Source organism: Rattus norvegicus, chromosome 8 (assembly GCF_036323735.1).
Source record: "Rattus norvegicus strain BN/NHsdMcwi chromosome 8, GRCr8, whole genome shotgun sequence".
NCBI lineage: Eukaryota > Metazoa > Chordata > Mammalia > Rodentia > Muridae > Rattus > Rattus norvegicus.
In genome coordinates, this window is record NC_086026.1 from 39962703 (window position 1) to 40106881 (window position 144179).

Consider the following 144179-nt stretch of genomic DNA (forward strand, 5'->3'; position numbering starts at 1 on the left):
CCTGATGGATAAGGCTGCCTATCAACAACCATGCTCCATGTTCTAGAGTCTTTTCATAGCCAGTAGTTAAGGGGCAAGAGGGAGGGCCTAACGAACCCCTTCTCCATCTATGATCAACCATTGCACAGAGCATGCTCAGTATGAGCATCAGCAGTTGAGCCCATGATTCATATCCATCTGCCCTCTTCTCTCAACTGTCTGAATGAAGCAAGGTGACCTTAAATTTAGAGCTGCAAGACTGAAGGATGCCAGGGACTAAGCATGTGCTTAGTGGAAGGCTGGGAAGCCTAGGTTGAGCTAAGTAAGATGTAAATTATTTATGTTTGGTCTCCAGTTCTTATGACAAAGTCTATGCTATCTTAAATCATAGGAAAATTTATACTAAGCATAGTCTTTTATCATAACAATAACAAAACTCCTAAAACCATATGGCATCTGAATGAGTCAGAAAGCACTGTTTTAAAAAAAAAAAATACTAAGCCGTTCTGAGCCAAACCTGGGATAAACTGGGCACAGAGAGAGGCAAACACAACATGTTCTCTCATTTATGGAAGTGGGGAATTCAGTCTTTTAGAGCAACAGAACGTCACAGTGACCATCAGAGAATGGTAAAAGGCAGGCGTTAAAAAAGAGAGGAAGACTTTGTCTGGTTTCCTCCAACCTATGATTAACTTTGAAGTCGCCAGAAGAGTATGAAAACACCACTACTCATTCATAATTCAAAGCAGGGGAAATACTCTTCGCCTAGATTTCATTCCTCTACTATTGTACACTCATATCAAATTATCATTTAAAGTCTGTAAATGTGTTCAGATATTATGTCATAACAAGAGAGTGAATTGGCACTTCTGTAGTACCTAGACAGAAACCCCAAACTCGGTGACTTTATAATTCTGGTGAAGACACTGGGAATCAAAGTACTAATAGTGTGTGGAACAGTAAATCATAATTGGATGATTTTCAGACAAAATAGCAGGAATAAACAGCCTAGAAATTCAGATCCTTGTTTGATTGAATTTTTTTTCAAACTTCTAATCCCAGAAAATTAAGATTTGGTTTTCAAAAAGACGTTGAAAAATTAAGACCCTCAGACACTTCATCGTTGATTGAAATGATTCAAGGCACATGCTCTCAGTGGAGGAAAAAATCACTCAAGGCAAACATCAGATTAAGAGTCCAGCCTTCTCATCTTCTGCACCATGTCACCTCAGGGAAGTAGCTCTTAAATTGAAAAGGGGCATTAAAGAAACAAAAATCAGCTAGGCTCTAGAATTATATCTGAAAAATAATTTCCTAAGGTTCCTGCCCAGGGAACTGAACAGAAGCAAACAGATCAGAGGCCCAATTTTTTTTTTAAGAAAATTGTATTAGGAAAACAAATAACAAACAGAAGCCTTGGACAACAGATTTTGAATTTAAAAGAACCCTGCAGGGCCCTGAATTGTTCACAACCAGCAGGCTGGCATTGAGTTACAGAGTTCTCACAAAGGGTGGCCCTGCAAAGACCAATGTGGATGAGGTAAAGGCCTCATAGAGAAGAGAAGAACTACTCCATCCTGTTAACAGGTTTGAGAGCCACTCCCCAGTCAGAAAACCTGTATCCTCTGTCTGGGTGCCTAGAGTCCATGTGTACAGAACTTTAAGACTGATGAATGCAGAGCTGTTTGTGGTGATGCATGATGCAATAGTCCCAGCATTCAAGGCGCTGAGGCAGGAGGATTGATATACAACCAAGGCCAGCCTGACTACAAGGCAATTTCAAAACAACCAGATAACCAAAGGAGAACAGTTGTCAGAACAGAGCTAATAACTAAGGTCTAGTGAGTGTTCATCCCTTGCTATTCTGAAGGAGAATATTTGGTGTAACCACTCTGCCTTTAGCCATGGAATGTATAAGAAGAAATGGCCAAACAACTGTGCCTTTGAGATACAGGTTGGTGATGCAGAAGGGGCCATGCTTAGAACTGACATCTAGGTGCAGCCTGGTATGGTGTTTGATTCAGGAAATGGATCTTGTTGCTTGTATCTTATTATAAGTTGGTAAAGAAAGGATAATGGTTTTAATGACCAGATAATAATTAAATCTTTACTGCTTACCAATATCCATAGTCTTACTATGTTTCTCAAACCCTCATATTTGAATTTTCCATTTGACCATTTCTGATAAATGGAAGGGAATGGAAATTATTAAAACTCTTGTTCTTTCTTTCTACATACCAAGCAGAATAAGGGGAGTACTGGTAGCTACAAGAGGAGGTGGCAGAAGATTGTAACAAGTTGGGATTTCAAGCCTCAACTTAGGAGAGCTCTTGGAACAGCATGATGCTAAAGTTAGCTTCCAAGCCATTAAAGCTCTTTGATTTAAATGTATATGATGACTGTAGGAGTGTGCAGCCTTGTCTCCATTATTATAATTTGGATTTTGGGTCCAAGTCCTAAGTCAGTCCCTATGGTCCTTATCCACACTCTAGCCTCACTCTTACTCACCTGTGTATGACTGTCATATGAATCATCCGTAGAGGTCCTGCAGGCTAGAGCTATAACTCAGGTCAATAATTATCTAACATGCATGAAGCCATTGTTTCTTGTCTCAGGACTATAAAAACTTGGCATAGTAACACATGCCCCTGGGTAACACAGTCTCAATACCTGGAAATTAGAGGCAGGGGGATTAGAAATTCAAGATCAACCTTGATTATAGAAAATGTGAGGTTAGCTCAGGATACAACAATCATTATTTCAAATATGAGAGAGAGAGAGAGAGAGAGAGAGAGAGAGAGAGAGAGAGAGAGAGAGAGAGAGAGAGAGAACAAACTTGCAACTTGGGGATATAAGATTTTTTTTAATCTTATCACTATAAAGAAATATAGACTTGGAATAAAATGCCACAATGCAAAACATATGGAATTAGATTCTCAATGATTAGTCAGCTTTCTCTCACTATGACAAAATTCCAGACAAAATCAATTGAGACAACAAAAGGTTCATTTTTACTTTTGGTTTCAGAGATTTGGTCCATGGCCACTAGGCTCCATTATTTCTGAATCTATACTGAGGCAGAAGAGCACAGTCTTGAAAGCAAAGACACTTGTCTTGTGATGGCTGGGGAGAACAGGGTGGTCTAATTTTTCCTGGGGAGTTTCTTTCTAATCAGGCCAGACAGAAAGGGTAATGGCAGAACACAGAAAGTATTCCACCTATATCCACCCTAATGAACTCGTGTGGTCCTCATGGGAGAACAGATAACAGAAGAGCAGCTGGACCACTGAGGGGCCTACCTGGCAAGAATGCTGCACCAAAGCTGCATCACTGCAGCTCCCTGAATTAAAGACACACAACTACTCTACCAAAGACTGTATAATCGTGGGAATGGGCCGTGAGAGTCTTAAGTTACAGTAGCTTCCCAAGTCTTCTTTGTTTCTTAAGAGTATTATGGTGCTCCTGTGTCTTTGTGATTCCTTCAGGATAGGCTATCCCAACCTGGGAGAAACAGCTATGAAAGAGAATGAGGGAGGGAGATGTCAGAAGGAAAAGAGAGAAAGATAGGAGAGAGAAGCATAAATACAATATCCCTTTTATAAGGCCAATAGCATACATTATTTATTATGCCCCAATTATTAATGTTTCTTCCACTTCTAAATAACACACTGAGCTCTGTGAATGGCCATTACCAGTTTGAATTGGAGCCTTACTGATCTGATCAATTCTCCAAAATCTCACATCTGACTCTTGGTGTTTTGGAGATCAAGCCTTCAAGACATGATATTTAGAGAGGCGTTTATATATTCGTTTTTAATTTTATATGTATTTCCCCATGTGTGTGTTTTTGTATCTGTCTACCTCTGTATCTCTGAGTCTGTCGCTGTCTCAGTCTCTCTTTCTCTGTCTGTCTGTCTGTCTGTCTGTCTGTCTCTCTGTGTGTGTGTGTGTGTGTGTGTGTGTGTGTGTGTGTGTGTGTGAGACTGACTGTATGTGTCATGCCTACAGAGACCAGAAGAGAAAGCATCTGATCCTCTGTAAATGGAGTTGCAAGCAGTTGTGAACTGCCAGATGTGGGTGATGGGAACTGAATGCCTGTGGTCCTCTCCAAGAACAGCATATATTCTGAGCAACTTAACCATCACTCCAGCCCTGTTTGGGAAACCTTTAAGTCACTGAACCACTGAGCCAATCAAGCCATGGTAAGTTTCCTATTTCAGTTCTGGTTTATTTGTTTGTTTGTTGAGACAGGTCTAACACAGCCAGGTCTTGAACTTGCTGTGAAACTGGGGATGACTTCTAGGCCTCCTACCTTTATCTTAAAAGTGAATGCTAGGGTTAGAGGCAAGTGCTACCTTTTCTAGTTGATGTGGTACTTACTGGTTGGTGATCAACCACAGACATGCATTTGTGCTAAGTAAGCACTCTACCAACTGCGCTACCGCGCAGCTCCTACTTCTCTTCACAGAGATGTGTAAGTGGATACAGCATCTTATTGGTAAGTAGGTAGACATTTCGGTGATTTGAAAATCAATGCTTAATGAATCAGGATATATTATAATAATTCCCATTTTAATAATAAGGAAATTAAGAAACAGAGAACTAACCTAAAGTAGCTGGACAGGACATACCAGGATTCCAATCAGAATGTTCTTTCTGTAAACTGCCATTGGGTGTAACAGAAAACTGAAAGCAAGGAGAAAAACAAATAAGAAATCAATAACAAAACCCAAACCTAAACAGAATAGACCAGACCAGAACACAGAATCCCTGTGTCCCAAAATAGCTTTGTCTTTTGAATTCTTACATCTATTTTCAGGCAGCCAAATTAGAAAATTGATCTCTCTCCTGAAGCCCTATCACCATGTCAAGGCTTCTATTGTTCTTTAAAGCTGTGCAGCCACAATGAGAAGACCCAGTGATTACTGGATCTGAGTTCAGGGCTCTTGTTCCCAAGGATCCATACAAAAGCAAGCATGCGGTGGAGTCAGTAAATAGAGCATCTGAAACCAGCTATCGGCTGTGCATGAAGAACATCTGGGCTCTGTTTCTGCCAGGGGTTAGGGGAGGACCTTCCTCACACTGGTTGCTGCATTTTTATATAGATTAACAGTTGAAAATTTCAAGATAGCATGTTGAATAAAACCAAGTCTTTCTTGTATTGTTGAAAATGGAGCAGATATGAGTACATTTGAAAGCATACGAGTGTCCCTGAGTGTTTGCTAGGAGGATGGTAAGACAGGTGCTTTCTCACAGGCTTGTGGTTTTCACATTAGAGGCTTCTGTTTTTGGCCAGGAAAAGAGGAGTCTTGTATGTGTCTCAGGGGTGATAGCTCACACGCACACACACACACACACACACACACACACACACACACACACACACATAAACACACACCAGGAAAAAAAGGAAAATTAATTGAGCAGATCCCTCATCCCAACACTGAGCATTATTGAGCCAAGATTCAAACACTGTCCTCGTCACTGTCCTACTGCTGTAAAGAGAAACCATGAATATGGCAATTCTGAGTTGAGAAAACGTTTAATTGGTAGCTTACCTTTAGTTCCAGAAGATTAGTCCATTACCATCATGGTAGGGAGCATGGTGACAGGTATGGCAGGCATGGTACTGGAGAGGTAGTTGAGGGTAAAATCCTGATCCATAGTGTGTATGTGTGGAGAGAGAGGGAGAGGGAGAGGGAGAGGGAGAGGGAGAGGGAGAGGGAGAGGGAGAGGGAGAGGGAGAGGGAGAGGGAGAGGGAGAGGGAGAGGAAGAGGGAGAGGGAGAGAGAGGGAGAGGGAGAGAGGGAGAGAGAGAGAGAGATTCCTTTATAAGTCAGGCAAAACACTTCATCATGAAAAGATTACAACCTTCTCTCTTATGATGGATTCTAGTTGCTATATCACAACCTGTCTCTGAGGACTACTCAAGGACTGCCACTCTTAGCCATAATGCTGAAAGGTCTTGGCCTGTGTCCTATTGACCTACAGTGACAAAGAACTACATCAAATGTGCCTTCTTTGTCTCTGAGAATTCTCAGGAGAGTTAGAGTTTATAATCTGCTTGAATCTTCATGATCAAAGATGGCAGGAAACATCAGAAAGTTGAGAGGAAGAGAGAGTGGGATATTAGGGAAGAAGAAGATAAGTAGTGATTTGGCTGAATTATCAGTAAAAGGGGAAAGCATGGTATCAACTATGTGGATAAAGTCACACATATAGTATGTGTTAGAGGGAAGTTGACCTGAGTGTAGACACAAGAACAGACTAGTCCAAAGAACCTAGGCGTGAATCCAAAATGGAATCTCTTTTTCCCGTGGTTCTCAACCTGTAGGTCACACCCGTAGGGGTTTGAAGGGGGTCACATAAGATCATACAAAAACACAGATTATAAATATTTATAGGACAATTCAAAATTTAATTTATAGCAAAATTACAATTTTGAAGTAGCAATGAAAATAATTCCATGATTGAGGGTCACCTCAAGATGAGAAACTGTACTAAAGAAGCAAAGCATTAGGAAGGTTGAGGACCACTGACAAGCTGTCCCTAAAACTAGCTAGGGGTCCACAAACTACTCGTGTCTAGGACCAAGTCTACCCTGACAACCTCCATTATACAAACAATGGCTATTATGGCTTTAGAGTTTGGAGAAAGGCAACACAATAAATGGTATTTTGCAATATGAAGCTCCAATGAAATTTACATTTCGAAGTCCATTTCTTGGAATCAGTGACGTCCACTTATTTTTGTGCAGCATCCTCCATGTGGGAGGCCACTATGGGCCACACAGCCTAACAATTCAGAATTTTGCTGATTCACAGATAAAGTCTCCCAGGATAAAGTTTAGTAAGTTCTTCTGAGTGTTTGAAGTTCTGAGGAAATTCCCAAGTTCTCTCTTAGAAGATGATGATGTAACAACACTTGGTACCAGGAGATGTTGATTTTCAGAAGTCTACCTTTAATCCTTCATCTACTTCCTGATGCCTCATGGCCTGTGAGGTGCCAACTACACATGGAAGGACCTTATGTCAGCTGAGATGGTGGCAAAGGCGGCAATGACTTGGCCTTGTTAAAAACCCCAGATTTCTTTATCGAACACCTCCAAAATAGATTTTCTCCTTGAGATGTGTGTGATTTCTGACACAGCATGTGGAGTCCTCCCCTTCAGTTTTAGTAAAGAATGACATTTACCACACAAGCATTAATCTCTTACAATTATAAGAAAGAAATCATCTTATTATTTCCCCCTAAATTGGGTATTTGGTTATCTGACTTGCTCAACGAAAAAATGTTAACTTCTCTCCGAGGATCCCTCTTTCATGCAGAGATTATTATTAATTTTTTTGGTAATAATTTGTTCATCTACTGAGGTAGGTACAGTTAATACCTCTGATTTTACAGATTAAAGAGACCAAGATTTGAAACTTAGAGCGTATGTAGTGTCACCTCAGGCCCTGTAATTTTAATACCAATGCCTCCTCTGTTTCAGCAACTGAAACGTGGCTTCCGTATTGTTTGAGCTTCAGTTGGTTAAGAACGGGAAAATAATAAGACAAAGACCCAAGAAACCGTTGGGAAATGTATTCCTGTGAACGGTTAATGGCCACTGCTCGCTGAAAAAATTAAAACTTTTCTCAACTACTGGCTACAATCTGGACAAACCAATAATTCCATTTAGTCTTTGAATATTACTTGTTTAAAAATTTTAAACTCTGCTTCACCTAACAAAACTAAGACAGATGATGAGCTATATTAAAAACTGAACTCCATTTGGTGTTGGAATGCCTGGTTAGAATCACCTCTGCTTTCCCACTAATGAGCTGTCCCTCTTGGTCTTTGGCAATCAGTTCAAGTTCACATCTCAGAATCTGTGAGTCCCATTATTTTGGTGCATAGGGTCATGAGAAGAAATTGTTGCATACATTTTATCCTAAATTATTTCTAGTTAATGTTCTGAGAGTGCATAAACTCTTTTTTTTAGGCTTTGAATGATTGCCAACTTTTATGAAGACATCCATTTTCTTCAAACATTTATTCTGGGTATGCTCATCCCTTTTAGACTAATTGTAAATATAGAGTGAATTTTATTACCATAAATATGACCGTGATATGATATGCGATTTTTATCAGACCTGGTCTAATTTATTCTCAAACCTTAACAGAGTGAATGGGGATGCCTCATCCAGTTCCTCCCAGGACCATCCTACTCTGTTTGAACCCTCTTTGATCCATGATGCAGCCATCCTTGTAGGGGTTTGGCTTAAGAACACTCTCCATACACTCTTCTTTTTACTGTGTTATTTAATTCAGTTTTCTAACTTTTATTAAGCTGAATGCATGTTTGCCTCGTACCGTTCTATCTAGATACTAAGTCTCTTGGATAGCATGTGCTCAGGATGTAGACCATCATTATATAAGAATGTGTAGTCCTAGAGTTACAAAAGCAGTTCCTAACTAAATCCACTGCCCCTGATTAATTATGCACCTATCAAGTCAAGCTTACAAATGACAGTGAATGCTAATGTGAAAAGCTTAGGAATAAAAATATTTAAAATGCTTCTTTAATTCCATGAAACTGATACCATTTACAGAACAAATGCTATGTTATTAAAATGTACTATAACTTTGTTGCAATTGATATCAATAATAAATGTTGACTAAATTATCATATTTTCCTTACAATTTCATACCTACACAAAACAACAGCTTTCATTCCTTTGAATGATGTAACCCAGACATCATTCAATTGTTTACATTTCTTTCTTTATTTTTTGGCTACCATTAAACTTCAGGCACTAATTCACCCATGGTTTAGCTGAAGGATTTGGGACCACTGCTTGACATCCAGATACCTGGTCCTAAGCAAAGAAAGAATTGATTCAGAAATTGCTGAGCCTTAAATTATTAACACAGAAGCACACCAGGAAAGGAGGGTTTCCTTAGCAAATTGCTAGAATCACAGTCTTCTCTCTTGAACTGTCAGCATCTTCTGTAAAGCATTGTTTGATGTTGTGGAGGTTGAAAACCACCATTCATTTCTTCCTCCTTTCTTTCTTTCTTTCTTTCTTTCTTTCTTTCTTTCTTTCTTTCCTTCTTTCTTTCTTTTTTCTTTCTTTCTTTTTTTTCCTTTCTTGGCTAAAGAAAAGCTTTTGCTTCTCAGTTTGATGTTATTCATGAATAATTGGAGACTGGGGAAATTGAATGGGATTTTTTGAGGAGTGGGGGTTCTGGCTGAATTGGCGGTAAACATTCTTGGAAATCAAAACCAGCAAAGCAGCAAGTTCTATTTTATTTTTTCTGTTTAAACACAATCCGGATGTTGGGATGAAAAAAATCAAAACAGAAACAAAAATGCATAATAGCAATTGGGTGTCTGCTTCATCCTCTGTAAAGCTACCAGGAAAGTGTTTATCCAGGTCTATGTATGAATCAGTATTTATTCCTCTAGACAATGCTTCCTGCTTAGTCCATTGATAAGCATGGCTTGTATAAATAAATATTCAGATATAAGGAAGACTGAAAACAAGGGTTAGGCCCTTTGTCATTTATAAATATATTATTTGGTCTGTGAACCAATTCATGCTATATGTTCATTCTTTGTGAAACAGCCTGTTAATTTATAACAAATAAGTAACTATATAAACACAGTGGTGCAAACATATTAACATATACAGTAACAACTAATGACTAAAGCATGCTAGTTTGGGGACACACAGTTACATGATCTGTCGTTGATATTAGAATTACAGCATTCTTCCAAAGTAGGTATCTTTGCACCCGAGTAGTTCTTGCACCCAAATGAGAGATTTAGAAATGACCAGTTTCTTCCAGAATAGATCCTAATCTTAGATAGAGCCAACATTCAAGCTCAGGTCTGTTTGCCTCAAAAGAAGTTGATGCTTTTTATTCCAGGTGAAGCAGCTGAACACATTTAAAAGAAATGAGACCAGAGAACATGATTTCAAATAACTGAAGAATATCTAGACAGTGTCAGAGAAGGAACTGTTCATTGGGAGATTACTCAGCAGAAAAGGTTGTAGGAATAACCATGGAAGTAGTCAATCTTTTGAGTTAGCAGGGAAGTTAGCATTGTGGTGAGAGGGAAGGTAGAGATGAGTGCAAATGAAGAGATTCATATAGACTTTATTTATTCTCTGAAAGAGAAGAATCAAAGGCTTTCTCATGAATACCTGTTCTTTCAACCAACCAGAAAAAAAAAAACACTAGTGAAAGATAATTCTTAAAGAAAGTGTCCGTGTTATAGCTTCACCCATATTCTGCACCATGTAAGCATCAGGAGAAATAAACAGATAGTGAAATTTAATGACTTCTGTTGCCAGGAAGGAATTCCAGGAAAAGAAGGATAACGTCAACCCATCCACAAAACTTTCTAACCCAAATTTGTCCTGTCCATGAGATGGACAGACAAAAAGGTGGAACAGAGACCAAGGGAATGGCCAAACATTGACTGGGCCAAATTGAGATCCATCCCATGGGAAAAGCCAACCACTGATACTGTTAAAGATATCTGCTAAACTTGCAGACAAGAGCCTAGTACAATTGTTACCTGAGAGGCTTTAACCAACAGTGGATGGGAACAGACACAGAGACCTATAGCCAAACGTCAGGTGGATCTTGGGGCATCTTGTGGAAGAGTTAGGGATCAAACTGAGTAAGCCAGGGGGATCAAGGATACCACATGAACACCTACAAAGTCAACTAACCCAGGCCCATGGAGGCTCACAAAGACTGAACCACTAACCAAAGAGCATACAGGGGCTGGACCCCAACAACTCTGGCTCATCAGGTAATAAGTAGAGCTACCAGAAGACAATCATTAGTTGCCGTTCACAGAAATGTCCAACACCCTGAAAATCTGTACACCATTGCTAGGGCAGAGGACCTAGTCTTCGACAAACAAAGCTAAATTTGCCCTAGATCATTATAGTTCATAAAAGATAACAGATAAAATAATAGATAATAGATAAATAGATAAAAGAACTAAAGGAAAGAATCACAACAGATTATAAAGCAAAGAACATGTGTAAAGTCTAACTAAAAGAGAAGTCCCCAGGCGAAATGGAGCTTCAAAGAGACAAAAAAACCAAACATAAATCCTCTTTCTTTGTTAGAACTATGCTCGAATAAAATACTTCAGAAAATAAGAACTTGAGTCCCACTTGGAACTGAGGAGTTCACCTACTGCAAAGTAAGTTCGTTGCATCGGCCACACGGATGGATTTGTAAGAAATGCAAATTCATGCCTCAGTCCTAACTTAGTGTTAGATATCCTGGGGGCGTGGCTCAGAAATCTGTCTTTTCACAGGTTCCCCAGGATACACTCTCAAGTTGCCCACTCAGAAGAGGAAAGTGTGAACAAATGTTTTCCCCAAAAGTCTTCTCAGGATGAACTTCATAAAATCATTCACCCCTAGAGGAACCCATAGAGTGTAGAGTCAGCATATGGACCAAGCCATCATATCTTCAAATAAAGGCTTTGGGGATGGTGGTGAATAAATTACTAAGGATCACATTGCTAGAGAATTACTCTATTCAAACCATTCAAGTCCTTACCCTTTCTAAAAGTTAGAAGTGTGTTGTGTGAGGATAAGAAGGATTGGAGGGCAGTTGATGAGGAACTGAGTAAGGTGGTAAAATGGACAACTGAGGTTTAGAGACTCTTAAACATGCAAGAGACAAGATGTAGCTCAGTAGGAGAACACATCCTTACCACACACATAAAGCCCTGAATTCACTCCCCAGCACCAAAATAAAAATAAAGGGGAAAACATATAAAAGGAAAAAGAAAGACGTTGCAAGAATATTAGAAATAAAACTGTTTAATATCTGAAGAAATATTAAAAGCATAAACACTGAGATTTATTTTTAGTGGAATTGGAATCCTTTGTATTTTTCAAGACATAAGTCTATATATTAACACGTTACTTTGCAGTCTTGGAACTTAATTAACTGTAAACAGGCAAGCTGGTCTTTGTGTAATTCCTCAGAAAGTCATTTTCTGTTAAATAATGTTCTAGAAAAAGCACTGAAGGGCAGACAGTCTTGCCCGCCCATGCCTCCTTTATAAGCCTTGGAAATGCTGTTTATCAGACAGAACTGTTTCAGGTTCTACTTCTTGGTGGAGTTAGACTGGCTATTGCTTGCTATGTGTCTGTGTGATAGATTCATATGCAGGCCAAGTTGCTACTATCATGATGGATCACTTCTCTCTAGGTTTCCTTTCAGTCCTAGGTGTGAATCTCCCCACTCCCAACCCCAGTTACTACGCTCCAGGGTTTAGATGCTAATCCTGCCTTGTGTTCTCTCTAGTTCTTCTTCACCAGGTTTGTATACAATCATTTTCTTCCCCAGAGGGCATCTACAGAGACCATCACTAAATGCTCATTCACATTCAGGAAGAAACAATCCAAGGACAACAGCCACATTCTTGAAAGCTCCTAACAGGACCTAGATTGTTCCTGGAGATGCATTTCAAGATGCTGATCACGTCTCATCTAAGCCAGAGGAGACAGATATGAAGGAATGATTTTTAAACATCAGGACTAAAGACACACAGAGAGGGATGATGTGACTGGGATCCTGATCTGGAAGCGGCTGGGTGACAGTGCCTGGGAAATGTTGAACTCAAAGGAGAGGACATCTGCTGAACACTAACTATATTTAATCTCCGCTCCCAGAAAAACTGAAAAATACCCAGCCATGGCTACTTCCAACAGGGCCCACTGTCAATGCATTGCAGGGATTCTGAGAACCCAGGAACTTCCCAAAGGATAGGGAAAGAATCCACAAGATCCATCTGAACTTCTATTTCATTCTACCTGGAACTTAATACTTTTTCTCTTACTAATAAAGATGGCAACAAATGATAAAAAACTTTGTCAGTATAGGTTTGCCATTAGGTCCTCGTCTCTGTCTCTTGTCTTTGTCTCTCTCTTGCTTGCTCTTTCTTTCTCTTTGTCACTCTGGATACAGGTTATTTTTGTATGTATACTTTCTAGTGTGTGTAGTTCTATGTAGTTCTATGTAGTTGCAAGCGCACACGTGTGTGTATCTGTGTGGAAGTCTGGGGTCATCATTGGATATCTTGGGTATCTTTCCATTATTGCTGTCTGTTTCTGTTGCTTTGAAACAGGGTCTCTCCCTGAAGCTGCTTTTCACTGAGTCGGCTCAGCTGGCTGGTTAATGGTCTTCAGGGATGTACCTGTTCCCCAACACTACAGAGTTTATATTGTGCTGTGTCACGCCTGTGGCTTTTTACCTAGGCTCTGGTGAACTGATTCTCATGCTTGAGCGACACCTCACAGACTGAGTCATCTCCCCAATCCTCTGGCATTTTCCAGTTGGTATTCTCATCACTACTTCCTCATTCTGTTTGATTTTGTATTTTTAATATGTTGACCAAAAAAGCCCCTGTAAACCATAGGATTCATTTAAACTCTAACAAAATGTTTTATTGCAGTTTCCTTTGTACTCTCTGTCTTTTACTGTATACATTTACATAACGTTGTTCTGAGAATAGATTCTTGTATTACACTGGATCGCTAAAGTGAATTGTTGCACAACGATGCTCAGGAACCCTCATATATTGCAATTTTACACAGAAGAAAAGAAGGCAAAAATACGTTTTCTTTAGTTTGCCTGCCAGCTTGGGTTCTGTACATTTCATGGTTGAATATTTTGGCTCAACTAAAATAAGAGTGTAATAACCTGCCCGTGGTTATTATACACTCCATTCTTCTATATTTAGTCCTCCTAAGCCGAAGTGTGTGTGTGTGTGTGTGTGTGTGTGTGTGTGCCCGCGCGCGCACGTGCGTGCATGTGTATGTGCATGTGTCTTTGTGTTTATATACACCCAAAAAACTGAACATCACTCTCTTTGAAGAGTTTACTACCTTTTGAAAGGTGTATGACAGTATTTATAGTTAGGGAGCTGGAGAAAAGCTCTTCTGAATATTTCAGGACTTCTGGACTTCCCAAAAAGAACACAAGCAACTAATATCCCTTAGCGCCCGGCACCCTGTCTCTCTGCTTAAGAATCACTTTGCAGAGCAATTCTTCTTCAAGCCTCAGATGCTTGGCAGAACAAGCGGCAAAATGGTCCTGCCAATCTTGTGCTTCTTAGTGATTGTGTAGAAGGAATAATGAAAGGGATATGATAGTACTTTGTGACTAGACTTTGGAGGGTGTTATAATCAGCAGTAGGCTGGCTGGAGAAATTTGCAATTGGGAGGGAAATGACATGGACAGTGTTTATCTTACTTGGTTTTTCCAACTGGTTATGAGATGAAGTACCAGGTGACAAAGACTTGGAAACAGAAGTTCAGAAACAACAGATTCAGAGTGACTTGAGATGGACACAAATGCCTGTAGCTGCACCATGCTGTGTGATCAAAGATGGCTGATTTAGCTACTCGATTTCTTATGCAATGTAAATGTTGCTTACAGCCTCAGTCCTTGAGGAATAGGACAAACTAAGTGGCTACATCTCTTGATCCCAGACTTCTGTTTGCTCAGTTAAGTTTGCAAGGCTTGAGAGAAAATGGCAAAGAAATGTAGGCACCTACAGTTAGGTGTGATCGGAGAGATGTGGAATGCAGAGGAAGAACTAACTCATGCCTACTTCAGTTCTGCTAACAGTGTCTGAGCTGTCATGAAAAGAGGATGTTGCAGCCGTGGTTTACACAATCATTTTCTAAGAAAGTTTAATGAGCTGCAAAGCAAGGCTAAGGGCTATGACGTGATGGAGTATGATGGTCTGCATTCCCTTTTTGCCAAGGCAGTAAACAGGGAAGTCAAAGCACAGGAAAGGATTCAGAAGTGACATTTAGTTTGTCTGAAGGAAGACTACCTTTAGGACATGATGTCACGGGAAGCGACATCCCAGAAAGGGAAGATCCAAGACAGAATGAAACCTCCGTCTTGAAGCAACTTGATTGACAGCAGACACTGGTAAAATGAAGAGATTTAATAACTTTAGTTCTTGCCATTATATACACGACACATCTGAACAACTTTAGAAACAATTAGACAGGGCCAAACTTGACAGGCCTGTGTTGGTAGGAGATGACTCAGCAGAATATGAATTATCTCTTTTAATGTTTCCTCACACATGCTGGAGATGGTTCTGGGTATTCTGGGTTGTAAAAAGGCAAACTAAATGTAGTAGACTATGAGACACTTAAATAAGCTGCTTAGTCTTATACCAATGAAGAATTGGGGATATTTTTATTTTCCTGAAAATTCTCCAGTACCTATGAACAGAAAACAAATGTCCGTTGGTTCAGCGAAGGCATAAACACAAAATGGCTACTTTTAGGGTTGATCAAACTAACTTACTTATGATATCCATTTCAGCTAAGTGAGAGAAAATTTTCCACACTTAAAAGAACATCCAAACAATTGTTCCTGTAAGAACCCCAGGAGAACAAGCAAAGAAGAACAAGAAAATTTAAGAAACGAAGACTGATTCTGCTAGACAGCTAATTTTCTCCTGTGTGGGAAAAGTTCCCCCAGGTCATATCATTTGCTGCTTTTCCTCTTCTTCATTCAATCATTAAGGTTTCCTATCTAAGATCCTTCTCTGTATTCAAGCTTATATATTTGTTCTCTATTTTTTGTAATCTGGAAGGATAAAAGTAAATCAGCTTTTATGACATTTCAGATTGTTCATTTTCAGAAATGAGAGCACATTATTGGGACTCTTCTTGAAAACGATGCGCAAATATTCAGTTATTATTTTATGTCATACTACTTAATTCTGGCAACAAAGGATCAAGGAAATTAGATGAACTGCAAGTTGGTCTGGTTAGATATAATTGTTCTTAGAAATTCTAATGTTTGAGGAGTGGACTTGAGTCAACTCCTTTGGTAAAATTTCACTAACAATTTATTATAACGCTGACTTTTCAAATTCTGCTTTTCACATATGTATCTGTTAAGTAAGCAAACATCCATTGGGAAGAAGGCAGAGATGAAGTCATGAACATTTTTTTGTAAGGTAAGTAAATTTTGTATATTCTTTTTTTTTTTTTTTTTGGTTCTTTTTTTTCAGAGCTGGGGACCGAACCCAGGGGCTTGCGCTTCCTAGGCAAGCGCTCTACCACTGAGCTAAATCCCCAACCCCTTGTATACTCTTGAGGTACTCAGTTAAGGAGGAATAAAAGGTTTGTTCAAGTCAAAAGCTTTCAAAAGACAGATTTGTGTGTGTGTGTGTGTGTGTGTGTGTGTGTGTGTATGTCTGTGTGTGTGTATGGGTGTATGTGTGTGTATGTGTGTGTCTGTGTGTGTATGAGTGTGTGTGTGTGTGTCTGTGTGTGTCTGTGTATGTGTATGTGTCTGTGTGTGTGTCTGTGTGTGTCTGTGTGTGTCTGTGTGTGTCTGTGTGTGTGTGTCTGTGTGTGTCTGTGTCTGTGTGTGTCTGTGTGTGTGTCTGTGTGTGTCTGTGTGTGTGTATGTCTGTGTGTGTCTGTGTATGTCTGTGTGTGTCTGTGTGTGTCTGTGTGTGTGTGTCTGTGTGTGTCTGTGTCTGTGTGTGTCTGTGTGTGTGTCTGTGTGTGTCTGTGTGTGTCTGTGTATGTCTGTGTGTGTCTGTGTGTGTCTGTGTGTGTGTGTCTATGTGTGTGTGTGTGTGTGTGTGTGTGTGTGTGTGTGTGTGTGTAGATAAATATGAGATCTGTTAGAAGGAAGCGTTGGGAGTTTACTAGTGGTATAGTGAGTACATCTTCCCATGCCTCGCTACTGTAATTACACAGAAACTCGTTAACTAATTCACATTAGTATATTACCACTGATTATGGACATTCACGGACTCAGTAGTGACACTGCGTAGCTGAAAAGTAAACAAACACTTTTCTGGTAAAGCTTTATTTGATAAGGCTTTTCAGGATACACAGTCCTTCAATCTAGTCATGAAACAATTACATAAAAAAAGCAACACACAGCAAGTAAGTGAACAGAAACCACTGTGTTCTGGCTTTCAACTTGAGGAAAATGTCATCTGAATTTTCTGTATTTTTCCATGTCATGACATATTCTTTTTCATTTGAGGTTTTCAGCTACTTCAAAATATAGATATGAATAGATTAAATAAGTACAATGGAGATCAACTGCACTGACTTTCAACAATCAGATTAAAATTTGATCGTGTACAGTAACAGGCATTTCTATAGTAGGATATAGAGTTCTTTGGGAATAGGCTTAAAGAGTAGTTTAGATTGTGTGATGAATCCATTTCTGGCTTTATGAGGAAGCTTCACATTAATTTCCATGGTGTTTGCACACCATAGTGGGGGTTTGCATCCCCACCATCAGTAAATAAGTATTCCCCTTTCTCAAAACCGAAAGCCAACATTTGCTATTTATTTATTTACTTATTGCCATTCTGACTGGGGAAGGATGTAATCTCAAAGTAAGTTTTAATTTGCATTTCCCTGTTGGATGTTGAACATTTTTTTTAAAAAAAATGTTTTTTTTTCTGTCATTTGTGTTTCAACTATTCAGAACCCTAGTTTCATGCCCATGATTTAACTAGGTCCTTTTTTTTTTCTTGATGTTCAGATATTTGAATCCAGTGTATATTTTATAGTCTAATTCTGTCATGGGTTCATCTGTTAAGCACTTTCCCCTATTCTGTAGTCTCTCTTCACTAGGACGGTGGTGCTCTTTCTTGTGTAAAAGCTTTATAGTTTCTGAGGTCCCATTTATTACTTGCCAGTCTTAATGCGTGTATTACCTAGGACCTGTTCTAAAGCCTTTTTGTCTGCTTGTGAGTTCAAGCATATTCTCTATTTTCTCCTGTATTAGGTTAAGCTACCAGATATTTGTTAATGACCTTGATCCACTTGGAGCTGTGCAAAGTGACAGATAAGGATCAAGTTTTATTCTTCTACAAATCACTAGCCAGTTTGTCAACCACCATCTGCTGAAAATGATATGGTTTTCCCCAATGTGTATTGTTGGTCTATGTAAAAAATGGAGCTGGGCAGTGGTGGTGCGGGCAGTGGTGGTGCCTATCTTTAACCCCAGCTCTCAGTAGGCAGAGGCAGGTGGGATCTCTAAATTTGAGGCTGTCTGGTCTACAAAGTGAGTTTCAGTACAGTCAGAGCTACTCAGAGAAACCCTGTCTCAAAAAAAAAAAACTAAATGAGAGAGAGAGAGAGAGAGAGAGAGAGAGAGAGAGAGAGAGAGAGAGGGAGGGAGGGAGAAATCAAGTGGATTTGGGTGTTCAGTCTTATAGTTAAATCCTCAATTTTATTACATTGATAAATGGATCATTTTATGCCAATATCATGATATTTTTATCACTATATAGCTGTAATATAATTTGAAATATGGGATAGTGATAACTGTTAGCAAATATTTTTACTGTTCAGGATAGTTCTGGCCCCCATGAATCTTTTGTATTTCCATATAAAATGTAAGAATTAGTTTTCGAGAAGAATTGTTTGGCAATTCTGATGGAGGTTGTGTTGGTTCTACAGATTGCTTTGGTTGGTAGGCCATTTTTTTCAATTGATACTCAATTCACAAGTAAGCAGGAAATAGAAACTGTCTCAATGTCCAACAACAAATGAACGGGTGGTTAAGGTATAGTATGTGTGTGTTGCAGAATATCATTCAACGGTTAAGAAAAATGAAATTTGAAAGTAAATGGCTGGATCTGGAAACAATTGTACTAGTGAAGTAACCAGAAATAGAAGGATAAACACCACACTCCCTCAACATGTGTTTAGGAATACAGACATATATATTCATTTGACATACATATGAAGGTCAGTAAGGGGCTGTGGTGGAGGGAGGATATAAAGGTATGAGAAATAAAATACAGCAGAATAAGAGGTTGAACGGAAAATAGTGGAGCGGGAAGGATAAAATGAGGTGGGGAGTGGGTGGGCAGAGAAGAAAACAAAGAACTGGGAGGGATAGGGTAACACTAATACCCTTATAAACATCACACAAAACACAATAGTTTAGGATCTTTCTAAAATTTATTCATGCTACACATCAAAATAGTTGAAATAGAGTTGTTTTATGAGACAACATAGTACCTAGTAGACATTACAGATAAAAAATAAAAGTCCCAACATCAGGAATGGATTACTTCTTTTGGAGTTGCTAGCCAGTGAGGTCTCTCCCATCACCACAAGCTATTAGCAATGCCCTTTGTTATCCTCTTGAACTCGAAAGTAACATTGTATTGCTGAAGGCACCCATTCTTGAATCATAGAACACAGAAAAATCAAGCCGGTAGTGAGTGACCTGAAAGCTTCATTTCTATTACTAAGCTGCTAGATGACACTGCTAAATATGCTTTCATGCTGCTGGAAGATGCTATGTGTGCTACCAGAGTAGAAAACTGACCATCAGTCTGTGTGAGCCCAGAAGGCTGCAGTAAACCTTTGTGTGATAAGACATATCCGTTGGGGTAAGAGTGGTATACTCATCATGGTTGTTACCAACCACCATTAAATTAAATTTAAGGCCAACTACACAAGTTGAAACCTGGGTGCCTGCATTATCAGAGCCCCAAATCTGTGTTTTAATAAATGATAGGCTCTGAGGGAGAATATGGTAGAATGACTCTTCTAAATGGGCATAATATTAAAACTATTCCTGATGATGCACTGCTATATACATAAATTAGTGCTGTCTCTCAACCCTCATCAAAGAAACTTATGTATGTGGTAGATGTTGATTAACACAAACAGCACACTGATCAAAATTCAGAGATTAAGAGCCTTCATAAAATTAAATCTTACATGAGACATCTATATTGTATTCAGCCCCCTCTCCTCGCCTGAGGCTTAGGAATCATTGAGGAAAAGGAGGCAGAAAAATTATAAGAACCAGAGGTTTTGGATGACTACAAAGAAAAAGTTTTTCAAGACACAGAAGAATAATTGTACTTATAAAGTCAGAGCAGTTGTCATGCCATGCATAAGAACCCCACAAGCTCAAGTCAGACAAAATCCCAGCATGTTGAGAAAATGTGGGGACAAAGTCTCACTTCTGGTATTTCAAACATTTTCCAGTGGAAGACCACACATTTGAGAGTGCATGGACACCATATATTGACTTTAATGGGCTTTTCAAATGACAACAAAAATGTAGGTAGAAAGTAGGGATTGTGTTTGGACAGAGTTGGGCTGGTTGGGGTATAGAATGAAAATACATTGTTCTAAATTCTGAAAACAGGAACGTTAAACAAGAGGAAAGATATTAACAATGTTCTGTGTACCCGGGTGGTGTCATTTCCCATTTAAAATTTTTTTCCTAGTTTGCTTTCTGTTTGATTAAAAGCATGACTAAAAGCATCTTAGAGAGGACAGGGTTTATTTCATCTTGTCATGGGGAGAATCAGGACAGAAGCTCAAGGCAGGTCCTCGGAAGCAGAAATGGTGCAGACGCAATGGAGGGATGCTCTTTCCTGCCTTGGTGCCCATGGCTTGTCCAACTTGTTTTTTATAGCACTCCAGGACCACGTGCCCAGGAGTGGGACTGTCTACAACAGCCTGGGCCCTCCCACATCAGTCTTTAATCAAGAAACTGTTCACAGGGATTTGCATGCTGGCTAATCTGTTTCCTTTTTCCAGATGACTGTAGTTTGAATTAAGTTGACAAAAAAAATCGCCCAACACAGAGATCATGCAAGACAATAGTTAGTCACTTCCCATGACTTTGTAAGGAGTTGCCCTGCATTTTCTTCAGTATTTTATCCAGGACTCTTTCAGATTCTTAGACTGTGGTTCCTAAAGACATTTTGTTACAGTTCAATTCTGTTGGTGCACAGAAATAGGTGTATTTGTTTGTTTGTTATTTCCAAGTTTAGTTTATACCTATAATAATACTTCTACTTCTGTGCCTCTTCCTCCACACACAGGCAAATCCTTGCAGATACCTCCCAAATGACAGAATAAATGAAAGAGAAATTTGCTCACTACAGATTTTAATTTACATCAAGAAGATGAGCTCTCTCTGACATTAAAGTTCACAAATCCCTCTTTCCTAATATTCAAGTCTACTGAAACTCTCAACCTCCTTTTGAAAAGGTGATTTCTTGTAGCCATTGTATATTCATAAAATTCAGAATCATACATATGTAGATAAGATGAATTAATATTTAATGAAGAAAATGTGAAAAAATGATTTTCAGCTGGCAGACACGGGGCCATCTCCAAATAGGTCTCGTTTGCTCTGCAGAGTGTGGTCTGGGGACCCCCTCTTCTGAGCTGCACCACTTCAAAGTCGGTTGCTGACACTAGAGCATATGTTCTGTGACTGGAAAAGATGTGAAGTGAAAGATCATAATGAGAAAACAGGAGCTTGCAAGTGTTAACTGTTGTAATCATTACAGAAAGCCCAGTTATGAAAGCTGGAGCTTTATTCCTTCATAGAACTGGAAAGGAGGGCTCAGGGGCTTGGTAAATACAGAGCAAAGATCTGATTGCCATCCTAAAGCTCTTGTGCTTTTCTCTTGAAACTTACACTTTTGAGTTTTTCCCTTAGAAATGAGCAAGGATCTCATCAAAGTCGACTGGATCAGAGCCACTTCCCCTAAAAGCTAGAGGCAGCATGTGTGTCACTCATGGGACCGCAGTTCTTGGAACACCTAGGACGCCAGGCAGGTGGGGCGCCTGGACACCTTGCTGAACTGACATTGATATATTTTGTTTTGTTGCTGCTGTCGTGTTGTTGTTGTTGTTGTTGTTGTTGTTGTTGTTGTTTGTACCAAGCATGCGTTGGGATGCTTTGAGAACTCTCTAAAGGATTTTAAGCCTGGACGGTCAGGTTTTATAGAAGACACTTGAGGTTTGAGTCTGTGTTCAAGAGAAATAACTCAGCACCAGATGAGTCACTGCTAGGCCAGCCTACAGAAAAAGCAAAGTGACAACTTTAAAAGTCCTTATTGACTTGAAATAGTAAAAGTATATTCCCAGTTATTTAAAAAAAATAGGCACATGTATTTCATTTTCCAGGGGTTCTGTTAAAATAAACATAAACCCTTCATAAACTAGAACTGTGATGTTTCATGAGTTTAGATTTCGTGATGTATTAATTAAATACTGTTAACATAATTGACATTCATTTTGTCTTCTTAGAATTTTTGAAACATAATAGTACCAGTGTGAATTAGAAGGGCAATCTTTCAATTCTTATTACAAATGCTAATCTTGAAATACCAATGGTATATCAAATACTGTGTGTGCTAGTGAATAAAGTACAGGACTTTGTATAAAGAAATGCAATAGACCCAGCCTAAATGCCCACCAACAGAGTTGTAGCTGATAATCATATATCCATGAAACACTTCTTATTTTTAAAAGATGAAATCATTCTGTCTAAAATGAGATTTCCAAGATAAAGTTCTTTCAGTTAAAAATAGTCACACTCGAGTTCATGCTACTTTTTATAAACCATGCTTCCATTAGAGTTACATTGTACATGCATTCTCATCTATTTATTTTCTTTCTGTGTGTTCAATGGCATTTGGGAGGGCAGGGGCATGGGGAAAAGGAAGCACCAAGTACCAAGAAAGAACAGAACCAACTCTAAAGGGAACTATCAGCTAGATGTAATAAGACACTCCTGTAATATTAGCCATGGAGAGAGGTCAAGGCAGAAGGTCCAGGGTATGAGGTAGGTCAACCTGGGCTACATAATAGAACTCTCTTAAAAAAAGCCAAAGCAAAGTGGGAGAAATTTCAAAGTAAATGTGAAATAGGTTTATTTTGTCTTAGTAAACATGGTAAGCCTGTAGTCAAAAACCCTTCTTCACTGCTCTCAGAGTCACAGTGTTTAACAGTTTTAGGCCCAAGGGCCACAGACAGCTAAGAATGTTGCCTAACAGAAACTTGTAAGGCTATTTAAAATCAATAGGATCTATCATTTTGATAACTCATTTGCTAGGGTCTTGAGCTTAAACTTCTGCAGATGACAACTTCTTGTCACAAGGTTGAAAGGTTGGGCATGTCTGTAGAATGTTGTTGGTGCTGACCCTTCCTCACATTTAAAGGGCAGAATTAATCTTTTCCTCTTGCTTTCACTCCAGGAAGCTCATGTCTCCAATGAGAGCAGGGTTGTGTTAACAGAAACAGTTCACAAGTATTGAACCATTTGAGTGTATCAGACCCAGTTCTGAGCGTGTGCCCGTACACACTCAACCCTGTAAATGAGGACTTCTTATATTGTCTCCACTTGGGAACCTTCCCATAGTGAAATTTTTATGTGCCCGTGTGTGTATAAAGTAGACAAATCAGTTATTTACTTCTGAGTCACAAAAAATTTAGAGCAGTATTTTGGTGCACATATAATTTTAACATTAACTGTGAAGAAAAATGCATGCCAACGTGATGGCTGTGTGGATATGTTTGTTCATTTTCAAATATAGAGATGAAGTGCTCTGTGTATCGAATGCTAAATGACACAGAGCATCTTCGACCCCTTTCAGCCTATGCTAACAACACTGCTCCACACATAGTACGAAATGGCAGAAAAGTATTTATGGAATTTCAGAAACTATTGGAAATTCTGTTCTAATCTCAAGCCAATATTTGCTGAATTCATTGAATAAAACTGAAGTCAGTGACTCAAAGATTCACTTTTTAAAATATCAAATTTTGTAACACAATACAATCCAAAGATACATTAATCCAATGTTTCCATGCTGAGGAATGACCCAGGAGAGATTGAAAAGTGTTTGTTTTCCATGATCAAATAAATCATTGTGGCTTTGTAAGAGTGGCAAACTTCCTTGTGTGTGCAGTAAATACACTCCAATTCGTAACATACAATTGTCTTGAATACACACTGAGCTGTTACAGGCAGCACTTGATGGCGTTGACTAACTAGCATGCACACTATAAAGTGGATGTGTTGGACACCCAGGAACCAAGGGATAGTAATGTTGTACAATGGGACATGGGCAAAAGCAAACACTGCCAGAAAGACCCTGGATTCCAGGGATTCTGACACCATCTTCTGACGTCTGCTGGCACCAGGCATGCACAGACATATGTGCCTGGAAAATATTCATATGCATAAAAATAGAGTAAACAAACAAACAAACAAGCAAACAAACAAACTGTGTGCCAGGAAGCATTCGTGAACCCAAAAAAACCTCCAAGGAGTCATCTCCAATGTTATAGCGTTAGAGTCTCTTTATTATAAGCATGGGCTTGTGCCCCCCACCAATCCAACCCTGACATAGAAGGACAGGAAGGAAAGGTGGTTTAGCCTCAAACCCTCTGAGCAGGACAAGTTTTCATAGGAAAATAAGCACAAGTGAGTGAGGGAGGGCGGGGATGCCTAGTCTGGCAAGCATCTAATAGAATGACTATAAGCTGACAGTTGGTGCTCTGAAGCAAGACTATACAATCACAAACCGTCTGAACGTACATCTTAGAAACAGACTGATCTTTGATTAACTGATGCTAGGAAGTAGATAGGGAATGACTCTGGCCAAGGACAAGCTGTGGGTTCCTTCCTGGTACGTGGGTGCAGTGTGGGTTCTGCTGCAGGTCAGGTTCTCAGGCTTTTTCTTTTCTCTAAGTTGGAGGCTCACTGGCCCCAAGATGGAGTAGGTTTGGTCTCTCAAAACAAGTAGTGTAAAAAAGATAAGGTTAGAAAGATATTTTGATTAGTGCAGCCCCATCCCTTCCTTGCCTCACTTCCTGACTCTTTCTCTGCTTAAACCTTTAGCTGTCAGAATTTCACTCCCTCCCCCATTCTTTTAAGTACCCTGTTCACTACTATCCATTCTTATATTTTTAAAACATGGCTTGCAATATCATAAGTTCTTATGTGGATTCATCACACACAATTCATTTTGCTTAACCTGTCCCCTGTCCCCTGTCACCCCACTACTTTATTGTTCCCCTTTACTATGATTCTACTTATATTCTGTGACCCCCACAACCCCCACTCACCTGGCACTTCCCCATGGTCTTTTCTGATTCCCAGTCTTCTACATGTAAAGTATTTGAAACAAGGGCCCTTACAGGAGCAGAACAAGGGGTACTTGTCTTTCTGGGCCAAGTTACCCAACTCAGTAGAAATTCTTAATTCAATACGGTAGAGGCATTCAGTGCAACCATGGTGGAGTCCCCATAGTGCTTACATAAAACAAGGCACCGTACCTGGAAGCTTTGTAACCTTCGGCAAATTATACCAGCATTTCCAGCCCCATTTTCCTACAAGTATAATAGCACTTTACCGGGAAGTTGCTTACAGCCCTTATGAGGTGTGAAGTTCACTGTGGGGGTTGCAAGAAATTTGGGTATGGTAGTAGGCTCTGAACATGAAATCACCAAAACATAATTTGGCATCAAATGAACATTTAGTCCGGGGTCTTTCTGGCTTGTTTGCCCATGTTGTATTGTTCAACCCAAGAACCCATGGCTTCCTGAGTGACCAACAGACCTACACTGCGCTGTGCATCCTCACTGTACAACACCAGCGAACACTGCCTGTAACAACAGCAGCTTCTATTCAAGGCAATTGGATGATAGGAATCAGTGTGCTCCTACTACGCTCTGCATGATTTTATAATACAAAAAGGTTTCCCACTATTACAAAGTCACAATGATTTAATCACAGAAAACAAACATTTTCAATACCTTCCTGGCTTATTCCTCAGCATAGAAGGAATACATTTTTTTGATTGTATTATGTAACAAAATTTGATTACATAGAATTAAGATACATATAGTGTTGGTTCTGGAAATAAGGCCACTGACTTCTGCAACAATAGCTTGTAAGAGCTGGGGTCATGGCTCCAGCACCTTGATTATTAGTTAGTTAGTTAGTTAGTTAGTTAGTTAGTTAGTTAGTTAGTTGGTTTGTTTTTGAGAAAAGGTTTCCCTGTGTAACCTACAATAACCTTCAACTTAGCATCTATACCAGCTTGGCTTCAAATTCCTGATCTTACTGCCAAAGCCTGGCCAGTGCTAGGACTGTGGACATACATAACATCTCTCAAGCTCTTCCTGGTGTTGTGTCCAGTCACATTGAGCTCTGGAATTTTCCTGCAGGGTGCATTCTCATTCTCGCTTCCTTGCATTCACTTGTCTTCACCGGAGTGCAGAAGTCTGTTCACTATTTGACATCTCATTGACTATGATGTGCCTTAAGAACTCTGCTCAGACCTTCTGTCTCCTGCTCTATCTTTGCCCTGGGTCACTCCCTCCTGTTGAGCTGTGCCATACTCAGGTGCTACCATTTCTCATTTTCTCATGGCTGGTAATTGATTCAACAACTTTGTTTTGACAGCTCTCCTAACAGGGGCAAGTGTACATTAACCGGTAAATAAAAGTATTGCAATAGAAAACTAAGTGGTTTCTTCTGAGAAAGAGTTCAACTTGCTTGACAATAACCTGACTGACTGCTCAGGGAAGCTCTATATTGTGAAGTAGTGGTTGCAAACTGTTCTAGGCAGGTGTAAATAATGCAAGCCCGGTTTTAACTGAAATTTTACTCCAGCACAACATACCTCAGGTATTGTAAATTTTAATTATTTTCTAGTTCTGCTCAAAATATTTTTGAAAATATTTTAGAGAATATCAACTCAAACTGACATCCTGGAAGTTTATCCCATTCTCTTGATGTTGTTAAGTAAACTCAATAGTTGTGATTTGCTGTGACCTATTTTCTTAGGTATTATTCTTTGTCGTTAACTGACAGTCATGTTTACATGTGTACCATGTTATGTGACCTATCTTTCAAAGTTTCTGCTGTAGTGGTTATTCTGATTGTCAAGCCAATTAAATGACATATCTGGGTGTCTTTGATATAGGTGGTGTTTCCAGAGACAATTAGATCATGAAGGCTCTGACCTAATTAATAGGTCAAGTCTTTGATAAGTTCATAGAATTTATTATTGGAAGGGTGTAAAGGTAGGAGACGAGGCTATTAGAAGAGGCCAGTGTGTGTCCATGGGGCTCTATTTTGTCCCAGTAGGAGTCACAGGAACAATGTAACCCCACCCCCAATTCTTCCTTATGGCCCATGTGACCTTCAATAGTTCATTGCCTTTCTCTTTGAAATCTCTCAAACATCTCTCCATGTGTTTTGTTTATTTGTCTATTTTGTTTTTCTGTTTTTTTAAGTTAGCACACCAAGAGATGTGCTTCATTCTGGCATGTCTGTCTGCCTGCCTGTCCATCTATCTGTCTCTATTTATCTATCTATCTATCTATCTATCTATCTATCTATCTATCTATCTATCTATCCATCTATCCAGGGATACCCGAGATAAGTAGGTAAAAAGTGTGATGCTTTGTGACTTAATCCCCCTCTGCTCTTTGAGAGCACCTGTAGTCCTGCCTTCTAACTCCTATTCTGTGTCACAAGTTCCAAGTGACATCTGCCGTGCTCCACTGTTCCTGTGGTGGGGATGCTGTCACTCGTCTGGCTTCCCTGGGTTATCTCATCATCCTCAGGGACTATGCTAGTGTGAAATGTCATACCAAGGGTACTTCTGCCACATGACTCCAGAATGTCCCTGTCCCACCAACCCCATGACCCGCTCCACACACACACACACACACACTTGTCGCTCTCACTTCTGCCTTCAGAAACAATCATTGACTTGGAATGGAGGGATGCTAATGAGGAGTGCACACCGTGAAGCTGAAACACTGTGATGAATGGAGATGAATTTTTGCTCATGTGCTTCATTCAATCAAACAGGTATCAGAGATAGAGGGAGGATTCTGTCTACTGGATTCTCACATACGGTTCAGTTAATTAGCTCTTCTGCTAGCTTACCTGCAGGTGTTTGCTTTAAGTTTATGGAGGCTACAGCAATGAAGAAATCTGGGAAGCAGATATTTTGCTAAGGTGTTTTAGCTCCCTGATGCTATCTAGAGCATTGTCTTTAGACAGTAAATATGTATTTGACTCTTATTCCTTTATGATGAATGCTTTCTTGTTTGGTCCAGGATGCTAGTTGCAAACGCAGCTTGTGTTTAAGCTGAGTTTTTGCTTATCCTAAATATATTACAGAAATTTCACAATATTGGAGAACTGACTACTGTTATCTGTGATGGCAACTAGCAGGAGACATTTGTGTTTAGAAAACTGGACAGGGGGAAGCACGGAGCCTGGAGTATGGTCCTAACAGTGAGAACAGTCCAGAAAACGTGGGACATCACTAATATTAATGCTCGTTTTTAACATTCTAAAATTTATTGAAGTTGAGCCAGAAAACATCCTTGCTTAAAGAACATTTAAAAAAAAATGAAAGCCGGTACAAACTTGAACCAGCTTGCTGTGTCTCTCCCACTTTCATGAAGATAAACACAGATATGTCATCACTGAAGACAAATTCCTTAGCATACAAAATGTGTTGGGCACTTGGCTCCCTGCGGGGAGCATGCTATGTGCCATGTGTGATGAGAGTGATGGCGCCCTCCCCACACCTGGATGGAGCACCACCCTGTGCTGGGATGTTGGCCCAGGTGCACTTGCCACAGTCCCAGGAGGAGTCCCGAGGCAGCAGGAGTACACCATGTCTCGGTTCACTTCAGAGTAAAAGCTGCAATGTAATTTATTCAGGATGGGCCCAGATTCTTAATTGGACAGGTGTGTGAGAAAACTCTGGCTGTGAGCGCAGCGTGTTCAACCATCGAACACTTCTGTCGACATCCTTTCAGCACTTCCTGTCAGGATCACCTTAACTCAGCGAGGTCAGCGGCAGTCAGGTGGTGGGGCCAGTGAAGAAAAAAGAGGAACGTGGAGTTGTGAGAAATCAAACGCTAACCCACGGGAGTGATGTTTCCTCTCTTTTCTCAGGTTCCCAAAGGCTAAGGGGAAAAAGGAAGGCGCTGTCCTCCCCATTCTCTGCGGCAGCGTCCCCATCTGTTGGTTTTGATTAATTAACTGTTTATCTGACACCATCTCTTGTCAACACCTTGAAAGTGGGTGGGAGGTGAATACAGGGGAGGCAGGCGGGAGGTAAAGAGTGAAAGAATTTCTTTAACAATTAGAAAGACCCAATGAAGGATTGATAGGAGATTAAAATATTTTTTCTAGAAATGAGACATTAAAGAAGTCAAAGAACTGAAAAGGAAGAAAGCAGATAGAAGCATCTTTGTTCACCTGGCATTGCGTACAAGCCTCCATAGTAGGTCCTTGTAGAAATGGACACCATTTTCTGGTCAGTCTTATTTTACACAGGAAGAAATCTTCATCCACTATAAATGTAATGTATTCATCCTCACATAATCTAGTTTACTAACAGCCTGACCACCAGGGGTCATTTTTGCCCCCAGCGTTGACATCCATTGTAGAACTCTGAACATTTTCCACTGCATTCGAATGTCTAATTTTCTCTAATGGGAAAAATAGATTAGGTATATTATACTTGCCTTCCCTGAGAATATACTTAAGACATAATGCCTATAAGAAAGACCTCTGGAATAGGGTCCTGCTATCTAGAGAATGCTATTATTGATGCTGCTTCGAAAGGCGTTCATGGTTATAGGTTGGGAAGCTGGCCAAATAGAAACTGGCATCACCTTTTTCTCCAAACAATTAAGCAGTTGCCATTTATCACTCCCTAGAAATAATGTCTCCAGCACCACATGTTAGGCGCGAGCATTAATCAGATGACTTCCAGGTAATTACTGCAATCAAGTGCTCTTGAGCTTAACATGCCCCTAAGAACCACATGAGCTCCCACACCCAGCCAGAGCCACTGAGTGGCTGGGGGCCCAGATGCTCCTTCGCACATCTGGCATTCTGACTTACCCTATGTCCTTTGTATATGATTACTTTTTTAGGAGTAATGGAGTACCCCTCTCCCTCCAAGGGCTTCATCCCTCCCGCTTCCTGCCAGCTCCTCCAGCTGCAGAAATCTACTTCTCACCTTAGCCTGCCTGAGGATTGTAAGTCAGCAGCAGGGCTCGTGCATTAGACTCAACTGGATGTTCTCTTATGAATCCGATGCAGAAGTGAGCTCCCAGAAGACCTGTAGCTTTGGAATTGGCCTATTGGGCAAGGCAGGCAAACCTCCCTCACCTGTCTGTTTCCGCCTAACACTCTGTAAGAGGTCAGCATTTCAGGTATGGAAAAAAAGATCCCCTAAAGCTTGTCTGTTGCATACATTTTAGTTTGATTGTGTACACGTTTTTATTTCTCTCCTGTGGGATGTTCTCTAAAAAAGGTAAAGAAAAGGTTCTATAATAGTGCTCTTAAGTAGACATTCTAAGTGGCATTAATACTCAAATTTACATGGAAGTGAGAAGGTAGCAAGGGAACCTACGGGAGGAGAGGCAGGAAATAAGATGATTAGGGGAGGTAAAGAAGCAATTTTTCTGCACAGAACTTTGATGGTAATGAAGGAAAATAACAGCTTCCCAATAATAGAACAGCGCTACCGTTTGCGTTGATATCGGCTTGCTTCCTTACATGCAGTATTTCATGTAATCCTCAAACCGTTCTATATAATAGTTGATCATCTCCACTTTAGAACTGTGTTAATAGCTGGAAACAGATCAGAAGCATTTTCTTTCCATAATTGAAACTTATTTTTGATTTCCTGCTTTATCATCGTCTAGTAATATATTCTATAACTTTGTCAATTTGAAACCAAGGCTTTCTGCTAACATGAGTGAAAGACCGTGGATAAAAGGGCAGAAGTCCTTGGAATGCAGAGGGATGTAGAAGGGGTCCATGTGCCCAATCATAGGAGGGAGCCCCTTAGAAAGTTCCCTGTCAAGTCCTCTGTCACTGGGAATTGCAGGAAGGTTAAAATTGCTGTGCTGGTTTGAATGGGAATGGCTCCCAAAGACTCATATATGTGAATTCCTGGGTTCCAGTTGGTAGAACTGTTTGGGAAGGATTAGAAAATGTGGCTTTATCAGGGAACTTGTATCCCTATCTCCCTCTGCCTTGTGGTTGTCTGGATATGTGAGCTGTCAGCTGCTTTAGCGACTGCCTGCCTATTGCCAGGCTCCCCACTATGATATCATGAACTCTAAAACCTCAGAAACTGTAAACCTTAAATAGCTGTTTTGGCTAGTCTTATGTCTACTTGACATGAGTTAGGGTTACCTGAAAGGAGGGAACCTTAATTGAGAAAATGCTACCATAAGATCCAGCTGCAATACATTTTCTTAAACTTTCTTTGATTAGTTGCTTTGGTCACGGCGTTTTAGTGTAGCAATAGAAAATTAACTAAAAATAAAAACAAGCATATTCAACGATGCCAATATGGACAATTCATCTGCTACGCCTTCTTAATTAATGCCTTTACTATTCTGACATTGTTTTTATATCATTATATTATTGTTGTTGTTATCATTGTGGTGATGATGACAATGCATTAGCAATAATAGTAATATTGACACTTCAAAATCAGTGTTCACATGGTCTAGAACTGATGTTCACAAGTTGTCATGTGAAATTATTTTCAGGTTTCTCGCCTGACTCCAAACTGGAGGAACTATGGGGACATGTTGTTGTTTGTTTAAAGTCTATCAAAATATCATATATACCTGACAACCTCAAACTCTCCTCAGAATTCTCCATGCTTCACATCGACCTCCCAACTTCGTGTCGTTCTCATCAATTTTTCTATTGAATTGTTTAAACTCTCTAAATCCAGTTAGTGCTGCTAATATGTGCATAGGGATGGGGTTAGCCACTGGTTTGTCAGGACCCTACCAGTGGCCACGGCCCCAAGGAGCATTAATCTGTCTCCCCAGCAGCTATCAAATGCCAACAGTGTGCCGTTTTGATGAGTAGTGTCTTCACACGAGAATTTTAACTAGTTAGATCTTGTGACTTTCTTATGCACATTTGTGAAGGTTTCTCTCTCTTTTTCTGGTTATTATTTCTCCATTAGTTCCTCTAAAGATTTTAGCAAACTTTTAAAAGTCTCACTCATTTTGTTTAATAATTATGTTGGCCAGTCTTATGTCAACTTGACATGAACTAGAATTATCTGAAAGGAGGGAACCTTAAATGAGAAAATGCCTCCCTAAGATGCATCTGTTAGGCATTTCTTTAATTAGTTATCGATTGGGAGAGCCCAACCCATTGTGAGTGGTTTCAACTCGGGGCTTATGGTCCTGAGTTCTAGAAAGATGTAGGCTGAGAAAGCCATGTGAAGCAAGGAAGTATACAGCTCTACTCTATGACCTCTGAATCAGCCTGACTGCAGGTTCCTGGCCTGCTTGAGTTCCGGTCCTGACTTCCTCCAACAATGGAACGTGATCTGGAAGTGTAAGCCAAATGAACCCTTTTCTCCCCAGTTGGATTGTTGCTTATGGTGTTTCATCACAGCAATAGAAATGCTAACTAAGAAAAGAATTCTTTTTGATAAACAAAAAATTTTATTTATTGAATCTTATAGTCTATTTTTCATAATTTTTGAATTAAATTATTAAGGACAGTTTAGATTTGGCAAAGTCATTAAGAGACAGCACCTAGCGCTTCTGCATACTGTACAAGTTTCATTTAAAGGTAGCCTCTTCCACTTTTCATAATGAACAAACGAGTGATACATCATCATTTTGTGGACTAACATCTATATTTATACAAATATTTTCAGTAATGCCTAATGCCATTTCTTTGATCCTACAATTCTATCCAAGATACCATATTATAATATTTAGCCCTATCCTTTTAGACCTGTCTTGGTTATAGAAGTTTTATCGACTATTGTTTTTTAGGACTGACAGTTTTGAACAAGGCTGGCTATATGGTTTGTAGAGTTTCCCTCCATTGGGATTTATCTAATATTTCTTATACAGTAGAATACAGTTGTGAATTGGATCAAGGAGGACCACAAAGAAAAAGAGAATAATATTCTCAATGCATCATATCAAGTGCCTGTACTATCCCTGTTAGCCTGCTAGCCTTACTTTGATCACATGGTTCAGCAAGTGTGGTTCAATTTTACTTAAGGTAACTTCCTGCCCCATCTAGTTTTGGACTGGACTTTTATGAAGGAAGTCACTGCACAGTTCAACATGTGAGGAGTAAAAAAATTCTCCATAGGGGAATAGTAACTATGTAAATTAGAATTTTTCCACATGTGAGAACTGTTACTGTCTCTGTATTATTTATTTATTTTACTTTGATTTGTAATCCACTGCAATGTTATTTTTTTTTGATTAAATTGTTTCAACTTTGGATTTTAGCAAGGCTGTTTGACATAGCCTCATTATTATAGTTTTTAAATTACTGTATGATGCTTTCTATGATTTTTCCCAATTTATCAAAATTATTCTCATTTATCAATATTAATTTTGATTGAAAAATTACAATTGTCTTCAACCGTGGAGTACAAAGCACTGTTTTATATATGTAAATGTGATATAATTTATTAAAGCCATATGACATAACTTATCTCACCTACGATTTTAATTGTGAGGTATTTAGAATTAACATTTCCAGTTTCTTTTTTAAAATAAACAGCATATTTTTATCTACTATATTCATACTGAAGAGTAATAATAGATCTTAAAAGGTAGTCTTCCTGTCTATCTGAATCTGTGTTTTCTTTGATCAAGAACTCTGTCTTTCTCCTCTATTTCATCCCAGCTCCTAGTAATTAATGTTCCAGCTTTCCTGTACGAGATTCCACATACAAGTAAGATCGGGTGGCATTTGTATTTTTGTATCTGGTTTGCAGCATCAGCTTCTCCAGTGTTTTACATGTTGCATTTTCTGGCATGAGATGCTCCAGGCTAACCAGCCTTAGAATCACTCACTCCTCAAAGGAGCCCTGCTTTTATTTCTCAGAAAATAATACTAGAAATCAAGAGTTTAATGCTACATATGTTTAATTCTACAAAATCTAATAGGATGTCATTATTAATAAATCCCTTCGGATACCACAGCAGGATACGTATTACCATTTTTAAACATATACATGTTCTTTAAATATCCATGCAGATAACTATATTATTTGTAAATGTACAGTCATATAGATCTCTCCAACACTTTCTTTTGCTATTGTCACATCCCTATCTCCAATACTTGTAAACATACCTTCCTTCTTCTGCCATATACTTACTTTTTGACTTTCAGGATACATAAATTGCAGTTTCTGACATACTGCTGATGGAAGCCATGGAGTACTATAGGGTTGTTATGTATGTTCCTTGGGCCATCAGTGTAAAAGAAGCCACCCTTTCTAAAGTTCCTTAGTTCTAGATGCCTTTGGAAGGGTTGTAATGCAGTTGGATCATTTTTCCTGAATTGTTATTCTGCTCACATCCAAATCAAATTCTTCAGTAACATTTTAATATTTGCATATATTAAGATATGCTATTCATGCGTGTATTTGTTACTTGTATCATTGCTATGATAAAATTTCTGGCAATAAGTAGACAGACTACTTGAAGGAGTGTTCTAGCTTTCTTTCTTTCTATGGCTGTGATTAATACTATGACCAAGAGTGGCTGGGAAAGAAAGGTTTTCTAATAATATATCATGGTGAAAGCCAATGCAGAAACCTGGAAATAGGCACTGACATAGACTATAGAGAAATGGTGGTTAGTGACTTACTTTGTTTGGCTTGTTCAGCTTGATTACTCATACTATAACTGAGAAACACCCACAGTGTCTTGGTTCCATCAATTTACAATTAAGAAAATGCCCCACAAACCTGGCCGGATCCAATGTGATGTAGGTAATTTCTTAACTGAGTTTCCCCATTCTCAGGTTGTGTTAGGTTGAGGGTGGAAACTAAAACAGAGATGAAGTGTTTATTTGTATATTATTTTCATATATTATACCATCTTACAATTTGAAGGATGATATGGTTTATAGACAGTCTCCCTTTTGCACCTAGGTTCTCTTCCATTTTTCCCTTCAAGATTGGAAGGGAAAGATAACAATGGGAAAACAAAAATAAATTTTATTTACCATGTGGAATAACAATTTGAACAGAAAAGCAAGAACTTTGAGATATTCTATAGCAACAGGATGCCAATCAAAAGAGGCTGGTAGTGTTCCAGCCCCAAGTTGTGTAGGAGACTCCATGGTCCCTAACCAGGGAGTTTCATGAGTTACATTCTATGCTTTTGGGACATTTAAAATGCCAACTGACAGATTATGTTACAGTTCATAAATTGATAGGTGGCTTTGAGGTTCTAGTTCAAAGCAGTTCCATGGAAAGCAAGTCTGCAGGTCACTGACTTGAGCAGAAAGACAATGTTTTCTGTACCCAGCAGTTCTTCACGGCTTGAGTTGCAGATCTCTAGTGGTTAAGCTTCTGCCTAGAGCCCCTAGTAGAACCCTTGAGGCTAGCTGTGTTGAACTCCCTGCTCAGCACAGAAGGCTCATATTGAGAACTTTCATAGTCTATCTCTGGTGAACTTCCTACTTGAAGCACAACTCTCCCCATGAAGCCTTAGATAGGCAAGTCACATGAGAGTTTGACTTTGGAGTCTTTGGGTTTCTTGTCCTCCAAATAGAACAGGACACCAAGCAGCTGGGTCCGACCTTGAGCTATGAGTCAGGCTCTGAGGTCTCCCTTGACTTCCTTCCCCTTGGAGCTCTTGTCACAGTTGTGTGCTGAAGCCTGGAGTCTTCCCTTATCTTTTGAGAGAACATCTGAGTACTGATTGACTGAATAGAGTTATGACAATAAGGTGAGAACTTAGAACCAGTTAGGGAAGAGATGTCAAAAGTTTTTGTTTTCCTGTTATTTTATATATATATATATATATATATATATATATATATATATATATATATAATTTGCTGCCTGCCATCTGCTGCTCTTGTGGCTCAGGGCTTGGGGTTTCCATCCAATACCTGAGTTTTTGACACCTCTCTGGTTCTTTTGTCCTTGGGGCTTGAGTCTACAGCCCAAGAGAGAGATCTGCATTGAATGGAAAGTTGCTCTGTGTTTGGGTGGAAACTCCATATAGGGTAGAGAGTTCCATATCAGGGAAAGAAAAGTTCCATATTTAGAGTCCACTTCTGAACTTATCAAGTACAAAGAATGAATCAAGGCAGGAAGTAGAGACAACAGGTGACATTGCATTCAATCAGGACACTGAGAGAATTAATTGCTGGCGTTCAGGTAGCTTTCAGAGTTTAATACATTCTGGGACCTAGAACATGGAATAGTAGTGCTCACATTTAAGGTATAACTTCTTACCTCAATTAATCTAGTCTAAATAATACATCACAGATATGCCTAGAGGCTTGTCTCCTTAGGGAATTGTAGGTACTGTTAATTTGACTGTCACAATTAACTAATTAATCATCAAACTACCAAAAGTTCTATAATTTTTGACAAATGCACAAAGTGATATATCTACTACTACGGAATCATGAACATATATTTAAGCACCCTAAATCCCCTCAGGTTTTCGAAAGGCTAATTGCTAGGTTTATGTGTGAAAAACTTGGAAAGTGCTACTACATCCAAATAAGTAGGAACTGAATATGAAAGAAGAGACCTTGTTGAAGCCACAGTAAAATGGATGATAAAGATAGGTCGATGACTACAAGGTTAGTGATATAAAAAGACGGGCCCCAACAGTGCATCATCCTTACTAGGACAGATAGAAATCATTATGGGAACCAGAACCTTGACTAGAAAACCTAAGCTGTAAATGAAGAATTACTGGATGCCTAGTGTGAACAGGTCTAATAGTTTCCAGTTGTAGAGTATCAACACTTCTGTAAGCTTATACATTATGAGAGTCTACTAGGTAGCTAATTGTCTCATTCTTCCTGGAAGAAACAAGAAGAAAAACTACTTCTAAATATGGTAGACCATTATTCTCAATATGGCCTCTACTCAAAAGAAATAACGAGAACTTCACTGATCTTTGGAAAGGAAGTGCTCCAAGCCATTCTAGAACAAAACCACTTCTAGAGTAATAGGCTCACTGAAAAGCTGATAGAAGTGTGTGCTTGCAAATGTGTGTGTATCTCTCTGTGTGTGAAGTTGCTTATACAGAGATAATGCACTCTAATAAATAAATTAGGACACATAAGAGAGCAAATGGACATTGTAAGGAAATAGAAATGCTGAAAAGAGCATCAAAATGTTGGAGATCAAAAGTCGTAGGGGACATAAAGAATGTCTTTGGTAAGATTATTATTAAGATTATTATTAAAGACTATTATTAAGATTGACATATATTAAGGAAATAGCTTAAGGAAATAATCTCTGAGGCTATTGAAATCCACAGTGCTGAAAACTAACAAAAAATACAAAAAGTTAAAGAACAAACGGCTGAAAGAGTATGATAATTCAATAAGGACAACTACATCAAATGCATTATAAGAATAAGGACAAGAAAACCAGAGAGAGGGACAGAAGATACATGTGAAGCAAAGACTAAGAATTTCTCCCAATTTATATCAAACATCAAACTAAAGATTTAGGAAACACAAATGGAAATTAAAAATTCAGAAATCATACCTAGGAATAGCATTTACAAACTACACAAAAATCAAAAGAAAAAAGAAAAAACTTGATAGAATTGTGTGCTTGCAAATGTGTGTGTATCTCTCTGTGTGTGAAGTTGCTTATACAGAGATAACAACTGGAATCAAACATAACTTCCCAAAGAACATAGAAACCAGAAAAGAATATAGTAAAATGTTTAAAATATTCAGAGAATCACAGATATAACCTAGAGTTCTCTACCCTTTAAACTACTCCAACAAAATTCACAAGAAACAAAGACTTCAGAAAAAAAAATGAATGGAACTTGTTGCTTCGAGACTGGCTGAGCTATGAATATTTATTTTAAAAGTTTCAAAGATTATTATTAAAAGAAAATTTTGTGACGATAAGTTTTAAAAAATGTTCACATTAGCTTTCATTGATTAAATAAATACCTGTTTATTAAATACTGCATGGACATGCATATGTCCAGAAGAAACTGTAGTAAGTATAAAGACAATAGTTTCAGAAATAGGATTGGAAAGAAGTATAACATGAAAATACTAAATTTTTTTAAAACCAAGAATAGTCTTTTAAAAGGTTCACATAGAGAAGATATCACAGCATGGAAAAATAATGATTATGGTATAATTATGAGAGGACAGTTCTCTGAGAATAAACGGCAATCCTTAATGTTACCATTATTGCCTAATGATAGGATGCCAATGGGACACAAGAAATACAAGGAGAAATATAAACTATATCTAGAGACTTGGTACTTTTCTATCAGATACAGACATAGCAGGCTGCAAAATACACAGGTAAGGACCAATATATTCAGTAATAATATAAAACACCTGAAATAATTGATGTCCTTCATTTGGGGGAACAGGGTATACATTCGTCTCTAGTCCAGGTTGAATAATCAAGATTGTCACATCTTGAGCCATAAAATATACTTGGATGGATTGAAACGTACTTAAGTTGTACAGGCTTTTTTTTCAGATCACAACAGAATTAAGACAAAAATCAGTAACAGAAAGAAAAGTGGAAAATTCATACATTATGACTACCATGCTAATTAAATATGAGTTAACGTATTATACAACTGACAATGAAAATGCTTCTCAGTTTGTAGGTCTTGGTGAAAGCAGGGTTCATTAGGAAAATTCCTAGCCCTGAATGTGTATATCAGAAAAGGAGAAAGATCTCCACTCAATAATCCCAATGTCTACTTTAGTAAACTAAATAAAGAGGAGGAAAATCAAATCCACAGGGCGCAAAAGAAAAGAAAGAAAAATTAGAGAAGGAAGCAATGAATTTGAAAACTGTGGATCAATAGAGAAAAATCAATGAAACCAAGAGCCTGGTTTATGAAATGATTAATAAAATAAGGCTTTGGCCATGCTAAGGAAAAGAGGGCTTGAGTTACTAATATCAGAATTAACAGAGAGAAAATTGTTAGAGAAACCCTGAACATAAAAAAAGAATAAAAGAATCCTTTGAACAGCAAGTTTGGAACCCCAAAATTGACTTTTTTTGAAATACACAATTTGCAAAAACCCACACAATAGAAATGGCTTAAACATGTCTTTAATTAAGAAAATTGAGCTAATAATTAGCATATGTACCACAGAAAGAACTTAGCCCAAAATCGTCCATTGGTGAACTCTACCAAATAGCCATGAAAGAAACTGTTTCTTCAGAAGACATTGGCCTCTTTTTATGAGACTAATATTACCTTAAAGATCTAATAAAACTATAGATAAGTATCTCTTAAGAACATTGATGCAAATTCTTAACAAAATATTAGCCAATGAAATCCAATAAATGTACAAAACGAATTATACATCACCATCAAATGGAATTTATCACAGATACTGATTCAACCTTTGAAACTCAATTAACCCACCTTACTGCTGAACTGAGGAAGAAAACTGTATATCTTCTTAACACACAAAGAATGAAGTAAAAGCCAACTTGATAAAAAACCTAATAAAATAGGAATGAAAGTGTATTTTTTTTTATCAACTTGACACTGATTATCTGGGAAGGGAGATACCTACATACGATTGGCCCATATGCAAGCCTGTGAAGAAGAGTTTCTTCATTAGTGATTGATATGGAAGGGTCATTGAGTGTATTGCCATTCCTGGACAGGTAGTCCTGGAGTGTATAACAAAGTAGGATAAACATGACATGGGACATAACCCAATAAACAATGTTTTAGTCTTTTATTCTAGCCTCCATATTCCTACCATGAGTTCCTGCCCCCACATCCTTAAGTAGTTCAAGGAGTCTGACAGTAACAGTACAAACCTGTCCATATTTGGGGGAGGATTGTGAAAGGACTTTGGGTTAAAAGATTCATTCAGTGTTCTGAGCTTAATGAACTATTTTTGTGGGAGCGTAAGAAGATAATGCTGAGAGCAAGTGCAGACAATATGGCTTGCCTTCTGAAGTTTCAGTAAGAAGCAAAGAAATCAAGGCCATTTCTGTGATATTTTGAATTGAGAATCACCCTAAAGTGAAACTTTTACTTTGCTTGGGTAATTAATGCTGGTTATCAGGACTGAGGAATAAGCTATGATTAAAGAACCAGCATTATGGATGCACACTTTTATGGGAATATTTCCTTCGGGCCAGAACACATAAATTGTGGGCAAGAGAGGACAAAGGCTGGCATATGAAGTTGGTAATATGTAAGACTCACTATTAGTGAGGTACTATTAGTTTTGAAGGAAGAGAGCTGAGGCTGGGTATCATGAGACACCAACAGAAGCTATTGGTGAAGGCAAAGCTTAAGTTACAATAGAAGCCCCAGGATTGAAGGGATCCAAAGGAAAAGTTGAGGCATAGTAGTACCATGTGGCAGGGTCAGAGTACCTGAGGAGATCCTAAGAGAGGTTAGTGATGAAGGTACAGCCAAGTTCCAGTGAAAATCCCAACATTTTGGAAATGCTGGTAGCAGGGAATGGACACAAAGACAACAGCAGGTTTAGAGCAAAGCTGGCTTGAATCTATAGAAGGAGATATATGTACTATGGATGGTACATATATTCTTAGTCGTGGATCTGCTCAAACCCCATTGGGGCCTAGGGGATTTTGAATCACAGATATTGTATTCTGAGTTATTTATACTGTTGGGGTTTGGGTTTCACTCTGTTCACATTCTGATTGTATTTAATGGTGAGGACACAGATGCTTTCCATGGAGATCAGAAACAATGCAACCAAGTTCACCTTACAATTCCTTTCAATGTTCCCACATACCAGTAGCAAAAGAATGAATTTCAAAGTTTAAAATAAAAGGGCCTTAATTGTCAATTCCAAAATACTTAGTAGGAATCTTAAAAAAGAGGTTCTAGAATTTTGCAGGAACGTTTACCAAACTGTAATAAAATAAATCAATGAACTTAACCTGGAGAGACATTTTATATTCATGAATCGGAAGAGTCAGCATTGTTAAGAAATAAGCAATTCAAATTTGATCTATAGATTCAATGTGACTCCACTCAGAACGCCACTGAGTTGTGGAGTGTGTATGTGTGGGTATGTGTGTGTATAAACTGAATATAAATTTCCCACATAGGAAGAAAAGGCTCAAATACTCAACAGAATGCTAGAGAACACAATGTTGAAGACACTAGGTTCAACATTTATTATAAAGCTACTAAAATCAAGATGGAGTGGATTATCAAAGCAATAAAAAATAAACCAGCTGACACTCAGGAGGCTAAAGAAGCCTGAACTCAAGTTCAAGGCCAGTCTGGGTTACATAGTGAGATTTTGTATCAAGAAAATAAAATGAAAACAGAAAGGCCGATCAATGAAACATCACGTAGGACCCAGAAGAAAACACACCTATCTGTGAACATCTAATTTTTGACAATATTATCAAATATATATTGGAAAAGGACAGCCTATTCAATAAATGATGCTAGCCAAACTGAATATTCCCCTGTAGAAAAAATGAAATTATATTCATATCTGTCACTCTGTAAAAAAATCAATTCGAAGTAGACTGGAGACCTTAATTTTAAAACCAAAACAAACAAACAAAAAAAGCTGCAACTGATAGAGTGAAAAACTTCAAGGTACAGACATGGACTTTCTGAGTGGAAACCCAGTAGCACAGGAACTGTCCCTAGGAATGATAAATTGGATTACATGAAATTCAAAGCCTCTCTGAAGCAAAGGAAACTATCATCAGAGTATATAGACAGCCTCAGAGTGGGAAAAAGGTTTTGCCAGCTAGACTTCAGACAAATGGGTTACTATCTAGACTATAGAAAGAAAATAAAACATACATGCAAAAACACCCTTCCTGATTAATATATGAACCAATGAATTGAACAGATAGTTCTCAAAAGAGGAAACACAGTGAGTAATCAAATGTTTTCAGCATCCTTAGCCATCAGAGAAATGCAAGTTAAAACTACTTTGAGATCTCACGTCATCCCACTCAAAAGATCTACCATCAAAGAAAGAGATAATAACAAACCCTGGCAAAAGAACAGGGGGAATGGAAATTTAATTTACTATTGATGGAGGTAGCCATTGTGGAAATCAGTGAGGAGGTTTCTTAAGACAGTAAAGAGTGAACCATCATAAGACCTAGCTATGCTACTGCGAATATACCAAGTACTCCATATCATATTGAAGTGCCAATAGAGAAGTGGGATGCTGGAACATCTAAGATGCTTGCCCACAAGTCCTTGCATTCAAGTTTATTGCTATTATATTGGATAATAGCAAGAAAATGCAACCATCCTATTATCTATCAATCATGAGTGGATAATCAAAATGTGACATATATATATTATTTATATAAAAGTTTATATGAATTTTATGTAAAAGTATAATGAGATTTTATTTAGCCATTGAGAAACTTGAAATTTGCAGGAAAATAGATCAAATTGGAGACACTTTTAAGTGAGGTTACCCAAGCTTAGAAGAGAACTACTGCAGGTTCGCTCTCATGTGTGGGTACCAGCTTCTCATCCCCATACATGAGTAAATGAGTGTGGGTAGAGGTCATAACACCCGAATCAGTACTATGAGAGGAGGAAAAGAGAGAAGGTTTAAGGAAGTCGGAGTGGAAAAGGAAGGAGTTGTCACGATTTGAAAATGGAAGAGTGAACTCAGAGAGAGGAATGGTTCTAAGAGAAGGAACGGAAGATGGAGGGAAGAAGAGTGGCGACGAGTACTGTAAGACCTGTCACTCAATATGCTACTACTGCTACTGCTACTAAACAGTGGATTCATGAAACAGAATAGACATTGAAGAAATAAATCAAATAAGTGCATTGGGTTGATTTGAGAGAAGATAGCAAATGCAATACAATGAAACAAGGATGCACATTGGAAGAAAGAGTTCTGGGACAACTGCACACTAACATGGAGAAGGTGAGGGATACAGAAGTATCTTGTATTTGCTAATGTAACTGTCCTCTCTGAGGCATACTGCCTCCATCTGCTAACCTAAGCCTATTCCCATAAGCCTCTAGCCTCTGTATAATGTTATCTAGCTCCACAATGTTTTAAGCCTCTGAGACTTACTGCTGAATGAGTTGAACGTTTTTAGATCTTTCTGAACTCTGGCTGGCTGGCCAACTCAGCTGTTCTATCTAAAACTCCCTTCCATGCTGACTGATTCGATCCAGCTTCTTTTAGTTTCTCACTGAATTTGTTTGCTGGCTCCTTCTCATTCTCTGGTCTGTTGGGTCTTCATCAGTGTTTTGCTGTTTCTCCTCCCTACAACCTGTCTCTGTACAACTGTCCCAGTAAAACTGCCCTCTCTCCTTTTTCTCTCAATGCTGCTTTCTCTTAAGTAGCCTCTTTTTTCTCTGTGTTCTTGAGAGAGTTGTGCATATCTTCTGTTAAATCTTTCTCTGATTTGTCACTTTGTATTTCACTTAGACATCACTTTCAAATATGGTGCTTCCTTCTACAAACTAACTTTACCTTCTTTGCTTGGGATTAAAGGTGTATACTAAGCAAAGTCTATATTCCAGCCAGGGAAACCATGTTGTTGGGTTAAAATCACTTTACAGGAGAGAAAGTGAATTTAGCATATACTTTTTAATTTTGAGAGTTTACATCCTTCATAAAAGCAACTCAGATTGGGTGATGAATAAAAGACAAAAATATTAAACCCAGGAAAAAGTGTAGGTTATAAATCTTGGGTACGGAGATGACTTTTCATAACATCATGATAAAAGTAACTGATTGAATGTCATTCATTAAGTCAAAGTTACAGCTAATCAAAAGACAACTTAGAAAACATGAATACAGGACACAGAGCGGGAGACTCTTTCCAAAGTATATATAATACTTAAAACACAGTATTCAGTATGTAGACAAACAAATTAGAATTCAAGTCTAAGAAAGGATGCAGAAGGGAAAGCCAAAATATTAAAAATTTGAGTACGTTGCAATAAAAGATATTATATTTATTTATTTTCCCTAGTGTATGTGCATTCACACATGCCAGGGCACACTTGTGGAGGTCAGAAGACAATCTGTGGGAGTTGGTCGTCCTCTATCTTTTGAGTCTAGGAGTTGCCTCAGGTTGCCAGGGTTGGTGGTAAGCATCTTATCCTGTTGAGTTTTTAGCAAATATTTAACTCACTGTTCTGTTTTTGCCACATTCACTCAACTCTATGTTTTTATTTAATATGTATTTATTGGATATTTACTGTTAATGTTTTACTCAAGCTTATATGACCAAGTTGTGTGCTCTTAAATAAGTTTCATTATGATTTCCTTCTAAATTTACACAGTCATTAACTGAGCACTATCTTGTTCACCTTCACGGTGATATTTGAGGCCTAGCTGAGTCTACGAAAACTATGAAAAGTTTCTCTTTTTTTTATTGGTTATTATATTTATGTACATTTCGATTGTTATCCCCCTTCCTGGTTTCCCCTCCACAAACCCCCTAATCTCATTCCCCTCCCCCTGCTTCTACAAGGATGCAAAGCCACCCACCTGCTCACTCACCTACTCCTGCCTCACTGCCCTAGCATTCCCCTTTGCTGGGGCATGGAGCCTCCACAGGACCAAGGGCCCCTCCCACTGTTGCCTGATAAAACCCTTCTCTGCTACATACCCAGCTGGAGCCACGGGTCGCTCCATGTGTATTCTTTGGTTGGTGGTTTAGTCCTTGGGAGCTCTGTGGGGAGGGGATTCTGGCTGGTTGATTTTGTTGTTCCCTATTGGGTTGCAAACTCTTCCTCTTTCATTCCTTCCCCTAACTCCTCCATTGGGCTTCCCTGTACTCAGTCTGATGGTTGGCTGCCAGCATTTGCATCTGTATTGGTCAGGTTCTGGCAGAGCCTCTTAGGGGACAGCTAGACCAGGCTCAGGTCAGCAAGCACTTCTTGGCACTGGTACTAGTGTCTGAGTTTGATGTCAGCAGATGGAATGGGTCCCTAGGTGGGGCAGTCTCTGGATGGCCTTTCCTTTAGTCTCTGTTCCACTCTTTGTCCCTGCGTTTTCCTTAGACAGGAGCAATTCTGGGTTAATATTTTTGAGATGGGTGGGTGGCCCCACCCCTCAACTAGTGGCCGTGCCTGACCACAGGGTATGGTCTCTACAGGTTCTACCTCCCCTCTTTTGAGTTTTTCAGCTAATGTCATTCCTGCTGGGTCCTGGTAACCTCTTGCTTTCCTGGCGTCTAGGGCTTTCTAGTAGCTTTCCTCAGTTCCGCATCCCCCCACTGCTACACACCTCCATTCACTTTCCTGACCCTCTGTACTTCTAACTCCCTCCCAGTCTCCTCCATTCCTCATCCTGACCTTCCTTTCCCCTTCCTCCCTCTCGGATCCCTCCCTCCCTCTACCTCTTGTAATTATTTTGTTTCCCCTTCTAAGTAGGACTGAAGCATACATACTTCAGTCTTCCTTCTTCTTCCGCTTCATATGTTCTGTGAGTTGAATTCTGAGTATTCTGAGCTTTTTCCCTAATATCCACTTCTCAGTGAGTACATACCACGTGCGTGCTTTTGTGAATGGGTTACCTCACTCAGGGTGGTATTTTCTAGTGCCACCACTTGCCTGTTTATGATGTAATTGTTTTTAATAGCTGAGTAGTACTCCATTGGGTTAATTTTCTGTATCCATTCCTCTGTTGAGGGACCTCTGGGTTGTTTCCAGCTTCTAGCTATTACAAATAAGATTTCTAGGAACATAGTGGAGCACATGTCCTTGTTACATGTTGGAGCATGTTTCAGGTATATGCTCAGGAGTGGTATTTCTTTACATTCAACTCCTAACCATTGGACGTTAGAAAGTGCTACACGTGATATTGAAAGAAGAGATGAGAAGCCTTTTCTTGAATAGATTTCAAGCTATGTTGGGAATATTTGTGACACCTTGAGATCAAGTAAGAAATGCTTCAATGCCATCTTCAGTGCTGCATGTAGGTTCCATTCCGTGTTCCATTCGGCTTTGCCTTATTGTGCTGAGTCCTTAGGACAGATCCTGATTTTGGACATCAGTGGATCTGTCAGTCTTTAGGACCTACACATCAATTTTTTTAAATCAGTTTTTAACTATGAACACAAGTGTTCCTTGTATAAGTCTGGAACCTCAGAGATCTCAGTAAGACACTAGGGATATTAGATTGTGAAAATCTTTGTAAAGAAAATGTAAACCTGGCATATGCCACCCAAACTTGTCACCCTTATCCCATAAAAAATTTTGCCTTATGCCAATAATCTTACCAAAAAGGCAAGACAATTATTTAACAGATGCAAAAACCCTAGACAGAGATGTTTATAACTTGTCAGAGGGCATCCAACTCGAAAAGGGAAAGCTCAACAAAGATGATTAAAGACCACAAGAGCACACGAAATATTGGCTTCACTTATAATTAAGAATATGTGTTATAAATAAATAGGAGGGGTCTGTGAAGATGACTCTGCAGTTAGAAGCTCTAACTGCCTTCCAGAGGACCTGGGATCATTTCCTAGCATCCATAAGGCAGCTCATAAAAACTTCCCTCTTCTAACTTCCAAGAACATACATACAGGCAAAACATCTGTATGCATTGAAATAAAAATAATGAAAATCTCAGTAGAATATCATATATATATAATATAAAATGGATAACTATGAACATAAGAGATTTTATTTTAGCCAAATAATTTCAATGCTATCATGCACATCAATTTCCTGAGTCAAACATTATGCACAACATTGCAAGGACATAATCCAAAGCCAATTAATAGATTCTGGATGCACTTTAAATCTAAATTTGATTGATGTGCTTATTACTTTAGTATTCATAGTAATAAAATATTAAGTTCATATGTAATACACCCTGTGAATCATTTTAAAGAAAATTCTATTTTAAATTCTTCATGTCTCATAAGATGTTGTCAAATCAGAATTTCAAACTTTCATACCAATGAAAGTTCACAAGAAGCAGAAGTAAAAAAAAAAAACACATTTCACAATGGTAGCCACAAGAAATCACATTTAACCTACACTAAAAAGAATATAAAAACCCATAAGCCAGCATATATGATACATGCTACTTAATTAGACATTTTAAATAATGGTGAGTCTACAGAAACTAACAATTTAAGCACAAAGCTTGTCAAAATGACATGTACATATTGCTAACCACTTTTTTTTGTCATGAAATCATTTTTGAGGGTTCCGATTTAGAAACTCAGCTACTTCTTCAGAGAAACATGTAACTTTTCCACTCAAATTCTATTGTGCAAAAAGTATTAGTGATGTCATCAATTATGCTAATTGAATGTGTCCATTTAGCCTTGCCAATGTGCAATATAGTGACTGCAGAATCAATCTAGTAGCTATATTATTGGGTATCATATTGCCAATGTTTTAAAATGAGACTATTAAATTTTTAATTAAAAAACCAATATTAATAACGTTTAGAAACAAGCTCAGAACTATTTTTTTTAAAGCCATACGTTTTTCTTTGAAGGTGATTTAACTATTATGTTTCCTATAAGCAGGGTACCTTACCATTTGGAAAAGAAATGCTTTAGACGTTGTTGAATAAGAATGATAGAAGAAATGTGCATGGTTAGTTATAAGTGGTAGCTATGTGGCTGCAATTGAGTGGAGGGAAAGTGAGGTAAAACCGTTACAAACACATAAGACGACATGCTTGACAAGATGGTAGTCAAATTAATAGAATTAAATGGATGTGATTTCATTGCAGAAACCAAGTGGGGAGGGTTCAGGTGCCAAGCAAGGACTACTATGTCTCAGATGTAGTTGGTTTGAATATAAAAATGTTCAAAGACTAATAGAAATTTTGATCTTGATGCTTGGAAGAAAATCCACTCAGAAATTAGTGGCACTTACCGATCAACTGTGTTGAAATAGTTCACAAGAAAGCACATATTTAGAAAACATGAGCATTAAAACTAAAACTACACTTATTAACCAAAACAAAGCCACTGCTAGACAGGAGGGATCTGGGATGCTGGGACTTATGGGAGTATATACCGAGGTACCCTTTGCAGGATGACATGCTCAGAATCATAACATTCTAGGTATGGGATATTTTTAAATATGGAAATACATTTTTGATAGATTCAGTTAATCTGACTTTTCTCTTTGCAATGCTTTTCTGTTGTCTGCTGAAGCTCAAGGCCAGAGTTAAACACCATGGTGTCAATAGCAGACCATGCACTTATTGCTTGCTCCATTTGGAGAAGCATTTTCATACCACGGCCCTTATTTTCCATTTCACTTCCCCTGAAGTAAATTGTGGTGCTGCTCACAATATTTGCTCTTCTCCCCGGGAGAGGATTGACAGACCCATGCTCTCCTGATGTCAACTGTCACTGGTCATGCAGTTTGCTTTGATGGACGGAATGTGAGTAGAACTGGAGTACCTCATTCTGAGCAGAATTTTAAGAGTCATCGTTATGACATGACCGCATCTTCTACATCATGGTTGTCAACGCTCCAGACATAGGACGTCACTTAGCCTGGATTCCAGAGACAATAAGCATAAATACCATGTGTTGACTAGCTTTTTGTCACTTGTAATCAACTTATAAGAAGAAAGGTTTGCTTTGGTTCATTTTCCAGATGCTTTGGTTCAGGGTTGTTTGTTGCTTTTGCTTTCTACCCCAGGTGAAGCAGAACATCATGGTCAAGGAATCTGTTCACTTCTGGCAGCTAAAAAATGAACAAAGGGAAGTCAAATGGGCTAGTGTCTGCAATAATCTAGAGATCTCCCAACCCCTTAATGATTAAAATATTTCATAGTAGTGCCCCCAACTGGAAACAAAGCCTTCACCACATAGAAGTATCATTTTTAGATCAAAGTTACATCATACATCATAGGAGTAAAAAACATACCTTAGCATCAAAAGCCACTGAAGGTGTTCCATGGGCATTCCCGTATTGCTTAACCTAGGCTGGTTGATAATACCATCAACATGGGTAATACTCATTGCAGCCTGAGAGAATAGGCGAGGGAAACAGACAAAGGCAGCAGTCTTGTGGCCAATGAATGTTTTTATAGTCCCCCTCAATGATAGGGCTGCTTCTATATTTTGGATTAGAAATTTCTTCCCCTTTGAGAGACATTACCTGGTGTTGATCATTTTTATAACAATCAACCCATGCCAACAAATTCCAAAAGAATCTATGACTGATGATAACTTGGAAACATACCCCAGGGAGCAGGGGTAGTATCCTGGGCATCTTTATACTCACTCCATTCTGTAACAAGTACTCTTTAACAAGCTATCCTTAAATAATCAATCTACCACAATCTTAAATTCGGATCTTTGTGAAAAAAAAAAAAAGAGGGCCATAGGTCTCCGTACCTTCTACAAGGAGGTAGTTTATGTATAGAACATAGAAAGTTTTAGGTTTAAGGACTGTTAGAAATTATGCCTACATTTGCCCTTAAATTCAATGTATAAATATACTGGGGGTTTTATCATCAAGAAAAATTATTCTTTTTTTCCTTATTTCCCACTTTAATGAGGAGGAAACAAGTCTTTTTCCCCAAATACTCTATACATGTTTGATAGAAAAATCTAGGTTGTGGGTGGTGCTGACTGAATGTAAACCAGCAGAAAGATCTCCCAGGGTTCCATCTGTCCATTGCAGATGTTGGTGAAAACTGTGGGCGGCTAACAAACTTTCCTGGATCTTCCCTCTAAGATAACAGGAGGAATAGACAGGAAGAGATGCACACAGAGTGTCTATAAGTGTTGACTTTTCTCTGTGGGGCTCATACCAGAGTGTGTGTGTGTGTGTGTGTGTGTGTGTGTGTGTGTGTGTGTGTGTGTGCGTGTGTGTGTGTGTGTGTGTGTGTTGTTGGAAGCCAAGCAGCTCCCTTCTCGGCTAATTGGATCTTAGATAGTAAAAGGTGCCCGGTTTATCCTAAGGCTATATGAATTATCGAGGCTCACAGAAGAAAAAGAAATAATCTGTAGTGAGAGAATCTGGCAGGAAGACATCTTTGCACCTGCTCCAGATAGGCACAGCCAGCATTTTTTCTCAAAAGCCAAGCAGAAGAAAGTGTCACAGCTAGCAAATTTAAACTTAGGATATCAGCACTCCTTATTATGGCTGCTCAGGCTCCTCCATCAATGGATGAGAGTGGACAAGCCAATGCACAGATCATTATCAACGAAGGCAAGATCACAGGAGCTGGGGCTTACAGACTGGCATCCCACTTACTCCTTTGGAACAGTCAATTGCTCCGGAAGAGAGGAACATATTCAAACCATGTCAGTGTCCTGTAGGTGATTCAGAACTCTTCATTACACGTGCTACTGCGGGATAGCGGTGCTCAGGATCCACTAGACACATGCCCCCATTGTTTCACATGGTCTATTGTTTGTCCAATGTAAGCCGTGGTTTCCTGAGAAAGAGAATTTTCACTCTGCATCAGCAGCGCTGAAATTGATGGCTTCATTGACGTTAGCTTTGCCTATCTTGCAAGTTTGTCAAATCTACTTAGGGCAAAGTTTCTATGTGGGTTTTCTTTCAACTCCCTCGCATCGCTTAACAGATTGAAGCATCAGCTGTTGACCAAATGAGCAGAGCGTACCTGGAGTCACACCCTGAGCATTTATTGTGTTATTCCTCTAATCAGTGACAGCAAAAGGCAATGTTTCCCATTGAAGTAGCAGACATCAAGACTGACTGATTTTCAGTTTTGACATTTCCTCCCTTCTTGATGTATATCCAAACCTCCATTAAATGTGCATAGTAAGACAGCACTTGATATAAATGGTGCCTTCTGTGTGTGTAAGTCAAGCTACAGAATGTGGATACTTGGTGGCTCCAGAGGCAGAAATGAGAGAAAAAGCTCTCTGGTTCTCTGTGACCTGCAAAGAATGCAGAGCTCCAGCCGTGATTCTCGGAGACTGCTTCAGGGAAATTTATGCCCTTGAAAGGAGGAGAAATAAGGCATCCAGTTGGGGTTCGCCCTTTATCTTGACCTGACCTGTTCTTCATTGCTTTTTATGTTTTTCTGTGCTAACCACCGTGTGATTAACGGTGCTTCAGCATGGACTCTTTAAAAGTTATAGCTGGGGATGGTAGGATTGATGGTGGTGCAGTTTATGAGTGTCTGAAAACTCTGAAAATATCCCTTAACTTGTCTGAGACTGCTGGTGGGATTCATGGGGACTAATGGAGTGCTGGGTCTATGACTCTTGAGGATTCTTCTGTGTATTGAATGAAGCTCTCAGCAAATCTGAAACACTTTCCAAATCTGACAGCATTTGTCGGGCTCGCCCATTATTGTGCTTCCTTTTGATTTCACATTTTCTTGACAGTGAGCCAAGGATATTTATAGATATATTCAATATTCTTTGCTTCTCAGGCTCTGGGTCGTCTACGATAGCTACTCCAGAGACTCATTGTGGAAGATAAAGTGTGTGGAGAGAAGTAACGCAGACTTGGAAGTTGCAGGATCATGACTTCATATATTCGTGTTTGCCCAATATAGAAAATAAGGGTAATAGTACTCTTCTTGTGAAGTTATTAGGAGAGGCAAACAGGCTAAGGTAGAGCCATTACATGGCATTCATTATGTGCCTTCAAGAAGTGGCAATAAATGAACTAGGTTGGTTTCTGAAACAGAACACACCATATTCCAAGCCCTCTCTTCCATTTGCGAATGTAAAATTTAAGATAATGGATGTGTGAATTACCCTGAGTTTATATATGAATCAAAACAGGCTGTACCTCACAAGTATGCACAGATATTGTATCAAACAAAATAAAAAGAAATAAATAAAAAAATTTAAACTCTCTAAACGTAAAGTGCTACTGTAAAATAAAGGAAAAAAATGTTCACTGTCAGCAAAAGAGTTCTCATCAGAATAAAAACCTTTGAAATAAATATTTTAACATTGCTAAGATGAGAATAGGGGTTCTCTTTTCCATGATGACATCTCTTTTCAGAATTTCTATTTAAATTTCCTTCCTAGCTTTCTCTCTCCATATTTCCTTTTTCTGACATAATGATTTTAATCCATTCAAATACATTTAAGTTTGTTTGGAGATCAAAATATGTTTATTAAATAAAGATTTATGTAAGAAGTAAAAAGCTCTGTACACTACAATGTATAGTAAACCTTATCTCCTTTATTTGACATTGTTAGTGAAGTGATAGTTTATATAAAATAGTTTCCATATAAAGCAAGTCTTCCTTTGCTATGAAATTCTGTAACTATTTTGTTAGAGATGGTCTTAAAATGTTTTATCAACCTTCTTTCCCTCAGATGGCATATAGTGACATTTTCTTTATGATTCATGAACAAGATTATCAACATGAATCTTTCTAGCCTTCTGTAAGCGGGTGACACCGTCAGAAATGATTGACATATTGAATGTTGTTTTCCTTTACACTTAACAATTTCAGACTGGTAAACTGGAATCTTTTTGCCTGCTCGTGCAATTTTTCTGTCAACTTCCCAATCCTTTTTTTATGACAGGGCACACAAAGAACATGATAATAATTTTATTTTTAATTCTATCTATGACTTCTTATCATTTATAGAATATACAGATGACATTTTAGAGTAATATAGTAGATATCATATAGATTTAGGATCTCTATGTTTTAAGCTTCTTACATGTTTTATTTTTCAAAACAGACAGTGTTACAAAATACATGCTGTATTAAGTATTCTGCATGCATATTTTATCCCATTTAATCTTCACACCCCAGAGAAGAAGCCATCTTTAACATGCCCATATGATTGATGAAACATTGGGGGTTTGAACATTTGGACCAAGGTCAAGTGAACTGTTGTAAAATTCAAAAAAAGCCCACCTGATTACATAGATCCATCTGTCTACTGAAAACATGCTAATTATTATAACAGTACAGGAATGTTGTGATTCTAAGCATCACTTATAGAAAATGTGGCATGGAACAAAGGGAGGAAGAAGAGTTAAGAAGGCACTCGACACCAGAAAAGGATCCTTAAGAACACTTAAATAAATCTTGGAGAAAATGAATGATCAGTCTCACGAAGGAGGGGAAACTAGACATAGATAGTCCTGTGAAAGAACATCTACTAGGAAACTATAACCTTGGCTATCTTCTATGTGGTGTATTCTTATACAAAATATCTGATATGTTCATTTGTGATAAGAAAGTTAGTTTGTGTTATTTTGGCTCTTGGCTGTAGAAGTTTTGGGTTCATCATGGTCAACCCTTATGCTGCTCACAGGCCTGTGCCCAGTCAACACACTGTGGTAGATAACTGAGGAAACAAAAACAAACCAAAAACCAAAAAGCAAACAGTGACCTCAAGACCAGACAGTGAAAGAGAGAGGAAGGTTCTAGTCCCACGTCTTAATAGTTTGAAAACCTCCAAATCACAGCGAGCTGATTAAATCATTAACCCATGAGCCTTTGGGTGATATTCAAGATGTAAAGTATAGCTCGGAGAGATGTTTGGAAATAAATCACTCTAGGATGGATGGAAAGGTACATAGAGATTATCCTGTAAGCACTAAGATGTCTAGCGCTAGGCAGCTGAATAAATTGCCAGCATTTCCTTGTTTTGGAGAATTAAGAGAAAGATTGGTATGGAGAAATAAGTTGAAATGCCACCTTTATTTTCAATAATATTATTTTCTGACTTTTTTTTTGTTCCAACCCTTGGGGCACATTTAGAAAATGGTGCTGTTCATGTAGAACATAGGATAAACAGCTCTGGCCATGAACCCCATCCAACCCTCTTTGTCTCAAGAGAATTAACATTTTGTCATGTCTGTGTTGGTTCACAGAATGAGTACTAAACCTCCATTTTAAAGTTTTAGGTGAAATACATGGCTTAAGGGCCTACTGAGTGAAACTTGGAATGGACCTGACAAAGTGATCCATAACTGGAGAGTTCAAGACCAGGAAAGGCCTCCTGTCTTCTGGTACAGAGCATGACTTCTGGAAAAATGTCGGATTTCTGCTGCTTTGGATAAATGGTCCCCAAAATAAAAGGGTGAAACTGAGTACAGTATACTTAATGTATCTTTCATTTGTTCTCCTTTTAGATTAAGCCACTTCCCAACTCTCAAAAAGGACAAAAGATTTAGAGATGGTAGGGATTAGACCAAGTGGGCCTCTCTGTGAGGACATTGCATTAAAACTGAGAAAATATTCCCTTGTGTTACAGATTAGCACCCACAGAAAGCTATATGGGCAATTAGAGGGAATCTCTGGGCTATGTAGACTCTCTTCTCTCCAATTTGAAGAAAAGCTTGCTTTCGAATTAGATCTCACAGGGATTTCATGTAGTATTTGGAAAATAAATGCTATGAGATGTTGAATGTATGTGTACATGTGTGTGTGTGTTGTGTGTATATGTGTTTATGTGCATGTATGTATGAATTATGTGTTTGTGTGGGCACATGTGTTTGTATGTGTGCTTATGTCCATGGGTACATTTGTGCATGTGTGTGTACTTGTGTGCATCTGTGTATGTGTGTATGCATGCATAAGTAGATATAGATGCAGATGTACAAATTAGAGGCACCTCTAGAAACATTTAAAGAGAAACAATGGACAGCTTGCATTTACTTAAACCAGTTTTGATTGCCAATGTTGATTTTGTTATTTGAACATAGCAGTCTTATGTCAATTTCACTTGATGAATATATATAATAACCCACAAGAATAAATTGAGCTGGTGGTAAAACTCTATTGTAGAGTGTGTAGAAAGTAGTTGGAAGAGGGGAGAGAGAGAAGAGAGGTAGAAGGAGGGGGTATTAGTATTATCATTTGCTTAGTTTTAAGTTAAAATGATACTCATCTGGGAATGACAGTTTCATCTAGAGCTGCTGTTCCTGAGGTACCTATGTAAGCAAAATGTCTGTGAGTTCCAGTCCAACAGTCTGGATCAGCAGAACTTGCTCGAGGTTTAAGCTCTATTCTTCTGACTCAAGTTTCAGGAAGTTTAGAAGGAAGTGCTGGTGGTTGGTGTCCTGTCCTAAGGTGAGTCACACCCTCAGGAAAGGATGAGTCACTGTTAGAGAGTGAGGAGGGAGAGCATTCACCACTGCCTTAAAATGATGCCGAGGCCACAAACTCCATGTTCATTTTCAGGATTTAATTTTGCCAAATGAAATGAATGTAAAAACCACTTTAATCTACTCCACCAGACCTGCCCAGGAACAAGCTTTTGCTTTAAGATACACTGATGTTCCCCAAACAAGCAGGCCTTTGCCTTCTTTGGAATTCATAAGGCCCCTTATGTCTAGTACCGATAAACAGAACTTGTCACTTCCCTTAATTAACAGCAAATCAGAGGCGATTTATTCCTACTTCACTGACTCAGAGACACAGCAAGATCAAAGAACTCTTCAGTCATCTTGCCCTTGAGGTGGGCACTGTCTTTTTATTCCAAATTAAAGTACTGGCTTTAGGCTGAAGCATTTGGCAGGCCTTTCTTTAAAAGGTGGTTTGCCTAGAAAAGGAGTCTCAGTGAGCCTGAAGAACCCTACATCAGACTGGACTACATCTGAGCCTTGGAAAAAAATGACTATTGGAAATACAGTCATGAAAGAATAGGTTCAAACAGTTTGTCATGTGCCTGTTTCTTCTGCAAAACTCACCCTGTGATGCTGTTTCTGAAAGATGAGTGAGTGTCAGGAAGAACAAAGCAGCCATGGCGCTCACACATCTTCATTTGAAAAACTCCTAGGAACGGTCTTCATCGTTGATTGCAGCATGCAGGAAGTAAGGATGTTCCTTGCACCATGTGAACCCCAACACACACACCTCTCTCTCTCTCTCTCTCTCTCTCTCTCTCTCTCTCTCATACACACACACACACACACACACACACACACACACACACACACACAAACACACACCTATTTATTGAGTCTGATGTTCCCAGAAATCCAGGTTACTCTTTATTTGTTGTAGAACCAGAAGTTTGGCCATCGTCAGTTGACCTGTTCCCAGTGTGTTCCCATTAAGATAGCGAGAGATCTGGGAGTAGGAGAGGTTGGCCATGAATAGAAATGAATGTCTTAGTGGAGTGTAAAAGTATTGGGGGCACACTGTATAATATTGTGCTGATTGCTCAAAACTAGTGGGTTGTACACTTAAAATTTTGTGGAGGGTAGATCTCATGTCCAGGGAAAACTAAGGATTGAGAGCTGCTGACATTCATCTTTTTGGCTTAAATATCCATTTGCTATTTTTGTTCCCTCTTAAACCTCAAAGCTCAATGCTCTCTTCCAATCACAATACCAAAGTACTTCTGAGCAATCCAGCAACAATGGAAACAATTGAAACAGGAACACCTTGAGCAAAAGATTATTAAGAACTGCAATACTCACTTGTAACAAATGATACATCTTCTGAAACAAGCTTGACTTTGACCCAGGAATTCTCACCTACTTCATAGCAAATATCTTTTGCAGAAAGTAATCTTGAGTTCACTATATAGTCGGGAGACACCTGCTTAAACACAGTCGTTCTTCAATTATGTCTGTTAAGAATTAGTTCAAGGGCAACTGTATTAGTAAAAAGTCCCTGTCTTGATGGAAATTTTCTTTTTTTTTTCTTGGATATTTTTTATTTACATTTCAAATGTTACTCCCTTTCCCAGTTTCCCGAACATAAGCTCCCTATCCCATCCCCTCCCCCTTCTTCTATAAGGGGGTTCCCCTCCTGAACCACCCTCTTCCTGTCCCCCCTTCAATTTTAAATGAATAGAATGGCTTTACGATGTTAAATCTGTATGGATAGAATATCTACTCATTTGGAAAAATGTTCAAGTTTTTAACTCTGATTAGTACCTGGTAAATTCGCCATACTCCAACGCATGCTTACTAAGGCACTTTTTTTCCAGGCCTTTTCCTGATTAGTTGTGGTGATGTTAGGCAATTGTAAAAACACTTTACATTCTATTGAAGTTCTAGGGGAAAAAGTCATTGACATTTGGATAATCAATGAGTTCATATGAATACCAAATATATGTGCATATTTTCAATGGATTTCTGGGTAGAAAGAAATTGACTTAATGCAGTGCTTCTCAACCTGTGGGTCATGACCCCTTAAAGAGTTAAAGACCCTTTCACAGGGGTCTCCCGAGACCTTTGGAAAACACAAATGTTTACAATACAATTCATAACAGTAGCAAAATTACAGTAATGGAATAGCAACAAAAGTAATTTTATGGTTAGGGGTCACCACAACATGAGGACCTGTATTAAAGTGTCACAGCATTGGGAAGGCTAAGAATCACTGCATTAAAGTATTTGTAACTTTCTGTAGAAGTTAGTCTGTCATAGAGGGGAGCCAGGATAGGGAGAACACAGAAAAAATATCTAGGCAATGGAGTTTACCAGCATGTTCTCATGAACGACTAGTTTCACTAAATTATAAGTTGCTGGTCGTACAGGGTTTCTAGGTTGGAAAATGCTATATAAAGGAAAGAGGAATTAAAAAAATACAATTATCAAAGCTCCTAGTCTCTGAAGGTGCGTTATGAATCCCCGCATAGCATAATGTGGTATTTCTCAAGCTAATTTGTAATTAAATCCTCCCTTTAAAAGATATTAATCAAAAACCATGTTTTGCAGAAGAGAATATGGCAATTGTTGCATGCGGTGTGGAAAAGGTGAAGGATTCAGCAGATTAACAATAATAACAACTACTATTTGTATAATACCTCATGTTTTATAAGGTGCTTTCTTATTTATTAACTTTTCCAATCATCATGCCAAACAATTGTATAAGGAAAGAAAGAGTTCAAAGTAGCATTCCATAATACAATGATACAGAGGCAGATTTCAAAAATTAACTCTGGGTTTCCAACTTGACTTGAGCTGTTTGTTAACTGCCCTTACCTTTAGGGAGGGCATCACAATTATTTTCCCCTCTCAGTTTTTTGTCAAGGGATAGTTCTAAATCATGTTTCCCTGTAATAGTGTCACCTTGACTGTTCTGTACCAGAGTAAGCCCTATGTGAGCATCTTCCGCAGCCTCTTTCTTCCCTCAGAACCTTTTCATTTACTTCTTCTTTTTCAAGGTGTCTCAGCAAAAAGGTATGGCATAGGAGTTGTTAAAGAATGGCATGAAATAATCTTGACAAAGAGGCTTTACAGTACAGTCTGAGCTACCAGAAGATGAGCTCTTGAGTAAGCAGTGACTACAGGTTCTCATCAAAATGCTTGAAAAGAAAAGAGATTGGTTAGTTACTGGTCCTGGGACAATCCAAGTACAGAGGGCTACCAGACAGGTGAAGCCATAGAGTGACAGCACATCGCAAAGGCAGAATCTGACAGACTCACTAGCCTGATTTTACTCTTTTTTCACTTTATGATCTCCTGGACATTCCTAAAATCAACTCAAATTCATAAGAAACCAAATAGCAGGTAACAAGCTTGATATAACAAAAGTGATCATCTTGTGTGACAGTAGATGGTGAAGGAGGGTGTAACCTGGGTCACATGGGGACACACCCAGCATGCTAGGTAACCAAAGTTGCACTGTAGTTCCAAAAATAGTGGACTGCACCGAGTCAGAAAAAAAAATCTGCAAAATGCCTAGCCCACCATTTCCTGGAGTGGTCATTTGTGTGTGTGTGTGTGTGTGTGTGTGTGTGTGTGTGTGTGTGTGTGTGTGTTAGTTAAGTGACAATGGTCTCATGTACAATATTCTGTCTTTCTACATAAGGTAGAAACAGAAGTCATCAGTAAATTTGCTAATGCTCATCTGTCTCCAATGATCCCTTTGCAGACTTCTGTTCTATGGAAAGTGGCTTTTGCGCTACCCAGCCTCTGTTCCTTTTGTCAAGCTCATCTTAACCTGTGGTGGCAGGACTTTGTGCTGTCCTAGACTTAGCGCAGAACTGAGTCATTCCCCCACCAGTCTCCACATTTGTTGCTCAAGCTCAAACTTAACTGTATTCATCAGAGCTCTCTGAAGAAGCAGAACTAATAGAATATTAGTATTTATATGAGATTTAATAACTTGACTTACAAGACATGGTCTGAGTGGTCAAACATGGGTTGTCTCACACTAGAGACACAGGATCCAGTAATTGCTCAGTCTGTGAGGCTATGCGTCTCACAAGTCTCAATCTGTCTCTGAGGCCAGGAGTTCCTGGGGACCACATGGTTGCTACCACTATTCAGTCTACCTTGGAAGCCCAGAGAAACTGATTCTAAATTCTACAAAGGAAAGGATAAATGAACTTGTCATCAAGAAAAAGGGCAAATAGGCAAAGGGCAAAATTTTCTCTCTTGATAGGCTCCCCCAACCTGCCCAGGCTGCCAGTAGAAGGTGTGACACAGATTTAGGATGGGAATTCAGGATAATATGATCAGAAAAGTCAGTGGCTCACAGGTGTGTCCAGTAGCTTGTGCTTTAGTTGATTCAAATGCAGTGGACAACTAAGATTAGCCATGCACTACCTAATGGATTAAGATTGTTGGCACTTTATGCTCCAACATCTGGGTCTCATAACAAGTTCCCTGTCACTGTCCCTTGTTGACGTAAAGAAGAAATCAGTAGAGTTAAAAAGAAGAAAGAATAAGAATGGAGTTCATGCAAAGAATAATTCCATGACTACAATCTACTTATTTTTGTGTTTATTGTGTGAGTTTTTCAGACATTCATTTTTGTGTTTTAGAATCAAGACAAAAATACTCACATTAATATATAAAGGTTAATAACACATTTAGATATGTATAAAATTTAATTTAATTAATTAAAGAAGGAACTTTGAGATTCTTCTTTGGCCTTAAATTCTACTGACCTACCCTGTACAATGCTTCAAGACACTCATTAGCATAACCTTAAGATTTCCAGGCACCCAACAAGAAGAGTAGCTGTTGAAATGAACTGTTATTTCCAAACAATCTACAAACACTGCTTTGACATCAAGGAGCCCCTGACCTAGCCTAGTGCTGATTAAATCCAATATTAGAGCACAGAGAAAGTGCCCATGTCCAGCCCATTTTGCTAACTATAATTATTACCTGTATGAAATGTCCCTCACAGGATCACTTTTTGAACACTTGTTCCCTAGTTGGTCATGTTGTGTTGGGACCTTAAGATGTGAGTCTGGAACAGCAGAACTAGGTCAGATGGGGTGGGATTTTGAAGGTTATATTGGTCCTTGCTTCCCATCGCACCCTGTTTGTTTCCAGTTCTACAGTCTACAGCCAGAGCAGCTCCCCTATCACATCTTCCTGCTTCCTTGTCCCACCTCCCCCACCATTATAGCACAGGGAATTAGAATAAACCTCTAGTTCTTTAAGCTCTTTTTGTACCACAGGCTAATACAACCAGCTACCATGTATTCTGGCCTTGGAAATGTCTATACAAAAGAAAGTAAGCTTCACCAGTATGTCATCCAGGAAAGATACCTAATTTGTTTTCTCTGACAGACAATTCAAAGACTTCTAGACTTTTATAGTAAGGTTTTCGTCCATTTGTAGTTTCAAAACAATGGCCTCCTCTGAAATACCCTACCAGACCTCTGAGCCTTGTGGAAGAAAATTGTCTCACACCAGTCTTCTCATGCAAGAATAAAACCCTCCTCAGGCTGGAGCTAGGAACATTTAAGGTACTAATGTCATAGCTTTGTTTTTCCTGGTTTCCACTGGCAACCACGGGTTCTTCAAAGGTTACAATGGATACTAAATTAGTAGCAGCAATGTAGGGTCTGTTAGAAGGAAGCACACTGAAATGTGACAGGTGTCAGAAAGAGGAGAAAGAAGATGTGCTAACTGGAAATGCCTAGCAGCCAACGTCCAGTAAGTGTTGGGCACATAGCCCTTAGTAGCACAACCACCCCTGAGGGCATCACTCTATTTGAGCCATATCCATGGCCCTGAGTCATCAGGAAAAGATTAACTTATGTCAAGAATATTCTATTTAGTAAGGAAAAGAAGTTTGCAGTGCATTTTAGAAAGATTTCCATCAAAAATCTTTATATATTTTGATGTATTTAAAGTTTTAAGCTCTGGCTACCTAGAAAATTCACATAGTGTGAACATTTAGTGATTGAAAATGCTGAATATAATTTTGGCTTATGCAAGTTTTTTTTTTGAACCAAAGGTGGGAAGTCCTTGATTGTTTAGTAGTATAAAGCAATGATTTTTCTCATTCTAAGACAGAACTTTTCTGGATCTTAGCAAGTCACACAAGTGAAAGACAGGAATAGTTGATATAAGAAAGGGAAGCTTCATTTAAAATAGAAATTGTAAGATATCAATTATGAAGAGAAAATAGTTGAAACAAAATGGCAGGCCTAGAGCCTTGTTGTTTCCTCAGATATTTTTTTCCTTTCTTCTCTGCCTCTTTTTTCCTGATGACTCACTAACTCACTTTCCTCCCACAAATCACTGCAAACTCCAGAAACAACAGAACTTGTTTAAGTACTGTAATCCTTCTCCATATCAATGTATGGAGGAGTAACAGCACTCTCTCTCTCTCTCTCTCTCTCTCTCTCTCTCTCTCTCTCTCTCTCTCTCTCTCTCCCTCTCCCTCTCTCTCTCTCTCTCTCTCTCTCTCTCTCTCTTCATAACTACCATCTTCTTTGTGTTTCATTCTGTCTTGTTTACTGGTCTCTTGCTGTAAGGAGCTGATATGACCAGGGCAAGTTTGAGAAAAGAAAGCATTCAATTGGTTAACTGAGAGTTTCTTTACAGTTTTAGATGGCTAGTACATAATCATCATAACAGGAAGCAAACAAGCATGGTGCTAGAACAGTAGGTGATAGCTTTCTATCCTGATTCACTAGCAACAGGCTCTGAGAGAGAGAGAGAGAGAGAGAGAGAGAGAGAGAGAGAGAGAGAGAGACTAAAACAGAGACAGAGAGGGGCTGGGGCCTGGCTTGGGATTTTTCAAAATTCAATGCCCAACTCTAGTGACACACTTCCTCCAATGATGTCACATCCACTCCAGAAATGTCACACCTCCTAATCCTTAAAAAATAGACCCACTAACTGTAAACCAAGTATTTAAATATTAAAATGAGCCTACAGGGCCATTTTCATTCAAACTACCACACATCCTAATATGTTTACCTGAAAAACAGGAAGGACAAGACTAAAGGTGAGGTAACTATTTTCACAATATTGGCTGCATAGTTTTTAAACTGAAATGACTTCTACTAGAACAGGGTGGGTGGAGGCACTGAGAGACTTATGACAGGGCAGTAGCCCTGTGCCTCCATAAAAGAGTGGAAGTATATCCCACATGACTGTATGGCCCTCTTTTTAGCTCTCAACTAAGCACTTCAATAATTTTATAAAATTAAGAATTACAAAAATCAAACCTTGAAAATGAGTAAGGTAACATTTATTTTCCGGTTAAAATAAAGATTAATCCAAGTGTCCCAGCATTTGCCTATCTTTCACTTGTCAACACTATTTGAAACCAGTCTGAAGAGCAGAGCATGTTCAGGGCCAGTAAGGACTGTATAGCAAAGTGCTGTTTCAAAATAAATAAATAAATAAAAAGAATTATAGTTAGGGAATCCAATCAGGATCATATTGAGAATCTGGTTGGCACGATGTAGGGAGGGAAGCAAATGAGAATGTTTATAATGGAAGATGCGAGCAGTCATTATTAGAGATGGCAAGAAAGTCTAAGTGGAACCCCAAAACAAACTATAGGCAAGCTGGTCAAAATAAAATGTTTCCCATTGTTCTGCTTTACAAGGTCAATGTTCACAAGCCAACAATTAGAATATGTGATCTTCAGAAGTGAAATTCCTAAATTATCTCAACCCACAGGATGGCTCTTACCAAAAACAGTGTAGGAAAAGAGAGAGGTTGCTTGCCCTTACAGTGGCCCAGGCACTGACTGAGGCTTGGCTGTGATTCCACGTCCTCCACTTCCTTGCTCTCCAGGTTTCCAGAAGCCACTACATACCAGACTGAAAGGATGAAGCAGAGGAGGAAACAGAGTTCTACATAATCCTGTCCCAGCTTGGAGTGATTGCCAGGGATGAGAGGGTGTGGGCAAAAGGCCTTCTCCAAAAGTCTTAGTGTTACAGTTCTTTTAGGTGAAGGAATTCTCCAACAATTTCCAATGAAATAGCTCTCTGAGCTGATCTTAGCTTGTGCACATAGTTTTATTTGGAGTGGGTGTGAATTTATTTTATTCAGGGTAAACTAGGGGTATATATGGACCTTGGAGAGTGGGAAGGAATTATCAGAGTAAATGAAAATCATTGGCTAGAGGTTAAGCTCCATGAATGGCTCCTTTGCATGGAGAGACATTTCAGGAATCCCAGGTACTTGCTGGCTGTGTTCTCATTAGGGAAAGAGGAAGGAGAGAAGAAGTTGAATTTTTAATCTCATCTGAAGGTAAATTGTGGGGGTTTGTACTCCCCAAACAACATCAGAGAAGAAGAAGCCCTGCTTAGAAAGGGGGTCCCTCATTTTCTGCTAAGCTCAGAAGGTTATCCTGACAATAGTAGACACTGGCCTAGTGTGTCTAGGGGCCCAATGGAGTTGTTGGCCAAAAGCATCCTTTGGGAATCCCCAAAGAATCTAAGCTATTACCTAGGTTATGGGTTACACCCTACAAACTAATGGCAAGGCCCTATTACTGGAAATAACACCTACACTGCTCACTGAACATGGAGAATTTGAACTGGTGCTTTCATAGAGCCTTTGTCCCTATTGGCTAGTGTTCTGGTGCCCAGAAAGTACTCTGCATGCTACCAAAAGAAAAACAAATACCAACTCAGCTACAAACCCTTTCATCTACAATGCTGTCCTCCCTGCAACATATGCTTGTCCAATGGTAGCACCAAGCTGTAGGAGTAACCAACCCATATCTGATTTGATTTAAGGTCCACTTCATGAGTTGGAACGCAAACACAACACTGCTTTGGTATCCAAGAACTTCAGACCACATTGCCCAGGGTGCAAGGGGAAAAAGAAATACTACTGTTCTATGGAAGGAATGTAGCAACACTATATTCTGATATTCTGCTATACTCATAGATTAGTGACTAGCTCAATCACTTCAGAGAACCTTCCTCTTGCCGCAGATGGGAAAAAATACAGACATCCACAGCCGGAAAATGTGCAGAGATTAAGAGACCTAGGAACACTCACCCCTAAATGGGAAATATCTATCAAATGTCCTTCCCTGTTATGACTCATAGAACTCTATGGAAGAGGCAAAAAGAGTGTAGGAGCAGAGAGGCTAGAGGTCACCAAGGGAATGATGTTTTAAACACAGCAGTACTGATGATATATACACTCACAGAGCCTGAGGAAGCATGCACAGGGCTTGCAAGGGTCTGCATCAGATACGGTCCTAGGGCCGAAAGGAGTAGGTGCATGCCCCAGCCATAACTCATAAGTGATCACCAGTTGATAGTTACTTGAAAATGAAAAATTAATTTTCTCCAAAGAGACTCACTGGAAAAACATTCTTTTCTTATTGGATATTTTTTAAATTTACATTTTAAATGTTATCTCCTTTCCCAGTTTCCTGTCCATAAACCCCCTATCCCATCCCCCCTTCTCCTTGTATGAGGATGTTACCCAATTACCCACCCTTTCCTGCCTCCCTGTTCTGACATTCCTCTACACTAGGGGCCCAGCCTTGGCAGGACCAAGGGCTTCTCCTCCCATTGGTGCCCAACAAGGCCATCCTCTGCTATATATATAGTTGGAGCCATGGGTCTGTCCACGTGTATTCTTTGGGTGGTGTCTAGTCCCTGGGAGTTAAAGGTAGACGGCACTTCCAGTCAGTTGATAGCCAGCAAAAAACAAACTCAGTGGCAGCTTTGAAGGTCCCATGTCTCATAATGCCCTTAAGGGGCTTTGTAAAATTTAGTTTTTATTTTTATTTATTTTATTTTATTTAACTCAACAGGTTTCGTTACTATATAATAGCTTGTGGCTTGTGTACTTTATGGAGTTCATAAGTATTCAAATGAGTGGGTTTCTGCATCTATATCTGTTTCTCGTATCTTTTCTTTAGCTTTTTTTCTTTCTTTTTGAGTTTTGTTCTATTCTGACTTGTTTATTTTTGTCTTATCTTATTTTAATTTATTATTATCTCTTAGATATTTGCTTTCTAAGGAAAGGCAGAAATTGAGGCTGGATCACATATATATATATATATATATATGTATATATATATGTATATATATATATATACACATATGTGTGTGTGTGTAAGAAATATTTTCAAAGCATTGAAAAATGGTCATTTAATTAATATAGATGAACAAAGAATCAAAGCCCCCCAACCCAAATATCAAGGATTCTTTTAAAGGTAATTCAATTAAGAAAATGCAGAATTAGACACAATCTCCAATGGAACAGAACGGAGAACCTAGAAGAGATACACCTAAGTTAAAAAATCAAATACACAAATAAGTTAGCATTGCAGAAGAGTGAGAAGATGACAGCCTCTTTAGTCCTTGTGAGAACTGCATAGTTCTTAAGCAGAAATGTGGTCCACTTCTTTCAGATCATACAGAAAACAGTGCTTCCAGATGGGTTGGAACATCTAAGCCGAAATAAAAGACAAGCAACAGATGAGTGCAGTGGAGACATTTGAAAGGTAGGGTGATGTTTCACTTCTAAAAGTGTCAAGTATACTTGTAGGGTAAAGCCCCTTTTTCCCCTGTGCTGATTCTCTCAAGATTCCATTGCAAGCTCTACTTTTCCACTCTTTCTAGTTTCAGTTTTTGTCCTGGGACAGCAATCCTCAAAAGCTGTCTAAGCTCCCATATTGTCTGGTATATTCTTGTATTAGATATACTGATTGTTGCTAAGAAGGATGTCCATCACCCCCTCCATTGCTTTCTTCCTTTCCCCAGTTTTGGTTACTATGGTTTCTCTAGAGTCTATAGTCTAAAGCCTAGAACCTACAGTTTGTAAATGATTTTTAATAACTTCTTGTGGGTTTCAGAATTACTGTTCCCTTCTGCAATAGTTAACTTTGACTATAAACTCAATTGGATTGAGAAAGAAACATATAGGAGATTAGAAAAACGTAACTAGAGAAGTTTATGTGGGGGAATTCCCAGGGTTGAAGGTATCTTTAGAGATTTGACCAAATAAGTGACTTAATTTACTGATGGATCCAGAATTCAAGTCCCTATCGTAAGTTGGTAGGATTGGGGGCTTTATGGTCTTGTTCGAGGAATTAGGTTATTGGCAGTGCATTCTCAGGGACAATATCTTGCTTTTCTTACAGCTAAGACCTTTGCTTCCCAACTGCTGAGACCTAACTAACTCTGCTCCATGCACTCAATCTGAAGCCAGGATAATGAAACCACCCAAACCGGGAACCAAAATAACTGGTTTCTCACTTGGTATTGAAGAACTTCTCGGAAGTTCTCACAGGTATTGAGAACTACTTGAAGTTGCTCACAGAGAAACAAAGCAGCCCCCTCATTTCCCTCTGCTCATTTGGAATGAAGAGTGGTTAGAGTTTTCCAATCTTCCTAAGTTTTCACACTGACATTTCTTCTTTAGACCCTTGCCCTCTCCATTTCATTAGCAAAACAGGGAGGATGGCAGTCACTCCCACCTGTTAACAGTTTGTAATACATAGAAGAAAGAATCCACATGGTATATGTATGTATGGTGTGTCTGAAGTATCTCTTCTGAATCTTTTGCTCTCACATGCCTCTCACATGCCTCATACTCACAGAATGTCCCAGTTCAATGATTTTATGGTAGGATGTATGGGTATATTTTCTGACATATCTAGGCACATGCTCTAGGGCTCTGGCTGTTCTCAAGAGTATAAAGATATAATTCTACAAGACAGGAATGAAGAGCTTGAATAGGCTTAGATTTTTCATAACCTACTTTAATAAGTGTTCTCAAATGCTTAAACCCCCACCCTTCCATCGCACTGTACAAAGGTAGGGAAGCAAAGATGGTAAATAGAACAAGAGGATCTAGATCTGTTTAGAAGTAGTTCTTTGGGGGGCAATTCCAATCTCTGCTTTTCAGGATACCAACAATCCAGTTTAGTAATGTCAAGATATCAATAGTCCAATTCAAAATTGTCATTAAACAGGAATCAGCAACAACAGCATGATCCAGCAGAAACTGCCAGGCCTCCGCCAAATCAGCACTAGTCAGCAAGAACAACCAAAAGCAACTGGAATGCAAGGAGTTCTCTGCTATGTCTCTCTCGGTGAAGTGAAAAACAGCTAAGATACAAGACCAGTGAAGAGCTGCACCATTAGCTATGCAAGCTACCCATCACTGTCGGTTGAGTCCTGCCTATACTCTCTCCAAACATCACATGTCCTCCCATGGGTCTTTTGTCAGCAAAATATCCTGTGAGTCTGCCTCAGCAAAACGCCACATGAATCTTCCTCACGTGACATAATCAGAAACTTCCACTTCAGGTTTGGCTTCCTGAGTTGGTGTCAAAAGACAGAGAAGTAAGTGGATTAACTTCCCATTGAGGAAATATTGATCCACTGGAGAGATGGGGTGGCAGAAAACAGAGAGGAAAACTAATTATTTTTACCTGTTGGATATAGAGTCCTATCAGATATTGTCCTTGTGCTAAAAAGGTGCAGTGTCTCTGCTGGCATGAAGCAATAAATAGGTGGTTTGCATGAGAACATTGTGATGGTTTGTATATGCTTAGCTCAGGGAGTGGCACTCTTAGGAGATGTGACCTTGTTGGAGTAGGCATGTCACTGTGGGTGTGGGCTTAAGACCCTCATCCTAGCTTCCTGGCAGTTAGTATTCTGCTAGCAGCCTTTAGATGAAGACATAGAACTCTCAGCTCCTCCTGAACCATGCCAGCCCAAATGCTCTCATGCTCCTGCCTTGATGATACTGGACTAAACCTCTGAACTTGTAAACCAGTCCCAATTAAATGTTGTCCTTATAAGAGTTGTCTGGTCATGGTATCTGTTCTCAGCAGTAGAACCCTAACTAAGACAAACCTCTGTTTTGTTTTCTACCCCCTTCTTCCCTGTTTCACTTCATTTTCCTCTCTCTTCCTCACTGGTTTGAGATAGAACTTTCCCCCAAAGTCTTTATATTTTATTTGAACTTGACTTTCCAAAGAAATCAGTAGGGCAAAGGAGGCATCTTAAGTAACAGCAAGAACTTTCCTTTGATACAATCAGTCACTTAAGTCTGTTAGAGGACATCACCTGGCAGATAAGAACCAAGTGACATGGATAGTAGCTTGATCAACAGAAGAGTAATAGCCATTGTTTTAAAGCAAGAGGGACCACGTGCTAGAAACTGACAGGAAGCCAGTGCAAATAAAGGAGAGGGGGCAGTGAGAAAGAGGTGTGTGTGTGTGTGTGTGTGTGTGTGTGTGTATTAAGTTAAGAAAAGCTGGCAGAAATATGAAAGCTAGTAAAATTTGTAGATTTAGTCTTACATTGTGGTAAAGTAGGAAGCCACTGGATACTCTTAAGCAGAACATGGTCATTATTTGTCTTGTATTTTAAATCCATTTTGGTTACTGTCTAAACATGGCTAATGGCGGGATGTCCTAATACTTGGGTTTAAACTGTGCATAAATAGAAATTAAAAATGCTAGGTTTGCCACTTAGTTTTATGACTTAGTAAACCTATAGAAAACAAGGCACCACCATTCACTGTGAGCAGAGCCTGTGAGGAATCCAGGTAATGGTGTATCTGGGAATTGTGGTTTTCTTCTTTTTTAGTTTGTTGATTTGAAGCCCCTGGGATGCATCTAAGTTAGAAGATTGCAGAACCTTACTTCTAACTCTGGACATTTCCATGTAGCCCTGTATCTACATTGTCAGGAACTGAAAATCTCTATGAGAAGGCTCAGCAGGTAAAGGCACACATTAACAAGACTAAGTACCTAAGGGACATCCCTGGAACTCACAAGGTAAAAGAGGAGAACTCCTGAAAGTTGTTCTTTAAAATCCCTTCATATGCCAGAGTATACACATACACACACACACACACACACACACACACACACACACACACAGAGAGAGAGAGAGAGAGAGAGAGAGAGATTAAAAATAAAGCAACTTTTTTCCAAATTTGAATACTTACTATCCTACCCATCACCATCACTGCCCAAGCTACCATTATTTATTTCGTTCTTTCAATAGCCCAATAGTAGTCTTATTTTCTTAACCTGGATCACAATATCATATTAAAATGTACTTATGGAACACAATACAGATTATCAAATGATAATGATTTTATTCATTGCTATAAAAACTTTGAAGGTGGATGTTTGCATTCTTTTTATTCTGTGCAGTATATTTTTTTCTCATCCTCTCACACGTATCCCCCAGACAATATTCTATCAAGTTGTTCCTTCTAGTTTTCTCCATGAGGCTGAAGATATTTTCATTATATTTCATATATATTTCATTATATTTTCCAAATAGCCAATATATGTCAACTGGTTGAGTAAGTGGAGAAAGGAGTCCCATGAATGGAACTCACTTTTAGTAAGGGGTATACCTCTGGAGAGACAGGGGAAGGATAAAAAGAATGGTAGAGGCTCTAAGAAAAAGGAATGAAGAACTCCTCCTAGTAGTTGTGATGGTTGCTTTCAATGGCATCTTGTCACAAATCAGAATACCCTGGGTAGGAAATCTTACAAGAAAAACTGTCTTTATTGCCTTACTTGATGCAGAAAGCCCCACCCTGAATGCAGGCAGCACATTCTGGTTGCAACCATGGTATACAGGGCATGGCAAAATCAATCTGCTATTTCTTGCTTGAATTCCCTCTTGTGAGTTGCTTTATCCTGTGACACTTCTGCTGCTTCTATTGACTTCACTGATCTCAGAACCCATGTTTTCCAGGCTCCCATTGTTGACTAAGGACCAGCAGCTCTCCAGGAACCCTGAAGTTTTTCTATACCAGTATGGGAATGCTGAGACACCCATCTGATCTCAGGGAGTGAGCAACTACTTCTGGGTTGTTGGCCTCTCTGGTATAAGATAGCCTCTGTGAGACTACTCCAACTGCTGAGAGACCAAGCCTCAAGGGCAAGAAGTACAAGATTCTTTGGAGTGAGATAATTATTGTTACTATTTTAATGTAAGTTGGCTTAATAAATCAGTAAATCCCTGCTAGTTCTCTTCCTTTGGAGACCCTGGATAATGCAATGGCCTTTAATACCTCACTGCCTAGGTGTAGGCAACATGCACAACTTGACAGCATATGTGTTGTAGAGTATATGTGAAGAAAGAATAGAAAATAAAGTACATGAAATAAAAAATTAGACACCAACCAAAGGGGTATTTACAGAAATGTATAAAACCCATTATAGCTGTATAATAGTGGATTTTTAGGCAATCTTGTTAGAAATCATGTTATTTTCCCTTGTAGTATTTAACTTCAAGCACAGATGAAAGGCTGATGATTATGAGCAGGAACGAAACTGTGAATTGTGAGTGAGAATGGGAAGAGAGTTGGTAAGCATATACTTGTGTCTAATGTTGACCAGTGAAACCTATGCTGGACACAGAGGAAGGTGAAGACAGGAGGCAGGTATAGGATAGTAAGAAGTTGATGGTATTAGTGGATTTAAGAGTTATATGTGAAAGGGATTTTTTTTTCTCAACAAGGAACAATAGCACTTTGGGCACTGAATGTCTGAAGAGTACAGAAAAAAGCCATTCAAATCTATTAGACCAAAATAATGAGACATGAAAGACCATGTAGAGTGTTGAGGAAAAGAAACCAAAGAGTTCAGGACAGAGAACTGGACAGGGTAACCTGGAGCGATGCTGCTGTCATTAACATAAAGATTTTACGTGTTTGTTTCAGGAAGCAATGCAGAAAGGAGACATCTAGGAATGCCCTCAACAACAACAAAAAAAAAAAAAAAAAAAAAACAAAAAAACAAAAAAAAAAAAAACAAAAAAAAAACAAAAAAAACAAAAAAAAAAAACCACCAAAAAAACAAAGGTTATATACACAATATTTTCTGTCAGAAAAAAACTAAATCTAACAAGGAATCAAATGCTTTTTGAGAAATGGAAGAAAAAAATGTACTCAAGTACTCATAGAATAACACACACAGACACACAGACACGCACATGCACACACACACACACACACACACACACACACACACACACGTGCAACTTGAGTATCTACCATCAATTAATAATTTCAAAGCAAATAAAAGACTTGATTCTGCTTGTACAGATGTTACCAGTAAGGGTGAGTAGAAATTAGTCACAGCTTGGCCAGTGTTTGTAGATATATTTCACATTCTGAGTGCTTAGGACCAAATACCTGTATCTGCTGAAACACTGTATTTCTTTTATATTTGACAGTTGACCTGCAAAAATAAATATGAGGGGGGGGGGGTAATGAAGCAGTAGATATCTAGTGAATGGTTTAGTGAAATAAAGATAGGGTCATCAGTTATAAGGCAGAAAGAAAAGATATTAAAAATGCCCGTATCCATTGTTATGTCACTTTGGTAGGTCACATAAACATGTTGTATTCTGATTTTTTTATCCTATAATATAAGCTAGCCTCTAGGAGCCTTGTGTATCTACCTAGGTCAAAGATCCTGCTTCTTTATATTCATATTTACCACATTACTTTCTGAATTTTACCAGTTTTCAATTATTTTGGAATTTCATCTGCAATTTACCAAAAATGTACTTCAAATAACTGGGATCTGTGTAGTTTTCTTCAATTTCCCCAAAGACAAAATTGTAGAAAACCTAGTAATCTATAAAGATAACTCTCAGTTAGCCACCCTAATGGAGCTTAGCACCACTGATGATAATTCAAACACTGGGTAATAAAAAAGCCATTTATCCTCAGATTTGGCCCACAGTTTAATATTATTTATTTTGCAAATGTACCTCCTTAATTACATTAGAAAGTGAACATTGTAAAGAAAACAGGCTTTGTATTCTCTTAGTAACCATCAGTGGAGACCAGAGATGAATAATACTGCATTTGCTAATGGAAGCCAGAGGAACAGTTGCCTCTGGTTTCCCAGTGATCAAACAATGAATAATGACCACCAACAATGAAAGCAGCAAGGGACAAATGGATCCACCAAAAGATGGGACCTTAATTAAATAAACTTCGCTGTTTAGCCACCTTTGACTTAAGGAGCTTCAGTTATAAATATCGTGCAACAGCAGGCACGTGTGTACTCACACATACACACACACACACACCCCACACATGTACACAAACACATACACACACTACATACACACACACCCCACACATGTACACAAACACATACACACACTACATACACACACACACACACATACACACACACAGGCACACACACAGAGTGAAGGCTTGTTCTTTGACAGAACTTAACATGGCAGTAAGAATGGTGTTTTTCTTCCTGTGAAAGTACTGTCAGGGTTGTGTGCACACAAAGCTATCGTCAAGCCTATTTGTTTTGCAGATATGAAATAAATTTTTCTTTGGCTACTGACATAGGACTCTACAGCATCTTGACAATAATTATTATAAGCAACCAGTCTTTAAATGGACAGTTTGAACCTAATACAATATACTTTAACAAATGGGATTTTAACACTCTCCAGGTATTTTCTCCTCTGTATGAGATCTGCTGCGTTAAATCTCTTTGTTCAGCACAGGCAGGTCATTTGTCAAATTCTTGCTCATTATTAAAAATTTATTCAATGGCATTTAATGAGTACATATGGATTCAGAAATGATCACAAATCAAAATTTCAAAAAGTCATATTTTTATCTGAGCTCTGCAAGGCTATGAATATGTATCAGGCCCTTAATGTGGGCAATTGTTAATGCTCCAGCAGGATCTGATCCTAACATGTGGAGTTGTCAAAGCCCTCCATTCTTTTTCAGGTAATAAAATTACAAAACCCAAAGATGGTCTCTGTCAGGGAGAGAGGCGCCAAGGAGAGTGGGCTTCTCCCCTCTAACTGAAGCCAATTCAATGACTTTTCCATTTTGAAAAATTGTAATTAATATTTGCTAATTGATTCTTCAAGCTGAGAACTAGAGTTTACAGAGTGCTTGGCAAAAAATTATGTTCTAGACATAGTATTAGTTTTAATAATTATTATTTTAATATGCATAATTGAAAACTTCAGAGATTTGGAATCTCACTGGAAATATCACTTCCTGTCTTAAGAAGGGGTTATCACAAAGTTATATGGTGAATTTTCTTCACAATTATACACATAGGTGAAAGGGATAGGACGAAAGATACGGAGAGGGAAAGACAGAAGGACGGAAGAGGGAAGAGACAGAGAAGGAATGATGGAGAAAGGAGGGAAGGGGAAGGCAGCGTGAGGAATTGATATTTACCAGCTCTTACCTTTGGAGCCACAGTTGAATATTGTGTCTAAAACAGGTAAATCTTGTCTCTCCAGCATCCATAAGATGCAAACTTCTATGTCAGTATTTGTGTGTGTGAAGTAAGAATGATATGCAAAATCTCTACTTATGGGTATATCATAATCATATGTCAACTATATCCTAATGTTTAAACAAAGATATGTCACCATTATATATCAGTCCATATTACATATGGCATTGTAGATTATTGCAAATGGTGGATTTAGGATGAGACTTCTAGGAGCCCACGGTCCCAGTGCACTACAGTTAACTATCTGATGCTGCTATCTATCTGCCTTATAGTTTTCACCCACTCTAAACAAGAGCAGGACTGGAACTAGACATCACGATGACACTACTGCCCACAGGTGGAGATTAAGAAGCAGCCACAGCACCGGAAGGGGCATCATAGAGTTAGGCTAGGACTTGGCAGGTGCCGACAACCATCTCTCTATCTACCTCATAGTCTTTTGCAGGTGGCGACTAGACGTAGACTTAACCCAAGACTCTCTATTGAGCTCCTTGTAGCCTTTTTCTCAACTACAGAAGCACAGCAGGCTGCCTCCAGGCACTACAGAATTTGTCCCTAAGAACCCTGTCAACACTATGTAACTTCTCTTCTTGTTCAGGCCAGGCTCACTCCCTGTAACTCTTCTGTGTTCAACATTGGAACCGCTAACTTCATACTCTTGCTGGGCTTTTATTTCCAGCTTCGATCTCAAGTTCATAGTCCCATAATTCCTTTCCTCTTCCCTCTATTTATCACAGGGTTATGATTAATGAGATTAGACTCAGTCCATGCCAGGACGTTTTGAGGCTGGAGTCACAAAGCAAAAGTTACATGTGAGAGATGCTCAACAGTTTTGTCTTCTTTTGCCTTTTTCGTTTTCTCTAAAGCCCAAGCGGTGTAAGTTAAAATCAATTTCTTTCTCTCTCGGACAGGTTCTGCAGCCATTACATAGGAGGCTGAATGGATTTCACTCTCCTAAAATGGTTAAGATGCCTGAATTATTGGGTTACTTCAACTCCCTGTGATCCACATCCCATTTTTTAAAAGAGGTCACTGAGATGTTGGAGTCAAAAGTAATGGAGTCTAGCAGGGCATATGGGTTTTCTTTAAGTGATTTCAGGATATTATCAGTGGCAAAATCCCCACAACTCCTTGTGATATCTTCCTGGATTCCCAGAGTCCAAGGCAGGATTAGAGGAGAGGAGGATATGATTCCCCTGCCATGCAAATTTAGCTTCTATTCTTAGCTCACGTAAGAGAGAGCAGAGCTGTCAAGGGTCCCTCAGAATGACACAGTAATGTCACCTCTGCTGACATTCCATTGTTGAGGAATGAGCTTTCTCCTACTGTTTAACACACTAGGCATCCCCTACCATGCTTAACTTAAATCTCTTATTTGAAATCTCTAGTGGTCCTCTTTACTACTGGGTGGGGGGAGGAGCAAGGCAATGCTTCAGTCACTGCACCTATTCAAATGTACCCTCCACTTTCCTATAAAAAGAATGCCATGGAGGGAATGACACCTTTCATCCTAGTACTTGGAAAGCACAGGCCCGTGAACTATGAATACAAGTTTCAGGTTGGTCTACATAAAGCTTAAGGAACTCCAAGAAGTTGCAGTGAGGTGTGGTTGAACATAAATACTACTACTACTACTACTACTACTACTACTAGTAGTAGTAGTAGTAGTAGTAGTAGTAGTAGCTGTAGTAGCAGCAGTAACAAGGAACTTGCAGCTTGACCAAAAGAACTATAACCTATAACTAACACCAAAACACATTCTCAAAATTTTGAGTCTTATTTTTCTTACATTATGAAACAATAAGACAAGTACGGTTAGGGTGAATCCTAAACTTGATGTGTGGCTTTGCTGCTCTCTTGAGAGAGAAGAAGACTTCAGTTCAAGTAAGGCTTGTAGTCTGATGCAGGAAGAAGTGGGTGCTTAGCTTATGAGGAGCATCAGTGGGATGGGCCAGTAGCAGATGAAATGGCACACATTCCAGCAACTTCTCCTGCCAATCCCAGGGCATTTCCACTTAACCTTTGCTTAGCTTGCAGAAGTAATTACAACCAAGTGGATGATTTTTTAATCTTCCTTATTTCTCATGTAGAACACCAATCAGGTCTTCATTTCCTTCTTCTTTCCCTAGTTTGAATTCTAAACCACCTTTCTAATGGCTCTTCCCTGCTTAATAAGCTTTAATGGTTCCTCATTGCCTATAAGATAAAATTGCATGCACAATTAACTGTAATACAGTCAGCTAATAATAGCCAACATTTATTGAGTCCCTCTTTAAGTGCACAGTGCTGAGTGTCTTAAATGCATGATACCTAAATCCCACAACCACTCTGCGGGGAATAGTGTAGTTATTCCCATTGTACAGATGGGAACATGGGCGTTGAGCGGGTAAAGTGCACACTTGGGACAAGCCAGTCCTGGGGGTGAAGTTAGGATTTAAAGGCAGTTTCTCATGGTTCCAAACTTGTTACTACATAAGTACAACAGATCACCATTCATCAACTTGTTGATTTACTTAATTGGCATGGATGGTACTTTTGTCAACAAAGCATTGTGGGTAGAGATAAAAATGAAGTCATTAAATCAGTTAGAGACATTAAAGAGGGCTAGATAGTGGACAAGATATGACATTGGTTGTTAAAAAATGGCTTTTCTTGCTCACTAAACAACACAAGAAGAATAAATACTTGGTCCACCCAAAATGAAGCATCCTAGGATAAGAAATATTGACAGGAAGTTAGACCTTATGAGAAATGTACCTTTCTTTGATTCAGTCAAACCCTATGGACTTTCACACAAATTATGATTCATTTTAATTATTTTTGCCAAAATGAGTGTTGGTTTGGGGAGGCTGATTATGCCTATTTTGTCTTAAAAGTCCACAGTTTTTTAAAGAGATATTTCTTTATGGGATAGTGTGTCTAGACTCTGGGAAAGGATATATTTCTGGGGAATTATCAAGACTGTCAACTGAATCTTCCTTTCACTGGCCTATTCTAACAGGCAAAGCATGCTAAGCATTTGTGATGCGTACTGGTAGAGGACAGAATGGACTCTGATGGTGATTACTTGGGCAGGAATTGAATTCTGTTCTGCGTGTCCTTGCCACACAGTGGCACACAAGTGATTGGTTGACTTACGCTCACCGAGGGCCGCTTCTGAAGTTTGCTTTTATCAATGCTCCTGAGACATGATACAACTTTGCTGGTTAACATTTTATGTGAGGCCTGGGAAGCAAAGGAATGATGTTAACTTCATATGCTCATTAACAGAACCAGGGACTGCCATCTCATTCTAAAACACAGATGTGGGTGTAAAAGAACCAGCAAGTCAGACTATCACTATTCTCCCAGCAAACTGCCCTGCTCATTCAGATACAGGCACATCAGACCCTGTATATGTGAGGGCTTCTTCACTCAGCTTCTCACAGTGCCTTCAGTCTTCAAGTTCTCCCTTTGGTGTCTGTTGCCATTCTTCCTCGGACTCCTGAGAAATAAGGAGGTTTCATTTTTTTCCCTGGAACTCAGATCTGTCAAAATATAAAAATTTCTATAGTTTTTGCTTTTTGCTTTAGCTCACAACGACTCATATCAAATCATCTCAAAGGAGCTTGGGACAAGTTATCTCAGTGCCCTGAGTCACTGGATAGGTCCCATGTCCCATTTCAGGGCCCAATCTTATCCTTAGTAGAGGATTGATCTTTTCTGATATTATCCCTTCACCTTTCTAATATATTATTTTTAGAACTATAGAAAGGATAGGATGATCTAGAGAGATTCTTCTAACATAGTTTATTCTATTTCAGAGAAATCACAAAGGAAATATACCCATAATTCCACTTTCTTTCTCATCTTGCAGTACAGCAGCTGTTAAATTTATTGCTTCAGAGAGATCTGAAAGCCTGAAGATGGCAGGAAAAAAACCTACCCCATCTTTTTTTTTCTTTCTTGTTGGCTTTATGAATGTAGGAAATAAAGCTTAGCTTTAGTAGTTGGACTCCTTGAAACTGGTACCAGTAAATTCAAAATAAGGGGTAACTCAGCCACAAGCCTGTCTTCTCCTTAGTGTCTAGATGTATAACTGCTTCTTCAGAGACTTTTCTTGTACAGGCTCTTCGTGTGCTTATTAAACATGTAGCCCCAAGAATGCCCCGTGATAGGAACAATCACAGAAAGGAGATTACTTGGCTTTTAGTCCTGATGTAACTTTGAATAACAGTACAACCCATGAGTCTTCTGTAGCCTCTGTTGTAGAAGACATGTCTCAATGTTCTTTAAGTCTCTGAAAGCTCTTATGACATGACTGTAGGTTGGGTAATAATACCTCTACTAAGCTGAACCAGTATCCTCTTAGAGAAAACAAACTACAGAGAGCTGGCCAGGTGCTCAATGAATTTTGAATGTCTTTTGCTGAAATTATAGAGGCCAACAATGCTAGGTAGACATTAGAGGAAAGTAGTGGTTTAGAAGTAAAATCAAGATTATATCCATCTATCTATGCATCCAGGCTCCACCTATCTACTAGTCATTTATTCATCCATCCATCCATCCATCCATCCATCCATCCATCCATCCATCCACCTGTCCATTCAAAGCTCAGTACCTGGATTTCCTCTTCCATCCCTATAAACATACACAGAGAGATCTTGAGAGAAGGATCAGGTTGTATTTTACTGCTTTGTTTTACTTTAAGATCTTACTGCTTCAGAAATGAATATTTGCCCGCTCAAAACAACACAGGGAGGGGGCTATCGCTTTGTCCCTGTCATTGAAATGAAACTCCCTGTCCCAGCTGAATTTCCTCTGCTTTTGTTCCTTCATTCTCTCCCTATTCCATATGTATCCAGTAAGGTATTTCAGTCTGGCTGTGTTTTCCACCTATGCCTTCTGTATCTCTTAACAACGTCCCCACATGTTCTGGCCCAGATACATTACTAAGAAGGACTTCTCTAGAGCAAGGCATGTGGTCTTAAAAGGTATTCCTTGGAGCTAAATTTAACTTTATACTTGCTATCCCAGGTAAGCGATTTCCTCTCTGTGTTTCTGCCTGCATTTTGCCTCATAAGAAATGCACATAATAACACTTACCTTCTGCAGCCCACCAGGGTATTATGAGGATTAATTAAAGTTCTTTGTAGATGACAAGTCCTGAACACAGTTATTATTAGCTAAGCAAACTGCCTGTTTTAATACCATGGGTCTACAGGAAGGTCAGAGGAGCTCCCTTAAGCACAAACTTCCTTTCCCATCTCCCATATTATTTTCTGTAAGCTTCACATTGCACAGAACTAGAGAGAATTCTTTATGAGACAGAGTTTTCCCCTAATAGGGTTAAACCACATAAATAATTGAACAGTGCCAATGTACCCAAAGGGTGTCCTGCCCCTTCTCACCATGTCTCTTCTTTCCTGCCACTTCTATGGAGCTGTAACTCACAGCTGTACACAGTTCATTCAGGGAAACACCACAGAGGCCAGTGTTAATTAATTCTTGGCATATACACACAATTCTGTTTGCTTTAATGTATTTTAAAAACCATTATATGCAAAACAACAAATAAAGCTGGTTCACTGATTCTCATTTCAATGATGGAGAAACTAGATTTAAGTATGAACCATTTCATTAAAGATAGGGGCCACACAAGTGGCAAAATAAAACTTTTGGATGTATAGCATTTTGGGTAAAACAATCCAGTTATTTAAGGAACAGCATTTCAAATTTTAGATCTGCTCATCCTGGCCTCTTCCCTTTTTTCCATAAAACAAGTTTGATGGCTTCACAGCTCTGAATGCAAAGTGAATCTAAAAGTGTAATGCCACACTCCTGTCACCTTGGCACTTGGAAGTCTGAGGCAGGAGGATCACAAGCATGAAGCCAGCATAAAAATATAATGAACTTAAGAGGAGCTCATCAAGACTTGGTCAAAAAAAAAACCAGTTTATGAATTGAGTTCCTTTTATATTTTCTCATTACCTGTAAAATACTTCCTTTTTAGAAGTCTATTTAATCACTCTTCTAAAAACCTTACCTCTTATGTCAGACTCCTTAAAAGATGCTCATTCAAGGCACAGTTCAAACAGCTTGCAGTCAACTGAGACTTTCACCTTTCTTGATCCCAGACAAGACTCAGTTGTATGTAGAAGACTCATCATAGCAATGACCTATATTCCATTTGATACCAATTAACATTATCACAGCTTCTCATTTTTTCCTAATGAAGGATGCTTTTCTCCCTTCTAGATTTTATTGTCACACTTGATCATTTGGTCAGTGCAGAAGAGTGCACATTTATAGATATTTATCTAGCATTCTAGGCATTATTTGCTTTTCTCAGCTTGATTCGATCATCACCAACCCTGACTTTTTCATGCTGTCATAAGCTCATTTTCCTGCCTGCACTGGCCATGGTTACCCCCTCCCTTCTTCCCTGTTGTGCTTGAGGATTATACAGTCTGCAATGGAAGACATCTGAGGAAACACACAAACAGCAGGAGCCAGGAGACTGAGTGCTAATGAGTGAATGAGTCTGGGAGGAGTGAGGCAATCCTACTTGCCCACAGTGTTAGCCTTCCAAAATAGCAGGTCGACCATCATTCCCAAATTGTAGAGTGGGAATAGGACCCATACAGAATAAAAAACAAACGTTGCTAACTTTAAAAACACATTCTGTGAATTGTCAGAAGTGTTTTCCTTGTATCATTTTTCCTTTCTTGTTGACCACCAGAATTATTGAAAGAACTGCACTAATTTAGCATTAAACATTGCAAAATGCTTAGTGTCCTCTCCTATTCCTGAGAGTTCCCATTGATGCAGAAGCTATTCTGGTATTTTCTGAGGGTCTGTGCAGTAGCTTTACCTAGTATGACATCAAGCCATTAGTTGCCCGACTATTGAGCTTTCTTTGGCTATTAAAAGTTCACCCCTCTCCCCTCTTTTGGAAATGAAACTATGGGGATTGTCTTTCATTTCTATTTTTATTAAAAAAATTTTAATGCATTGCCATTTTGCCCTCTTGCCTGCAATGATTGCACAAATAACCAAAGAGCAGCCAAGAAGAGTCCTAAGTATTCCATAGAGAAATAAGATAAGTCATAATTGAATAATCCACAACTAGCCGTTATTATCTGGGCTGCAGTCATTGCGAACATACCTTCACGCTGGAGTGTGCTGGTCTAAATATACATGTGCTCTGGGAAAAGGAAAAAGGAAGCCACTAGGCACAACATGAAGTAGAAAGGAGAGAGCGTCTTGTATAAAGCTGAAGTTAAAAAAAAAATTAAAGCTGTAATGGCACCAAGGTTACCTGTTGAATTGCACAAGTGAGATTCTCCTCTCTGAAATCTTGCTTGGGTCAAGGGCCTGACGAGAGTCTTGGCTTTAGCCTCCCGCAAATGTACAAATTAGGTTTGAGCCACAAACGCTGGAGGCACTGAGCACATCCTGGAAACTAGGTATAATGGCATTTGTTCTCCCTTAAATCAACAATGGGAATTTAGAAACACAATTTAAAATCTATCAGCAATAATAATTGTTAGCAGTAAAAATAATGTGGACTGTATTAAAATAAGCTACACTAGCATGATAGGAATATCAGTCACCCACCACTTGCATTTTAGTGGGTTGTGGACTCAGAGAAAAGGTTCCGAGTAATGCAGGTTTTCACCAGAATAATATGTCAATTAAAGACATATGAATTCACTGTTACTTCTGCTCCTTCCCCTGCCAGGTCCCCCCTTCAGTTCATAGACACTAGTTTAGCCACTAAGTATCTCACCACTGGTAATTCCTGCTATCATTAACCTCTCTCAGACATTTATATTTTCTATTCAGAGAACCAAAGAATATTCTTTAGGCAATTGGAGACTGATTAAAAATCTGTGTTTGGGACCAATGAGATGGTTCAGTGGGTAACGTCCACCGTTGCCAAGGGTAATGACCTGAGTTAAAGCCTTGCAAGCCATGTGGTGGAAGAAAAACCAAACAAAGCAAACCAAAATAAACAACAGCCGACTGGCTCCTGCAGGTTGGCCTCTGAGCTCTACATATACACTATGGTATCTCATACTTGCCTCCGCACACTTCACACAGACACTGAAATAAATAAAAATACAATAAAAGGTAAAAAAAAAGAAAAGAACAACATAAAAACAAAGGAGAGACTTAAAAGACCATCACCTTGGTAGTCTGCATCTTCTTTACATATTATCTGAAAATGTTCTCCCATTTCATATGTTCTGATACATGGTGCTCCCAGTACATGATTCCATGCAGGATTAACAGTGGTAGTTAATAATGTCTTTTCTCCCTTCACCCTCACAAGGAAGAACGTAGTATAAATGCAAATCTCAGGTATCACTGTCCACTCTGTGGAGATATGTTTTGCCTTCAGTTTTAACTCAGATCTAATGGAGATTTGTCTGGTCCCAATTCACAACGCTGGATGTTGAGTGCTGAAGAGCAGAGAGCTCATGCTCACACAATGAACCAGAGGAAATGATAGACCACAGGAGCCAGGATGACAAGCAGATGGCCGATTTCAACTTAGCCTCCCCTTTCACCATAGCTACAATTAGGAAAACCTGAATTAAATTCCCCTAGGACAGCATAAATCTGATGGTGAGCCTACTTGGATTGGACTTTCTTCTCTTGCTGGTGGTAGTTTTACTTTACAGGAAAAGCTGATTGTTGGCTAGTGTTTTCAAACACCTCAACCTGTGACATCAAGAAGGGTAGTCAGCAATGTCCACATTAATGACACCCCAGGAACCACATCAATCATGGCACTTTAATAAGAGCATGATTAATGTTATCAGACCTTTCTTTGAAGAAGTACACTTTAGTATATAGCAAACGGTATATTAGTCATTGGGCTATGGTACCACTTAAGAAAGGTGACATCTTAGAGCACAAGATGCTTTCGTTCCAAAAGAAGAAAGATGAGCAGTTAATAGTTTACATGCTTTTCTTTTTATCTGCATCTTCTTACAGGGTGGCTTTGTAGAAATGGTTTATGGTACATGCTGATTAGATAGGATTCAATTCTGAGTGCAGAGCCAGATTATCTTTGTCACTGGAAGCCTCCTCTGTGGGGTTCCATTGAGGAGATGCTCCTGTCAGTCTTCTGGAAATGCCTTGCCTGCACTCTCAAGCCATTTCATCTTCGTGATGGTCTGGTTGGCTAATCTGTGCAGGCTTTGAATCACTTTGTGTGCAGTGTCTGTTTCTCTTGTTACTCTTCTCAGAGTGATTCTTAGGGCACTCAGCAACCAGACCATGCTTTGAGGCATTTTGCCTTTTAATTTCTTAGTTGGATTTTCAATAAGTCTTGATGCATTTTTCTCAGGATGGTTTTTCTCACAGAACTTCGGGAATTTTGACAGGGAGCAACAATTTCATTGTACATACATTGAACATGTACAGAATTCAGGACTGTCCTGGGTAGCAAATCCTGGGTAATGTGCAAATCAAAAGGTGCAAAAGGAAAAGTGGGAAGGAATGGTATAAGAGTTGCTGCAGAATTCTAAGGGAAACTTGTGTCCACCTACACATTTTACAAAAGGGTAAAGCAAGCATTATGAAAACTTTTAATTCTGGCATACAAATTGTTCGCAATACAGATTTTGGAATTATTAGTTTACCTGACTTTTCACCTACTTTGTCTTTTGTTCTTATAGAACAAATTTTCAGGATAAATGTATCAGTTGCTTCATACTTACTATTTGGGTGACAAAACTTGTAAGAAGCATGAACTGAGAAATTCTGCATCCCATCTGGACCTTGTGCCTCGGTTGTGTTATTGGCAGTTATGTCAACCTCCTCTGTACACAAAAGGACTGTGACTCTGGACTCTACCTAAATTAAAGACACACAGAGGAGCTGGGAGAGGATTTGACTTCTGCATTTTCTAGACCATTAGGGGAGCACACCATTCCTTGTTTTGGAGATAAGGAAGTTAAAAATGATTTGTATCCCTCTTCTTTTTCACATATTCTTAGAAAGAAAAAAAAAGAAACATATAAAGTTAAAATATCTTCAGAAAATATCTCCAGCAATTCATCAGTCAGTCTCTCTAGAGTGTGCTTCTATGGGCTGTGAATAGGAGAGAGAGAGAGAGAGAGAGAGAGAGAGAGAGAGAGAGAGAGAGAGAACAGAGCAGCTGTTTGCATATTTCTTAGTATTATCCCTCTACTGGTTTTGGTAAGTTTTGTAATTATATGAGAAGATTTAAAGATGAAACTTCCTTATTTAATTCTCTGTGCTATAACCTGGGTGTATAGCTACCACGACCCGATCAGGTGTGATAGTACATGTCTTTACCTATTGAGTTGTCTTGCCAATGCCAGTGCGGCATGATAGATTTGGAAGGAAAATTTCCCAAAAGTATTTGGCTGGACACATGACTACTATCTATGGCTATGGGAAGTCCTGATTGTAATAACTGTTGATCTTGTTTATTTCCACAAAGTGAAAATGGGGAGCTTCTAAACCCAAAGCTAAGTTCCTTTATGAAAATAATACACTCTTTGTAGAGAGATTGTATTCCCTGCTGATAAATAAAATTGGTCAGCAACATATTAAATTATATTACATAGCCTGAGGCTGCTTGGCTTCATATATACAAATAAAAGCATCAGATCAATAGTTAGTACAGAAAATGATCTTTTGTATCTAAATAACATTTGAGAATAGGTACAAAGAAGAGGAATAAGCAATTAGAGATGTCTTTACCATGGGCTATCATATACTAGTTCCATAGATGAGGAGAGCCATAGTTGATGCAAATCCCATCCTTCCTATCTCTTGCAGTGTGTAGGAACCCAAAAGCACATCCTCCTCATTTCTTCCAGAGCCCATACTAGTGCTTCTGTGAAGACTTCAAATATCTAGACAGTGTCAATTATGACTGTGATGCAGAAATGAGTGAGACTGTTTTCAAAGCTTTGAGGCTCCAGATCTAGACCACAGTGTTAGACAATATCAGGATATCCCTCAAGGGAAGATTATATTTTATTTCTTTAAAGATGGTAGTATCATTTTCTTAATAAGGTTTTTTTTTCACATTTGGGGTGATTCTTCTCTCTTCTGTTAAGCCTTGTTGTAAAGACCCAGAGGCCTTCATTAATACCCAAATTGTTTCTTATTCCAATCAAACTGACAAATAGGATTTATCACGATGCCTTCATTATGTTTTTTCTTTTGAGATGATTCAAAATAAATGACTTCCAGGTAGGTGGAATGGTTCGACCAGTAAGATGTTTCTTGCCAAATGAGAAGACATGAATTTGATACCCAGGACTTACATGATGAATGGAAAGAGCTGATACTACAAGATGTTCTATGGCTTCCACTCATGCCCCATGACACGCATACCCCCAGTCAGATATATGCTTGCCCATGATAGAAATAAAGTGTAATAAAAATAAAATATATGACTTCTACCTAGCCAAGTTGAATGTTTTAAAAATGTACATTGTTTATTTCTGTCCTTTTATGCCTTTGCTCATTGTAGGGAATCAGATTTTTCTTTTTCCCTGTCCCAGTGTTATGCTACAGCAGTTGTCATGTGCAGTTCATAGAATCTAGGGATCATGGAAATCCTTTTCTAGGAAAAAGTTATTTCAATAGCAATATGACAGTATCTTTATACTTTACTGACTTCGCATATAAAATGTGTAATGGATAAAAATAAGAATTGATGCACAAGTCAAGAAAGTTGAGGCATACTGCTATAATGGTAATTGTAAACACTGCTGTCCATGTCAAGGGAAAATGAAAGAAAAAGAAAATTCCACATAACAAGGAGCTTGATGGCATAGTACATAAATTACTGTTATTAATTCATGTTACATGTATCCACAATTTGGTATTCTATGTGATAAAACAAGCTGAATGAATAAATTTTTAGCAATAGGCTAAAAATTGAATTGAATACAAACAGGCATGATATGAGTCAGACAAGAGTTTCATAGAACATCAGGATCAACAGAAATATCAAGTAGGAGGAGTAAGAACAACCACACAAATAACCACCACAGCAAAGACACTATCTAAAGTCAGTGTCAGTGCCCACCAAAATGTAGGCTATAATATAAATATGCAAGTATCTGTCAGCAATGAACTAAGCATTGTGAAAATTGTGAAGAAATTTTAATCCAGCCTCGTGACTCCTCTGGCAAGGGATCACATCTAAAGACCTAGGTGTAGATGATCCAGCTGGAATGCCGACATGTCCTTAGTACACACCTTTAAGGTAAATTCTGTAGCAATATTTTGAAAGTGAGTGTGAAAGGCAGGTCGGTGAGTTCAGTTAGTTGAGGTCATTCAGGGCAGTATGGGGAATTTAGTTCAGTCAGTTCAGTTCAGCCCAGTTGAGTGTGTGCAGTACAGTGCAGTGACTTGAGTTTGTTTGTTCAGAGGCAGTTGGAATTAGAGAATAAGGAGACAGAAGATTAGAACAAATTGCCAGAGTTAGTTTGAATCCAAGCAAAGAAGTTTATTGAGAAGCTGAGAGAAACCAAATTGAATTAGTGTGGAGAGACATTAGAATTGTTGAGTTGAACCAGCCAGTCAGAGTTCAGAAAGAACTAGAAATGGGGAACACATTCAAAACTAAGTCTCCAAGACAAAAATTACATCAGGCATATACCCTTATGGAAAATGATAAGGAGATACCAATTATAAAGTATAATTAAAGTATTTATGTATAAATTTAACAAAAGTACAAACTTTCATAAAAGTTACAAACATTATTGAAGATGGTGAAGGAAGATCTAAATAAATAGAAACACATGGAAAGATGTTACTTGATCATATAACAGAAAGTTTTAGTGTTATTATCATCATCATTATCATTGCTATTGTTATGATTATCACCCAAATTGTTCTACAGACTTAATATGGTCACTACCAAAATTCCAGTTGACAGTTTTCCAAAGTTGTCTAGATGTTTATAAATAGTTTTATGTAAACTCAAGGAACAAATGAAAGTTTTAGAAATAAGAAAATGTAGGGCTCACATTTGAAGATTTAAAAAATCATTGCAAAGCTGTGAGTTTTAGTACATAGGCTTACGTAAGCATGCCAGAGATAGAGAAATGGAATGAAATATGAAGTAATAAAACCTAATATATATGAAAAGTTAATTTTAAAAAGTGTTCCATGGTAATTCACAGGAAGAGTTATCTTTTTGACAAATAGAGTAGGAACAACTGAATATCTACTCACAAAAAATTACCTTAAGACCTCCACCATCTATTATACACAAAATAAACCATATCACTAACATACACATAAATGATCAAATGTAAAAATAAAATCAGTGAAACAAAAGAATGAGAAGAAAAATTTTGAACCTTATGAATAGATTGTTTGCACAAGTTAAACTCTGAAAGCATAGAGTACAGAGAGAGAAAGGAGGAGGGTGTTAAAAATTATATATATATATATATATATATATATATATATATATATATATATACTTGCACACACATATACATATACATATGATTGATTCCCTAACATAAAAAGAACTTGCACAACTCTACAATAGAAAGAAAAATGATCCAGGCAAATTAGGCAGATTATAATAAGTATTTTCCCAAAGAAGTTATAAACGTGGCCAATAAGCATATTTTTTTTCCTAATTTGGCATTGAAGAAATGCAAATGACTCTCATAAGTAAATCAAACTTCAAACCCATAAGAATGACTGTAATAGAAAAGATTAGCCATAGCAAGCATTAACATGAATTCAGATGAATTGACATGTCCAAATATTATTCATGAAAATACAAAGTAAGGCCATCATTTTCCGAAGGAATTATGGGAATCTTTCAGAATATAAAACACAGTCACCATAGTGCCTAATCATTGTATTTTTTGGTATATGTCCAAGCATATACCTTGATCATATCTACCCAAAAGTCCAATACAAATCACCATGGTGGCATCAATCCTAATGGAATAAGAGAGAATGGACATATAGGTAAAACCTTAGTCTGTACAACAGAAAGTCATATGGCTGTAAAAATAGAGTTACATACAGTACATACAACAGGGACAGATTTTAAAATCATGATGTTCTTGTTAGCTTTTTGTTGATATAATAAAACATGACCCAAACTAACTTGGAGAAGAAAAAGTTCATTTCTAATTACAAGTTATACTTAATCATTGAGGAAGATCAGGATAGGAACTCAAGACAGGAAACTGGACGTAGGCTCCAACGCTAAAGCTACAGACAAATGCTGTTTACTGGGTTGCTTATCATGGCTACCTTTCTTTTAAAAGCTAAGACCATTTTTCTCAGGATGGCACTTTCAACAATTGTGTAGGCCATCTTCCATCAATCAGCCATCATGAAAATGCTCCCAAGATATGACCATTGGCCAATTTGATGAAGGCCAATTTGAAGAAGGCCAATTTGATAATTCCTCAACTGAGGTTCTCTCCTTTCAGGTTATTTTAGTTGTATCAAACAGATCCAATTTCAGAGCCCAGCAGTTTTTTGTTTGTTTGTTTTTTTGTTTTTGGGTTTTTTTTTGTTTTATTTTTAATCTAATCTTTAAAAGCCCAACTTCTTTTTAAAATGTCCGTCTCTTAACTGTGGACAAACACAAAGTAAGTTTTATGTTTTCTTGTTCTGAAAAGGAAAAAAAACTAGAGCACAGTCACAATCTAATTTAAAAAAAAAGCACCCAATTCTGCAGTATAAATCATGTAGTGTTTGGCATCTGGAAGTCATTTATGATTTTCTAGGCTCCAAGGGACTTGGGAAGCCCCACCTCTCTGGCTCTTCAAGGTGCAGGACACACAGATTATCTCCTAGGGTTAAGCCAGATCCTCTCCCTATGTAATGCTGCCTTTGGTGGTTATCTGATGGTCTTTGCATCTCCTACATGCTAGGGTCACTACTGCAACTGACCTACATCTTCATCAATGGGCTCCTAACCTCTTTGCTAGGATTCCAATCCTGCTCCATGGTGCCAATCCTTAGCTTGTAGTAGCACCCAAAACTCTCTACAGCATTTCAATCATGTAGCTTTCATGCTGCCAAAACCAATGTCCATGGTGGAAACTTACACATAACCAAGTTCAACTGCCAGTTTGAGATATAGATGTGACCCCTGTTGGCATCTGTTTACTGGCCCTGAGACACGTATCCAAGAAGATTTCACCTCAATATTAATGGTCTCCTGGGTACCAGAGGTGATTCTTCAGTCCAGCCAACCAGAATTAAAGTAAAACAAAGTTTTACTTTTACCAATTCTTATTCCAAAACAGAACATTAACAGTCCTTATAAAATATCTGATTTCTTCTGAAGTTCCATGAGACAGGCCTCCATCATGTTGCCTTTCTTTTTTTTTTTTTTTTTTATGTTGCCTTTCTTTTAACACCATGTTCCAAGTTCCCACAACTGCCCATTAAGCTCTGAACACTTCCATCCCAAAGTTTCAAATGCTTATACACCATATATCCTAAACCAACAATATAACACTCCCAGTGCCAATTTCTGGTTTAGTTGTACTTCTACTGTTGTGAGAAATGTTGACCAAATTCGCCTTGTGACAGAAAGAGTTTATTTCAGGTTATAGGTTATATAGTTCGTCAGGTGAATAATATAACCTGAGGGAATTCAGGGATGGAATACTAGGCAGGAACCTGGAGACAGGAAATAAAGCAGAAACCATGGAGAAACACTTTGTTGCTTAAGTGCTTTTCATGGCTTGCTGGCTACATTTTTCCAAGACCAGCACCACATGCTAGGGATGGCATTGCCCACAGCTGGGTCCTCTTCCATCAATTAGTAATCAAGAAGATAGTTCACAGATATGCCATAGTCAAATTTTATAAAAGAAATATCTCAGCTGAGGTTCCCTCTTCCCAGGTGACTCTAGCTTCATCACACTTGATAAGTAGAAAAGAAGTCACATATTGTGTAGCTCATTTTGTATAACAGCCAGAGTAGACAATCTATGGTGGCAATAAGTAGGTCAGTAGGTAATCAGGGAATCAAGTAGGGAGAGTAGAAAGCACTTCTTTTGGAAGGATAGATTGATTTCTTAAATCCTGTACATACACACACACACACACACACACACACACACACACACACACACTAAAATAAACAAACACCAGTGTTTAATTTAAATAGGTGAGTTGTTTGATCTGTGTAGTTTGATCTATATCTCACTGAAACTGCTTCTGATATGGCATCAGTGTTAAAATATTCTGCAGGACCATTGTCAGCTCCTAGATAGACTCTTTTACTTTTCTCCTCAATAACCTTCAGTGTGTTTCTCCTTGAGACATTTTATGCTGCCCCACAGGAGTTACCATTTGCTTGCATACCCATTTAAGAGCTCTTGAATATTCATGACATGTAAAGACCTATGCTACATAGTGGTTAAGAAAAGTGTAGTAATGTCTTAAAAATAAAGCCATCACTATATTGCACTTAAAAGTTACTGGGCAAAAGGTACTTGTGAAAATTCATAGTCAAACATTTTGGGGCTGCTGTTATTGTTTCCTTTTATTTTCACCAATGCCATGCCACCCACTACCTAATTTACATATTTCCACAGACTATGTAGTTACTGCTAAGGATTCTGCAAGAAAGTTTTTCCTCATGAATTAAAAATGCTCCAAACATAGCCTCAATGATATAATTTTTTTAAAGGGAGGGTGGTAGCTTCAAGTCTTCAAGTATTTGTATTTTTAATTCCGTGTTGGCCATGTTAGATAGGAAACCGGAGGCTTTCCTTCAACTGTTTCTTAACAAATTTCCCCAGGGAATGAGCAACATCATCGCAATGACCCTCGTGCATCATGAACCAACCAGTGTCACACGGGGGCGATCATCCCACTCACACTAACTGTCCTCTGGGGTGCAATTCTCTCAAAACTATTTGCACCCTGGACTAAACAGTAATCAAAAAGTGATCCTGTAAATCTCGGGCTTCCTGCATCATTGTGCAGAGCCTGATTCCCTCCCTGTGGGGCCTCCTGGGATTTGCCTTTCCCACTTTTGCTCTCTCTTTCCATCCAGGCTGTAAAACTGGAACTGTTCTGAGCTAATTGAGTTGCATCCTTTGTGGGCGCTGGGCTCTCCGTGAGCTTTCTGATCACTGGGTCTGCTGCCTCAGGGGCAGAACTAAGGACAGCAGCATCTGATCTAATATGCCAAGGAGAGACAGTGATGAAAGCACCCGCCACATTTGCATTCATGAAATATAAGATGCAATTATCTCCCATTTTTGCTAGTCTTTTTAAATTTACGACTCTATTCCAATGAGGTAAGTAGTAAGAATGTCTGAATTTTGTGGGACCGGGCTAAGTAAGGAAGAAGGCGTGGTCGTGGAGGTGTAAGTATACTTATGGGTGATTCCCGAACCTCTTGCCAAGCCCCAGGGAGATACCTATCTCATTATTATTACACTGCCCAGAATTGCTTAACATTCTCCATAGAACTTTGGTAGGAAAAAAAGACAAGATGAAGGGGATCATTTCTAGTTTGGAAGGAAGATAACTGACAGCCGATGTATACAGTCAACTTAATCATCTTGTTAAATAATGGCTTGGAAAATGCTCTCAGTGAAAATACCATATTGGGGTTATTGACCTTTTAGCATACGCTTAGTAAAATTAGGGTTATGGTCAAGGAATTTATTGAGAAATCCATTACAGACAATGAATGAGTGCTTATTATATCATGATACTTAAGTAATCTACCAACTTTCCACATGGAATGCAAGCCAGTAAAAGTGCTGTACTTGCTGCCCATGCCCTGGAAGACTTGCTGCTGACCCTACCTTCCCTGGGGGGTTGGGGTTGAGGTGGTGCAGAGTCAACACAGACTCCAAGAGCAGGTAAGAAACCACAGAAAGCTCATCTGAACACTGTTGCAAGCTCCTTTACTACCCTCTGCCCAAGCCCCATTGGTCCTAAGAAAGCATCTCTTCTATACAGCAGTTCCTGATTGACTGGCATTGTCTGTGTCAACAATCATTGATTGGTCTCTTAAGCAGTCTTCAATTAGGTCCTCCTGCACGAGATGCCTTTGTGGTCTCTGCCACTCCTCCTATAGGTACTTTTCCTAGACTAATCATCTAAGAAGAGAAGCATGCTGCAGTCTGAGAAATCCTACTATTTTAAGGTAGACTCCTTGTTGTCTCATCTGAGCAAAGGTCTAGGAAGACAGTATTTTCTTCAACTGGCAGCCATGAGCTTTAAACTAGGAGCATTGGATATTTGTCTGCTGGAAGTGGTTCATTTTGCAGATAACATCGTCAACAAGAAAGATCACCTCTTGCATTACGATTTTGCTTTTGTTGTCTTGTTGACTGTGTGTGCAAATGCATTTTGACTTATTTCCAAGTAGCTGTGGGTGATGAAATCTTCACCATAATCAGGAGTCTCCCAGAGTTCACCATTCACTAACCCAGTGCTATTGTTTCAGTTTCTTGTGCCAAAATGACTATACAGAAGGATACTAGAAGCCAAAAAAAAAAAAAAAAAAAAGGTATGTTTTCAACTTAACTTTTATTCTGGGCTTTGGGTATTCATCTCATGTGATCTTAAGATAGGATCAAAACAATTTTTTGTTCAATATAGAAGCTGCAGAAGCTGCCCAGTATATCTCCCAATCCTGGGCTATGCTTTATTCCAAACAAAGGGTTAGGAAGGCCACGATTTCCCTGGCGGCTGTGTCAGAAGTCGATTCTATGTTTTGCAAAGGAACAGAAGAGAGTTTCAAGAGAGCATTCTAAAGAGCTAAGATACAAAGGAGAGGTGTCATTAGACCTCATAGCTTCTTCTTTTTGTAGACACACAAACCTATGTCTTTCCATGGTCTACAGTTTCTATAATCCTAATGTGACAAGAGAATAGTGCATTGGGAAAGAGGGATCAAGATTGAGAGTTGGCAGAAAGCCTGGAAAGCAACAGCTCTGCATGTGACAGCATATAGAATAGCAGAAGGAAAGAAGGCTGTGAGAGCTACTGGAGAAGGCAGGACTACATAAAGGAACTATAAACAGTCAAGCTCTGGGCATGGTGATTTGGAGTCTCAAGCTTGCCTGAACTCTTTGGCATTCTCTGTCATTTTCTGCTTCTGATTCAATTCTTTGACCTGAGACACAATGTGCCCTGCTGAACTCAGGTTCCCATCTCTAACATTGCCTCTAAGAACTAAGTTTTTTAGCTTGGTAAATTTGTTGTTTACTTTCCCATGATGCCCTTTCAGCTTTACTATGCTTCTGAAGGTAAATGCCAGAACTCCAGCAGCCCTAAAAAAGCCAGGTACCACCCACTCTCAATAAATAAATAAAGAGGTGGCTAACAGTGAAAAACCAAAAAGAGAGATTAAGTCAATGAGGCAGCACCTGGAAAAGGAACAAAGAGAGGGGCTGTGACCTCAGTAGTATAGCAGTGAATTAATTAAATTGATTTGACTTCTGCTCCCACCCAGGAGTTCTCTGGATTCATGAATGAAACACACACACACACACACACACACACACACACACACACACACACACACACCAACTAATTTTGATATGCCTTGACTAGCTCAATGGTTGGGCACTTCTAAACTTCCCCTTGTCTAGCACACACTTCTCTTTGGCATTCCTGGCTTAACTAAATCTATTTTTTAATCTGCTGCCCTGTTATTTTCTGCTCCCCTACCCTCTCCCTGAGCTGCATTCCTTTTCTGCCTACATTGCTGGATGCTTTCTCTCCTGAACCTCTTAAATCTAACCCTCCCTCCATGCCAATTCTCCCTCGCTCTCTGTCTCTCTGTTTCTCATCTCTCTCTGTCTCTGTTTCTCTGTCTCTCTCAGTCTCTCTATCTCTGTCTCTGTCTCTCTCTCTCAACCTTGCCTGCACAATCTAAAAGTCCAGCCCCCCTCTCCCTGCTCAGCCAATGGCTCTGTGGCAATTCCTTATTTATCAATGGAAGCTAGCTAGGGCAGGGACACTGGAAGCCAAAAAAAGGCAAAACATTAGAACCAATTTCCAACTAGAGTAGCCTACCCTTCCTGTACTGATGTCCATTTCAGCAGACCAGAAGGTTGGTAATCGTGGTAAAGAATTGTGTATAAATAAGCATTCTTGCTCAAGGTTTGATCCCATTCATCGCTGATGCATTATTACATCAGCTCTAGTCTATTCTGTAAAGTGGTCTGGCATGTTCTAGATCTATGCAAAATAGAGTAGTTGGCTAGCAGCTGATGGGTTTTTGGTCAAAGGCATTTCTCTTTCTGTTATCATAAATAATGAGTGAAGGAATATTTTCAAATTCACCGATACAATTGGATTTAAAGATAGGGTGCTATAATTATCAGGAGGCATTCTTTTCTACTTAGCCTATCTAGTTTCCTTCTAAAATGCAAAGTTGCAGAACAGGAGGTAAAGATCACTCTGGCTTCTGCAAGGAAGATCTATGAATGAGAGCAAATCCTCTCAAGTAGCTAATTGAGAGCTGCAAGTTTTCTATCTGGCAAAGTCACGTGTGTATTTTACAGTTTCAAAAATAGAATAAAGTAAAGTTCTCTATGATTTCTGTTCATACAAGCAAGCAGCCCACCACGTTGTCACTGTCGCCTGTGTACAATCATGTATCTACCCAAGGACCAGGCAGGCTTAGAGAGTACAGGCTACAACAAGCCTTGTTTCCCGAGAATAGAATGGTTTTACAAAGTCAGAGAGGCATTGTTTTGTTTAAGTCTTCTCATATCTGGCATACCAAATTATCATGGCATTTACTTTTTTAAAAATTGGATAGTTTATGTATTTACATTTCAAATGCTATCCTCTTTCCCAGTTCCCCCTTTCCCTGCTTCTATGAGGATGTTCCTCCTCCAACCCACCCACTCCCACCTCACTGCCCTGGCATTCTCCTACACTGGGGCACTAAGCCTTCACAGTACCAAGGGCTTCTCCTCCTATTGATACCCGACAATGCCATCCTAGCTACATATGTAACTGGAAACTTCATGGCATTTTCTTAGAGTATATTATTTAGTATAAGTAATATGCTAATGATTTCCTTTTAGTTTGTTCAGGGATCTAGCATGACTCTGGGAGAATAAGAAGGCTGCTATGTTATAATAAAAATAAGCTTAAATTTCAAAATCAAGATAATCACAACTAGAGGTAAAGATTCTATGAACAAAATATCACAGAGAACTGAGTCTTAATTATCTCTGAGTAGACATGTCTGGATGTTTTCCCTACTTGGCATTAGATAATCTTTGCAATTTGTTTTTCTGTTCTTGATTTATCAAATCTATAATGTATACCCTTATTCATTCTCTCTCTCTCTCTCTCTCTCACACACACACACACACACACACACACACACACACACACACACACACACACGTATATATTTCTTCTTTAAGGGTTTGTTTCCAGATGAATTGTTGGAAAGCAATTCACTGAGCTGAACACAAAATGTCTCCAAAGTAAGAAAACCACTGCCTCATTGAGAGTCCCAGGTGAGTCAGGTCAGAATAATCAAAAGCTCAGCAAGACACAGGACAGTGGGGCCAGAGCAACTAGGGAAGCTGCAAAGGGAGCAGGCATGGGTGTCCAGGGTTAGTGAGGCAGAGAATGAGCTCTCAGCCCATAGAAAAGGAAGAACTGTTGATAGAGGAAAACCCATCAAGGGACTTTTTTATGGAAGTAGATTGCAGTTAGAGAACCAAAAAGATAGGTCTTTTTTTGTTCAGCAGAGAGTGGTTCAGGGAACTGGGGGAAGAAGAGAGACTTGTCAAGTCCAATTATGAAAACTAGTTAACATCAGAATCAAAACTTGAACTGAGACCTGGAGATACACTATGATTTCCCCAGTGCCAAGTTTCTTGCCAGGAAAGAGATGGAAAGAGTCCATCTCATCTGAAATTATTTTATAATCTGTCTTTCTTTAAATAAACTGGCCTCCTTATTTTCCCTAATCGCTCAATTCAGTCCCTATGGTCTTGACAGTAATTCCTTACAGATATAGGAGTCCTCACTGTTCACAGGGAGCTTTCACATACATTATATCAACTATGGCCTGAGAAGGACCCCTCTATGGATCCTGAGGAACTATTTAGGACAACACAGCTTCAACTTAGGAGCCAGAGATCTAAGTTCAAGTGCAGAAAGCAAGATTACTTCTGCGAGCATGCTGTGAGAGGCAGGAGAAACAGACGAAAGGCTTCAGTTTTTGAGACCCTTTTTTGATGTTGCTAGCAGTGGGTGTGAACTTTAGACCATTACCTCAGAGTTTCAGAGCATTTCCCTTTCATGACTTGCCTCTAAACCCCTGCTACAATGACTACTAGGTTAAAAATGTCCCACGTTTTGGCATTATTAGGAGGTAGACATTTCAGGGGGTGAGTGTGAGTAGGAATTCTTAGGTGATGAAAGGAATGCTCTTGCAGGAGATCCTGGGATTGCCACTGTCTAGACAGTAATGATTTGCTGAAGACAAACCTGTGTCTTTCACTCTACTTCTCAGAGGACTGAGACAGCAGATACTAGGAAGTTGAGATTCCACTAAGAATCTCCTGTTGGAACAAAGAAAAGGCTGAAGCCTTTAAGAGTGGGAGCTTGTCTCCCAGCAAGTGATTACGCATTGACTGCTCATGGGACCACCTTGGACCACCTCGAAGGAGGGACTGGGGATGACACAAACGTGAGTGAATGATGGGTTGGTGGTGGGCAGGGCCAAATATTTATAGAACAGCTTAGTTGCATATACGCCTTGCTCTCTAAATGTAAAACCCTAAATCAGGATTCCAAAGATGGACCCAGGGGGCTTCCTCTTCCCATCTTTGGGAACAAATCTCCTTTTCCTACTTTTCACTACAACTTTTGCACTCAGTTAGACTATTGAGGGCAGGGCATCTAGGCTGGGCTGGTTAGGGGCTTCAACGACTCCAATCTTTCAGTCTCTCTCAGTCAATCTTTCTAAGTCTGTCTATCTACCTATCATTTATCTATCTATCATCTATCTATCTACCTATCTGTCTGTCTATCTATCTATCTATCTATCTACCTATCTATCTATCTACCTATCTATCTATCTATCTATCTGCCTATCTATCTATGTATTATCTTTCCCTCCCTCCCCATTTCCTTTTCATTCCCATTTTGTTTCTGTCCCACTCCCTCCTCTCTCCCTGGCTTTCTTTCTCTTTCTTCATGATTTTGATCTTTGACATGCCATTTGAACAGGGGCCAGCACCCTTAAAATTGTGAGCTGCAGTGCTCCTCACTCCATTTTAATTTGATTTGTCAGGTTTGTGATAATGACTCAAAACTGACTACTAACGGAGAGACCCTTGCTAACTAATCGTGTCGAACTTCCCGATGGAGGATATTAAACTCTTGCATGTTTAAGTCAGAGTTAATATTTTGACATTTTAGTAGTCACCTGATCACAGTTGTTTTTTTTTTTTTAAAGAAGGGAAAATGTCAAATATTTAGAGTTCTTTCGATAGCAATGCCAAGTTTTATAGCCTAAGAATTAGACAGCTTTGACTGAAATCCTAAATCTATTACTTAGCGGCTCTTTCTCACAGGGCAAATGGCTTCACTTCTGTGCATTTATTCTGCCAGTGTTAGAGTCTTTTCTGCGGATTACTGACGTGACTAATACAAAATCATACAAAGCAATTAGTACGGTTCTCAGTGCAAAGTGAGTGTTTGTAACCAGTAAGTGGTTATTTCATGGAGGGGAGTAAATGCTTTGCCCTGTTTATGAAACTTAATGATTTGATGGATCAGAGTGTTCTTTAAACCAGAGTAGGTATCATATTCACCTGTAACACTCTGTTAAGCACAGACAGCTGTGGTCTCTTCCAAAGGTTTCTGGTTCATTGATCATGGAGTCTGAGACTGTATATTGGTACTCAATTGATCATGGAGTCTGAGACTGTATGTTTGTGCCAAATTTCCAGATGAAACCTGTGTTACTAACCCAGGGTCTTTTTGAAACCCCTGTAATATTTAAAACAGTGCTTCTTTTCCCTCCACCCCCACTCCCTCTTTTGTGTTTCTTTACTGGAGTCCAAGTTGAGAACCATTCCTAAACATACTCCTGGTTAATGTCTGTGAAATATTTTGTCTAGCTTCAGTCATGGCATGGCTCCTGGGTTCCCACAGTGTGGAAAAGGCTGCGTTTGGCATTAAGATGCTCTGTATTTGCTGGGTAGAGAAGTAGGCTGAAAAGATAACTTCAGGATAGAAAAGGGCACTATACAGTATTTACACACTTACAGCACAGGCAACATTAGCCTGGAGTAGAGAGATTCATTTATTAATTCACCTGGGAGTTGTAGCGGGATAAAGTGTAATTGTTCATGCTTCAGAGAGAGCTGAGGGCAACTTTCCTTTAGGACATTACACTCAGTGTTTCCCTCTCTGCATTCCTTGATTAAATAAAAGCTAATTTCCCTCTACAACTTCACTTGGTCTCCTATCCTCACATACAGCTATTTTTTTTTAAACCAGTTATATCGCTCCATTATTGTTCATCTTTGGCATAGATTCTTTTTCTCTACCAGAAAGATTTTAATGACGAGACAGAAGATTCTTAAAATATAATGCCATACTCAGGGAATACCCTTGAAATATCAAGTACTTAAAACCACAGCTCATTGGTAGCTTTTTACATATTTGGAATTAGAATGTGCACATGTTCATTTTATAAGGGGGGATACAAATATTTAATTGCAATAAAGTGAGTCAATATTAGGTTTTTATGATCGTTTGCTTTTTTAACTGAAAATTCGGAGAAACATGTAAGGAAGCAGACAAACTTAGCAGTTTACTTCACGGAGCCCCACGTGTTGATAAAATAGTCCCCAATCTGTAGATTTTCCTGCTGAAAAGGGGAAAATAAATGGAAGAACGGTTGGTTTTATAATTTCACCACTGTCTGTCCTTGCTGAAAACAGCAATTCCATTTTTGCAGAGGGAAAGCAATTTTTATTTTATTTGCAAGTGCTGGTTCCACATTGGATGTCTTTTGTGTTGGATGTTGGGATCTGTTCTACACACAGCATGGGACAGAAGTCCCTTAAGGCTGCCTTTGTTTAAGTGAATCACTTATAGGCACAGTAGTTCAAAGATTCTCCATCTTTGGGTCTCAGACAAGTGGCAAGGACCACCTGGGGACTCATTAGGAACACAGCTTCCAGATCCCTGTCATAGACTCATTTGGTCAAATGCTTGTGAGGGGATGGTGTTGTTTCTCTCTCTCTCTCTCTCTCTCTCTCTCTCTCTCTCTCTCTCACTCTAACTATATATACATACATATGCATATATATACATATATACATACACATATATACATATATACATATGCATATACACATATATACATACATATATACATACATATATATATACATATATACATACACACACACACATATATATATACATATATATATATATACATATATATATATATATATATATGATTGATATGTTTTGTAGAGCCAGGTATGGTGAGGTGCCCCAGCCGGCCCATGCTGAGAGCATCCCTTTCTCTATACAGTATGGAGTAGAGTTTATTTAGGCATGGATTGGAGAGTTAAGAAGGAGGGTGGGGGAGTTGTGGGAAGGAGAGGGCAGGGGCGGAGAGGCGGGCCAGGAACAAGTGAAGAGAAAGCTGAGGGGCCGGCCAGGAACAAGTGAAGAGGGGGAGGGGGAGGAAGGGCCAAACAGCCTCTTTTACAGGAAGCCAGGCCTTTGTGGCTTGTTACTAGGTAATTGTTGGGCGGAGCCTAGAAGGAAAGCTAACAGATGGGCCAGAAAACAGGTTTAACAAGCTACCTAGGTGACTGATCCCTGCTGAGCTTTGGGACCCATTGTTCTCTTCAATTTATTTCTGGTGGTTGCTCCACAGTGAGCTGCCAACAACACTCGGTGAGTGGATGGGAGGTGCATGTCAAATGGTGGCACCTTCTCCCGCATTGGGTTCCTTTGCTTTGCTGTAGCTGCCTCACCCTCTGCGATAGCACCTGATGCTATTATGTTATCAGTGTGTAGCTGGTCGCCCTGTGATGCATAATCCTTGTGATGCATATTCCTCTAGTAGCTGTAACTTACCTGAGGTCATTACCAACACATTCCTGGGGACCCACAGAACCTTCCTGCCAGAGTCACTGCATGAGTACCACCTCTAGCCAAGATGGCCAAACATTAGCTATAAGGACATCAATGAGAAGGATGCCTCTACCGATGTCATGTAATACCTTATTCTCTTCTATGCTAATATTTAGGATGGTTCTGTCCCCACACTTGCTCAAAGACAAGTCTGGGAGCTCTTTTCTTTCCACTCTTCGGAAGATGCTTATTAGAGTGCACTTCTATGTTCCAACCTTGATCCACAGCCCAGAAGCCCCATTTAACAAGCTCACCAGGTGAGCCGCGCAGCTCCATGAAGGCAGGATGACTGGTGCGCTGCTTTCTCATTTTCTCTGCACTCTGCCCAGATCCTCGGATACAGCAATGCTCACCATGAGTTCCGCTGTATGAATGAATACTGACTCTCCACAGGACGAACCGACAGATGAATGAGGGAAGAGAATGGAGAAATGAGTGGATTGCAAGAACTTCCTGTCTTTTAACTAATACCGAGGCTTTCAAGCTGTTGGAACTGTTATTTCAGTCGAGGTTCAGCCTTCTTTGAAGTTATCTCTTTTTGGAGGCAGCGGAGTTGGTATGGCTGGATATTAATTTCAGGTGTGTGGATTGCTTACAAAAAGATTAACCCAAGGCTAGTTTTTTCTTCTTTTCCTACTTCCAATGTTGATTGTGTTTATTCCCAAGGTATTACCTACATGAGAACGGGGGTGGGGGTGTTGCATCTAAGTGGGGAAATCACACCTGGCAACAGGTTTATTAAAAGGGGGTTAAAGTGAGGGGGGCGGAGAGAGACACAGAGGCTGCCTCTGGAAGGAGGGAGCTAAGAAGAAAAGCAGCAGTGGGGGAAGGGGGAATAGCCTTTTATCAGGGATGTGATGCATGTGTGCAGGAAGACATGTGACATGGGGCGGGGGCAATGGGAATGTCTCAGCTCTGAGCAGGTAGTTGATGACATATCCTGTTGTTGCCAGGTCCGTCGGGCTGACCATGGAGGTACCTGATTGCCAACAAATGTGTATGTGTGTGTGGGATGGTGGTGGTGGTGGTATAATTCAGGGTATTCAAAACATGCAGACCACTACCATACAATTAGAATGAGACTCTTCTAGAAAAATAAATGGATCATAAAGCAAAACTTGTGAATGATTATTTAGAGGTTATGGTAATAGTCTTATGAGCACTCCCCCTCCCTCTCTGCCTCCCTCCTTTTGTTATCAGAGGAAATAATTCAGTTTAAAGTCACACTTTAAGCACATTTCTTATTCATATTTAGCAAAGCAAAAGATGCATTCCGAAGAGACTGGAGTGGACTGCCTAGAAGCTGAGGAAGGGACAACCCAGAGGCTACTGTGCTGTGGATTTTTACGTTTTTTAATGACTATATACGGTCTGAGCGACATAGTCATGGGACTGGGTAAACGTTTTCCTTTCCGAATTACGGTCGACAGAATTTCTCTTTTAGAGAACTTTTTCCTGAGCTTCTCTAGAACATCCCACAAGAAGGGGTCCGCAGTGGGAGTAGTGATGATGACATCAGGGCTTCTGAGGTTGCAGATTCCTCCCGCTAGTTCACGTGTGTGCATGGTAAATGGGGAGGTGTAGGGAAGGGGGATGGGTTAAAAAAAAAAGTGTCACCAGCCTCAATGGAACTTCATCATAAAGGGCTATTCTGCAGAAAAGGCACAGCTACCATGACCTGCCTTTTTTGCTTGGTTGCCTCTTGTCAAGCTCCTGCCTGATATTGCTTTTCTTAGTCACTGTTCTATTACCGTGATGAAACAACATGGCCAAAGCATCTTTTAGAAAAAGTCCCCTTTTCCTGGGGACTTGCTAGCAGTTTCAGAGGGTTAGTCTATGACCATCATGATGGGGCACTTGGTGGCAGGTGGGCAGTTATGATACGGAAGCAATAGTTGAGAGCTCAGATCTGATCTGCAAGATGCAGGGGTAGGGAGAGTGGGCCTGCCCTGGGCTTTTGAAACCTCAAAGCTCACCCCAGTGACACACCTCCAACAAGGCTATAACTACTCCTTCAATGCCACACCTTCTAATCTTTCCCCGGTGATTCTACTAAATTACTACGGGAGAACCCGGCATTCAAACATATGTGCCTGTGAGAGCCATTTTTACTTAAACCACCATAGTGCTCAAGATCTCTGACTGGTGTCATGGATGTCCCTTGAGACATTCTTCCTGCCCCGGGGATAAGGCATTCTCTTTAAAATTGAGGTTTTTATCATAAAAGCTGGGGTCAGGGTGTCACAACAGTTTTCTTAAGAACAAAAAGGAAACAGGATTAAGTTGTCTGTAGGGCTCCCTTCTCTCAGCTCTGCCATTTATTCCCATCCCTTTTACCTGTGAAGGAGATGTTTGGGATTTTGCCATTTCACTGCATTTCTTCATTATTTTCCATGTATAATGAAAATGATTGGTAGTGCTTGACATGGAGTGGTCCTAGCTGGAGAATCCAAGAGCATCCTCAGAAGAGTTTGGTTAGCTAAATGCACAGAGTCTTTCCGGATCTCGAATTCCCACCTAGTTCTCTAAATGATTAATAGACTTGCATGTCCATGGGGCAGGGAATCCATACTTTACTTTTGTGGTTTCATGCAGCTGTAGCACTATTTCTTTTCCTTCATTGATAGAAATCTTTTTGACAGGTAACATCTATCTGCTAAAAGGTAACTGACTTTTCCTTGTGTCCTGATAAACAAATACAGGGCATGAGAGCATAGGGTTGCCTTTTCTGATTTGGTTTCATGGCCTGAGTATGTGGTGCTAAGTCTCTGTTTACTGATGGAGGTAAATGGAACACTTCAGATTCAGCAACCAATGAATGTGAGTTCCGAGGGTCTAGTTCCCCAAGCCTGCAGTTCTTCTTAGAGAAAAAGGAGGCAGAATAATGCAGAAGACCATTTTTTCTATGGTCACCATAGAACATTATTCATGTGTGTTTCAACCCACACAAGGTGTTTAAAGCAGAGAGTTCTGGCAGGCTCAGGTAAAAGTCTATAGTCCTCTGCCCTATTCCTTCACAGCCCACCTCCACACAATCACTCTTTTCAATTCTAATTGCTGGTTCTTTTTGTTTTGTCTTTGTTATCCATGATGTTTGAGCAGTATTATCTTTTTATTAATTGGTGAATCATCTATATTTCCTCATTTTGCTAGTTACTACCAAAATCTACTTTAGAATCCTGACCCTCCCACCCATCACCAAGCATATTTATTGAAATAATGACAGACAGTTCAATATTGCACCAAATATTCTGTGAATGTGCAAGGATTAACAAATGCCTTGTATTTGCAGTTGCACGCGTGCGCTCGAGAGTGTGTGTGTGTGTGTGTGTGTGTGTGTGTTTGTGTCGTGTGTCTGTGTGTCTATGTGTGTAGTCATGCTTGTGGGTGCCTGAAGAAGCCATATGAAGGCATCAGATTCCAGGCAGCTGATGTTATAGATTGCTGTGAACCACCTTATATGGATACTGGTAATAGAACCCCTATCCGCTCCAAGAGTAACAAGCCTCTTAACCAAGAACCATCTCTCCAACCCAAGTGTGCTCCTTCTCCTATACACTCACATCAGTTTTATGTCTCCAAATTTTCTAGACTTCTCAGATACTTGAAAAATTCCTTTTTTCCCAAATCTCTGAAATACCTGTCTCTTCATGACTGAATACCTCCATTTGTCTCTCTGCCTCAGGCAGGTAGAAATGGTTGTTCTCTGGTTTCCCTGCATATTGTGATCTCAGGCTCTCTTGGACACATTCCTGTGTTTGTTTATTTGTTTCCAATATAATCTGTCATTTTCTTAACCAATTCAGCTTCTTAACGTTTCCTCTCTTCTTCTAAAGCTTTAGTATTCCTAGTGTCATCTGTTGGCCATGTGCTTGAATCACTTGGGAGTTTGTGAAAATGGAAGCCCCACCTGCATCCTTCTGAATGATAATCTCGATTTAAACAAGTTCCTTGGGAGAATTTTTACACTTGAAAAATTAAATAGCAGAATTCAAACTTAGAAATCATTTTCCCTCAGAATCTTGAAGACAGTGCTGGTCTTCAACATCCCAGGCAGATGAAAATCATCAATCACCATTTTGTATCAAAGACCTTTGATGTTAGCTATGTTTCTGTCCAGCTGTATCCAATCTTAATTTACCTTTACTGTTTAATAACCGGTTTTCTAAGAGTGTACCAATACACCTGATATTCTTGACTAAAAAGAGGAGAGTTTTTTTTTCCCCAGGTTTTGAAAGTCTCAGTCCTTGTTGTCTTGGTCACCTTTGCTTTTGTGCTGGTGGTGAGATGGCCCATTATAGCAGAAACATGGATCATAAGAAGCTGTTCACCTATGTCAGTCGAGAGTGGGAAGAGAGAGAAGGACATTTCACCAAGTCTTCTTCAAAGTCAGGGGCTCGATGATCTAAGCTCCCCCACTATACTCTACCTCTTAAAGATCCCACTGTTTCTCAATTGTACAAAGGTGAGAGTGATGGTTTGCTTTTTATCAACCTCACAAGATCTTGAATCACTCTAACAGAAAACTCTAAACTTATATGTAAGGGATTATCGAGATCAGATTAATGAAGGTAGAGAGACCTGCCCTACATCTGAGCCACACTATTACCTAGGCTGGAATCTGAATTGCACAGAAAGAAGCTAACCCAGAGCCAGTGTCCCTTACTTTCTTTTTCCTGGTTGCAGATATAATTATGATCAGCTATGCCCGTTCCTGCTTCTGCTCCGCCATGGTGACTGCACTCTGGAACCGTGAACCGAAGTAAATCCTTTCTTTCTCATTGCTGTTGTAAGATATTTTGTTCAAACAGTGTGACTAGTAACTAATACATTAACAACCAAGACTTCACTTTACTCATAATCTTTGGACTCCATTTTATTTGTCAATGTCTTCTTTCTTCCTATTTTCCTTTGCATTATTTTACTTCGCCAGAGATTTTCCTAACCTTATTTTCAAAGTTGATAATTATTATTTTATTTAGGTTATATTTAATTTACAACCCCCTTTCTTGTTTATGTCATTTCGCACCACTGCTCTCTTCACCTTATTTTCTTTCTACTTGGATTTGGTATCTGTTGGGAGTCCTTCAGGAAAGACCCTTCACCTACTGTTCTCTAGGGAAACCTGGAATGTTAAGCGTGCAGAATTGTCATTTCAGTATGCAAGATGCAAACTATTCTTCCATCCAGAAAGCATAGAAAGCATAGAACCAGGAATAACTAATAATCCAGTGATCTGTGATACCTCTTATGCCAGACCATATCAAGATCCTACAAAGAGGACCAGAGATAGCTAGTAATCTAAATGGCCATTACAGACCAGGATTCCCAAGCTTGCACAACCAGTATCAAAGATACCTAATAGTCTAAATGACTCTTATATTATCTTTATATCTAGAGACTTACCCAATCTCCCACAACCAGGACCAGAAAGTGGCTAGTATCCCAGTTAACCTCTACATTACATCAAGACCATTCCAGACCCTTCCTTAGGCCCTTAAACTAACACAGGAAGCCTTTCTCTAGACCCCATCATCTTGGAGGAAATGCCCTGTACTCTGAGTCAAGTTTCCATGTAATTATGCTTCCTTGTGAACTGGGGATTAATATTACAGCAGAAAACTTTTTCCTCAAAATACCGTGTGTTTAAATTTGTTGGGAACACTTTGTTGAATTTCCTGAAGTCTTGAGTCAGATTGATCAAGCCAATCTGAACCCACCTCTTGGTGTTTCGTTTTCCTGCTGAGAATGTCTGCAGGGTCCCCCTCAGTTATCTTCCTATTCTCCAGAAACATTAGTCATAATATTTTAGGATGTGTTCTTGTGTGCAGCTGTGTTATTATTTTTCTCAAGCTTCTTTAAATCTTTAAAATGGTCTTCCAGTCAGTGGTTTTCTAGAAAGGTCTGGAGTCTGAAAATCAATACTTTTAACATTAAAGTCTGTTTGCATTAAACAAAAAGGTTCCAAAAGACTGGCTGGAATGCCTGTGTAGGTATATGTGCATTCTTGAGTCCTGGGAAGCACCGAAAAGCATTGGAATAATGAGTTGTTCTTTATATTAAGGTGGGGCAGGCGTGTCGTATCAGTGCCTAGAGGAAGAGCTTTGACCTGGGCTATTCTGCAGAGTGTCCTAAATCCTTATATGAGAGATATGGATTAGGTAGAAAGATATATGCCGGGCAGAATTCTGGAACCAAAATGAAGGAAGGTCTGGAGGTTATTTCTGCAGGAATTTTTCAATTAATCTCAATCTATGAGGTTTCAAATGTCATTCCTAATATTTTCTGTATTGATGCCCATAACAGACCATTCTATTTTATTTATCCAGAGAATAATCATCCCTGCATTGGAGAGGGGTGGGCTTCAGGAGAGTTAGCCCACTGCTTAGCACTTGGGAAGGTGACTGATGGGCTTTCCAGTACTGGGACTTTAAACTCCAAAGTTTGTGGTCAGCCTAACCCATCATTTCTGCTGTTGTGATGTCTGGCATTTGCTGTTGATGGACCAGGTTCAGGGTAGGCTGCAGAAATGCTGCTTCTTTTTGCTTTACCCCTTTTCTAAGGGCTGAGCTGTTGTAAGCCTTTTGCTTGGGACTGGGCTCAAACTAGTTAGTTAATATGTTCTGTTTTCAAAACCAGTCAGCTGTAACTTTCCCTATTATAAGAATTACACTTTTAGAATCCCTTGGGGATCATTTTTAGTAGGTTTTGGAGAGAAAAAGAAGATAAATGCATATGGTTAGCTTTCTGTATATTAAGTCTTATGGTCAGTGGCAATAGCATCTTTATTAGTACCTATTACTCATTGATACACTTAGGAGTGATGTTACTGAATAGTTCCTTCTAAACAAGCAAAGCTCCCTGATACAGAGCTCCAGGATTTTTTGCTTGCTTCTTTATTTTTAAAGTAGAAACAGTCAAGTACAGAGAAAATTAAAGGAGACCATTTTGTACTTTGTAAACTACTAGTTCACATGAACTTCTAAGCAACATGTCCTTTCTCTGATGGCAAGGATAGAACTCCTGACAGGTAAGTGAAAAAAGTGCTAAGAACAGATTGTGCAGAAAGCACCAATAGTATAGAAAGTGGGAGTAATGGTATCAACACTGTTGTTATTAAAAATATTGTACTTATTCCCAACTAAGGTTGTTAGGTTTAACACAGAAAATGCCCATGTCCAAGATCTTCAATTGGCTCTTATATCAACAAGCTCATTATTTATCTTAAATAAATGTAATTGAGTAACTGATACTTTTCTCTGTCAACTTGATTATAGATTCCCTCTAGTCCCCAGCTCCCAGTTGACACTGTCTTTTTCAGACATGCTGGAACTTTTTACTGGAAGAGGTGAACCAGAACCATTCATCAGGCCCCAACCAGCCTTTATGAGAAATCAGAATGGACATAGAGTCTCTGGGTGGGGTGGAAACCTACAGCCCCCCACCATACCAGTTGGCTTCCCTTATGGAAATCTAACTGTTCTTAGAAGTTTGGATACCAAGGTGTCCTGGGTATACTCTGGGTCCATTCAATCAAGGCATTAGCCAAGAAAAAGCCTCCATCCACCAAGAAACTCCTCTGGGATACACAGCATTTTCAAGAGTTTTTTTTTAATAACTCATTCTTTAGATATTAACCATCAGCTAAGAAAGGGCTAAGGTAGCAAAGGAAACTTTTCATACAAAGGACAAAGATCAAAACAAAAATATTAAAAAGGGAAATTGAAAGGGAGAGAGGCAATGAAAGGATCAGAGGAATCTTAAGAAATGCGCTGTCTTCGTGGGTATGAGACTCAATTTATTGATCCTTAGAATATGAAGGTGATGAGATAGAAAAAAAGAGCTTCTGAGACCACAAGTGCTTGGAAATTAAAAGTATGAGAACAGATATAAAGAATTCATCTCATTCTTGTAGATTAAATCTAAAGAGATATCCCAAAGAGTACAAAATACTGTTATGAAAATATGAGGAATTACTTTTAAAAATCACATACCTCCTGTGAAGTAGCCAAAAAGTGGATGGAATGAAAGAAATAGTAAAAATAAATAAAAAGTTAAAATTCCTGAAATTAAGGAAGGCAAAGTTAGTGATTAAATGGATTCAATGAATACCAGGGATAAGGACTATAAAAGAAAACAAAAAAACTAAACAGATAAAACCAAAGATCATGTTGTGATAGTTTTAAATCTCAACTTCTTCTGTTATGATTGGAGAGACAGCTCAGTGACGAAGAGCACTTGTTGCTGTTGCAAAGAACATGTTTGTTTAGTTCCGAATACTCACATGGTAGGTCACGACCATCCATGACTTCAGTTCTAGGAGATCTGACACTTCCTTCTGACCTCTGAGGGCACCAGGAACATGGGGGCGGGGTGGGGGCACACAGATATACATGCAGGTAAAAGATTCATACATATAAATACAATTTCAAAAATGTCTCAAAAGATGTATTGTTATTCCCATGCATTCATGGGTCTATGCCACATATGTACACATACCCCTGGGAACTAGAAGGAGGATTTACAAACCACAGATTGGGAGTTATAGGAGTCATTACGGATTTCCTGGCATGGGTGCTAGGAGCTAGACTCAGGCCTCTGGAAGAGCAGCAAACTTTCATAATGGTTGAGGCACCTCTCCAACAGCTCTGGAAAAGTTTATCTATTGCCCTAATATAAGAAGACCCAGCTTGAAAGTGGGTGTCATGATTCCCTACTTAGGGACCCTGGAGTGTATGGAGTAGAGGAAGCTATTTGAACACTAAGTTCATGCACACATATTCTTTCTCTGTACTTGCCTGTGGGTGGGAAAAGCTGCTTCAAGCACTTGCCATTGGGTAGACTTCCATGAGTGATAAACTGTATGGAGTGTGGAATTATGGGTTAAAATAAACACCTTTTCTCCCCTACATTTGCTTTTGTCAGGGTATATTTTCATGGTGACAGAAAGAAAACAAGATACGTGTTTAAGTATGAATTTCGAAAGCTTTGCGTAGAGGGCTCTGGTGGGTTTTGGATAGAAACAAACAAACAAAAGAACAAAGAAACAAACACAAAATGAAGGGAAAAAACCCCACAAACATGGGTTCAGGAGTTATATTTCTCAACACCAGCATCAGAAGACTATGAACATAAAGCGTGCTTTCATAGTACCAAGGAAATAGTGTTTACAACCTAGAATTTTCCCATTTATTTATGTATGTGTTGTGAGTATATGTGTGTACATGTGTGCAAGTGTTCTTTCCTGTGTGTGCACATGTAGAGGCCAGAGGTTGACATTGGCTGCAATTCTCTTCAGCTCGACATCTTACCTTCCCTTAGACAGGGCCTCACAGTGAACCTTAAGCTTGTTATTTTTGCTCCATTGCCTGGCCAGCCAACTCCTCACATATATGTCTTTGCCCACCCTTGCAGCACTGTGGTTCTAGATGCAGAACACCACACTAAGCTTCTCTGTCGGTGTTGGGGTCTTTGGACTTAGATCCTGATGCTTCTACAGCAAACACTTTGGCTGCTGAGCCATCTCCTCGATCTTCAACCTAGAATTTTCTACAGCCAACTTAAAAAGTAAGTATGAGGTGAAATTGCATGTTCAGACATGTGGCTACCCAGTAATCGACCTGCTGGGCATGGTTTGCAAGGAGTTACTGCAAAGAATGAAATAGCAAATCAAGAGTAGCATGAAATTACACCCAAAGAACTCAGTGTAGGAGATGAAGCATACCCCCCTTTGATGCTCCACAATCTAGAGAGACAGTTGCAGAGTGAACCTGGCAAATACCAGACCTAACCCAGGAAGAGAAAAGTCTCCCAGATAAATAGCCTCAAAGGCAGAATTTATGATACTGAGAAGGGGTTTATACTGCAAAGTGTTTAGATGCAAATAAATGTTAGGTTCCCAGGGAGCTAAGGGAGGAGTGGGAGAGGGAGGGAGTTTATTTAGTTATCAACATCAGGGGTAATAAAAAAGGCTCTAACCTGGATGTGGTGACATCCAGCTGTCATTTTCAGCACTGAGGAGACTGAGATGAGAGGGACAAATTAGAGGACAGACTACTAGCTAGCACAATAAGACCCTGCCTCAAAACACAGGTAAGCAAACAAAGCTCAGGAGAAGAGATATAAACACAACTTATTTCCAAAAGGAAAGTTAAACGTAACATCTTGTGGCTCAGGAGAACGTACAGTTTACCAATTGTTTTAAAATGTTTTTAAGAAAATATTTTGTTTCTATCTTATATGTATGAGCTTTTGCCTGCATATGTGTACCATGTGTGTATCTGGTAACTGCAGAAGCCAGAAGAGGATGGCAGATCCCTCAGAGCTGGTTGTGAGCAGCCAAGTCTACCAGGAATTAAATCTGGGCCTCTCCAAGAGCAGCAAGTGCTCTCAACCTCCTCATTTTCTAAGCCATTTTTGAAGCCCAACTATATTTTTAACTAAAAATAATAAAATGTTACAGCAAATGTCATGAGAATAGGGGCTTTCAGAGAACCTAAGAGTCTTTGTTGGTGCATATGAGTTTAATGATCAATAAGAAAACCCGTTTCCCTGTTGTAAAGCACAAAGAAATAGAATGTTTAGAAAAAAATTAAGCATTTTCTTAAATGTTTAGAAGAGGGATGGTTAAGGTTTTTTCTGCATATTTTAAAACTAATACTGGAAAACATCTCTAAATGCTTAAAAACTAGTGTTTGTGCTGCAGAGATATGGGATAGGGCATCCTTTGGAAAATTATACTCTCTACTGAAAAAAATTTGACATTTCATCTGTGTGTATGAACACACACACATTTGATAAAATGAACATATATTCACACCCACATACTTTAATTTTTCCCATGCCCAGAATATTATTGAGATATGCCCAATTTTTTCCTAATCTAAATCATTTCTCTAAACTTCCACAAAACTAGTAGCCCTCAGTGTCTTATTTTCTCTTTTACGTCTTTGCTCAGTCTAGCCAGTTAGACTTTCCACCCAACATGACACATATCTCACTTCCCATTTCTCTCTCGTCTCGCACTGCAAGGCAACGCTGCTGAAACTGCCATTGTGCTTGTCCATTTTTGTGAGCTGACTGTTTTCATATTTTTACAAAGATCTTCCTGGGGCTCAATAGGCTAAAGGAATCAAAAAGCCATACATGCTATAAGATAAATGCTGGGATCTCTCCATTCACCTCACATTCATCTCCATTACCTTATGGGTAAGTTAGGAAAGAATTATTCATGTGTAAAACCATGCTCGTCAGTTTAAGGCTTCCTACATCCAGGCCTTCAAGCCGATTCCAGAGACTTGGATAGTAGAAACCATGAAAAAAAGATGTCTTAGAGATGCTCTGCTTTTAGTGACCAACCTCATTTATTAGATTCATGCATCTGGCCAGAGGTTCAAACTTATTATAACACTTTTTTTTTAAAAAAAAAAAAGCTCTTTACTAGGATAATGGTGAGTATGAATGGAGATGATTAGCATCTCTAAAAATGTGAGGAGGTGAGTTACATCAAAAGAGGTTTGTGTACAAAATACTGGGGTTTCAGAAGTGTGAGGACTCTATTGGTTCTTGGGGAAGTTAAAAGATTTGAAAGAAATGTCATGTTGCCCAGCCAATAATGAACGCTATGGCACATGTTTTACTAAGAAGTGCATTGGGACCCATGGGTCTTTCATTTATCTTTGCTACTTCCTGGCCACCATGAAGTGATCTGGTTTGCTCCAGGATGCTCTGCCTCATACCAGACCCACCAAAACAGAATCAAGGCTCACAGGCCAAACTTTGGAAACAGTGCGCCAAAATAATTCTGTTCTTTAAGTTTATTTCAGTAGGTGTATCATCAGAGTTGTGAAAAATAAAGCTAGCTATTTTCCCGTGTGTGCATTAATCATTAATGCTTATTTATCCAAAAGTATGCACTTGCTATTTTTATTTAACAATATATTCTTTTATTTTATGCAGAAGTCCTTATTCTTTTCTAAAGTTACGAATATGTCACAAGCTATACAAATACTAGTTTACTCAAGTTTCTATACTTGAGTATTTAAGTGGTTTCTAATTATTTTGTACTTACAAAACAACACTTCAATGGATATTGAGTGTATTATACAATACAATGCTATGGATTGTAAAATGTGGATACTTATTGGAAAATAATAAATGCAGTTTTATTGTCTTAAGTATGAAGAAATCCTGCTCCTGGTAGATGATGAAGATGTTTGTGTATCCAGTTTTTGACAACCTTGTTAGAGAGCCTAACAATCAAATTATGATGCCAAATCCATTTTATTCTAAAATAGAAGATATATCATGTATACTATTAATTTATAGGTTTTAAATACTGAGCTTCCATCAATATTTTTCATATTTTTAAAGTATGTGTGTTATACTCAAAGATTTCATGTATTTTAGTATTTTTCAATGATTTCATACAAATTGTTATTATATTCACACTTATCCTCATCCTAATGCCTCTCAGAATTTAAGACAACTCCCTTCATCAACTCCATGTCCTCTTTTGAAAAATAACCCACAGCATTAACTTATATTGCCCACAAACTTCTGAGTGCTCTTAATTAAAACTCCCTCTCCTTTCTTCAGAAGCCATCACCTATCTACAGCACCTTAGTGATAGACTCTCAGCAGCCATTTTTTCTTCCCATGCTACAGTGGTAATTGGCTTGATCTTGTCTGGATCTTGTGTAGGCAAGCACAATGCTGTGAGTCAATGAGTGCAGTGGTCCAGTCTGGCCTAGAAAAAACTGTTCCCCCCTTCTTTCCTATCCTCCGGCTTTAACAATTTTTCAAACTACTTCCCTGACACTGGTTCTTACAGTCTTTACCCTTCTTCCATGACCTCTGATTCAAACAGTCTTTACCTTTCTTCACCGATCCCTGGCTCTTACACAGTCTTCCACCCTTTTTCTAAAGTGGTCCCTGTATACTCACATTCTCTAAATAAGTTGCTGATGTATTTTGGCCATACTTACATAGAGTTATATTTTTTATTTTAAAGTATCTGTAACATACTAATGATAGGGGCCTTATGTATCAGTACATGTGACAAAACTATTGGCACTGGCTGATTGCCTACTAGAAAATTTTAAACTATTTTTAGATATCTTATTATAGATTTTTGTCTTTTAGATATTCACATAATTTTTCATAATTTCTATACAGCTTTATCTTATAACAAATTAGGTCATAGACTCAATTATTTATCTATATTTCACATTTTATATTTAATCCATTTGTATTTTATTCTTTGCATGGTGTGAGAGGTGGATAGAGTCTTATTATCATCTGCTCAGTGACTCAGGCACCAGTGTTGTCACATGTTAGAACTTTATGCAGTCATGTTTGTTGCTAAGTTATTGTTCTATTTGTTTTCCATGTCCATAATTTCAGGAGCCAATAGCACATGTCTCTATTGCAATGATATTCATTTTCTTCACCGCCCACATTTCTTATGTTCTTGTATTAACATAATTTTTCATGTTGATTTTCATTTTTGCTTTATTAACAATTTGACTATCTTCTCAGAAACTCACTTTTAAAATTAGGTTTACATTAAATTATAAATTGATTTAGAAAGAAGGAACATCTTTATGATATTGAATTGTGTTATCAAAAAAAAAAACAGTTGCCCTCCTATTTATTCAGGTAAGGAATATGGAATGCCTTCTGTCTACTTAGATAGAGGTTTTTTTCTTACATGATATTAGAAGGACTGTGTATTTCAAGGAATTATATTTCATCCACATTATTAATATTTTCATAATACATCTTTATAATTTTAATATCCCGGAGACCTGCAGTGGTGTCTTCTCTCATTTCTGACATTAGTAACGTGTATTTTCTCTGTTTTGTTTCTAGTCTAGTTAACAGTTTACCTTCTCAATTTATCTTTATGAAGAATCAGCTTTTGTTTTCATAGATTTTTCTTCATTGATTTCACATTTATAATTTTATTAATTTAATTTATCACCTAATATTGTGTTTCATGTTCACTTTAGAATCCAATTTTTGTTTGTATTTTCTGAAGTTATAAAATTAAAACATGGGGCAGGAGAGATGGCTCAATGGTTAAGAGCACTGACTAGTCTTCCAGAGGTCCTGAGTTCAATTCCCAGCAACCACAGGGTGGCTCACGACCATCTGTAATGGGATCTGATGCCCTCTTCTTGCATACAGGTGTCCATGCAGCTAGAGCACACATATACATAAAAATAAAATAAAAATAAAAGATAAATTAATTTAAACTAAATTAAACCATTACCTTAAGATTTCTAATTTTGAGGTAAGAACCCAGCCATAAAATCTTCAACATATAGCTTGTCCTAGGTGCAGGGTGTGTGCTAGGACCAGAACCTAACACAATCATCATCAAAGAGACCAGAGAGGCTTCATCCAGCAACTGAAGGGAGCAGATTCAGGGTGGCCCACCCAAACACTTGAACTTGAGGAGTCCTGCAGGAAAGAGTAAAGAAGGACCAGAGAAATTGGAGAGGTCAGGGACACATCAGAAAAACATGGCCCACAAAATCAACTGACCTGATCTCAGGAACATACAGGGATCCTGTAGGGCTCTTGCCTAGGTCCTCTGCATGTAAGTAATGACTCAGTAGCTTTGTGTCCTTGTGCAGATCCTATTTTGACACTGATTTCTCATGTAACTGGAAGTCTGAAAGCAAATATTTTGTGGTTTCTATTTCTTTGTATTTATTTAGGTGTGTTCTATGGCTCACAATACACCATTTGGGTGAGCATCCCATGTGATCCTAAGAATGTGTGTACAGTTGTTAGTGGATGGCAACCTCTGTAGATGTCAGTGATATCCAGTTGATTGACAGTCCTTTGCACTTGCCCATATCCTTGCTGACTTCCTCCCTGCTAGATCTTCCCAATTATGAGAGATGACTGTGATAGTCTCTAGTTCCAATGGTACAGTCATCTAATTCAACTTAAGATTTTGTTAGTTTGTTGAGTTACACATTTGGATATTCTGATGTTATTTCCATACATTTCAGTGATCACTACTGCACTGCTATCATTAGAGTAATGACTGCTTTCTTAATGTCTTTAATTCCCACAATGTTATTTTTTTATCATGCTCCTCTGAATTCTGACAATTGATCTTGAGCTGAAGATTTTCTCAGTAAAGCTAATAAAACTACTCATTTTCTTCTTTCATTACCATTTTGTTGACATTGCATTGCCCATTTTTATAATGTATATATGTCTTTATATATACAATGACTTTCCTGAGTTTATTGTAGACAACACATAGTTGAGACATTCTGCTCTTTAAAATTATGTCTCTGTGTGGTGTATATGTGTAGGATGCCTTCAGAGGTCAGAGATTTTAGATCCCCTACAGTTAAAGTCACAGCCAGTTTTGAGCCTCCTGATTTTATGTTGGAACTGAACTAGGATCCACCAGAAAGACATTAAATGCTCTTAATCACTAAAGTTTTCCTCAAAACTCCATTTGCCTTTAAAAAGAGTTGTTCTATAGTCCATAGTAGAAATTCCAGGATTACTATCAGATAACAGTAAAGCCCATCATAGACATTGCTTTGTAATAGTTTTATAATCCCAATTCTTCAATTCTTTCTCCCTATTCATTTCTAACATCTCATTTACATATGCATAAGCATATGGAAGCATAAATAAGCATGTAGGTATGTGTGGAGATGCAGGTATATGTACACATACATATGTGAATATACATTCATTCATAATTACGTATGCTGCTGTTGTTACTATTATAAAGAAAAATTATGTATTAGCTAGATTAAGAATGAAGAGAAATTTAGGGCTACAGGGTGTCTCAGTGGTTAATAACAATTGATGCTCGTGTAGAAGACTCAGGTACAGTTTCCAGCACCCATATGATACCTCACAACATATGTGTGTGTGTGTGTGTGTGTGTGTGTGAGTGTAACAAATACATAATTTTAAAAGAACAAGAAAAAATTATTTTGCCTTCTTTTTTATTTTAGCTAATAAATAGAATTTTTCTTCTAAGTATGACATTGGATTTCTAATAAACATCATTTCTTACTTTCTGAAGAACTCCTTTGGCACTGATTACAGTACAGGTCTACTTAAAACAAAGTCCACTAATTTGTGTCTGAGAACTTCTATCAGTGCTTGTTTATATAAAATAAAAAGAAAGATTTCTTCTCCTTGAATCTTAAAGGATAATTGTTTTATTAAGGATAGGGAATTCCACGTTGGCCTTTTTCTTTTCCTGATACCTAAAGTACTTAAATTTACTTTCTTTTTGCTTATGAGGCTGCTAGCAACGCATGGGGTGTTCCAGTACAGGTTAGGAATTACTCTTGTTAACCGTGCTGCCTGTCTTTGATTTTATGTATTTTGCATAAGCTGTTTCGTGGATAGTGTTTGAGGCTATTTTCCTCCTTTTGTTTAGTTCTCTTTGTTTACTGAGTCTGTAGCCTGGGACCTGAAAACTGCACACATTTTCAATCACCTTCATTTCTAATATTTATATTTCCTTCTCTTTCTCTCTCTCTCTCTGATATTACCATGATATATACATACCTTTTATAGTTTCATCATAGTTCTTGGATATTCTTCTCTATTTCCTTTTCTCTGGCCATATTCTCATTGCTTGTCAGTCTTAAAGGTGTCTACTGAAATTGTCTCACGCTCAGAGGTTCTGTCATATGAACTTGTGCTTGGTCTATAATGATTCCATCAATGACTCATTTCTGTTACAGTAGGCTTTTAAAAATTCTTCAACATTACTTTTTTCTTTTACCCTTTCTTCCAATTTTTCTCTCACTGTTTAAATTATCCATCTGTCACGGCGTGCATTTTACTTCTTATATGAAAACACGGTATAATGGTCACAGTATTTTAAAAATTCTCGGCATGAAAATGTTAACTATCTTGCTTTCTACTACTTTGGATGTGATGTCTGTTTGTTCTACTTTTTCATCCACTCTTTGAGTAGTCTCCGTAAGTATGTTGTTGTTGAAAAGTGAGAGTGATGTACTTGGTAAAAGGGATAATCCTGAAGAGACCATTGGTGAGGTGGTAAGATGGAGGGATAGAGAACATCCATAGCCCTTTGGTTAAGTCTCTGTCTTCTGTCCAGTCTGTTCTCCTGGGCTACAAGCTTCACGAGCACTTTTCAGTCCACTTTGCTATAGGTGGATGACTAAAAGGAGTCAGTTAGGGAGTTCCAGGTCAGTTAGGTACTGACTTTGGGTTCTGGCTACAAAATTTCCCCCCATGGCAGATATTGCTAAAAGCAGAGGAAGCTTTGATGTATTTCAGAAGGGCTCTTTGACCCCTTTCCTTGCTTCTGCACAGAAGAAAATATACCCCAGCTTTTAATGTAGTCAAGCTTGTGGACACAAACTCACTATACACTGTACTGTCGTCCATGGCTAATTGTCCCCCTGAGATTTTAGTTCTTAGATTTGTCCATACTGAATTCACATGGTCTGGTTTAGTTCAGATTTCCCTGCCAGGTACTGGTTCCCCCAGTACATGTCTCAGGTTCATTTTTGCCCTAGAAAGTTATAGTCTTTTCTGATTGCTGCTTTTGGAATATCAGTCTGAGTGATGGCGACAAACAAAAGTTGGAATACTTTTTGTAGTTGTTTAACTTTTCACTTGTAAAGATGGGGAAAAAAAAAACCAAACATCTACATGCCAGACTAGAAACAACAACAAAGTAATATTTTTTAAATTTCTCTGTTTTCCCAATGAATCTATATGCATTTGTTTGCATTTGTTTGGTTTTGTTACTGTTCCATGGTGTTTTGGGGATAGACTGCTTTTCCCAATGGTATATTCCAGTATAATTTAAAAGATGATACATATTGCATGTGAAGAGGAAAACGAGCACCTTTCTAATTTTGCTTCTGTTTAGTTTCTTTCAGAAAGTAAGGCCTAGTGCTACATGCCTTTAATACCAGCATTTGGGAGGTAGAGGTAGAAAGAGGTCAAGCCCGGTCTACATAGTGAGACCCTGTCACCAAAAAAAAAAAAAAATAATAATAACTCTTAATTTTAATGTTGTTACTGTGATTCCAAGAAATATTTGTTTGTTCTTTCCCTTATTATCCAGAGAAACAATGTATTTGTGAGGTGGGATGTGACCTCTCTAGTTCCCAAACAAACTAACATACTCTTTACATGCAATTCTATGAATAATTTAACTATTCACGTGTATATACACATGTGTGTACATGTGTGCGTATGTGCATGTCTGTGTCTGTGTGTGCATTGAACATGTGAGGACTCATGTGCATTTGCATGTGCATGTGCATGAGTTAACCTCCGCTGTCAGTGCGATAAGATCTACAGTTTCCTGGGAGATGGGTCTCTGGGCATGTCCACAGTAGAATGTTTTGATTAGATTAAGTGAGGTAGGAAGATTGATTTCCTGGCACCATTCACTAAGCTTGGATCACGGATTATATAAAAAGGAGAGAGCAAACTGTCATCAGTCTTTATATGTTGATTGTAGATGCAATGTCTTAAGCTTCTACTGCTATGACTACCCTGCCATGATTGACTCTACCTTGAACTCTGAGCCAAATAAGCCCTCCCTTCCTCAAGTTTACTTCTTGTTACAGCTATAGGAAAAGTAACTGGCACACTCCTGCTGGATTTACTGGTCTTAAGTCAAGTCCTATTCATCCGTGCTGTTCTCTGCATTTCAATGTATTGCTCCAACTGATACTTCATCCTGTGTTCTTCATATCCACAAGCCTCATGGTTTTGCGAGGAACTCTTTTGTAACTTAGCAATCACTTCTCCATTTATACCTATCTACCATGAATTCTCAGCTTTCTACATAAATCACATATACTTTCATTTCTGCCCTTTGTTCACCTTATGGAATTCAGAAGGATGTTTAGCAATGCTCAAGGCACAGAGGATACTACTATGCTCACAGATAATAACTATTGGGATCATGTTTTACTAAACAGTCAGAATTAAATAACAGGTGTTTTTTCATAGTGAAAACTTTGAAATAAAAACTGTGGGATAGAGTAAAATTTAGAGTATTTCTCAAAAATAATTTAATAATCTTCTATAGCATAGTAAAAAAACTTACCTCTTTGACTGGGTTAAGATAGTATAGACTCTAGAGTCTCATTAGAAATAAAGAAATTTATCCTTTACATAAAAAAGAATCTGATGGGCAGGCAATAGGGGAGGGTTTGCAGGCTTGACTCTTACTAGGATGATCTTGGAATTCAGGAACAGAGTAACAACAAAACTGGTATATGGGAATATCAACTCGTGATAAGAATGTAATATAGTTCAACATTAAGATTGCTGAGGATCGACAGCAGTGTACTGTGTTACTTATGAGTGTGAGTTCATTAAGCAGACTGCCCGGGTATAAACACTGACTGTGTGTGATCTTTGGAAAATTATTTATTGCCTCATTGCTTCAGTGTTCCCATTTTAAAAATGTGATTACCAAGTTCAAATGGACTGTTGTATATCTTCAATGAGTTAATACCCCAAAGTATCTATGACATATTGAATATAAATGAACAGTGACTCATTATTCATGACTGGAAATAAAAAAGTATCAAAAGAGCCATATCCACTTTATAGTTCTGGGGAGAATGGTAGTCTTTGAAGAATCTGGTAAAGTCTAGGGGAGGAACTGATTTGTGGAAGCAAATAATTTATTTTCGGAGGTGATAAACTAGTTACAACTTTCTTGAACATTTCCACATCCTGCTCAACCTCTGTCCTGGTGGAAATTTCTTCTGTGGGGATTTTTCTCAATAAACAGTATGGCTTCCTTTCTTATTCAATGACATGCTGGTTCTGACACTGAAGTGGCTTCTAGGACTTGGATATCCGTCCCCACCAATCAGTTCACCTTCCAAAACCTTCTGAATTTTACATGTTTCCTCCCAGAGTCTGCATTCAGCTGCCCTTCTTTTCTATTCACCTTTATTCTTGCCGTATCTCAGCATCTGGGAATTCGGTTTGCACTTGAACTAAACCACAAATGTCAGCTTCACAAATTTCAAGAGTCACACGATGTGCCCAGGGTAAGCGTGATTTTTTTTTTCATGCTACATAGATTTCTTAAGGTTCAAAATTTGAGATTAAAAAAGTGTTTTTCTGGGACTGTACCTCAATAGCAGAGCAACAATTAAAATATTTTAAGAATATGCCAAATGAGTCAAACAGAACATTTAACATTCTTAATTTGTTTCTGGTATAGAAGCATGTACTGCACATTTATTTTCTTACTAAGTGTACTAAGCAGTTAAAACATATTAATTGCATGTAAAACAGTGATAATTATCAAAAGCTCTTGGAACCACAGTGGTATACAAAAGAAAGCCATGGATCACAATTAATTATGATGAATGCTGCATACAAAACCAGCAATGATGTGGGGACATTGTCTGCTAGGCTAAGGTAAACAGACAAGTCTTCCTGGAGTGGCTGATCTTAGCATCAGATGAGCACAGTGATGTTCTACATGGACAGTCTAACATCTGCAAAAGCGATATCATTTGAAGACTAAGTTCTTCTTTATGTAGATGGGAGATTAAATCCATGGAGCCAATTTGACAGTCAAAATGAATTTGGTGGTTTTCTGATGGAAAGGGAAGTCACTAAATGGTGTTAATAGTGCAGAACGGGCATAGTGACCACTCTGAAACGATCTATTTCCTAAGAATTAATATATTTCAACTTTATTAATATGAATCAATAGACTCAGTATAATTCTCACAATCATGCAATATACATTGATAAAAAGCCAAGCAACCAATCTTTCCAATCTCGCCTGCACCTTATGAAGAGGGAATGCTAGCATACTTTCAAATCAATAATACTTTTTAGCTTCACATTATGAGAGAATATATATGTATGCCTAACAGCAAATGTCAGAACTTAGAACTTCCTATTATTGAACACAAATACCTATACATGTACATGAAAATCAAAATTTTAAAAACCAACATCCTATGATAGATCTATTATGCTGTGGTTGGTGATCAGGGTTGTCAATTTGATATGCCTGATGAAAAGGAATCATAACTAAGGGATTTCCTTCATTAGATTGCCCTGTGGGTATGTGTGTATGACATTTTCTTAGTTATGGATAGATGGATAAGAGCACAGCTCACCTGAGTGGAGCCACCCCTCGCAGGTCTAAGAAAGATAATACAATGGGAGTCTGGGGCAAGCCAGTAAGCGGCATTCCTCCATGGTGAGCCACCCCTCGCAGGTCTAAGAAAGATAATACAATGGGAGTCTGGGACAAGCCAGTAAGCAGCATTCCTCCATGGTGAGCCACCCCTCGCAGGTCTAAGAAAGATAATACAATGGGAGTCTGGGACAAGCCAGGTAGCGGCATTCCTCCATGGTGAGCCACCCCTCGCAGGTCTAAGAAAGATAATACAATGGGAGTCTGGGACAAGCCAGTAAGCGGCATTCCTCCATGGTGAGCCACCCCTCGCAGGTCTAAGAAAGATAATACAATGGGAGTCTGGGACAAGCCAGTAAGCGGCATTCCTCCATGGTCTCTGCTTTAGTCCCTCCCTCCTCAAGTCCTTGACTTGGCTTCACTGAATGATGGGCTATAAAGTGTAAAATGAAACAAATGCTTCCTTCCCTGAGTTGTTTTGTGTTAGTGTTTTATCATAGCAATAGAAATCAAATTAGAACAGATGCCCCAGGACAATTCCGTATCCTAACTATTGTAAACACAACATAAACGGGGACACACATTCCTTTTTTTACTATGTTAATTTTGTATCTTTGGATACATGGACTCAGGAGCAGGACAGCTATGTTATTAATAAGTGATCTATTATTTTAGATCACTTAATTTTTGAAAAACCTTTATCCTACTCTCTACAAACAATATACTAATTTAGATACCTTCTAATAGTGAATAATTTTCTTTTTCTCCTTATCTTTGCCATAAGTTTTTACTTTTCTAAAAAAGTTTATTATAAGAATTCTAGGGGCAGTGAGCTGGCTTTTCTGGTAAGGGTGCTGGCCACCAAACCTGACAATAGGAGTTTAATCCTGGGGAGCAACACGGTATAATGAGAGAACCAACTCCTGTAGGTTGTCCTCTGACCTCCACATGGTTATCCTGACACACACACACACACACACGCACACACACACACACACACACACACACACACACACACACACCCCATACTACCTCATTGTGGTTTGATATATATTTTCTCAATCGTTAATGATCTTAATCATTTTTTCATGTCTCTGCTATAAAAAACAAACTTTCTGTATAGTGTCCTAAAATCACAGGAAACAAACAACAGAAAATTTGGGTAAGGGCCCAACCCATATCAACTGTTTGCATAGGAGAGTGAACAATGGACAGACACAACCAATGAAATGGGAGACATTATTCAAGTACATGACAGAGTTAATATCCAGACTATAAAAATAACCCAAAAACATCTTTTAAAAATCCAAGAGTTGAGAAAGATGACTTCGTTGATAGAGTACTCGAGTTTGGATCCTCAGTACTTACAGGTATAATGTACCTATAATCCTAGAGCTGGAGAGGTAGAGAAAGAAGGCTTCCTGGAAATCACTGGACAGCAGCCAATTTAGCCAAATTGATTTAGAGACTTCCAGATCCAGTGAGAGACCTTGCCTCAAAAATATGGTGGCCAATGATAGAAGATCATCCCTGCCTTGAGCTTCAGGGCTCTGAACGCATGTACACACAGACACATAGGTACACACACGCATGAACAGGTAATATACATACCCCCCACGTGCATGCACATATGCACATATAATGATGTGAACAGACACAGCTCCAAGGAAGAAAAGCACATTGTCAGCAAACAGAATGAATCCTTTCTAGCAAACCTTGGCAGAGGATATTGCTATTTCCCCATGATTCCCAGCATTCTTGAGCACTTGAACACTCAATGATACTAAAACAGTGATGAGTTTTAACCTCTGTGCTGACAGATCAACAGGTCATGAATGAATTGCCCAAATCATTTTGCCAACATAACTCAGCAGTCAGCCTGAGACCTGATCTATATCCCAGATAGCAGAGAATTTCCTATATTCTTCATGAAAGTATAAACTATCAAAAGCTTCCTCAACATAGTGGGTTTCAAAAGCTGCTATGAATTCACCATTGAAATTAAATAATAGTCAAGGTTTCTTTGTTGGATACGATTGTGTTAGTCTGTATTGTCTCTTGCTAATAATGATGGCAAACGAATGATGACCTCTTGTTTTATTGATGTTGCCACCTCTTTTGTGGAGATGAAGGCATGACATGTGATAAAATACTATAGGAAGCAGAAAGGAGATGCAGTGAATGCCCACAGACTAGACTCATATGCACTTGCACTCTGAGCTCAGTTATGAACAGCTTTGAATGTTTTGACTGAAGCTGGACTGAAATGTTATTATAATAATGTGGATCTCAGAGTGTAGATCGATTCAGGTCCAATGCCAAGAATTTTGACATTTTCAGGAAGTTACTATTATTCTCTGAGCCTGTGCTCAGCAGACATTGGTCCCAGGCATGAGAATAAATGACACCTTTCATACCAGAAGAGTCATTAACTGCTTAACTGTCAGATTTTCCCTATACTCCCACCCCAGAATCAGGAATATTAAACCCTAGAGAGTGGGGTCCACCCCTTTTCACTTGCTCAGCTTCCTTAGCAGAGATATCTTTTTACTGCATCAAAGGAATCTGCACACTCCCAGATGGTTGTGACCTCAGGCCAGGAAATCTCTTGGGATGAAAATAAACACAGTGTTTGTATATTAATATCCCAATGGGTTTCTGCCATCAGAGGAATACAGAGCAAATAGTCTTCCTGCAGGAATGATGCTTTATGGAAGGAATGGTGTCTACAAACACATGCCTTCCTCTGTATTCTGCAAGTCAACACACAGGGTTTTCTCTAGAGGCCATTGGATTCAAAGAATGTGTACCTTGTGCATTTAGGAATCAAGTGATATTTCTCATGCCACAACAACTGTCTTCTTATAACCCAGATTGAACAAATGGGGAAGATATCAGCTATCAAAGCATTGAAGTCAGTCTGCTTAACTAAAGAGGTGCACAACGCAGTCTTACTGCTGGAAGACATCAAGGATGTATAGCAAAATGGCATGTTGAGTGTTTCTCTGTTTTCATAATAAACTTAGAGTTCAGGTGAAAAATCAGATGGAGGTTGTATATCTTAGTGCATACCAGGACAGTAGAAAATACAGATTATCCCACTGGACAAACACCTAAACTCCTTTTCAAAGCAGGATTCATCTCATTTCTTTGTCTCTATTTAAAGATAAGGCTTCCTCGGGATTTCAGTAAAGAATGAATGTGTACATTGTTTCATGTCACCCTTCTGCAATCCTCGAATCTCACTGGAAAACTTGAACTCTGCATCAGGAGAGACCTTGAGATTTTTAGGCTATATTTTACTCTCATCTCTGCAAAAGAAGAGTGTTCCCATGGTGATGAGGACTCATCAGGACATGGCTCCAGGGGTAAGCATAGTCCCACTGCTCACCACAGGGATAGATGGGATAAGAGATAACAGCAGTTGCTCTTCAAATAGAGATAAATCAAAGATTAGCCAGGCTAACAAGCCAGGAATTTTCACAAAATATAAGCCTAAGAGATTGTTTAAAATTATTATCCTCTTGACTGCCAAAGGTGCTCTAACATAGCAGGAATTGTTCCTGTGCTATTAGGCTCCTCCAAGGATCTGTAGGCCATATGGGTAGGTGGCAACTTGAATACATTACTGAGTTGCTAATATTAAGCTTGTGTGAGCATGAAAACTCTTCATTCTCTATTAAGCAAAATTGCATAAAGCAAGAGTTAGAAACTCAATGACAATGTGTCTTCTGCAGAGAGCTACAAAACTAAACCGTTTTTTCCAGCACAGTCTACCACCTCTACTCTCCTAAGTGTACAAGTTATAAACTTTGCAAACTTTTATCATATCAAGTTACTCTTCAAAATCTGTTATTATAAGGGAAGCACAAACTCAAGAGTAGTAGGCGTTCATTACCTGTGATCATCACAGGGTCAGCAGTCTACGTTTGTATGAAGCCTACACTAAAAGCCCAGTGAATTTTTATGTCCTCATATATGCCCTTTAAGGTATCATCATGCGATGGTATCCAACTGCATGCCTATATTCTGGGCACTGTGGTATACATATGGGGTATAATATGAATATGATAGGATTCTAAGCCTAGGAATTACAAACTGGAGCAAAAAATACAAATATAATTGCAGTTTGACCTTATGCACTCAATAGGACTTTATATCAATATGCCCACAATTTGGGGTATAATCTCTCCTCTTTGAGTATTTGAGACCATTGAATGGAAGAGATGGTATTTAAGATGGGCCTGGGACTAGACCATAGTGGTCCTTGGTAGTTTCTCCAAGAACTCTGGTTCACATGAGAAGACTGAAAAACAGGAAGTAGAGAGTGTATGTAGAAAATCTACAAGAACCTAGATTCTGGCACTGAAGCCAAGATTCTTCCTTTGCCAGTGTCTACATGAAGTAGAAAAGGAACAGACTCATGTAGGCCTGTTTCTAGACACTGTCCAATATACAATTGTTGGGCAAGAAGAGCCTGATTTTCTTAATCTTCTTCAGATTGTCAACTCCTTTCTTATGATGCCTGCGACAGAATTACATACTTGGAATCCTCACATACAGGAGAGAGAGGAAACAAAGGCAGGAATTCCATGGCAGCCTCAGCTTCAAGTGAAGTTGAGGTCAGCTTGAGCTACTTGTGATCCTGTCATGGACAAACAGCCAAACAAACATATGAAACTTACGAAGCTTCTAAACAATTCTTTCCTAAGAGAATATATAAATTTATCACATGACAGCACACATACAAAAATTTCCAGCGTTCCAGAAATGCTTGAGAGGTCTCTGAGAGCTAGTTATAATAAGGAGTTTTAATTTAAACAGGCACTTTATACTCCATGCCATCAAACACTCTCAAATGATCATGGCTAAGCCCGGATACTGAAGTTGGTCTCTGCTCAAAGCATCACTTCCTATCGATATAATCTTCCCTCATTTTGTTAATCCTCAATTAACTCATGCTTATGATGGGAATATTAATGTCATCCCTCAGACTTTGTTTTTTAAGATCGAAGAAAATACACAAAGACTATCTCACAGATTGTCTGGCATGATCCTTCCTTGGTTTTTATTATCATATTATCATAGTAATCAGAGAAAGTATTATATTGCATTATGAGAGCAGTACAATTATGCTTCAGAAACTCATGCAACAAATTATGCTGACCAAATGCAACATCTATTTGAATTCTTCTGAGATATGTTAAACTTACTGTTTCTCTAGAATTCTGTCAGCCCTCAAGAAGATTAATAACAATGCTGCCATTAGACCCTAACCCTCTGAGTCGAAGGCATAGCTTCTATATATTCCGTACCATGTTCAATAAATGTTTAATAAAATCATAATACTGCTTGGGATTGCTACAGTTCTTTTATAGTCTCTAAGTACTTTATAGATATTAGTTCATTAATTCTCCCAGTCCCACAGAGTCTAGAAAGGTAGGAAATACTAAGAGCATCTTCTTTGCCTGTTGCTCAAGATCATCCCTCATTTATTCAGCCTCAATCCTGGCTGCTCCGTTCCTCACCAAGCTTAGCAGAGTTTAACTGCTTCCTGCCAACAAAAGGCTGTCAGTGTCTATCAACACTACCACCCTCACTCAAATTTTTAGGCTTTGATCATCATCATCATCATCTTCTTCTTCTTCTTCTTCTTCTTCTTCTTCTTCTTCTTCTTCTTCTTCTTCTTCTTCTTCTTCTTCTTCTTCTTCTTCTTCTTCTCTTCTTCTTCTTCTTCTTCCTCTTCTTCTTCTTCTTCTTCTTCTTCTTCTTCTTCTTCTTCTTCTTCTTCTTCTTCTTCTTCTTCTTCTTCTTCTTCTTCTTCTTCTTCTTCTTCTTCTTCCTCCTCCTCCTCCTCCTCCTCCTCCTCCTCCTCCTCCTCCTCCTCCTCCTCTTCTTCTTCTTCTTCCTTCCTTTCTTCCTTCCTTTCTTTTCATTTTTCTTTTTTCTCTTCTTCTCCATCAGAACTTGTAATCCTTGTTTCTCTTTAATGAATCTGGTCTCTAAATCAGGAAGGTTTCTTGAAAAAAATCCAGTCGAAAACCAAATGACGCAGCAGGGAATAATTACAATAACTATATTCTCTAGCAAAACTCTAGAAAAATCTCAAAAGTATTTTGTTGCATCTCAGAACCAAGTGTATTGTTTGTTAGTATGTCTGTGCAGTTCTGAGAGAAATGGTCCACGAACAGTTTAGTATGTTTGTGTAAAGTCACAGAGCTGCAACTGGAATGTGAATCCAAGTGTTTATTTATATAAATATTTATATAGATAAAACATATATATATATATAAACATATATATGTATATGGCTTTAGTATTGAGACTAAGGCTTTCAATGAGGGTCCGGATTCTGTTTTCTACTTGCCCTTCCTCTTCCCTCCCCAACCAGATCCTGAGAGAGGACTCAGAACCAATATGTACAGCCAGAGGATTTTAGCAACTACTCAGAAGAAATTGTTAAAAGCCAAATTGGGGGCTGGAGACACTTAGCAGCTAAGAATGCAATGCAATTCTTACTGCAGTCAGTAATCAGAGTCTCTCTATGAACTCTGCTTCAGCTCACATCTCCCAATTCCTGTCTTAAATTCCTACCCTGACTAAGCCTTATGGTGCACTATCAGCCTGAGCTTAAATAAACCCTTTCTTACCCTCTTACAGTAAAGAGTGGCTTGTTGCTCTTACAGAAGATCTAGTGAGTTCAGTTCACATATACATGTTAAGAGGGTCACAATCATCTGTAACTTCAGTACTAGGGGTTCTAATTCAGTCTTTTGCAATTTGTGGGCACATCCACACAAGTGGCAAACACATAGATGCATAGAAACCTAGATGTAGTCACACTCACACACACACCCCCACACACAAATGCATGGAAATAAAGATAAATCTCAAAACGAAAACAAAACCCACAGTGAATTTTCTAAACCAATTCACTTTACTCTTCGTCATTCACAATCCCACTGTCCATTGTCTTTGACTTTCCAAACTCTAAGTTTTCTAAGTCTTCATTTGTGCAGTTATAGTGTCCCCTGTGTCAGAAATGTCCACCTATAACCATGCCCTCAATCCTGGAGTCTGTGAGGGTTTCAGTATTCTTCTGGTTTGCCTTCCTTTCATCTACTCTCTCCTGAGCTGAACTTTCATCCACCATTCTATCTATGGGCCACCCACATTTACATATAATAAAGACAAAAAAAGAATGAAAGAAAACAAAGGTAAATTCAGGTTGAAAGGGATAGTACAATGGCAACATGGCAACACACACACACAGATACACACACACACACACACACAAAGAGAGATTTCTTTTACCTACTAGAAATTAAATATGAAACCAAGCTTCAGAGACTTAAATGATGCCCAAAGCTACCCAACCATTAAATAGCAAGAGAAGAATTCAAATCTAATCTAAATCTGACCTAGATAGAAACCCTTGTCTCCATTACCTCATTAATTTAGGTATGGAAATCATTTGTGCCCTAGAGCAAGATTTTCATATCTCCTTTGCAGTGTCCCACCTGAGGATTGATAGAGACCTTAGACCTTACTGAGTGGAGAGACCCCAGGCTTTCTATGAGTAGATGTTCCAATAAAGCCCTGGGAGTTTGCTCATCAACAAAGTGGAAAGGAAGGCAGTGGTTCATTGGTCTGTATCACATGGGGAATCATCAGGAAGTGAGAGCTGACAATTACAGTCCTGAGCTAAAGAAGAGAAGACATTATGAGAAAAATGTGCTTTGAGACATAGCAACCCTTGGAAATTTCCCTTTTGCCAGGAAGCAAAGAGGTTTTGTATTCTATTCATTATTGCCATTGTCTCTCTTCACTGATGGAATGACTTATGGTAGGAAGGCAGAATACATTTCTCAGGTTGATCATATGCCTTGGCTGTTTATTCTCAAGTTTCTCCTAAAAGAATTTGAGGTTGATTAAATATGCAAGTCTGTGAAATACCCCCAGTGACTGGAAGGCTTGGAATCTATTTTCCACTACTGTAAATATAGTTTTCTCAAAAATAATGGGAGTAAGATCTTTATCTTACGAACTAGGAAAGTAGCAAACAATTCACAAGGCACGCGCATGAGCGCGCGCGCGCACACACACACACACACACACACACACACACACACACAGAGAGAGAATAAAAGTTATGACTTTTCAAAAGTTCCTTAACAATATATTATGCAAGTTCAGAGAATCCCAGCTCCTGTTCCTTTAGGAATATTTCAAACGACTATTTTATGAATTACAAATGACATTTTCTCATGTACATGCAAAACTCTACTTGTAGCTGTTCCTCCAATTCATAAGGTACTGCTGTGTGTCTATTACAGAGTGTGTGAAAGAGGAGTGAGGTGTAACTCAAAATAGCTTAATTTTGCCATGCTGGACTCTGGGCTTCATTTGCATCATCACCACACCATCAGAAAGAAGATGTGATATTTGGCGAATGAATGCAACAGAGAAGCAGAGAACAGATCATTTGAGATACGATGCAAGGATATATAATCTGACTGTAATTCACCTAATTCCAAAGCTTAGAGCCCTTGTTAGTCACCTTATTGACTGAGCTACCTCCCCAGCACATCCAGTTTCTCTTTTTTAAATTACATGCGTCAGTTGTCTGAATTTTGTTGTGTGAAAGAACTGGATCCATTTATAGTCTCTGAGTATTGTAATTACAAAGATATGAATACCAGAGTGACAGTCACTGAATCTTTCTACTAAGATGTTAAATTCCTTCCTGAATGTTTATGGCCTGAATGTGCCTTAACTAGAAGACAGAGCAACATCATTTGCTAAGCCAAAATATCTCTATGGTTTCCTAGAACTAGACCCATGAATTTCTAGTCTCCACCTATACACTGACTAGGGTTAGTTTTTCCCCTCCAAACATACTCCCATCAGGTGTGATGCTCACTTTTCAATTGTAGTGTTAGGATGTATGGATATGTGGTTTTGCACATGTCCTAATGGTAACACAGAACACTGACTCTTTCATTACCCTTCTACAAGTACCTTAGCCTCTAAGATCATGCTTAATTCTGGATTCATGGGCCTTATTCTTTAGCTTAAAAACGATTACCTCGAGGACCCCTGCACCTGAGACACCGCCAGAACCTGAAGGAACAGACCGGATGAACAGTTCTCTGCACCCAAATCTCGTGGGAGGGAGAGCTAAACCTTCAGAGAGGCAGACACGCCTGGGAAACCAGAAGAGACTGCACGCTGCACACATTACTGATTCCAGAGGAAAACACCAAACGCCATCTGGAACCCTGGTGCACTGAAGCTCCCGGAAACAGCGGCGCAGATCTTCCTGGTTGCTGCCGCCGCAGACAGCTCATGGACAGCACCCCATGAGCAAACTTGAGCCTCGGGACCACAGGTAAGACCAACTTGTCTGCGGCAAGAGACCTGCCTGGTGAACTCTGGACACACAGAGGCAGAATTCCTCTAGGACCGGGCACTTCCTGTGTTTACCGGGAGTCCCAGACCCACGGATCCCAGCCCGCAGCAGCTCTCTGCTCCCAGACCCTGTGGGAGAGAGACCTCACTGCCTGGTCAGGTGGGCACTCCTGAGGCTGCAGAGCGGAAGAGACCACCAACACTGCCCAGCCCTGCCCACATCCCTGGCCCAAGAGGAAACTGTATAAGGCCTCTGGGTTCCCGTGGAGGAGGGCCCAGGAGCGGCAGGATCCCTGTGCCTGAGACACCAACAGATCCTGAAGGAACAGACTGGATAAACAGTTCTCTGCACCCAAATCCCATGGGAGGGAGAGCTAAACCTTCAGAGAGGCAGACACGCCTGGGAAACCAGAAGAGACTGCATGCTGCACACATTACTGATTCCAGAGGAAAACACCAAACGCCATCTGGAACCCTGGTGCACTGAAGCTCCCGGAAACAGCGGCGCAGATCTTCCTGGTTGCTGCCGCCGCAGAGACCTCATAGGCAGCACCCCGCGAGCAAACTTGAGCCTTGGGACCACAGGTAAGACCAAATTTCTGCTGCAAGTGACCTGCCTGGTGAACTCAAGACACAGGCCCACAGGAACAGCTGAAGACCTGTAGAGAGGAAAAACTACACGCCCAAAAGCAGAACACTCTGTTCCCATAACAGGCTGAAAGAAAACAGGAAAACAGGTCTACAGCACTCCTGACACACAGGCTTATAGGACAGTCTAGCCACTGTCAGAATTAGCAGAACAAAGCAACACTAGAGATAATCTGATGGGGAGAGGCAAGCGCAGGAACCCAAGCAACAGAAACCTAGACTACATGGCACCATCGGAGCCCAATTCTCCCACCAAAACAAACATGGAATATCCAAACACACCAGAAAAGCAAGATCAGTTTCAAAATCATATTTGATCATGATGCTGGAGGACTTCAAGAAAGACGTGAAGAACTCCCTGAGAGAACAAGTAGCCTACAGAGAGGAATCGCAAAAATCCCTGAAAGAATTCCAGGAAATCATAAATAAACAACTAGAAGCCCATAGAGAGGAGTCACAAAAATCCCTGAAAGAATTCCAGGAAAACACAATCAAACAGTTGAAGGAATTAAAAATGGAAATAGAAGCAATCAAGAAAGAACACATGGAAACAACCCTGGATATAGAAAACCAAAAGAAGAGACAAGGAGCTGTAGATACAAGCTTCACCAACAGAATACAAGAGATGGAAGAGAGAATCTCAGGAGCAGAAGATTCCATAGAAATCATTGACTCAACTGTCAAAGATAATGTAAAGCTGAAAAAGCTACTGGTCCAAAACATACAGGAAATCCAGGACTCAATGAGAAGATCAAACCTAAGGATAATAGGTATAGAAGAGAGTGAAGACTCCCAGCGCAAAGGACCATTAAATATCTTCAACAAAATCATAGAAGAAAACTTCCCTAACCTAAAAAAAGAGATACCCATAGGCGTACAAGAAGCCTACAGAACTCCAAATAGATTGGACCAGAAAAGAAACACCTCCCGTCACATAATAGTCAAAACACCAAACGCACAAAATAAAGAATATTAAAAGCAGTAAGGGAAAAAGGTCAAGTAACATATAAAGGCAGACCTATCAGAATCACACCAGACTTTTCTCCAGAAACTATGAAGGCCAGAAGATCCTGGACTGATGTCATACAGACCCTAAGAGAACACAAATGCCAGCCCAGGTTACTGTATCCTGCAAAACTCTCAATTAACATAGATGGAGAAAACAAGATATTCCATGACAAAACCAAATTTACACAATATCTTTCTACAAATCCAGCACTACAAAGGATAATAAATGGTAAAGCCCAACATAAGGAGGCAAGCTATACCCTAGAAGAAGCAAGAAACTAATCGTCTTGGCAACAAAACAATGAGAAAAAAAGCACACAAACATAACCTCACATCCAAATATGAATATAACGGGAAGCAATAATCACTATTCCTTAATATCTCTCAACATCAATGGCCTCAACTCCCCAATAAAAAGACATAGATTAACAAACTGGATACGCACGAGGATCCTGCATTCTGCTGCCTACAGGAAACACACCTCAGAGAAAAAGACAGACACTACCTCAGAGTGAAAGGCTGGAAAACAACTTTCCAAGCAAATGGTCAGAAGAAGCAAGCTGGAGTAGCCATTCTAATATCAAATAAAATCAAATTTCAACTAAAAGTCATCAAAAAAGATAAGGAAGGACACTTCATATTCATCAAAGGAAAAATCCACCAAGATGAACTCTCAATCCTAAATATATATGCCCCAAATACAAGGGCACCTACATACGTAAAAGAAACCTTACTAAAGCTCAAAACACACATTGCACCTCACACAATAATAGTAGGAGATTTCAACACCCCACTCTCATCAATGGACAGATCATGGAAACAGAAATTAAACAGAGACATAGACAGACTAAGAGAAGTCATGAGCCAAATGGACTTAACAGATATTTATAGAACATTCTATCCTAAAGCAAAAGGATATACCTTCTTCTCAGCTCCTCATGGTACTTTCTCCAAAATTGACCATATAATTGGTCAAAAAACGGGCCTCAACAGGTACAGAAAAATAGAAATAATCCCATGCGTGCTATCGGACCACCACGGCCTAAAACTGGTCTTCAATAACAATAAGGGAAGAATGCCCACATATACGTGGAAATTGAACAATGCTCAACTCAATGATAACCTAGTCAAGGAAGAAATAAAGAAAGAAATTAAAAACTTTTTAGAATTTAATGAAAATGAAGGTACAACATACCCAAACTTATGGGACACAATGAAAGCTGTGCTAAGAGGAAAACTCATAGCGCTGAGTGCCTGCAGAAAGAAACAGGAAAGAGCATATGTCAGCAGCTTGACAGCACACCTAAAAGCTCTAGAACAAAAAGAAGCAAATACACCCAGGAGGAGTAGAAGGCAGGGAATAATCAAACTCAGAGCTGAAATCAACCAAGTAGAAACAGAAAGGACCATAGAAAGAATCAACAGAACCAAAAGTTGGTTCTTTGAGAAAATCAACAAGATAGATAAACCCTTAGCCAGACTAACGAGAGGACACAGACAGTGCGTCCAAATTAACAAAATCAGAAATGAAAAGGGAGACATAACTACAGATTAAGAGGAAATTCAAAAATCATCAGATCTTACTATAAAAGCCTATATTCAACAAAACTTGAAAATCTGCAGGAAATGGACAATTTCCTAGACAGATACCAGGTACCGAAGTTAAATCAGGAACAGATAAACCAGTTAAACAACCCCATAACTCCTAAGGAAATAGAAGCAGTCATTAACGGTCTCCCAACCAAAAAGAGCCCGGGTCCAGACGGGTTTAGTGCAGAATTCTATCAGACCTTCATAGAAGACCTTATACCAATATTATCCAAACTGTTCCACAAAATTGAAACAGATGGAGCACTACCGAATTCCTTCTATGAAGCCACAATTACTCTTATACCTAAACCACACAAAGACACAACAAAGAAAGAGAACTTCAGACCAATTTCCCTTATGAATATTGACGCAAAAATACTCAATAAAATTCTGGCAAACCGAATCCAAGAGCACATCAAAACAATCATCCACCATGATCAAGTAGGCTTCATCCCAGGCATGCAGGGATTGTTTAATATATGGAAAACCATCAACGTGATCCATTATATAAACAAACTGAAAGAACAAAACCACATGATCATTTCATTAGATGCTGAGAAAGCATTTGACAAAATTCAACACCCCTTCATGATAAAAGTCCTGGAAAGAATAGGAATTCAAGGCCCATACCTAAACATAGTAAAAGTCATATACATCAAACCAGTTGCTAACTTTAAACTAAATGGAGAGAAACTTGAAGCAATCCCACTAAAATCAGGGACTAGACAAGGCTGCCCACTCTCTCCCTACTTATTCAATATAGTTCTTGAAGTTCTAGCCAGAGCAATCAGACAACAAAAGGTGGTCAAGGGGATACAGATCGGAAAATAAGAAGTCAAAATATCACTATTTGCAGATGATATGATAGTATATTTAAGTGATCCCAAAAGTTCCACCAGAGAACTACTAAAGCTGATAAACAACTTCAGCAAAGTGGCTGGGTATAAAATTAACTCAAATAAATCAGTAGCCTTCCTCTACACAAAAGAGAAACAAGTCGAGAAAGAAATTAGGGAAACGACACCCTTCATAATAGACCCAAATAATATAAAGTACCTCGGTGTGACTTTAACCAAGCAAGTAAAAGATTTGTACAATAAGAACTTCAAGACTCTGAAGAAAGAAATTGAAGAAGACCTCAGAAGATGGAAAGATCTCCCATGCTCATGGATTGGTAGGATTAATATAGTAAAAATGGCCATTTTACCAAAAGCGATCTACAGATTCAATGCAATCCCCATCAAAATACCAATCCAATTCTTCAAAGAGTTAGACAGAACAATTTGCAAATTCATCTGGAATAACAAAAAACCCAGGATAGCTAAACCTATCCTCAACAATAAAAGGACTTCAGGGGGAATCACTATCCTTGAACTCAATCAGTTTTACAGAGCAATAGTGATAAAAACTGCATGGTATTGATACAGAGACAGACAGATAGACCAATGGAATAGAATTGAAGACCCAGAAATGAACCCACACACCTATGGTCACTTGATTTTTGACAAAGGAGCCAAAACCATCCAATGGAAAAAAGATAGCATTTTCAGCAAATGGTGCTGGTTCAACTGGAGGTCAATATGTAGAAGAATGCAGATCGATCCATGCTTATCACCCTGTACAAAGCTTAACTCCAAGTGGATCAAGGACCTCCACATCAAACCAGACACACTCAAACTAATAGAAGAAAAACTAGGGAAGCATCTGGAACACATGGGCACTGGAAAAAATTTCCTGAACAAAACACCAATGGCTTATGCTCTAAGATCAAGAATCGACAAATGGGATCTCATAAAACTGCAAAGCTTCTGTAAGGCAAAGGACACTGTGGTTAGGACAAAATGGCAACCAACAGATTGGGAAAAGATCTTTACCAATCCTACAACAGATAGAAGGCTTATATCCAAAATATACAAAGAACTCAAGAAGTTAGACCGCAGGGAGACAAATAACCCTATTAAAAAATGGGGTTCAGAGCTAAACAAAGAATTCACAGCTGAGGAATGCCGAATGGCTGAGAAACACCTAAAGAAATGTTCAACATCTTTAGTCATAAGGGAAATGCAAATCAAAACAACCCTGAGATTTCACCTCACACCAGTAAGAATGGCTAAGATCAAAAACTCAGGTGACAGCAAATGCTGGCGAGGATGTGGAGAAAGAGGAACACTCCTCCATTGTTGGTGGGGTTGCAGACTGGTACAACCATTCTGGAAATCAGTCTGGAGGTTCCTCAGAAAATTGGACATTGAACTGCCTGAGGATCCAGCTATACCTCTCTTGGGCATATACCCAAAAGATGCCTCAACATATAAAAGAGACACGTGCTCCACTATGTTCATCGCAGCCTTATTTATAATAGCCAGAAAATGGAAAGAACCGAGATGCCCTTCAACAGAGGAATGGATACAGAAAATGTGGTACATCTACACAATGGAATATTACTCAGCTATCAAAAACAACGAGTCTATGAAATTCGTAGGCAAATGGTTGGAACTGGAAAATATCATCCTGAGTGAGCTAACCCAATCACAGAAAGACATACATGGTATGCACTCATTGATAAGTGGCTATTAGCCCAAATGCTTGAATTACCCTAGATGCCTAGAACAAATGAAACTCAAGACGGATGATCAAAATGTGAATGCTTCACTCCTTCTTTAAAAGGGGAACAAGAATACCCTTGGCAGGGAAGAGAGAGGCAAAGATTAAAACAGAGACTGAAGGAACACCCATTCAGAGCCTGCCCCACCTGTGGCCCATACATATACAGCCACCCATATAGACAAGATGGATGAAGCAAAGAAGTGCAGACCGACAGGAGCCGGATGTAGATCGCTCCTGAGAGACACAGCCAGAATACAGCAAATACAGAGGCGAATGCCAGCAGCAAACCACTGAACTGAGAATAGGACCCCTGTTGAAGGAATCAGAGAAAGAACTGGAAGAGCTTGAAGGGTCTCGAGACCCCATATGTACAACAATGCCAAGCAACCAGAGCTTCCAGGGACTAAGCCACTACCTAAATACTATACATGGACTGACCCTGGACTCTGACCTCATAGGTAGCAATGAATATCCTAGTAAGAGCACCAGTGGAAGGGGAAGCCCTGGGTCCTGCTAAGACTGAACCCCCAGTGAACTAGACTGGTGGAGGGAGGGCGGCAATGGGGGGAGGGTGGGGAGGGGAACACCCATAAGGAAGGGGAGGGGGGAGGGGGATGTTTGCCCGGAAACCGGGAAAGGGAATAACACTCGAAATGTATATAAGAAATACTCAAGTTAATAAAAATAAATAAATAAATAAATAGATAGATAGATAGATAGATAAATAAATAAATAAATAAATAAATAAATAAATAGAGGGGAAAGAAAAAGATTACCTCTTACATTTTTAGCAACGATCAAGGGTAGATGTGGTGTGACCTCCTATTTTTATCTCTTTAATCTTAGTCATATCCTTGAGCAGTGTGTAGCTGTCAGAGTTACAGCTGCTAATCTTTTCTTCGATCCAGGATCCCCTTCTAGATAGGGATCTGGAATCATGAAGCCAATGATTTTCTAAACAGTGTATAAACTCTGACTCCTTTATGCAAATGTGGCATGCTCAACACAAAAGTACTGTTCTTTGGGCATGGAGAAGACAAAACCAGATGTATCTAACTCAGCCCAGCAGATTGAGAAATTAATCTGAACAATAAACATGTGATTTTCTCCTAATACATTTTTGTTCAAAGGCTTCGCGTATTCTTTGCATCACATAATGGAGAGGAGATGCTTAGCATCTATTGTGACAGAAAGAAAAGAAAGACCCAAATTGATGGCACGACCTCATACGACTGTAGAATGAATCAGTAGTATTGAAATCTTTTCGAACCTCAAACCCCGGAATATATTGAGTTTTCATTTAGCTGTTGCCCAAAACTCTAGCCATTATCCTAGGTTGCTGTTTAGAAATGGGTCCATTTCTTGTTTTGATTTTCCGAATCCTGAAAGTATCATAATGAATCAGGCCTAAACAGCAACACATCTATGCTTTCATATAACAGAGCCTGTTCACAGGCACAGCTGCCTGACACTGTTGTTTCCTAACAAGACAAAAGGTGAGATTAAACTAACAACTCAGCGACATTTTTATTGGCTTAAGAGGAACCACACAGGTGCCTGGAAGCTCAGAGTCCTAAGGTGAAGAGCTTCATTGGATGTTGAATATCATATTGCTCTCTTTCAAACGTTAAACACATTTAAACAGCAGAAAGACATTCTATAGAAAGTGAGCACAATGTTTCCAGATAGCTCCCATGTTGATGGCCCAAGACCATGACACCCAGAGAAGTCTATCCAGTCACAGAAGGCTGTATGACCCACACACTCCTGGAATCTGAAGAAACACTGTACTGAGACCTCATAAACCTGCAAAGCTTCTGTAAGGCAAAAGACACTGTTATTAGGACCAAATGGCAACCAACAGATTGGGAAAAGATCTTTATCAATCCTACATCTGATAGAGGGCTAATATCCAAAATATACAAAGAACTCAAGAAGTTAGACTCCAGAGAGCCAAATAACCCTATTAAAAATGGGGTACATAGTTAAACAAAGAATTCTCAGCTGAGGTATATGGAATGGCTTAGTAGTACCTAAAGAAATGTTCACCATCCTTAGTCATCAGGAAAAGGAAAATCAAAACAACCCTGAGACTCCACCTCACACCAGTGAGAATGGCTAAGATCAAAAACTCAGGTGACAACAGATGCTGGCAAGGATGTGGAGAAAGAGAAACATTCCTCCATTGTTGGTGGGATTGCAAATTGGTACAACCATTCTGGAAATCAGTCTGGAGATTCCTCAGAAAATTGGACATTGCACTACCTGAGGACCCAGCTATAACTCTTATGGACATATAACCAAATGATGCTCTAACACACAACAAGGGCACATGTTCCACTATGTTCACAGCAGGCTTATTTATAGTAGCCAGAAGCTGGAAAGTACCCAGATGCCCTTCCACAGAAGAATGTATACAGAAAATGTGGTACATCTACACAATGGAGTACTACTCAGCTATCAAAAACAATGACTTCATGAAATTCATAGGCAAATGGATGGAACTAGAAAATAGCATCCTGAGTGAGGTAACCTAATCACAGAAAAACGCACATGGTATGCACTCACTGATAAGTGAATATTATCTCAAATGCTCGAATTACCCATGATAAAATCCACAGACCACATGAAGTCCAAGAAGAAGGACGACCAAAGTGTGGATGCTTCAGCCCTTCTTAAAAGCGGGAACAAAAATATTCATAGGAGGGGATATGGAGGCAAAGTTTGGAGCAGAGACTGGAGGAACAACCATTCAGAGCCTGTCCCACATGGATATACAGTCCATATATATATACAGCCACCAAAATTAGATAATATCGACGAAGCTAAGAAATGCATCCTGACAGGAGCCCAATATAGCTGTCTCCTGAGAGGCTCAGCCAGAGCAAGACAAATACAGAGGCAAATGCTAGCAGCAAACCAATAAACTGAGAATGGGGTCCCTGTTAGAAGAATTGAAGAAAGGACTGAAGGGGCTAAAGGAGCTTGCAACTCCATAAGAACAACAATACCAACCAACCAGAGCTCCCAGGGACTAAACCACTACCCGTGGACAGACCCATGGCTCCAGCTGCATATGTAGCAGAGAATGGCCTTGTTGGGCAATGGGAGGAGAAACCCTTGGTCCTGCCAAGGCTGGACCTCTCAGTGCATGGGAATTTCAGAGAGGGTGGTCAAAGGTGTGTTCAGGGAGGGGGAACACCCTCATAGAAGGAGGGGAGGGGGATGGGATAGGTGGCTTATGGCCAGGAAACTGGGAAATGGAATAACACTCGAAATGTAAATAAAAAATATCCAATAAAAAAGAACAAAAAACCTGCCAGAGGCTGCTGGCAGTCTGAAGGGCACAGGGGAAAAAAAGAGATAAAGAATTAATAAATTTTTAATAGAAATTTTGAAAAACATTATTATATCTATAGCAAATTGGTGAAAAATTTCAATACCTTATAATATCCCCCACAGCGTCAGGGCAGAATTGAATGGTTAACCAGTTGAAAAAACAGATTATGTTGATTGAACCAAATAGATGGGACTGAAATATTTCATCTGTCAGATACCTTATGACTGCCCTTCACCTGGGAGATGGCCATACCCAATGAATGCAGAGCACTGAGAAGGCAGTGCTTATCTATGAAAGACACTTGAATGTTGTTTTATGATCATAGCCTTCAACCTACACGTAAAATGGAACCCTCTAGGTTATTTCCCATTGATATTCCTGTTCATTTATGTTGCAGTTTGAAATAGTCATGGTGAAAGGATCAGGCATGTGATAAGGCATCTGAAAGCTGTTAATAACTATTTACTTTTAAATATATTTTATATAGTAACCTTAAAAAAGAAGCATTATAACACTCATGTTTTTTCTTTTCTTTCTCTCTCTTTTTTTACCTAGTTTATTTTATACCAACCCTCAACCCTAATTTCTTAATTTTCTCCATAAGGCAACATCTAATTAGGTAAACTGACTAAAGCCCTAACAGACCATATATTTATTAAAGCATCTTGTATCTAATTGTGTTTGAATAGACCTGTAAGCACATTGAGTAAGATGGAGATAAGAACTTTTTTTTTTTTATCTTTGCCATATATTCTGGCTGCATCAGCCCCCATGCTCAATGGTGAGCTCTTTGTGATTCAACTTTTAAGAGATATGGAGAAAATAATGAAGCTTAATAAAGCATTTAAAATAGTAATAAGTACTGAGGATATTGTAGCTGAGTGGTAGAGTACTTGATTTTATAGGGAAGACTCTGGGTTCAGATCCCAGTACTGCAAAATCAACAGTAATGAAAAACATAGAATGTATAATATATTTTGTAAGAAGGGAATCATGATGGCCTGCATTCTTCAAAGAGATTTGATCCTCTTTAGGGATTGGACAGCAGAGCACAGAGAACAACTGTACACAGTGTGTACTGAGTCATAAGGGAGACGTTGAAAGCAAGTGTTAAAGCTCGTTCTGTGTGAGCAGGCAACTTCTAACAAGCAGAATTTGCTGGATCATTGTTCTGGAGTCTAGGACATCTCATATCAAGTTGCCAGCACTTGTCTCTGGCTTTCTATCTGCCTTACCCTATGCTAGAATGTGAGAGGGCAGGAGGGAACTAAACTCACCCAAGGTGACATCAATTTTCCCTGTGGAGGGGGAAGCCATGGGACTAAATCAGATCCTAAAAGTTTACCTCTTAGTACCATTTCAATGATAATTAAATTTCAATATGGTTTACAGAGGGCATAACTTCAAGCCATAGCTAAGTATGTAGTCAAAGGGTAAGAAACTCTGCAAAAAATGATTGAATGTCTTGACTGAAAACATAAGCCTTGTTTCAGCAATCAGTACACTTTCTAGAAGATGATCGTGTAGAAACACAGGGCTTAGTTCTTACTGTTGGGTTCACCCTTTGTCAACGAAAATTCAGTGTGATTCAAAGAGCTTGATTATCGTCTAAAGTTTAGAAGAACAGAAGTTTGAAAATACACTCTTTAAATACTTAGCATAATTCCACCGTCTTAAAGATCCTACCTCCTAATTCTTTGACCTTTCTGAGGTTTTTGTATTCTTTCCTTAGAGTGCATTAACTTCAAATGGAGAAGTTTAACTCTCAAGAAAGAAGATTGTGGAAGTACAATTTCAAGGAGGAAGAAGATGAAGATTAAGGAGAAAGAAGTAGAAGGGGGAGGGGGATGAGTTAGGGGGAAGAGGAGGGGGGGAAGAAGGAGGAGGAGAAGAAGAAGATTTGGGAATGAAAATGTTTATTTCATCTTCTAATGCTCAAGTCTCCTCATGACTCTCCTTGATTAATTAATCCATCCATATTGTTATCAGAGTTCTACCACATATAGCCTGTTGCTGTCATTGACATGCACAGCAGGACACATGACAGTGACACAAGCTGGATGAACAGAAACCAAACTCAAATGAACAAGAAAACTCAGGGAAACGTAAAGCAATAGATGATAAAATATTCTCCATTGGAGAAATGGTTCAGGGGTTAAGAGCACTTGTTCTTATAGAGGATGTCGGTTCAGTTCCCAACACTTTCTCTCTTTTTGTCAACTTGAGACAAACCTAGGTATGACTAAAAAGATGAGACCTCAACTGAAAAAATGCCTTCATCAGATTGTCTGTAGGCAAGACTCTAATGCATTTTCTTAACTAGGGAATGACAAGGAAAGGCTCATTCCATGGCTGGCAATGCTACCCCGTGGGGCGGAGTTCCTGAGTTGTAGAAGAAAGCAGACTGAGATGGGAGCAGCCTTCCTCAATGGCTTCTCCTTCAGTTCCTGGCTCCAGTGTCTTTCTTTGAGTTCTTGCCCTGATTTTTCTCTGTGATATACTAGAAGATGAGCATTAGAAGATGAACTAAACCCCCTCTTCTCCTTCCTCCTCGTCTTCCTCCTCCTCCTCCTCTTCTTCCTTCTCCTCTTCCTTCTTCTCTTCTTCCTTTTCCCCCTCTTCATTCTTCTTCAGAACTGAATTTTCACATTCTTCTTCTTTGGGAATAGAACTTTTACACTTGATAAACCTCACATACTCTTAAGGTCAGAGTCCAAAACTTCTAAAAGGATATAACTGACCAACTTCAAGTTAGGAGAACCTAGGCGAAAGGAATGAAAACAGGTGAAACTTGAAGTGAATTGGAGCAGATTTCAAAATTGTTAGGGGCTTACCAATCACATAATGATAGAAATTAATTTGTATACAGTATCTCCTTTAATGTGAAAACATTTTGAAATGCAACTTTTAAGTTTCAAGACACATGTGATTCTGCCTTAATGCTTGGAAAAGTGCCTACCTGAGCTGTTGAAAGTTATGTGGAACTATTGCCTGGCAACACGTCAGTGATCTCATTTGATAAATTTGCCTTGCCTATGTATCATGAAGGAAGGAGGGAGGGAAGGACTGAGGTTGTGACAAAGGTGAGATTGACACTAGTAGTCTATATGTCCTTACCAAAGAAAGAAGAATTGAAAATGAGGACCTAGGATATGGATGTAATCAGCAGATTGCTAACTGTGGCCCACCAATCAAATGTTCATTTTGCCATGGTTTCTTTAAGTGTTGTTAGTGCTGTCAATGACAATACATAGACTGTTCCACATAGCCTAGGACCTTCTTAACAGTCCAGAGACTGGTTTTTAGCATCCTGAATGCCTGCTTCCTGGTGCTCTTGCCTCTTTTGGGACTGCTCTGCCCCAAACGTCTCTGGTTTCTAAAAAGAAAAAAAATCAAGTTTCCTCCCCACTTTCCAGACTTCTTAGACATGCTGAGCTTTTCAAAATATAGTTTAAGCTAAATGTTATCCCATTTCAGTCTCCACAGAAGTGGAAAATTCCTCCAGAGGAGAGTCATTATGTACAGACATGGATTCCTTGGCTCCCCTGAGCCAGCTGCTGGATAAACCTGTGTGAGAAGCTTTAGTGCAATGTGAACTTTAACGTGACAATTAATGCTGGGACCTTTTCTCTGAGGCAATTAACTTCTTCTTTTCTGTCTAACTGTGGCTTCAGCACTGGCTGCAGGCAAGAAATAAATGTCACCGGTACTGTCATAGTCAGTCAACCTAGACTGGTACCAAACGGGCCTTTCAATCCACTGTTTCTTTGCATCTTTCATGCTTAGGGAACTCACGATTTCCTTCAGGTGCTATGATATGTAGAAGAGAAAACACTCGGCAGTGGCTCCAAGGCAAGGCAAAGTTCTCAGCATCCAGAGATGACACCAAGGTACATTTCTAAAGTGGCATCTTCTGGATGCCCTCAACAGAGAAGTAAAACTGTATATTCCCATATGCTGTCTCTGTAAGGTAGTGCTTTGAGCTTGGGTGTTTATGTTAATGTCAGGCAGACACTTTTTCTGGTGGATGAGATAAACAGAACAAACAAATTTAAAAACCACTACCTGTTTGGGAATGAATGTTAAAGGGAATACAACCTGGAAACGACTCTGTATTGATTTTGGAGATAAACTGAAAAAGAAAGGACAAGAAATTAAAAAAAATAAAGAAAAGAGGGCTTGACATATAGAAGCCTCGTGTACTGAAAGGGACAGGTAGTACTGCGATATAAGCCTTCAGTCTAAGCTGAAATGACACCGAGAAGTATAGGGGACAGTAGGTATAGGTATAGGACAGTATAGGGGACAGTAGGAGCTGCAGTATGAGACTCAAGTATTCCTACTATGATTTTTATGAAGTCCTGTTAGAAACAGGGAAAACCTGCTTTGTTTTAAAAAGGAAAAAATGGAATTCTGGAAAACACAGTGAAAGTAACTTAAAGCAACGTAAAGGTGTCTGCACACAGGATCTATAGGCTTCTTTACCCTGTTGGTCAGTAGTGATGGCACCAGATGGTACTTAGTTAGAAGGTAAAAATCTTAGGTCCCAGCCCAGCGCTTCTGATTCAGATTCCATTTATAAAGACCTATTTACAGGACAGCATTCAGGTCTAGATAAGGTCCAAGTTTATCTGTAGGTTACATAGCATTAGGGCTAAGCATTGCTTTTGTTTGGGTTTTTTTGTTTTGTTTTGTTTTGTTTTTTTGTTGTTGTTGTTTTGTTTTTGTTTTTTTAAGAATAACTGTCCAGACTACAAGGCTAGTGACATTAAGCTATTTTCTGTTTATCTTCTGGTTTTCGATGGTGTATATTGGTGCCTCTTTGCATGTTCAAGAAGACCAGTGATCTTGAAACATATGGTAAGTCTGGCGTTAGTACCCTGATGACTTTCATGACTTTCTTTTTTTTTTTTTTTTCCGGAGCTGGGGATCAAACCCAGGGCCTTGCCCTTGCTAGGCAAGTGCTCTACAGAGCTAAATCCCCAACCCCACCCTGATGACTTTCGCATCCACACCTATACCTACACACACACACACACACACACA